Source organism: Myotis nattereri, assembly GCF_964212035.1.
Source record: "Myotis nattereri genome assembly, chromosome: 18".
Classification (NCBI taxonomy): domain Eukaryota; kingdom Metazoa; phylum Chordata; class Mammalia; order Chiroptera; family Vespertilionidae; genus Myotis; species Myotis nattereri.
The window spans coordinates 35,388,467-35,510,362 of NC_138093.1; the positions used below are offsets into that span (position 1 = coordinate 35,388,467).

The window sequence follows — 121,896 nt, forward strand, 5'->3', positions numbered from 1 at the left end:
CTCCCCTTTCCTCAGTTATATCCTCAGCTCTGGAATGAGCCAGGGCTGTCCCCACTATTCCCTCCCTTCCCAGGGCTCCCCCAGACACCCCGTATCCTCTCCCTTCCCCTCTGAAGTCTCCATCCCTCTCCCATGAGCTCCGTGATCAGCAGCACCAGGAAGTGCTGTGGGGAGGACCAGCCTGGGAGGTGCCAGCTGTTTGCCCAAGGTGGGGCTGGCAACAGCTTGGGCTCCCGGGCCAGGCTGGGCTGGGCTGGGCTGGAGCGCGGCCTTAGGTGTTTGGCTCTTCTATGGCCTGTCCTTCCCACAACTGCTTCCTTCTCTCCCCATCCCCGTTCCCGCTCGGGCGCCAGTGGAGGCAGCAAGGCAGCAGGCACTTGTCCGGCCTCTGCAGGCGCTGCCTTGCGGGGACACCATTTCCCTTCGCAGTGAGAGGCTCGGTTCAATGTGGGGCTGGGAACCTGTGAGCCAGGATGGCCTGGGGAGGAGGGCTGAGTGTGTCTCCACTACTGGCCTGTGGTGGGCCGGGGGAGGGTTGCTTTCTCTGATGTTGCCCTGGCCCTGCGTCTGTCTGAGGCCTCAGGGGGGTGTAGCTGTGGAAAGTGAGGGTCACCTGTTGCAGGGGAGCTGCTGGGAAAGGGAGCAGCCTGAGGGGCCTCTCCCATCATGTCTCACGCGTGGGAGCCGCGGAGGCCAGAGCCAGCGCCTGGGCAGCTCAGAGGAGCTCACTGCGGGGTGCTTAGGGCACCTCAGTGATGATGGGGGGTGGGGGGGGGGGGCTCTGATCGCTATTTTAAAACTTTTTATCAGAGCATTACAAACACACATAAAAGCAGACAGAACAATATGACAGTCCCCATGTGGCTAAGCTTCCATAGTTTTGAAGCCATCTCATGGCCAATCTTGTTTTAGGTTTACTCCCAGCCCTTTCTACCTTCTGATCATTAGGAAGCGAATCCTGGGCAGCGTATCATTTCATCCCTAGAGAGAGGGACTTAAAAAAGTCATTATCACGCCTAGACAAAATTAGTAATTCCTTAATATAACCAAATAGTCAGTTAATTTTCATATTTCTCTGATTATTATGTTTCCTCCCTAGTTTTCTTTTTAATTTGCATCCAAATAAATCTCTATATGGTGACTGGTTGTTATAGTTCTTAAGTCACTCTTTAAAAAAATAGTTTTTTATTGATTTCAGAGAGAGGAAGGGAGAGGGAGAGAGAGATAGAGATAGAGATAGATATTTTAAAGATAAATATGTATATTTTATTAAAATCAATGATTTAAAAATATATATAGTTTTATTGATTTCAGAGAGGAGGGGAGAGGAAGAGAGAGATAGAAACATCAATGATGAGAGAGAATCATTGCTCCTGCATGCCCCCTACTTGGGATCGAGCCTGCCATCCGGGAATGTGCCCTGCCTGGGAATCGAACCATGACCTCTTGATTCATGGGTCGTCACTCACCCACCTATATTCTTTCTCTCCTTTTTTTCTATCTTACAATGTTTTGCTGGAAAAACTGGCTCATTTGTCCTGTAGAGTGTTAACCTTCTGGATCTGGCTGATTGCATCCTCATTATATCATTCAACATGTTCCACTGTCCCTGCATGTGTGGCTAGATGGAAGGCTTTATCACATCCAGGTTCCTTTAATTTGTTTATTTGGGGGTTGTGGTGTCGGCATCTATCGGGAGACACGCAGTGTCTGGCTGTCTCTCCTTTTGTGACCTGGGCAGCCTTGGTGATCATTGCCTAGATCCGTTAACTCATTACAGGCTAATTGCCTATTAATGACTTTCTCTAATTAGATGTTACTTCTTTCATCCCATAGTAAGTGATCTCTCACTTTGGAGAAAGGCCTCCTGCTCTGGGAGGTGCTGCTGAGGAGGCTGGGACCACATGGCAATGGGTGGCGCACTCCCACCGTCCTGGCCGCTGTGTGGATTAGTAAGGCAGGCACCCCATAAATGCCAGGTTGGGGGCCCTGGGTCAAGTCGTTTGAATCTGCATTTAGTCAAATTTCAAGCCTTTGTGTTGATGGAGGGAGCCGGAGCCAGAGACACTGCAGATACTTTTCCATTTAGCTCTGAAATTCAGTTCAGCAATATTTAATCAAATTAGTGCTCGGACACAGATCTTCCCTGACTGTACCCTGTACTCACCGCTGGCTCCTACTATTATCAACTACCTAATAATAACTTCCTATTTGTACGCTAGTCTGTAGTTTGCAGAGCACGTGTGCGTGTGCACGAGAGGTTGAGAGCGGAGCACTGGGGTCAGCTTGCTCGCGTGTGGTTTCTGACCCACCGCTTCGGAGTTGCCTGGCCTTGAGCAAGTTAACTGGCTTCCCTCTGCACGTGTCTCCGTGGACCTTACAGGGTTGTTATGAACATTAACTTAGATCATGTAAACAGTCCCTGGCACATAGGAGGTGCTCATGAAATGATAGCTATTCTGCTCGACGCAGTATCTATCTTTGAGAATCCTCACACGCTACATAAGGACAGGGTAGCGGCAGACGATTGAAACTTGACCGTATGTCTTAGATGCAGAATTGTACGCTCCTTGTTCCAGAATCCATCATGAAGGAGGTCCAAGCAGCACTTAATCGCAGTTTCCTCCCTTCTCACCCCAGCCAGGGTCATCTCCAAGTGGCCAGGGCTCCAGCCCAGAGTCTAAGGACTATGAGCTTGTGTCCGGAGAAGTCAGGGAACTTGCCCTCTGAACCACAGAGAGTCAGATGTGCCTACAGTGAGAAAGGAAACCTGGCCACCTGGTTCTCTGATGCCTGCTTTGTCCTGTCCTTAGGAATGGGAGCAGAGGGGAGGGACGGGGAGGACGTGGGGTTTGGCTTGGACTTGCTCTTGTATTTTTCCCTTTTGGAGGCCTGGCCTGTCTCTTGCCCTTGAGAAGGCCCCCTGAGGCCTCGGGTCTAGAGAGCCAGGTGATCAAGCCGCCTCCCCGGCAGCCTGTGGTCCCTTGGGGCCTGGCACAGCTGCTGCCCATCTTCCCATGCAGCTCAGAGACGGAAATCTGCAGTTAGACAATTAGACACAGCAACCTGCCTGGGCAGAGGACATGCCAATCAGCCACAGGGCTCTGGCCCACTTAGGCCGAGACTCCAGCCCGGGGAGGGCTCCTGGGAAGGGGCCTGGAGAGAGAGGGAGAGACTGGTAGGCACCAAGCTCGTTTGCTCTGTATTAGCTCCTTATCACTGGCTGTTTCCTGTAACTCCTCCTGTGCTGGGCAATACAGACCAGACAGCATTTGCAGGCTTCAGAGAGATACGGGAAGGAATGGAGCTGGGGATAAACAGGAAGCGAGGTCTCAGCCCCAGGTGTGGAGAGGTCGGAGGGCTGACAAACAGAAGCAGGGGCACTGCTTTCTTGGCCATCAGAAAAAGGATACTCGGGGGGAAAGGGGGGAAGATACTGGTACATAAGGAACAACATGAAATGCTGTATTTCTGTTTCACTGGGCTCCCGCCTGTCACATCCTTGAGCTACTTCTTTTCCTGGGAGCTCAGCCTTGTGAGCTGAGCATGTGAGCTGAGAGTGGCGGAGTTTCCATCCCCACAGAGGAGGCAGGAGGAGGGGAGAGACTGGGGGGAGGGAGACACCCAAGTAGCTCCTTTGCCCTTAATTTCATCCGACAGAGGCTGCTGTGCAAAGTGGGCGTCTGCCTGGCCTGTTGCCAGCCCAAGTGCAGGGCCCTGGGGTTTGAGCAGGGAGCCAGGTTCAAGGGCGCATGGCTCTGACCCATTGGAATCATAGCCAGAGTGGGGATGATGGAGACAGGAGATGCTGAATGGGTCGGGTCGAACTGCCCTGACTCCCAGTGCCTAGCTCTGTGCTGGCACTCAGACGGCTCTCATGAAGTGTGACCCGGATGAATGAATGAATGAATGAATGAATGAACCGGTCAAGGAGACGGTAAAGAAATTTGACTGCACATCTCCTTAGACCCTTTTCCATCTCTATCTAGCTTGAACCTTAGGGGTGGGCCTTAGGGCTCCGCTGTAAAAGCTGCACGTTAGAAACAGGGTCTAAGTGGAGGTAATGCTTGATTGTCTCTTCCTCAGAGCTCTGCTTTGTGAGTTAGCTGGGGTTTTGGCTTCTCCTCTTTCCTTTTATCTCCCGACTCTGCAAGTGCTCACTTGTGTGGGTGCATGGGGACAGAGTGGAGCAGCCAGACATGGACTCCCTAGGGTGAGCGTTGGGAAGGATCTGTAGATTTCAGCTCTCTGCACCCCGCACCCGCCCCCCCTCGGGTGCTGAGTGAGTCTCCGTCACCTCCGTTTCTTTCTCGTGCGTTGCGCATAGTGGGCGCTGCTCACACATTGGTTGAATGAAGAAATGACTGTAAGTTGGCCAAGGCAGAAGGGAGGAGCTTTCTCCACCCTGACTTCTCAGTGGCTTGTCCCTGGCCCTATTCCTGGCCCTGGTCCTAGATTAGGACAGACTGCCTTTGAGGGGAGGAGGAGCCCAGTATCCACTCCTGTCCTCTGGTCTTCATGAACTCGGGGCCCAGTTTGAGCCCGGGCTTGGTTTCAGCTGGCAGGAGGGGCATGGAACTGGAGCTGTCCTGGGCTGCAGAGAAAGTCGGCTGCAGCAGGACCGGACACGTCGATGCCCAGCCTGCCCCACAAAGCAGCCTCGGGGCCGGGGGGTGGGGATGAGGTGGAGTCGAGCCAGGGAACTCAGTTCACTGAGCTGGACAGTTCGGGAGGGGCTGGGCAGGGTGAGGAGCAGGGCACTGCCCCTTGCTCTGCCCAGCCTGTAAGTTAACAGCAGCTCAGCTGTGCTTGGTATCAGGAGCCTGGAGAATGGCTGTTCTTGCTTCTCTCCCTGCCCATCCTTCACCCTGTACTTGCCCCGGCCACTGAGAGCTTTGCAGAACTAAGTGACCTGTGGGACAGCCAGGACACCAGTCCTGCTTTGTGGGCGACTCCAAGAAAGTCCTTTCTCAGGCTCAGGGTCCCAAGAAAGCTGTTAGTTTCTAAGAGTATTTTGTCCTCCGGCCGGGAAGGTAGACTTACCCGGATCTCCTGGAGGAACGGAGGCCCGACGAGGCTGGGATGTGCCCACAGTAACGTGTGCCCAGGGTCGAGACACCTGAGCGCCAGTCTGTCTGGGCATGAAGATTCCACGTGGTGCCCATGGGTCCTTTGGCACCGGAGGCCTATTTCACAAGTGAGCCCTTGGGTAGGGTGACGAATTTGTCCTGGTTGGCCTGGGACTTTCTCCGTTTTAAGGACCCAAAGTCCTGCATACCGAGACGCCCTCAGTGCTGGGCAAACTGGGGTAGTTGGCCCCCCAGCCACGCTGGCTGTTCTCTCTGCCCATCTCCCTCCAGCTCAGTTTGCCTTTGTCTGTGTTGCTCAAATCACGGGGTACCTTTCCTCCTGCCATTCAACTTCCGTGGGCTGACCCCAGAGATCTGCACCCAGAGGCCACATACCCAGGCGCAGGAGGCATGCCGTCCCTATCTCCCAGATAAGCAAACAGCCCGTCCCCTCTGCCTGCGCTCTGCTGAAGCGTAGCCTGGAGGCGGCTCCTGCCTGTCTGCAGCCAGGAGCTCCCACCAGGTCTTGCATTTCTGTCTCGTCTTCTCTAAAGAACTCCAAGCATGGGGCCCGGTCTCCCTCACCCTAACTCAGTCCCCGCTGGGATCCCCTTGTAATAAACGGGAAGTTGAAGTCTGTGGAAAGGTTCCAAGCTACTGGCCCAAAGTCACAGAGAAGCACTGAGATCAGAACCCACTTGGAACTCAGCACTTTTAGGCACACAAGCTTTAGCTCTGGCGTTTCCGGGACAGCCACTCCTGCTCCAGGCGCCCTCTTCTGAATCCTAGCCCTCCCATGAAGATTTCCGTAGAGAGACCTGACGTCAGAGCCCCAGGCCTGTCTTGTTGGTGCTGAGACTTTCCTACGTGTCATCCCCCTTTCTGACAGGGACCAAAACGTCACCAGAGCTGGAGTTGCCCAGCCCAGTGGTCAGCAAACTGCGGCTCTCGAGCCACATGCGGCTCTTTGGCCCCTTGAGTGTGGCTCTTCCACAAAATACCAACTTCTGCGCATGGGCCATGAAGTTTCAATCGCACTGTACGTGCGCACCCGCACGAGCCGCAGTTTGCCGACCACTGGCCTAGCCCCATCTTCCCATCCCATCCCATAAAGGGTTATTCCCCAAGGACCCGTGTATCCTACATATAAATCTTTTCCCAATGACACACATAACTCTGCCCTCCTTAGCCCTGTCCTCTCCTCCAGGCGTGGTTGAGATGCTAGAAAATGTCTCCCAATCCTTTACTTGTACCAGGCCTGTTGGCAATCAAGCCAGAGAGAATACCTGGCGGGCGTGGCTCAGTGGTTGAGCATTGACCTATGAAGCAGGAGGTCATGGTTTGATTCCCTGTCAGGGCACATGTCCAGGTTGTGGGCTCCATCCCCAGTGTGGGGCATGCAGGGGCAGCCAGTCAATGATTCTCTCTCACCATTGATGTTTCTATCTCTCCCTCCCTCTCCCTTCCTCTCTGAGATCAATAATACACACACACACACACACACACACACACATATCTCAGAGAGAAGAGCTGCTCTTTGGGGGGCAGGCCCCTGGGAGCGGCAGGACTCTGGGGTGTGGACAGTGCAGAGGACTCATGAAGTCCTTGTGCAGCTTAACACCCGCCCCCCCCCCCCCGCTCCAAATCCCCAGGCTGGGTTTTTATTTCACCTCATTACCGCCGTGACTCATGCAGGCTCATGCGGAACCGCGGGGCCCAGGGCAGATGGGTGACTGCGGGCCTCACTCAGCACCCACCGGAACACTCACTCAGCGCGCTGGTAATGAGGACGGCGCGGTACCTGGATGGCCAGAGCATCTGGCCTGGACTTGGCTAACGCGGCCAAGAGCACGGCTCTGGGTCAGTCTCCGGGTGCCACTTTGGGTGCTCGACCTCATTTTGTCTCATCCGTAAGAGGGAGATGAAAACAGCCACCTTGGACGTGGTGGGGACGTTGTGAAGGTGAAGTGAGTTGCGTTTGGAATATGCCTGACACTGAGTGTGTGCTCAAACCGCTGTTGTTATTCGCTAGCTCATGCGAATGTGCCTCTCTAGTAAGGCGTTCAGTCTTTTGGCAAATATGTACTGAGTGCCCATTGCGTGCCAGGAATACAGGACAAATGTGTGTAAGCTTCCCGGTTGCACAGCGTTTTCTAACACCCTCTATTTTTGCTTTAGTCTCCCTCTTCCTTGATGTCCACTGGCACTGACAGGGGTTGGGAAGTGGATCATCACCTGTTCCCATCTAGCTCTCTAAGGTCCCTGTCTGCGTGGCGCAAAGGCCACTCGCCTTGGGAGCCGGGGCACCTGGCTGGTAACCTGCCGGAGTCACTTCATCTTTCTGGGCCTCAGTCGTTCCATCTTTCACATGGAATCATAGCCCCTTCCATTCTACCTAGTAGGGGTGTTGTGCAGCTGCAATGCGATAATGGATGTGCAAGCACCTTGCTCAGGTAAAAGTCCTTTGTAAATGTCAGAGGCTGGGATGGAACAAAGAGGGGACAGTCCCCAGAGCCCCCCACCCCCCCATCTGAGTGCGGAGGCTGCCCCCCCAGGAAAGGGCCTGAAGGTCATTAACAGGAGTGCAGCCTCTGGAGGGCACTGAATGTCCAGGGCGGAGTCCAGCTTGGCACACAGCAGACACAGTCAATGCCTGGCATGTGGTTGTAGATCCTTAGTACGTGGTTGTCAAATGAACGAATGTAACAAATGGCTCCAGTCGGTGTAAATGCAGGGAGGACCTGACATTCCGAGGAAACGCAAAACAAAGGCACGATCAGGGTGGGCAGGTCTATGTGGGCTGGCTTCTGGGAACAGATCATTTAGGTTTAGGATGGAAGAAGGAATAGAACTTGCATTAGTGAAACAACACTGCATGGGACAGGAAGGGCATCCACAAAACCCCCAGGCCAGTCAGCTGGAGTTGGGAGCGGGGGTTCACAGGAGCAGAGTGAGGGGAGTCAGGCGTGTGGGGGAAGCACCCTTAAAGCCCAGACGGGGAGGCCGCATGGGCAGGAGTCACAACTGGGACTTGAGAGGAATATGCTTGGTAGAGAAATGCAGGAGCAGTGAGAGGCGTGCGATTGTGGGTGGTGGGGGGCTGGGTCACGCGTGCCCATTATCTGCTGTCTCCCCATAAAGGCAGAATCCCAGTGGTTAATAGGGCCGGGTAATAGGGACATTGGTTGAGGCTTTAGGGGTCTGGGACCAGCTGTCAGGCAGCCACTGAGGACACTCTGAAGGTGGCAACAGCTGATGGCAGCTCTTGGATGAGCCGTCCCATTGGCTTCCCCGGGGCAGGGTGGGGAGCCAGCCTGGGAACTGCGGTTGCAACGGGAAAGAAAAGGAACAGACCATTTCCAGAAGGCTGCCCCGGCCGCTAGAATGGAAGTCATACTGTTTAGAGCCTGGAGACTAAGAGATCATTATTTCCTCCTTTTATAAAAGGAGTCTAGGCACACAGGCCTCATCTGTTAGTGCATTTAAATCGGGCAGCATGAGACTAAGGGCAGGAGGTGGTCAGACCTGAGGTCTTATCTAAGCTCGGCCACCTGCTGTGTGACTTCAGGCAAGTTTCTCAACCTCTCTGGACACCACTCTTCTCATCTATGAAGGCTTTTGTCAGAGAGTTCATTTAAAGACGAAGAAAAACAGTGTGTCTGACGTACGGACAAGAGTGCCTACAGAGCACATAGGAACGTAGGCAGCAAGGTCATGGTTATGTTTTCAGTTCCTTCCTCCCAATGCCCTTTAAGCTCCCGCGAAAGGGGAGGAGGCAAGGCCTGCGATGCAGAGTCCCTGGGCAGCTCCTGGCGCCCGATTTCCCTGACTCTGCAGCAGCTGGGCCCTCTGTGCCCATCTGAGCACTAAGGGCACCAAACCACGAGACTGCCTTCCTCCCCTTTGCATCCTGGCACCTAACAGTGCCTGGCACAGAGCAGACTTTTTCTAAATATTTGTTGAGTGAAAGAGGAATTTGACGTGGTCCTTTAAAGTTCACTGTCTAGCAGGGGAGACAGACTTGTAGACGAAGAATGAAGAAAAATAAGATTAGATGGGCAGGTGCCTAGGACACAGAGGAAAAACGCCTCTCTTGTCAGTGCCTCAGACATGCTGTTTTTCTTCGTCTTTAAATGAACGCTCTGACAAAAGCCTTCACGGATGAGAAGAGTGGTGCCCAGAGAGGTTGGGAAACTGGCCCGAGGTCACACAGCAGGTGGCCGAGCTCAGGTAGGCCCTCGGGTCTGGGAGGAGGTCAGAAGCAGCTGTGGGAGCAGGTCTGCCCCAAGCCTTAAAGGATGGGGTGGGGGAGGGGTGGGAGGGATGCAGCCCCACAGAAGGAACCGTGTGCCCAGAGGTTGAGATGCACCAGGCATGGGAACTGGAAATGCATCACGTGACCAGGGGCTGGAGCACAGGGAACCCACCTGTCAGGGCTTTCAGGGGAGGATGCTGGAAAGCAGGCTGGCAGCCTGACCCAGGAGAATGGACTTAAAAGCCTTTAAGACAGTGGTTCTCAACCTTCTGGCCCTTTAAATACAGTTCCTCATGTGGTGACCCAACCACAAAATTATTTTCGTGGCTACTTCATCACTGTAATGTTGCTGCTGTGATGAATCGTCATGTAAATATCTGATAGGCAGGATGGTCTTAGGCGACCCCTGTGAAGGGTCGTTCGACCCCCAAAGGGGTCGTGACCCACAGGGTGAGAACCGCTGCCCTAAGGGTTTCAGCAGGCATGGGACACAGTTGACTGCCACTCCTCTTTGCCCCCCTCCTTAAGGCCCTGTGGGTCCAGCTTCCTGCCAATCGAGAGGCTGTGGCCTGCCTGAGGGCACACAGCTCGTTAGCTGTAGAGTCAGGGCCCTTGGCTTTGACTGAGTGGTGCTTTATGTGGTGGACGGTCCTGTCCATCTGTCCATGTTGCTTGACTCTACTGTCCTGTGGGTGCTCTCAGGGGTCATCTGGGCAGCTGTGGCCGCTGGCTAACACTCTCCCACACTCTGCCTTGCAATAGCTGCCTTGTCCCTTCTGAGAGCCCAGGTGACTGAGCCCAGGCCCCTCCCCCAGACCTCCACTAACCCCCCCCCCCCCCCGCCCCTCAGTTCTTTGGCACAAAGGAGAAGCCACAAGATCTCCTGGAATTGCTTCCTACTTCACTTCCAGGTGCCTGACTGCCTGGCATGGGCCAGATTTGGCTCGAGAATTTGTTTTTCAAAAGAGATGGGGCAGAGTGTGCAGTGTGCTGGCATTATTCTGGATTTTTAAGAGAAGGCTGAGACCCTCTCCACTTCCCATCCCACCCCCCATCCCAGGGAGCCCGTTCCAAGAGGCTGCCCAGGGCCAGCATGCCTGCGGATAGTAGGTCTTCACAAGCATGGGTGATCATGGCCCATGTGGGGAAGGGGTGGGGACCTAGTACTTTCCAGAAAGGAGGAGGAGCGGTGGGGGCCTCTCAGGGGTTCAGTCTCCCCATCTCCCCCCCACCCCCAGCCCCCTCCCCCGCGGGAAATTCCAGGGAGAAACCAGCTTGTTAAGTCTTGGTTTCCAGCTTTCCCGAGTCAGGCAGTGGCCAAGCCTGCTCAGGCCCCTCCCTCTAGAAGCTGCCCCCTCCACCTCTCAGCGCCTCGGGGAGGGACCCAGAGCTTGTGTTGGAGGTGAATCCAGAAGGAGGAACGCGGCTCTTTGCGGCTCTTTCCTCAGGTTTCTGCTGGCGTCACCTGAGCTGCACTCCCCAAAGGCCACCCCACCTCGGAGTTGGGAGTCCAGTGGTGGGGTGTCCAGCCGCAAGCCCCCATCCTGCCAAATCCACTCCCAGCATCCAGGACAAGAATGAGCCTCCATTTAGCAGGGGGCGGGGGATGAGGACACTGAGGCAGGAGGAGTGGGCCTGGGGCAGAGCTGGGCCTGAGGGGGCACCGGCTCTGCTCACTTTCCGGGGGTGGGACAGGGGAGAAGGGAGGGCGATGGAGCAGCGGAGTCTGGAGTCCTGGGAACCGCCCGGCCTTCTTGGCAGCTGAAAGCCCACCCCTCACAAGGCTGGGTGCGGGGGGCGGGGCGAGGGGCAGCCTGTGTCCACGTGTCCCCGGGGAAAGGCCAGTGGAGGAGGCTCTGCCAGCTCCGGGGTGGGGTGTGCATAGGGACCCTGCCCCCACAGCCCCCACATGCAGAGGGACCCTGCCCCATAGCCCCCACATGTGGAGGGAACCTGCCCCCATAGCCCCACATGTGGAGGGAACCTGCCCCCATAGCCCCCACATGCGGAGGGACCCTGCCCCACAGCCCCCACATGTGGAGGGACCCTGTCCCCACACACCCCACATGCGGAGGGACCCTGTCCCCACACACCCCACATGCGGAGGGACCCTGCCCCACAGCCCCCACACCGGCATTTGGGTCAAGGGGCTCCTGGGAGGCTGAGCACACTAGGCTGGCCCATTGGGAAGGTCCCTCCTGTGGTCTATTCTGAGTGACCTCCGGCTGTCTTCCCGGCAGCTGTCTCCCAGCCTCCCTGGGTTTCTCGCAGGGACAGGGCGTGCTCGAACACCCACTTTCCATCCTGCCAGGAAAGCCGGGCTCCCACCAGCCAGTGCCCCCGCTCCCTCCTCAGGCCTGGTGTTGCTTTGAATAGTTTGCAAACATAGGACATACGTTCCAGGCCTGTCGCTGTCCCTGCTGCTTCCCGCCGGGAGTAAGCCTCCCAAGATCACCTGCTCTATTGATCACTGGGCAATATTTACTGAGCAGGAGCCTCGTCATGCCCTCCACAGCCTGGCCCCACGTACTCCTCCAGCGTCAGGTAGTGACGAGGGATAAACAAGACCCTACGTACAGAGCAGTCCCAATAGTGCACAGTGTGAACACACCGGAAATGGAGGCGATTCTCACCTCCAGCCTGACCCCTGACTTAGGCAAGGGCCAATGTTCTCCCACCTCTCCCCTGTGTCACCCTATCTGGAGTGCCCACCCTCCCTCTCAGAAGCTGTTGTCCCCGCGCTGCTCCCTCCCCATTATCTCCCGACTCCATCATTCCCCCCTCTCCCCCCACCTCCCGGTGGTGGGCTGCTCTGAGGGAGGCTGGTTTGGTGGGTTTGGTTTTGAGGTGTCCAGGATCAGGATCGGGCTCCTCGGGTGGCGGGGACGTCACCTTGTCTCAGGCTCTAGCACGGTGGACGCTCAGGAAATGCCTGGAATCAATGACCCACTCACACCCACATCTTCACGGCGAGACCTGCTACCTTCAAGGTTGTCTTGCTCTGGTGGCTGGAGAGGACAAGAGAGGGACGCCCTGGGGGAGAGGGTGGGATGGCATGGCCGCAGCAGAGATGCCGAGGCTTCTGCGGAAATACTGAGCGGCTCCGGCCGGGCTAGGAAATCTACAGCCTGAGCAGTGGACGATGACACCGAATGATGAATGGGGATGCGCTGTAGTGGGCCTTGGGCCCCGAGATAGGGAGCGGGTGAGGCCTGTGTGACGCAGGCAGGGGAGGGGCAAGTCCTGGAAATTTCTGACCAAGAGAATAACAGGCCGAGGGCCACACCTCACAGAGGGGAAGTTGGCTGTAAATCTAAAGCACAACCACAGTCCTAAACCTAAACCTCCTCTTACCACTCATTTCAGGTGCTTCTTGGTGTCTAACCTAAATCTGTTCTGCTGTAATCAAAGTCCAATTTGTCTCATAGGAGTTGGAAAACAGCTGGCCAGGGCCCAGTGGCTGGAAAGAGATGTTGTTCTCCCGTTTCTGTCGGAGAGAACCCGCATATCTGGGGGAACAAGAGTGTGTTAGGGTTCTGGGCCAAGCTGGCAGAGCCCGGGGCACGTGCGGGCACCGAGGGCCTGCACTGATAGAGGCGCCCACCTGCAGGGGTGTGGGTTTGGGGTAATTTGAGCCCCTGTGGAGTGAGAAGGCCTGGGTTTGTCCCTGAGGTGCTGCCCCCCCCTCCCCCCGCCTTCATTACTGGCATCACACTCTGTCTTTGAGAACCTTGTGGCATCTATGCAGGCATCTGCCCTCCCGCTCCATTGTGAAGGGGCTGATAAAGGTCTCTGAGTCAGAGATAAGGGCTCAGGAGAAGAAAGATAAGATATTCAAAGGGGCACAGGAGACGAGGTGAAGGGGGGTCTCACTGTTTCGCACCCCAGCTTGTGGAGGTGCCCATCTGATACCCGGGAGGGGATCTGCCAGGAGCCACGGAGGCAGCAGGTGTCTATTCCCTTCCAGGCTCCCGCTTAGACCATCCCCAGGCGAGGGGGAGGGGGCAGCAGTTCCAGGCGGCCTTGTCCCCCGAGGGTCCTCCTCTGCAGTTGCTCTCGTCCCATTTCCCCCACCCGTCGTCCGCAGCAGCACCTGAGGGAATCCCAGAGATGCCAGTCTCTGAAAAGGAAGGCTTTCCTTCCACAGGTCATTTTCCTCCCCCTGGGCTTCCAGGGCAAATGGAACATTCCATTTAAAGGGTGAAACAGGAACAGGTGAGCTACAGTGCAGGCAAGAGAGGACCCAGAAACGTAGGTGGGAGGGGTGCTGAGCCACTCACGCTGTCCACCGCCACCGCCGCCACCTCCCACCAGCCTTCTCAGGGGCTCCTGGCGACCCGTGCCCTGACCCCGAAATGCCAGCGTGGCGGGGTATGGCTCTGGGACTCCTAAAGAGGCCAGGTAGGTGGACATCCTCTCAGAATGCCCTGTCCCTCCCATCTGGGCACCTTTACTTTCCCACTCCCCTGGGGCTGCTGTGTCCCACGATTCTGGGGGCACCGTTCACACTGAACTCCTTGTGAATGGCACCCCCTGGGGTGGTGGCGAGGCTGTGAAGTCAGTGCCAGCTGATAAGTAGGAGGGCAGAACCAGACACTTTGCTGTGTTGTAGGCAAACAATGGGGACCTTTCCAGGAAGCTCGGGGGAGGGAGTTGCCTGTAAGAGGATCCCTGGTGGATGCTGCGGGGTAGCTTGAACAGGTTTCTGCGTTTGCTGCTGATTGCTTAATTAGACACCCACATAGTACTCTCTGCTAATGACCACATCTCCCAGGGAGATGGCAGATAGAAGGGCGCGTAGCCTCGGAGTGCGGGGTGAAGGCCTAACGGGTAGCTCCTGGAGAATGGGGGCAGTGGAGGCTGAGCATCATGGGGTATCAGTACAGATTATAGACTATTGAAGGGAGGGGGTGTTTTCTCTATGAGACCAAGAAGAGAGGCAGTGAGCCTGGACTCTGTTTTTGTCTCCAATATTAACATCCTGTTTGTATGAGCTCCAAACTCCTGGCTGTGGTTTGCCCTCTTGAGAAATGGGAGGGTCATCCTGGTGTCCAGCAGCCCACTCAGGCCAGATGAGCTCAGGAGCATGTGTGTTGCTGGGGGTAGGTGCTCTGAGGAGGAGCAGCCAGGTGTTTATCCAGGCGCCTGTGGGAGGTTGGAGAGAGCCAGGTGGGAGCTGACTGCATGAAGGCGCATCACTGAGCCCTGTCAACTCCGTCTCCATAGACCAGCGGTTCTCAACCTGTGGGTTGCGACCCTTTTGGGGGGTCGAATGACCCTTTCACAGGAGTCACCTAAGACCATCGGAAAACACATATATAATTACATATTGTTTTGTGATTAATCACTATGCTTTCATTATGTTCAATTTGTAACAATGAAAATACATCCTGCATATCAGATATTTACATTACGATTCATAACAGTAGAACATTACAGTTATGAAGTAGCAATGAAAATAATTTTATGGTTGGGGGTCACCATAACATGAGGAACTGTGTTAAAGGGTCGCGGCATTAGGAAGGTTGAGAACCACTGCCATAGATGGTCAGACACCCTTCTGGGACTTGAAGCTCAGTTTTGATAACGGGCTGAGGGCCAAGCTGCAAATGTTTCGGAGCTGCTCTGAGGCTGTGCTAGAGGACGCTGATGCAGGGGACCGGGCCGTGGCTGGATTTAAGCGTGGCGATGATTCTGTGCCCACCCAGCTCATCTTCCAGAACTGGGTGGTTGGATATGTGGGGCAGAGGCCTCGGCCCTCTCCTGGGTGAGCCAGCCAAATATTTACCAAAAGAAAGGTGCCAGGACCCAGGTAAACGTTGTATTTGTGCTGCCCAAACAATGCCATGCTTCATGGGCTTCCAGATACCAACCCTCGTGGGGAGGCCGGAGCCAGCCCCTGCGAAGGCCGGGAAGCACAGGACTGGGCACCACGTGGGAGCCAGGGAGAGGCCACTGTGCCCTTGAATGTCTCTGGGACGCTGGCATCCTGGCTTTGGATCGTCTTTGCTCTCGTTTTCTCCGTCCCTGGAAGGCCTGAGTACATCCAGAGGATGGGCCTGTGAGGGACTGCAGGCAAGTGGAGCATGGACTGTAGGCTGTCCGTCTCTTCTGCTCCTGATGGAAATGATAGAAATAACCATTTCTGTGGATTTCAGAGACATGGGGTGGTTGGTGACCTACTGTCATGAAACTTTGGGCTGTAAGAAAAAGACTGAACTTTGAAGCTGGGTAGACCAAGGTTTGAATTTTGACTTTACCACTGTGTGACTGGGTGTAAATGAGTGAACCCTCTAATCATGAGTTCCCTGTGGTATAAAATGGGATTTTAAGACCCATTTTGCCACAGGTGATTGTGAAGTTTTTTTCTATAAAGAAATAAAGCAATTACTTTTGTAGCACAACCCACATTCATGTTGGGAAGCAGGAAGAAAATGACTATATTCAGTTTTATTCAATAAGCATTTTGAGCAAAGGTCTTTCCAATTCCAAAGAGTCGATGCTTTTGTGTCTTTAAAAACCCTCTGAGCATCGCGGGAAGAAGAAATATTTGAAAACTCTATTATAGTTGGTAGCTTTCATTAGTTTTTAATTACCCATTCAGGAAGCCTTTTTCTGTTTAGTTCCAGAACAGGAAATATGGGTGGAAGCAGAAAATCATGCTCACAGCCCTCTTCACCAGTGGACAGGAGGCCTGGAAAGTAATGCGTGCATGGTTTCTGCGAAGTTCAGGCGGCAGCTCAGGCCTGGGTGCTGGGGAGAGCGTTTCCTGCACCGGGTGGGAGGGCACACTGCTCAGCACTGAGATTCCTCCTCAGCGTGCGAGGCTCCGGTTCTGGGACCACCACCGTGTCCCTATCCCACTAGGCTAATGTTCCAGAGATTGGAATTAGGGGGAAACTCCCCGGGGGCCTCCTGATTTCCTTCTCCAAAGCACAGCCCCCTTTTTTGGAGCAGGTCTTGACTCTGACACCTTTCCTCTCCCTACATGTTTGTTCCTGCGATCCAAGGCTTTGCACTCCTGCGCCCTCTTGCCCTGCTGCGTGTCTTAGACTGGCTTCTGTTCTGGATGGACCTTTCCCTGTATTCCAGCGGTTTTCAACCTGTGGGTCGCAACCCCTTGGCGGTCGAACGACCCTTTCGCAGGGGTTGCCTAAGACCATCCTGCATATCAGATATGTACATTATGATTCATAACAGTAGCAACATTACAGTTATGAAGTAGCAACAAAAATAATTTTATGGTTGGGTCACAACATGAGGAGCTGTATTTAAAGGGCCAGAAGGTTGAGAACCACTGCGTGTATTCCAAACCATCACCAACAGGATGGGAGAGAACAACCAGGCAACTGTTTGTAGGATTCTCACCAGGTGCAAGGCCCTGGTGGAGGAGCCGAGGGGGAGGCAATACAGAGTTCCAGTCCTTAAGGAGCTTCCGTTTCCCTTCTGGAAATAAGCTTTACCCCAGGAAAAAGTTGGGTAAGTGTGCAAGGCTGTATAGAATGACAGTGGAGTGGTAGAGACAATGGCAAGAGCCATAGACAATGGTAGGGGGAGGACCAGTGAGGAGTGGGCTGAGGCACTTTGGTGAACAGGACCAGTGGGTTCTGGACACTGATTCCTGTTGGGGTGAGAGTCTGGGGTGGGAGAGGGCGAGTCAGAGTTGACCTGGCAGTTAGAAGCCTGATTGTGTTGGACAGTAAAAGTAGACATGGATACAAGTCAGAGAACTTAGATGGGGAGTCCGATAACGATGGAATGTTTTAAACATGCATGGATTGCAACAGTCAAGCGATACAGAATGGTATTCAGTGAAAAGTTTCCCTCCTGCCCCATCTCGGATCTACCCGCTCCTTGGAGGTCACTGTTACCAATGTCTGCTGGTCCTTCTGAGATGCTCTAAGCCAGTCTAGGCTGTGACCCACGGGCCAAGTCCGGCTCGCCACCTGATTTTGCATGATCCACAAACCAAATAGGATATTTATAATTTTAAATGGTTGGGGGGGAGGGGGGAGGAAGAGACAAATAAAGCTTTGTGACACATTAAAATTATATGAAATTCAAGTTTTAGTGTCCACAAGTAGAGTTTTTATGAAACGGCCATGCTAATTCATTTATACTCATCATTTATGCTCATTTGTTTATACAATTAATTTATGCTCATTTCTTTACCTATTACCTGTGGCTGCTTTTGTACTACAAAGGCAGAATTGAATATTTGCAACAGAGACTATATGGCCAATGAAGCTGAAAATATTTAATATCTAACCTTTTTCATAAAAGTTTGCTGATCCCTGCTCTAGGCATTATAATCATACTAGAGGCCCGGTGCACGGATTCGTGCACTGGTGGGGTCCCTCAGCCTGGCCTGCGGGGATTGGTCTGCAACCAGCTCTCCAACATCCCCGGAGGGGTCCTGGATTGCGTGCAAGAGGGCGGTTCTCAGGTGACGCACCCTGGAATCGGGCTCCCTCCTCTCTGGTTCAACCGCAGCTGCCAAATCACGGCAGCTCAGCAGCTCCTGTGTTGAGCATCTGCCCCCTGGTGGTCATTGCACATCATAGCTACTGGTTGGACAGTTGGACAGTCGCTTAGGCTTTTGTATATATAGATAGGTAGTTACCAATGATTTCTTAACCCAAATGGTAGCATACTAAATTAATTGCTCTGCCCCGCATATCTTCCTTTACTTACCTTGGGGACTGTACCATAATATAGTTAGTCAGTGGGTGGTGAATCTTAATTTCATTTTAGACAAGGCAAAGACTACAGGTATATCTTGGGGATATTGCAGGTTCAGCTCTAGACCAACACAATAAAGGGAGGTGTGTAAATAAAGGAAGTTGTAATCTTTTTGCTGGTGGAGCGTCTTGCCTTCACTTTTCAAATATATTTTTAATTTCAGAGAGGAAAGGAGAGGGAGAGAGAGAGAGAGATAGAAACATCAATGATGAGAGAGAATCATTGATTGGTTGCCTCCTGCACGCCACTCACTGAGGGCTGAGCTCGCAAGCCCGGCATGTGCCCTTGACTGGAATCGAACCCGGGACCCTTCAATCCACAGGCTGAGGCTCTATCCACTGAGCCAAACCAGCCAAGGCTTGCCTTCACTTTGTAAAAGACTCAACACCAGTGAAGCTCATAAAGGGAGGTGTGCCTGTCATTCTGGGAAATGCTCTTGGGACTGGAGCTTGGCGCCTGGAGGTGGAGATGTGGGAGACACTGGCAGCGAGGCTGCCGTGCGAATCTGTGACCTTGGTCTGTAAATAAAGCTCCCCCTCTAGAGACACGAAGCGTTGCATTCTGAGTCCTGTGCAGTGACCCGTGACTGTTACTAGTCAGAGTGACATAAAGACAATGAACGAGAAACATTAAACCAACACCTGAAGGAACAGAAAATACTAAAGGCAATTTAGAGTTACCTTTTGAGTCAGAGGTAAAAGGGAGTGTGCATGGTAAACAGAGCCGGAGGGCGGTGGGTCTTTATTGAATGCCTACTGTGTGCTACTGCTTTATACTTGCTACCTTATTTAGTCATCACTTTCTCAATAGTACCATTTACCTCATTTTACAATGGAGGGAATTGAGGCCCAAGAAAGTTAAGTGACTTTTCACATTCAGTGATTCAAGTGAGTATCTAGTTGTTTCAAAACATGACTCTATCTAACATTTAAACTTTCTCTTTCCATTCTACCACCCAAGATGCCAGATTGGGCCGGGAGTGCCTCCCCAGCTTTTTATATATTTTTTATTGATTTCAGAGAGGGAGAGAGAGATAGAAACATCAATAATGAAAGAATCATCAATTAGCTGCCTCCTGCATGCTCCCTACTGGGGATGGAGCTCACAACCCGGGCATGTGCCTGACCAGGAATTGAACCGTGACCTCCTGGTTCATAGGTCGATGCTCAGCCATGGAGCCACAGTGGCCAGGCCCTCACCAGCTTTGATAAGCCATTTCATCTTCCTGGCCTCACTCAGTCCCTTATCAGCAAAATGAGGTAATTGTCACCGTGATTTCCCTCCCCACTCTCACATGGTCTGATTCTTATTACGGGTGAAACATTAGGGAAAGGGGTTGCTCATAACAGCCAGACACAGGAGCTTGGAGGAGAGAGAAGGGGAGGAAGGGGGAGGGGAGAAAGGTGCGTTGAGCAATTACTCTACTCCAACCAGTTATCTTGGATCTGAACCTTAGCAGACTATTTATTATTCTTTGATGTGGGGGAAGAGTCTAGAAATTGCTTCTAAACTGGGGACTTGCTCATCATCCTTACTTCCATGACTCTGAGCGCCACTTCAGCACCTGGACTTGAACTGCTGGCGGGGCTGAGGTTGGGAGAGACGGGACCACGCCTGACAGGTCTCCCTGGGCTGCAGGGCTGTGCTCTGGTGTCTGGAGGAGCGGCAGCTAGAGGGCTGTCTGTTGTTACAGAGCTGCAGGCAGGGTGAGGAGGGAGGGGAACAGGGCGGGCGGGCGGGTAAGCCATCAGACCAAGGGGCCAGGGTGTGAGTGTGTTTATATAGGACTCAGCCAACCTGCAGTTTCGGATTTCAGACCCGGCTTTATCGGGAGACTCCCTGGTTTTCAGTCAGTGCGGAGCAGGGAGACAGCTGACACCAGAGCCTTCCTTGGAAGGCTGGGAACTGCTGGGCTCCGGGCTCTCTCCGCTCCCGCCTGCTCCCAGGAGCTGCATCCACCACCCTTGGCAGTTTTCTCGGATCTGGAGTAGTGTTTCGTTCCTTCCCAGTCAGCGGTCCGAGTCTTCCAGCATGGAAGGTAAAACCGGGTCCAGGGGGCCTGGGCTAGGAGACTGCGGCTACCCAGCTAGCAGAAGGGGGCCAGGGAGAAGGATGCACATGCTGGGCAAAGAGGAATGGCATGTGTGTGTGTGTGTGTGTGTGTCTGTCTGTCTGAGAGAGAGAGAGAGAGAGAGAGAGAGAGAGAGAGAGAGAGAGAGAGGAAGACGGCGCATATTGGGGCACATCTATTATATTGAAAGCAAATCTTTTACTTCCTTTTTCTTTCATTTATCCCCTCTTTCCTAACAAATAAGAATGTCCCATAAACGCCCATCTTCCTTTGGGGTCTCCTATGAAGAAGTTAGAGAAAATTTCTGGCGTCTAGAATGTGACTATTTCCTCACTGGGAAGTAGGGGCTGCAGAGGGAACATGGGGACAAAGATCTGTGCGGAGATGTGTGCCCAGAGGACCAAGGCCCTGGAGCCAGGCCTGGTTGAGCGGGCACTTGGGAACCCTCCTCACCAGTTAACGGGAGTCCTGTAGCTGCTCGCGCGGTGGGAGGTGGAACCAGTGTGAACCCCAGCGAGGTCTCCATGTGGAATTAGCTTGAAGCAGCCTAAAGGGATTAGAGCTGAGAAGGGCCAAGTGGCAGGAGCACTTTCTCCTGGTGCCTCGGCATGGGGCAGGGTGGAGGCCAGTGTGTGGAGCGGGTGGGGCTTGGCACTCTTCCCCAAAGCAGGCATTTGGGTGAGGAGCTGACAGGTGGGTAGGGCTGGTTGAGCGTGGCGCTGTCTTCCCAGGGTTTGCATGGTGTTTCTCAGTGGCCAGGAGCCGAGATCAAAGACCTGCCTCGTCTGGGGGGCGGGGCGGAGGGGGGCTGGTGATGTCATTCCCCGTGGACAGCCCGTGCTGTGAGGCAGGGTCTGGCAGGAAGGGTGGGCCAGGCCAGTGGGACTCTGCCAGAGGCTGGAGGTGGCTTTGAAAAGCCCATTTGCGTGGTGAGACAAGCACTGGAAGCGTGTGGTGGAGTGAGCTGCAGGAGTGGCTGGAAAGGAGCAAGGAGAGGGGACCGAGGAGCCCACAGCTCTCAGACATTCCGAAGCTGCTGCCAGCCAGGGGCCCCCGCTCTCAATATAGATGTAACCCAAAATAGTGAGCGCACCAGCGTGTGCTACTGACTTCGGGAGATAACGAGAGAGATGGCTGAGCGGTGGTGTGGGCTGGGCAAAGTGTGCAGAAACACACTTCAGCACCAGACGTTGTACAGTGCAATTGAGTCTGCACAGCTCTCTGTTAGGCAAAATAATTACTATTGTGCAGTCTGGTTACTTTGGAAACTAAGGGCATTTCTAAAAATTAGTTCTTATTTACATCATCAGCTGCTTCCAGATAGAATCCAGCGTCTTTGTATATTTGCTAGATGGTGTGGAGCATACTTTTGGCCAACAGATAATAATAACCCTCCTTTACACAGTCATGTAGTGCTTTTAAGCCTGGAGTGCACTTCAGAGGTTCAGTTTAGCAGGTGTCTATGGACCCTGTTCTCTCTGAGGTCCGGTGTTATCTATTTAGCATGCACAGCCGGATAAGGCATGGTTCTGCCCCCAGAGATCTCACAGTCTAAGTGCAGTCCTATAAGGAAGACAGAAAGAATATCAGTCCTTCAACAGAGATGCGGAAACTGGAGCCAAAAGATGCAGAAGGGCAAGGATTAGGATCAAGATCCAATTCCTTTAAAAAAAAATAGTTTATTGCCCGGCCAGTGTGGCTTAGTGGTTGAGCATCAACCGATGAACCAGGAGATCAGGGTTTGATTCCCAGTCAGGGCACATGCCCGGGATGCGGGCTCAATCCCCCGTCTTTCTCATCATTGATGTTTCTATCTCTTACTCCCTCTCCCTTCCTCTCTGAAATCAATAAAACTATTTTTAAAAATAAAAATATTTTTAAAAACAGTTTATTGATTTTTTTAGAGAAAGAGAGGAAGGTAGCGAGAAACATTGATGTGAGGGTGCAACATGGATGCGAAAGTGCAACATTGATCTGCTGCCTCCTGCAAGTCCCCTACTGGGGATGGAGCCCGAAACCTGGGCATGTGCCCTGGACCAGGAATCGAACCTGCAACCTCCAGGTGCAGAGGACGCCGTCCAACCAACTGAGCCACACTCAGCTCCTGCTTTTTGTGTGTCTCCCCTGCGCACCACCATATGTATCAACTTCCTTCTACCTCTTCGTCCCCCACACTTTTCCCGCTGAGTAATGAGCAGAGCAATAATCTGTGGAAGGCAGAGGTGAAACTCCCCTGGAACGGAGTCAGTCCTCCCTGGGCTTCTCATTGTGCAACTGGAATGGCAGCAGGGGCCTGGGTCTGTGATGTGTGGATCTGATGCTGCCACTCACCAGAGACGGCCTTTATAGCTCACATAATGCTTAACTCGTGACAGACTGGCTTCCCCCCTCCCCCCCTGAATTATCTGCACAGGGGCGAGAGCTGTAAAACTCAGGGACTCCCTGGAGGTAGCTGCTCCCTGAACACTGGATTTAGAAAACAACCACCAACATTTGTTCAAGTCTTTGTAGCTGACAGAGTGGATTTACCTACGTGAAGAATAGCGTACGCTTCTTGATTGCCCCTCCCCGCCACGTCTGCTCGGCCTAGGTGTCCTGGGAAGGTCCCAATCCCAAAGCTTAGGGTCTTCCTCTGAACTTTTAGGCTTAAGCTGAAAGGGACGTCGAGAGGCCAGTCTGGCCCAGTGATGATCACATTTTGGTGTGTGACAGAGTTTTTGCCAGTCTTAGGTGAAATGACAAAAACAGGGAGAGAACACTGATTTTTTTTTTTTTTTTAAGCAAAATGTATTTAGAGGATTTTTTTGGGGGGGTAAGCAGGGGCTATATTCAAATATTCTGAGGTTATGGCTTTCTTATTCTTTTCATGAGCTGATGGGGAGAGTCAATAGTAGTTGGCCTTTTTAAATGTCCTTATTTGGCAAATTTAAAAATGGGCAAACTTTTAAGGGTTCCTTAAATTTCATTTTTTTGAAATTTCACTGGTTCATGAAATCCAAAAATTTTCCTCCAGGCAGGCCCTTCTCCAGACTGACAAGAATCTCCCTGATAAGGGCTCTTTGGGGAAAGTTCCAGAAAACTTGGATTCCGATCTTGTCTTGTCTGTTCTTTCCCTCCTTGGATCATGATAAACTCAAGTTGTCTTGGTTTCCCCATTTTTAAGTTGTGGGAGGTTCCTACCTTCAGAACAAGGCCATGGGCAAAGGAGTGCGCTCTCACTTCTTCCCCTTTGTCAGAGAGACTGACACTCTCCCTTTTAGGAGAGGTTTGGGGTCAGGCCTTGCCGGCCCCTGTTCCTGTAGTTATCTTTTGGGAGTGATGAATGTCACCTTCAATCTTTGGAAAGCTGGGGGGTTTTGTGGATTGGATTATGGGAGCAGCAGGAGGTATAGTTCACATTCAGGGTCTTGGGGTCCATTTGGAAACACCTTTGTAACCAGATGGTCAAGGGTCAAGGGCATTTAAACATCTTGCTGTCAGTTTTTGAAATGGTGGATTTTGCCCTAACTGGTTTGGCTTAGTGGATAGAGCATCGGCCCGTGGACTGAAGGTCCTGGTTTTGATTTTAGTCAAGGGCATGTTCCTCGGCTGCAGGCTCAATCCCCGGCCCTGGTCGGGGTGAGTTCGGGAAGCACTGTGTCTCTCTCACATTGATGCTTCTCTCTGTCTCTCCTCCTCCCTTCCATTCTCTCTAAAAAATCAACGGAAAAATATCCTCGGGTGAGGATTAATAAAACAAAAAGAATGAAACAAAGAACAAAAGAAAGAAATAAGGAACCGGTGGAGGGGAGCTATGGGGAGGGAAAAAGAGGAACAACTGTAATAATCTGAGCAATAAAGATTTAATTTAAAAAGAAAGAAAGAAAGGAAGGAAGAAAGGAAGGGCAGATCTTCCTGAGCTCTCAACTGGAGCTTTTCTAGATCTGGAGGCTCCCAGAGGCTTAAGTGTCTGAGTTGTCGGCCATCTGAGGAGTCAGGCCTGGAATAGCAACAAATAACAAGTATGTGGGAATCCCCAGGCAGCCCCAGCTGCCAGCCTGAGACACGTGGTTGTGTTGCACATGTGTGCAGACTTGTAGGAGAGAAATCGTTTAGGGAAAATTCGTTTGAAATCACCCTAGAAATTGAATAGATGCTCTTTTTGCGATTTATCTGATCTGGAAGTCCAAGCCCAGGGCATGAGATTCTCCTGGCCAAGAGGTTTCTGGAAGGTGAAAGGCCAGTATAGCAGCATAGCCCTTAAGAGTAGTGCTATGGGAAAGCCTACAGCTGTGGCTGATGACAGGTACCACGGACTTATTCAAATTAGCTGAGGGAAAAAGACAACGCGAGAAAGGATCCAAGAAGTGCGGGTGGGAGATCTCTGCCGTCGGTTATCTGATGGCTCCACCTAAGTTTGGGGCAGGTGAGTGACAAGGCAGTGGTTCTTAGCCCCTTTCTGGTCCCCAGTGATGGTGGCTTTCCCCAGGGAGGCGTTAATGAGAACTTTGTCCTAAGTTGGGACACAGAGACATGGAGTACAGTCAAATTCTTGGAGATGGGATCTCTTCCGAGATGGACAACCCAATAGGGCAGAAGGTGTTAACCATTTAACATGGATTTTTCTGGTGGTAAAGTTCAACAGAGACATGACTGGGCCCTTAAAGATGCCCCCATCCCTTCATGGTGAGGTTATTCATCTGACTGCATGATCTTGGGTAAGTCATTTCCTCTCTGGGCCTCAGATTTCCCATCTGTAAAATGAGGGCGTTAAATTTGATCACCATCATCCTATTTGTTTAACTGTGCATGCCTCAGCCTTAGAGGCAGACAGTCGGGCCTTTCCCAGAACTTGAGGTAGACTTTGATGTTGCAAGAGGAGAGTCTACTATCGCTTTCAGAATTGCAGGCCTACTTTATTGTCCAACAATTGGCGTATCTGTTGGAAAGTGGCTGGAGGTGGCAGCATGAGACAGGTCTTCTCCACACAGCAGATCCACAGACTTTTGTAACCAAGAGATCTGAGGACACCAATTGCCCAATATTGTTCACAGTTATTGGCCAGGGCTGGGTTCCCATTTTAAAAGCCTCCTGAGGCCACGAAACACATCAGGCGAAACACGCCAAACCTGTTCCACTGTGTGTTGGATGTGATGGTTTCTCACCCCAGAACATCCCGTCTTCATCATCTCCCCCACAGCATCGTTCCCTTTCTTCAGTTCCCACAAACGTTGGCCCCTTCCCCCAATAGCATTTCCCAAGGCGCAGCCGCCTATTCCCCCTGGCAATGACTCCGAGGAGCAGGTAGCACAGATGAGGCTGTGGGTGATGAGGTGGAGAGAGGGCTGGAAGCGAATGAGGTGGGGAGTTGGGAGGCATGTATGTTAGGAATCCTCAGGCATGTCTCTACCTGAAGTCCAACCCAATAGCAGTGCTCTGCCTCTGCCAGCTCGCTCGGGTGCGAAAGCAGCGGCTCCTTAAGGGCAGCTGGGCTGGCCCTTGGATCATCTCCCTGCCCCACGCCAACTCGAGTTCTGGGGAGCTGGCTCTAGGCTGCAGGAACCCAGGGCCCCAGGAGAGACCCGGATTGTGATGGGGCAAGTGCTCTGCTTGGCTCTCAGCATCTTGAGTTTAAATAACTCTGGTGGTTCTCCTGAAAACCCCGTCTACAGGGGCTGGGGGAGCGGCAGAGACAGCTCCAACTTGTCATCTGAAATCGTTGGGGCCCGTGGGGTTCAGAACGGTGACATGGGACACACGCTGTGATTACCTAAAACCTCCAGCCCCGTCTGGAGCAGCTCCAAAACCAAATATGTTCATATTTCCACAGCGTGACCTATTTAAAGAGCCACGTACCTGGGATAAGTGAAAGGCTATAGAGTCTCCTGCCAGTTCGGGTCATGCTTTGCTGCTAACTAGGGTCAAGTCATGTTGGGTTCTGCCACCAGGTGAGAAAAAGCTTTCCCTTTTCAGGTGCCTGTGGATTTGGGAATGCGAACAAGTTCCGAACGGCCTCCCAAATCCCAACAGGTGCAGTTAGCCTTCCCATTTCACAGACGAGGAAGCGAGGGCTCGGAGAGGGGCAGGCCTTGCCTGATGCCATTCAGCCGATGTGTGATTCCAGCCCAGGCCCGTCGCCTCCAGAGCCAGGCTTCTTCGTGGGGCTGTGGCGCACTTACCTTTCGAGGAGCGAGTGGGGGTGGGAGCTCTGATTAGGGAGGCACTTTCTGTACACCTGATAGGTTTCATTTGCTTATATATTGACTTCTGGAATCCTGTAGAGCAGTGGTTCTCAACCTTCTGGCCCTTTAACCCTTGGCGGTCCAATTTTATTTTTGGAATTCAAACAGTCTGGTCCAAATTAATTGACGGGACTGAATGTTGAACCGGTTTGCGGTGTAGACCTCAGCCTCGACGTTGGACCTGCTCCTAGCGCCTGGTCTGTCGAGTCAGCCTCGACGTTGGACCGAAAAGGGTTAAATACAGCTCCTCATGTTGTGACCCAACCATAACATTATTTTCGTGGCTACTTCATAACTGTAATGTTGCTACTGTGATGAATCGTAGTGTAAATATCTGATATGCAGGATGGTCTTAGGCGACCCCTGGGAAAGGGCCGTTCGACCGCCCAAGGGGTCGCGACCCACAGGTTGAGAACTGCTGCCGTAGAGGCTCAGAGGAGAGAAAGCTAAAGTTCAGTCAGCAGCGTGGCTTCCAGAAGAATCCAGCTGGTTTTGTGGGGACTGTGAGAGCCAGGAACAGTAGAGTCATGCTGGGTGTAGTGAGAGAAGCAGCACCTTTAGGGGGACACCCCCATCCCTGTGAAGAGCCCTGGAGTGCACAGCCCTCCCTGCCGGGAATCTTGCCTGGAGTAGGAACCGGTCTTGGGAGGAGGACTGTCCGGAAGGATCACAAACCCCCGGATAGGGATGATGTTGCTGTGCAGCTGGGAAGAAGGAAAATTCAATTAGCGGGTTTCACTGCTCTTCACAAGTGATGTGAAAAAGGTCAAGGGAAGTACTAATTCAATCTGCTGGACGCACACCCTGTGCTTTTAATACTTATTGGGAGGATGGACAATACTTTATTGGGTCTGCTGTCTGGGCAACGGCATAGGTAACTCCTCTCTCCCTACGTTCTAAGTGCTGTTAGATGGCAACTGCCATTTCAGGGTCATCTCTTGGATCATATAAGATATGAACTCTTGATATCCAGGCCCGCGTGTCCATGGTGTTGCTATGTGGTGAGGAGCTCGGTGCTGTGTCCTGCACTCGGAAGATACCCATTAGGAAGGGTGGTAGGTTAGTTGCCATAGGAACAAGGAACATCTGCTCTGGCCAACTAGAGAACGGATGGGGGGAAATATTCTTAAAGGGACCATTAGCTCATGAAATGGGTGCCAGGAAAGTAGGTTTTCCTAAGACCGGAGGGCCAGATCAGACCTTTTGGCCTGCGGGACTGTGAGGCTCTGAGGCAGCAAACCCAGCCTTGCTGTAGGGAGCACAGGAGAAGGAACACAGGGTTGTCCTCCCCTGAGAGGTGGCTGTCCTGTGGGGCGTGTGCCAAGCTCTGTCTGCTTGTTGGTTCAGATCTTTCCAAGCCTGTCCGTCAGCCGTGCTCACCTGCGCCTTCATTAGGGATCTCAGCTCACCTACGGCCCCACTTTCCTCCTAACCACCCTCAGCTCCCTCCTAAACCTCTCAGGACTTTTCTAAATCTCATGGTAGAAACTGATCTGCTTGCTCTGACCTTACCCTTTATCCTGTCCTCCCAGCAGCCTGTCTGTAGGCCAGTCGAGGTCTCCCAGCACCGTCTTCTGCTGCCCTTGGGCACACCGGACATTCCTTCCTCTTTCCTTTCACCTTCCTGGTCTTCCTCGTGCCAACCGTGCCTGCGGAGCTGAGATGGTGGGTCCTCCAGAAGTCATTGTGGTCATCCTGGCCCTCCCCGTGCAGTTGGGACTCCTGAGCACCTGCTACCGAAAGCGCTCAGAGCAGCCTGAGCCCCGGAGGGGGTTTAAAGTCAGAGAGACATGGCCGGACCACCGGCACCTACTGGGACCAAGAAGCCGATGCCTCACATGTGGTCTGCTGTTTTATTCCTCTCCGGTGCTGGCTTCACTCTTGCTCTCCCTGCAGAGGCCTGGCGACCTCCCGGTCAGTCTCCAGGGTAGGGAAGGTGGCCTCCGGCACCTCCCTTGTGTGCCCGTCACCTGGAGAGAAGGGATCACTTTTCTCTCAATCCCAAATCTCATCCCCTGCAAGGGGTTTGGCTGAGCTGGGCTCAGCTGGCTACTCATCACCAAGAGAGTGTGTCAGCCTTTAGAACATGGCTATTTCCACTGCAGCTATGTGGGTATCGGGGTGAGGGCAGCTTCTAGAAAGGGGTAGGCACTTTCTACTATGGTAACATTAACCCTTCTTGGACCTCCAGCCAAGCTTAAGGAGTTTGGTGTGGCGAGTTTATACACCCCAACCCTCTTGTCCAGTTCTCTCCTTGCCTGACCCTGGGGACGGACAAGACGTAGTAGGTAGCGGGCAGTGTGGCTGAAGGAGCCCTGGGCATGTCTGTGGTGTCATTGCCACTCCCTGTGGGTAGGGAAGGCATGGGACCTGAACCTCGAAGGCCACTCAGGCCCCTGCCTCACCCATGGGTATGACTCTATTCTTTCAGTAAAGTCCTTCCTAGGAGATTTCATTGTCTTGTCAGACACCAGGGAGTCAGCATCCAAAAGCTCATCACTGTCTGTGATTCAGTCATTCATAACATAATTGAACCCACTGTCCTTCATTCCACCTCGGGCTCATGAGGGTGACCATCTTGTTTAGGTTAGGATCCACTTAGTGACTATGAAGTCATCCCCTTTGCTTCAAACCCCAGAGCAGATTAGAGATGAACTGAGGGGTCGATTGTATAATCTCTTCATGATGCTGTACCCCGTTTTCTTTATGTATCCTTCATGCCTTATTCCGCCAAACCTCTCACCCCGCCTGGTGTAATGGCAGCCACGGAGCAGAAGTGCTGGGGCTGGGAGGGTGGGAGGCAGGCCCCCTTGGCTGTGCTCTGCCAGAGCGTGTGGGAGAGGAATGGAGAGCTGATCACTTCCCTCTGATCTTGCCTGACTCCCCTGGAGCCTAGAGGTGGGGGTGTCTCCGAGAGGAGAGGGAGGGCCTGCAGGGGCCCAGGAGCTGGGCTATTTCTGTAACAGAGCGCGTTTGCAGCCAGCCACAGAGGAGGTCAAACTCTGGGCGCGGGACTGGAATGTAGGGGGCCAGGAGGCTGGGGGAGCTGCGGTTTCACCCTTTCTGGCAGCTTGGAGGGTCCCTGCCGTGCCCTTTGGGGAAGGTGGGGCTCCCCACAGCAAAGTGCATGGGTGGGGAGGGCCTGGGCCTGGTGGTGGGTGATGGTGTTGGTGTCATGCATTGGGGGGGAAGGCATGCAAACCACAAATCCCCCCATGCAGTGAGGGGGAGGGATTTAATTCCAAGGGGTGGGGGCTCTAATTCTTGCTCTCAGTCATGAAACAGCTCAGGTCCGGCAAAGCACTGTGTGAAGGAGAGAGACAGTGAGACAGTGCTAGGGCAGGGCCAGGGGGCTCAGATGAGCACATGGCGAGTGTGCGACAAGGTCAGGGATACTGACAGGCATGGGGCCAGCTTCCCGTGGAGCGATGCCGCCCAGCCCCTCACCTGCACTGGCCCTCCCAGGTCCTGTGTAGTTTGTATTGGCAGTCTCTCTTTTTTGTATGAGGACACCCCACATGGAAGGGGCTGTGCGGCCCACAAACCCTGGCTCTGCACTTGCAGCAGCATCTACTCCCCCCTCCTCTCCTCGCTGCCACTTCACACAGCCCTTTCCTCTGCTCTCCTGCGTCTTCTGGCTCGAACTCCTGGTGGAACAATTTGCATATGAGGCTTTTATTATATAGGATTGCCGGCTCCAGCTCTGCCTGTGTTACAGAAGGGCCATCGGGGCTACACCTGAGGCTGCTTGACCTTTGACCAGCCCGCCCTTGGCCTGATTCTCTGCAGCCCCCTACACGTAATCTGCTGGCTTTGTCACTTTTTCATGCTCTGCGTCCTCCCGAACCCACACCTCTGAAGCGGGCAGATGGCTCCGGGTGGGAATCAGCCCTGGAGAGGGGCTTCCCAGAGAACCGGAACCACTCAGGACTCAATGGCCCCTTTTGTCCTCTCTTTGACTCTAGGGGCAAGGTGAGGCCCTGTCTCATGTCCAGTGGGTCTCAGGGGCAAGCACTGGCCCATGTTATATATAGTGGATGGGTACAGCGAAAGCATTAGAACTTGTCTTCTCAGTTAACTCCAGTGATGTAACCCCAGTGATGCAACCCCAGTGATGTAACCCCAGAACTGACTTGCTTTTTTTTTTTTTAAGACAGAAAGATTACCTGTGAAATATATATTTCAGAGAGGAAGGGAAAGGGAGAGAGAGAGAGAGACATCAGTAATGAGAGAGAATCATTGATTGGCTGCCTCCTGCACAACCCCCACTGGGGATCAAGTCTGCAACCTGGGCATGTGCCCTGACCAGGAATCGAACCTCCTGGTTCATAGGTCAATGCTCAACCACTGAGCCATGCTGGCCGGGCGAACTGACTTGCTTTTTAACTTCCAAGTGTGATATGACACAGGAAAAATTCACCCCCAGGTCACAGAGTCCTGGGGGCAGACCTCCCTGAGCTTCCCAGGTGTGCATTATTCTGACTCCTCGGGAAAAAGAAGTGGGAGGTGGCGTAAGGGCATTACAGACTAGATTTAGGAATCTTCCGGTGCCATCTTGATGGATAACTTCCTTAGGAGCAATTATTACGCATCCATCTTCATCTGTCAAAGTGCCGAGGGGTTCTATCGTCACTAGCAGGCCATTGCTTCCCATGAGTGGACAGTCCAAGGCAGGGGCAGGGAGGAATTATTACTGACATTTATTGAGCACTTACTAGGTGCCCCGACCTCTCTTAAAATCTTTGCTTGTATCATCTCATTTAATCCTTTGAAAAAACCCACGAAGCAGGTTCTTATATTAATGCTTTTTGCAGACGGGGAATGAAAGCAGAAGGAGATTAAGTCACTCACCCAAAGCCCCTTAGGTGGTAACTGGTGGAGCCAGGATTTCAACGGGGGCAGTCTGACTCTAGAGCCAACAATCTCAAGGCCAGTGCAGATTCAAGTCAGTAAAAATAAACTAGGAGATTAGCTGTAGGATGATGCATGAGAAGGGAATTTCGATTTGCACAAGAACGCAAAGTGGGAAGAGAGCTGCCTTTGGACTGTGTCCTGGGCTCTAATCCCAGCCCACCCACCTCCTAACTATAGCCTTGGGCCGCTTACCTGGCCTCTCAGGATTCTCCTCCATCAGCCCAGGACAGGCGCTTGCTAGGGTCACAGCTTAGGTAAGTGTGAATTTCCTTTTTTTATGAGGATACCCAAGTCTTCCTGGGGAGGGTGAGGAGTGACTTAGGAATTGAAGGTTAATTCTTTTTTCGGGAGAAAAATGCCCAACCAGCCCTCCAGTACCCGGTCTCTGGACGAGACCTCCTGCCATCAGCCTTCTCCGCTGTCCCCTGTGGTGGTTCTCCGGCAGCGGTCACCCTCTGGGCTCTCTTCATCTTTTTTTTCCCTTTAAAAACGAGGATATTGTCTTGCATACCAACAGCCCAGTGAACCAATTCAGGAACTAGAACATTGCTGCAATACTATTTTCTTCATTGCAGCCCGTATTTAAATTTCACCAGTTGCCCTAATAATGTCATTAGAGTTTAATCCAGGACCGTATTTCTACCCCCCTTAAGACTGGAGGCGTTTCTCAGCCTTTTCTTTGTTGATATGCACCGAGGATGTTTGAGGAGCTCCCTAGGCCTGCCTGCACCTTGTCCAGTGCCCCCTCTCCCTCTTCCTCCCCCAGATTCACAGGGTAAGGCACTCTCCTTAGGCTCAAAAGGTAAGAGGAGGTCCAAAAACTCAGTAATCAAGATAAACAGCATTTTCCTGCCCACCTCAGAGGGCCATAAAAGAACCCAATGAGATAATGATGAGAGTGCTTTGTGAACCGTAAAGGGCTTTACTTGGTATTTTTCCCTTCTGTCCTAAAACAAATAACCCTTTCTTTTCGTAAAGACCATATTCAGATCGGCCACATTATTTTCATGCAATATCTTAAAAAATAAAAAGAAGTACAAAAAAATTCACGAAGAACAAAATATCAACCTTTTCAATAAAGACCGGATCAGGACCAGTGCCCCTCCAAGCCATGTGGGCGCCTCGAGCCAAAGGGAAATTCAGTAATACTGATCCGGTCTTTATTGAAAATACTTCATTCGTCACAGATTTTTTTTTTTTTGCATTAATGTTTATTTAAAATTTTGCATTAAAATATTATTAATCCTGATTACTGAGTTTTTGCAGGTTTTCCCATCATCCTAATCTCAGAACAAGGGAGAGAGAGGTGGGCGCCCAGCCAGCACTCCTCTTGCCCCCCCGGCCAGAGAGGAGGAGGAGGGAGGATGAGGGACAGAGAGAGCGGGAGGGAGGGGAGGGACAGAGGCCTGGCGGCCAGCCGGGGCTCTGGCCTGGAGCCTCTAACAGCTTCCAGCTGCTTCCACACCCACCAGACTTCCTGCCCTGGGAGGGGTGTTGGGTTGGATTTCCCCCCTCTTTTCTCATCAGATGCGTGTTCTAATTAGATCCTTGGATCCCCTCAGGTCTACCAGTCTTCCCGGTCTTAACATTGACCACTCCCCTTTGTTGAACCTATTCTGACCCTGGATCTGCCCCTGTTTTCATCCATCCGGGGAGCCCCTTCCAGGTCTGTGACTGGCCGCTGTCCAGAGCATGCGCCCGGTGCTGGGTGAGCACCGGGGTGCAGGTCCATGTTCCCCATGGCTCTGGGACAAACCAGGCTGAGGGACCCAGGGAGGGTGTTCGCCAGGCTGCAGGGGCAGGTCTGAGGTAGCAGGAGAGAGATCCGGACCAACTGTAGGATTCAGCCTTGCCTCTCATATCGGAGCTGGGTTATATTTACCTCTTTAAGCTTCAGGAGTTTGTGTGTGTGTGTGTGTGTGGGGGGGGGGGCGGGTTTTAAATGAAAGTGTTAATATTTTTCTGCCCACCTCATAGGGCCATAAAGGAATCAAATGAGAGAATGATGAGTGTGCTTTGGGAACGTAAAGGGTTTTATTCGATATTATCCCTTCTGTCATAAAACAAATAATCCTGTCTTTTTATAAAGACCACATTCAGATCGGCCACATTATTTGACCTAAATCACTGGCTGATTCAGGGGCTAAGCCCATTCCTGCCTTTAATCAGCATTTCTGTCAGACTAAAGCAGGTCACAAGGAGAAGCTGGATCCTCCCCCTCCATCCACATTCCATCACGGTGTAGACAGAATGGGTGGGCCAAGAGTAGCTGGGTGGTTTTCTTCAGTGTCTCTGCTGAAGGCTTCCCCGCTTTTATATACCTTTACTAGTATTAAGGGTAAAATTTGATATGTTTTGTGAAACTATACCCACAATTAAAATAGTGCACATGTATGCATTATCCCAAAGTTTCTTCCTGCCTCTTTGAAATTCCTCTATTCACTCCCTCCCTATGCAACTTCTGATCTGCTTTCTGTCAGTATAGATTAGTTTGCATTTTTTTTTTAGAATTTTATATAATGGAATCGGACACTATACACTTTTATTGGTGGAGGGGCTGGCTTCTTTTACTCAGTGTAGTTATTTTGAAATGCATCTGTGTTGTGGAGATCAGTAATTCACTTCTTTTTGTTGCTGAGGCAGATTCGTTGTATGGGTGTTGTCACATACACTGTTCTCACGTTTTCATGGACATTTGGGTATTTGAAGCTTGGGCTCTTCCAATGCAGTCGCTCTGACCATTTGTGTACAATCTCTGGGTGGACATGTGCTTGCATTTCTTTTGGGTTCAAACGTAAGAGAACCAATGGCTTGTTTGATAACTGTCTGTTTAACTTTAAATGAAATTGCCAAACGTTTCCAAAGTGGAGATGCCATTTACATTGTCACCAGGAGTGTCTGAGTTCCAGGTCATCTACATCGGTGCCAATATGTGGTATGGTCAGTTTTCGTTGGCGCTGTTCTGTTGGGCCTGTGGTGTTAGCTCATTTGTATTTGCATTTTCCTAGAGACCGTGGCATCGAGCATCTTTCCATGCACTTTGACCTTGTATACCTTCTTTGACGGAGTGTCTGTTTAAATCTTTTGCCCATTATTTATTGTGTTTTTGCCATCTTAATAGTAAGTGTAGTAGTTCTTTATGTGTGCTACATAAAAGTCTGATGCCAGTTTTGCAAATCTCTTCTCTCAGTGTATGGCTTACCTTGTCATTTTTTGTAAGAGTGTCGTTTGAACGGCAAAGTTTTTTATTTTAGTGAAGTTCAGTTTATTGATTTTTCTTTATTGTTGGTGCATTTTGTGTCTAATTCAAGAAATCCTTGCCAAACCCAAAGTCAGTAAGTTGTTTCTCGTGTTTTTCTTCTAGTTTTAGCTCTTACATTTAGATATTAGTTGATTTTGAGTTAATTTTTTTAAATCTTTTTTAAATTGATTTTTATAGAGAGAGGAAGGGAGTGGAATAGAGAGATGGAAACATCGATGAGAGAGAAACATCGATTGACTGCCTCCTGCATGCCCCCTCCTGGGCACCTAGTTCGCAACCTGGGTATGTGCCCAGACAGGGAAACAAGCAAGCGACCTCTTAGTGCATGAGTTGACGCTCAACTACTGAGCAACACCGCCCGTTCTTGATTGAGTTAATTACTGAATGTTTGTAGGTCAGGATTTTTGTTTTGTTTCGGTACATGATCACCAGTTCTCCCAGCTCCCTGTATTGAAGAGGCTATATTACCCCACTGAATTGCCTTTTTACCTTTGTTGAAAATCAGGTGACCATATATGCATGGTTTATCATTGGACTCTCCTGCTCCATTTATCTATGTTTTAATTTGAATTCATTGGGGTGACATTGGCTAATAAACATTTATCTATTCATCTATATGCCAATACCACACTGTCTTGATTACTGTAGCTTTATAAGTCAGTAGTCTGTCTTCCAACTTTATTCTTCTTTTTCAAAGTTTTACTTATTCTAGGTACTTTGAATTTCCATATACATTTCAAAATCAGCTTGTCAATGTTTACAAAGAATTTGCTTGGATTTTGTTTGGGATTATGATGACTCCATGGAAAAATATGGGGAAATTGCTCTCTTAACAAGATTGAGTCTTCTGGTCCATGCAAACAGTTTGTCTTTCCCTTTATTTGGATTCTAGTTCACTTCTCTCAGCAATGCTTTGTAGTTCTCAGTGTGTAGATTTTGCATATCTTTTGTAAATTTATCCATATTTCCTACTTTTACGCTATTGTGATGTTTTGAAATTTTAATTTTTCATTGTTTGCAACTAGTATATAGAGATACAACGGATTTTTAAAAAAAGAATATGGACTTTGTATCCTGATCCCCTTTTTAAAACTTAACAGAGCAGGGGCCTGGAAGTACAGAGGTGCAGGGTATTTGCATGATATGCTAAGCATTTAAAACGGCATCTAAAACATCAGCATCTTTCCCTGTTTTAAGTCATGAGCACATTCCATTAGCAGCCCTGCAGTCAGCTGTGGCTGTAAAGGGTGCCAGAGAGGGGGTGGCCTGGTGCATCTGACCCTCCATGGGCAGCGCTCCCCGGGTTTGGGGGGTATGCTTGGGAGTGAATGAAACAGGTGACGGTGCAGTGTAGCCCCTTTAAGAGACCGGGGCCAACCAGCCATTAAGCCACTGGGGAGGCAGCCCGGCAGATAAGATAAGACCCCCCCGCTGCGTTAAGCCCAGGTCCTGAGCCACAGTGGCTGGGCTACTGATAGCCAAACAGGAACCAGCAGTGATAAGGAGAAGGTGCCAGCGACTAGACCCAGGCTGGCCCGAGGTGGAGCAGCCCCATCACCCATTGGACCTGAAAGGGGAAGAGAGTGTTCATGGTGGGTGTGAGCGCGAGGGCATTTGCATTCTCCTGTATATCCCATCATATTCATGATCATGGTTTAAAATCCCTACTAGACGGCACTTAAAGGCTTTCTGTGTAGTGAACGTTCCATAAATATGTTTATTGAGCTCTTAATGTTCTCTCTGCTCATATCTTTGCTCTGGTGAGATGCTCTGATACAGGCTTTGGACTACCTGATGTTTTGCTCAAACTAGAAAAATCCGGCCACGGACTTAACTCCAAAGAGCCTGGAGCTCCCCATTCGCACGTATCTGTGTAGATTTACATGCATCCTACACGGAGACACTTTTATGCTGGATGTAAATTTCCCCAAATCAGCCGCCTATTTTTAAAGGGATGAAGAGGGGATCCGTGTCTCCCCATTCCTGCCCACCTTTCATCTGCATCCTGCGAGGGTGTGAAAATGACTTCTGCTACGATGACCTGTAGAGACGACCTGTGGCCACGTAGTCCATGCAGACCCAAGCAGTCCTTGGCCTGTCAAGATGTTTCCCCTCTTCCTTTCCATTTCAGTTCCTAGTGCCACTCTCCAATCTCCTGAGTGAGGTGGGCCGTGATTAAGCAAAGAAAACCCTCTAGCTAAACAGCCAGGAGCTGAAACTGCTCAGCCACCTGCAGGGATTGTGCACTGGACCCGGACAGAGGCCCTTCCGCGGCCCGCGGCCCGCCTCCCACGGCCTCTGTCCCAGGCTGGGAATGCTATGACTACCTTTGTCTGCGTTCCCTCCACCAGGAATAAATAAAAATATCATCCCTCCCCCAGATCCCGGCTCCTCTATTGGCCCGTGAAGCAAATATTTCATAATGTGGGCTCATCCAATTGGGCATCGTGCCAGAGCCCAGCGCCTCAGGTTGCGAGTGAGCGCCAATCAGGCGGGGCGGCCGGGGTGGGACTAGAGGGCTCCCCTGCACATGGGAGGCAGCGCTTGCTCAGGTGCGTGGCGTGGCGGCGGCGAGGTGGGAGCTGCCACTTCCTCGGGGTTGGGGAGGGGACAGGGCGGCCCACCAGCCAGCTGGGGCCAGCCCAGCGCTGAAGGGGTTAAGGCCAGCCAGCATGTGTGGCTGTTAATGATTGCTACCCCCCAGGGACCTGGTGAGTATTCAAGGGAAGCCTTTTCCCTATTGCTGAGTGTGACAGGAGTGAGAGCAGAGGGCCCCGCAGAGCGCTCCGGTGAGTGAGTGGTTGGCTGTCTGTCCCCTGTCTGTGTGTCTGTCTGTCTGGGTGACTCTGGGACAGGTGAGGGCACACTCGGATGCACCCGTGTCTTTTCTTGCGCTGGAGCCGGCTTTTGTTGCAACCGGACACAAACCCTGAGCTTGGGGCCAGATTTCTGAATCCTGCCTGTTTATCAGAAGGGAACCTCCAGGGCTGGGTTAGTCCATCCAGGGGGCGAACTACTGGGCACGGGAGCCAGGGATGCAAACCATTGTTCCGAGGCGGAGACAATGGTTCGTGGCCACCCCACACAAAGCTGCCGCGGCCGCTCTGCCTCCCTCTCGGAGCCATTGTCTCCTGCTCCGGGCAGAGCACAGCGCCGGCCTCTCGAGGGCTGACCTCCTGGGACGGCCGGGGAGGAGGCGCAGCCGGGGGAAGATTGAGATGTGCCTGCCCTGCATCCCTGTTGTTTAGGCTGGAGACGTGGACGGGAGACACAGCTGGTGCAGAGCTGGGGGGAGAACTCTTAACTCCTTACGAAGACAAAGTTGTCATTGGGCAGCAAAGTGGAACCCTAGGAAGAAAGGCCGCCAATCTTTTGGGTGCAGGTGCTTGCTGGCCGCTGTCCTCAACTTCCCATTTAGGACCCTCATTCCCACAGCCTCCGAAACACGGCTCTGCCACTCGGCCCGTCTCGTGACAAGTCCGATCGTGCGGAGTGCGGCCAGAGCGCCTGGCTCTGTCGCAGGGGGTGGACCGGCCGACTGCTCTCAGCTGAGGCCCGCGTGTGCCTGCACACGCACGTGACGGACATGAGGGCCTTACTAGCCTCCAAAGCAGAACTGTTGACTTTGCCCCCTAAGCCGGGAGCCCTTTTGTCCTCGGCCTCTTTCTGGGGAGGAGAGAGGTTGGGGTGAAGTCGTGGTGGTGGGAGGCGGCCCGGAGGCGTCTGTGGGAGGCACAGGGTGCGCCCCGTGCCAGTCTTGAGGCAGATCCGAGAGAAGGGCTAACCCACAGGGTGCTGGCTCTTCCTGGTGCTTTCTCTGGCTGGACTGCCCGCGGGCAAACAGAAACCAGGCTCAGCGAGGGGGAGGTGCCAGCCCTGGGCGCCGCAGGGCAAGAGCACAACAGCCAGTTTCTGGGCATGTGAGCCAAGGCGGGGGCGGGGGGTGGGGGGCGGTGGGGGGTGGGGGGGGTAGAGACTGGAGAGGAGGGGGCCACGGGTCGTGCTCTGCCTTGTACCGGGAGTGAGCCGCCATGTGACCAGCCTTTGGGAGAAGCGCACGGGGGCATGGGCACTCCAGCCCGTGGGGGCTCCCTGGGCGTGCAACCCGTGCAGTCGCCCTGCATGCTCAGGAGGGCTTGGTGCACCCCTCTGCTGTTGCCATCCTGAGAGTCTTAATTTGCAAGGGGCCCTGCATTTTTGTTTTGCACGGGGCCCTGTGAATTATGTAGCACGTGCTATTCCCAGGCCCAGCCAGAAGCTGCAGCAGCAGGGTAGTTACTCATATGCTCCGACAGGTGTAGGCAGCGGCACCTGTTACTCAGGTGTCACTTACTAAGACTGGCTTCTGTCCTGGCCCAGACCTGTCTTCCTCTCTGCTGACCTCCCATAGCACGGTTCCTCCTGTCATGGCTCATCTCCCTTCAAGGCCACTGCACGGCAGGGGGACAGGGAGAGAGCAGCAGTGTCCCTTACCTGATTCCCTTTCTCCTCCCTGTTCCCTTCCTCCCCAGGGCCCCTCTTTCCTGTCTGGGCTCCAGGCTGGGGTCTAGGCCTGGGAGTACCTCTTCCATCCTCCCTTCTCTAAGCCACAGCTGCCCACGAGCAGGCCCTGGCCCCTGCTTCATGTGCCATGTGCTAGCACAGGTTCCATCCAGGTCTGGGTGGGGGCCGGGCAGGTGCAGGGGAAGGAAGACTCCTAAGCCCACTGTCCTTGGTGGCAGCTCCTAGGTCCCCCCGCCCCCTCCTGCTGGCTTGTCTTGCTCTAGACCAGTGGTTCTCAACCTTCCTAATGCCGCGACCCTTTAATACAGTTCCTCATGTTGTGGTGACCCCCAGCCATAAAATTATTTTCGTTGCTACTTCATAACTGTAATTTTGCTACTGTTATGAATCGTCATGTAAATATCTGATATGCAGGATGTATTTTCATTGTTACAGATTGAACATAATTAAAGCATAGTGATTAATTGCAAAAACAATATGTAATTATATGTGTGTTTTCCAATGGTCTGAGGCGACCCCTGTGAAAGGGTCGTTCGATCCCCAAAGGGGTCGCGACCCACAGGTTGAGAACCGCTGCTCTAGACCAAAAGACCCGGCAGACCACTTTTCCTCTCCCCACCTCCAGCCTCGGCCAGAAGTTGTCCAATCCAAGCAAAAAAGAAGAAAAAAAAAGGCAGTCAGGAGGGAGGAACATGTCCCTGTGTGTCTAGACTTTTTCTCCTGAACTCTTCTCCCTTTTCATCTCTCCTCTCTCACCTCCCGGAGCTACACTATAACCGTTCCCTAATGCCTCGCCCACCCCCACCTGCCCCAGTAGGGCTGTTAGTAACAATAGTTTTAAACTCTGAAGGGGGGTCTTCATACATATACTATTCAAAAATGATGGATTATCCAAATTAATTTTAATTGGATTTTGAAACGTATTATTTGGTTTTAGATTTTCAACATTTTTGTTATTGTTATTGGCAGTAGGTTCCCCTTCCTCTTTGTTTAACGGGGGACTGTCAGGGCACATGTGATTCCCCGAGGACCCCAAGCACAAGCTGTGGAAGGACAAGCGGGTCAGGAGTGAAGTGTTAGAGCTTGAGAGTGGCTTGGAGACACCGAGCCCAGCGCCGTCCAATAGACTGCCCTGCCCGTGGAGCTGCTACCGCTGCCCCACCCACTGTGGCAGCCATGGTGCCATTGAAATGTGGCCGGTATGACTGAGGAACTGGATTTTAATTTTATTTCATTTGAATGCATTAATTGTAAATAGCTACCTATGACTAATGGCTGTTAAACTGGCTGGCACAGATCTGAGATAGTGCTACTTGTTTTATTTTATCCCTTTACTTTATTAATGACTGTGACATCAGCCACTTACTGAGCAACTATTGGGTGTCAAGCATTTCCCTAGACTAGCAATTTTTAACCAGTGTGCCCCAAGAATTTCTAAAGCATGCAATACCTGACTCTTTAGTCAGGGGCACTGACCCCTTTTCCCTTAGATTGTCCAATAAAAAATGACAACAGCCAACACAGCAATAGCTGTCCGATCAGGTCATATACTAGGTCATATACTAGGGTTGCATCTTATTGTTTACACTAGAGGCCCGGTGCATGAAATTCATCCACGGTTGGGGGGGGGGGGGTGTCCCTCAGCCCAGCCTGCACCCTCTCCAATCTGGGACCCCTTGGCAGACATTTCTCTCACAATCTGGGACTGCTGGCTCACAACCATTCGCCTGCCTGCCTGCCTGATTGCCCCTAACTGCTTCTGCCTGCCAGCCTGATCACCCCCTAACCCAGGGGTGGGCAAACTTTTTGACTCGAGGGCCACAATGGGTTCTTAAACTGGACCGGAGGGCTGGAACAAAAGCATGGATGGAGTGTTTGTGTGAACTAATATAAATTCAAAGTAAACATCATTACATAAAAGGGTACGGTCTTTTATTTCAATAGTTTTATTCATTTCAAACGGGCCGGATCCGGCCCGCGGGCCGTAGTTTGCCCACGGCTGCCCTAACCACTCCCCTGCCAGCCTGATTGCCCCCAACTTCCCTCCCCTGCCGGCCCAGTTGCCCCCAACTGCCCTCCCCTGCAGACCTGGTCCCCTCCAATTGCCCTCCCCTGCCAGCCATCTTGTGCGAGGGCATGATGGTCAATTTGCATATTACCTCTTTATTATATAGGATTATTATATAGGATTGCATAATAAGGTTGCACTTTATTGGTTAATTCTTGGTACCAGAAAACCTTATAATACAAGTATAGGTAAAATCACTTTTATTTTTTTGTAAATCAATCAAATTTATACTTTTGTCAGATTGGCAAAAAATATATATTTCTTGGTGTGCCGCAGAATTGTAGTAATTAGTTTATGTGTGCCAGGAGATGAAAAGGTTGAAAAGTGCCGTCCTAGATGTTCAGTGTGATCTTGTTTAATCCCCCCAGCAACTCCGGTATCTGTCCAGGTTACAGATGGGGAAACTGAGGCCCAGGAAGGAAAAGGCAGCGACTCCTGGCTCTGGGAGCCCCGCCCCCCTTTCCTTCAGGGTAGCCCGCACGGCCCATTCTTTGTCTTCATCAGACAACTTTCTTCAAATGTCTACAGTCCTTTCCCTCCACATCGTGCTTTTCTGCTCGAGATGCCAAGGAGCTCTGGCGGTTGTGCTCAGTCCTTAGAGGGAGAAGGCACTGGCGACCCTCCAAGCACGGCTGGTTTCGGCTGGTTCCGCCAGCGGCCCGTCTCCATGCTCCCTTTGGGTCCCCACCACAGCAGACAGCAATCCAGGACATTCCTCTGCCCCCAGAGCGCTAGGCAAGCTCCCCAAGCACATGGGACGTTCCAGACTCAGTCCTGGCAAAGGACATGTTCAGAATTTCCCACAATCCATGCGTGTCCCCACCGGCCTCTCACTCCCAGTCCAGGAGGCACATGCAGCTGAGCCTCCCTGGGCCCCAGGAGCACCCTACCCTGGAGCTTTGCTGCCATCCCACCTGCCTCTGCACCCTCACCCCATGCACCTCCCCCTGCCCCCCAGGGAAAGGCTCCTTCCTCCGGAAGTAGTCGCCCAGCTCCTGCTCTCCCACTCCCATTGATTTACTGCTCTCCTCCTCCCCAGACAAGTCCTCTGCTTTGTAGATTCTTACCAGAGTCCGGCTGGCCAGAGGGGAGGGGCCAGGGAGAGGAGGGGCCTGGAGCAGATGGAGAACCGGCCCATGGGATCCCGTGAGAGGATTTGAGGCTGAGCTCTCCTGCCTCTCCCACTCCCAATTCAACACCACAAAGCAGAAGGCACATGCCCCCGCCCGCACCGTGGGCAGACCGAGCCCACAGCCGCTCCATCAGACGGCCATTCGGGTCCTGCTGTGTGCGAGGGGCTGGCCAGGGCACAGTGACAAAGAAGGCTAGGCTGTGTGCAGTGTGGGTGTGGCCGTCCTGCCACACCTCTCTACCTAGACAGCACTCCCCCCCTCCCCCCATCACACAGTCCCCAGACCTATGCCCACAGGAGTCACGCGTGAGAGGGTCTGTGCCTTTCATCCCTGTGTCCCCAGCGGCCTGTGGAGCTGGAATCACCCTGGGCCACGACACTCTCTTCCTTTTCTTTCCTGGACACAAGGAGCTCGGGTTGGGTAGATGGAAGGGACTGGGGCCACCAAGGACACGGGAACTTTGTCTTGTCTCTCCTGTCGCCATAGCGTGTCCCTGACTCTAAAATGGGCCTTGCCTTCCTCCCAACGTGAGGACCAGAGACTACGTCCTTGCATGCGGTTCTTTCCCTCAGTTCTGCACCCCCTCTCGGCACTATCTCCTCTCCTCCTCTGCTGTCCAGTCTGGTGGGAAAGTGGTGCTGCCTGAACAGGACATCGCTATTGCCATTGTTTCATTCTCAAAAGGAGGCAGCTAAGGCATAGAACAGCTTGTCCCTCTCGCGTTGCTGGATTGGGACCCAAGAAGGCATTTAGGCATTTGTAGCTTTTGAGGGTGTGGAAGGAGGGACATCAGCCCAGCTTCATGCAAACACTTACTTGGTGGAATTCTTCCCGGCGGGTTGGTCACAGCTCTCTGCGGGGCCAGAACCAAAGCTGCTGAGCTGGGAGCGAATGACCTTCCACAGGCCGAGAGGACAGCTGGGCCGCCTCAGCCTCTGAAGGGTAGGGGGTTGGGGTGGGGCTCAGCTGGGGAGGCGGGGTCATTAATTATTGCCCTGCCCTACCTCTCAGCACTCCTTCCCCGTGGCTGTCAGGAGAAGGCAGCGTGGAGGTTGCTTGCGGGGAGGGGACTGGAGCCTCCTTCCCTCTCCTATCTGGCTGAGCAGGGCCGCTGGGCAGGAAGGGCTGGGAGAAGGAAGATGTGGAGCTGGCACCCCGAAGCTCCTGGCCCTCCCTCTCTCACTGTCCTTCCCCTCGCAGGGAGCAAACCAAAGCAGGGACGGGGGTGTGAGGGGCCCCAGGGAACTGGGTGGCCCAGTTTTCCACGTTGGGACAGGGTGTGAGGGGCCAATGCCCGCATCCTGCCCATGACGATCTCTGGGCCAAGAACCAGTTTTTAACACTTGAAGGGACATTGTGTTCAGACAGTTAAGGAACGGCTGTCCCAGGAGCGGCATTCGGTAATGTAGCAATGTGAAGGACACGGGAGTCCTGGAGGCCCTGCGGCATCTCTGGGTCACCCAGCCGTGGGGAGGGCCGGGTCACAGGCTGGTGGGGGGGTGGGGGGGGGGACGGGTGGAGGAGGCTGGCGGAGCAGCTCTTTACCAACCAATAAGGCAGAAGTTCCACATTTTCATAACCGGCGTGGCAATGCTGGATAGCCACCCCGGTCACCTTCATTCTTCAGAAGACAAAGGAGATCACAAAGCAAAATAATCAGTTTGAAGATGAGATAGTCCGAGTTAGGGTAGAAGATCAACATGAAGATTCCCCACGAAGTTCCCCCGAGAGATATTCATACACACACATTTACATACATGTACCCACATACATACACACATACACTACACATGTTGCACACACAGACGCACATACATTGTAGACATGTACACACATATAGACATGTCTACACTTATACATACTATACATACATCTAACACATAACACAAACATACATATTACACATACACACATTACACACAGGTACAAATTTACATGCATACACAATAGACATGTACACACATAGACACATGCACACACCATAACACATAGACATACACCACATGCAACATACATACACACATTTACACACCGCGACACTCATTCACACACATTTACACACACAGTCATACAGACACACGAGGCATAGACACATACTTCACGAACAACACACATATACATACATAGACGCACAAACTAGATAACGCACACTACACACATAGACACACGCTCATGCATCACACAGAGATACACACATACACACACACACATTCACACATGCACACACAGACATATGCATAAACACATATAGACACCTAGACACATGTACACGTGCACACAATGAGCCCTGACTAAAGGGGACACAAGCCCTCCCACCCTTCCCGATGCCTTAGGCTTCCCCCTCTCCTGTTACTGAAGAAAAGGGAGGCAGAGGCCAGGGCAGGGGTTAGGAGATGCTACAGTGAGACTCGGGGAAGGACATCCACATGGGGTGGGAGGGAGGAGACCTGGGTCTTATTGGTGATTTCCACCCCTTGGCCCCTGGGCCAGCTCCGAGCTGTCTGCCTGAGGTGCGGGCCCAGGCAGCGCCCAGGCAGCCTGGCCTTCCCCTGCAGGGGAGGCGGGTAAGGAAATGTGTTTAGGCCCCGAGGGTAGGGAGGGGGTGTGAGCACTGGCAGAGTTAAGCAGGAAAGAGCAGCGCGGGTTTACTGAGCATCTTCAGAGGGCTAAGCTCGCTGGCTTGCAGGAGGACACCCTCTTCTTGCCAGGTGGGAAATGACTGTGGCATAGGAGGAGGGGCGGGGCCGGGACAGAGAGGAGAGAGAGCCAGTGCAAGTGCGACGCTGGCAGCTGGGCCCCCAGAGCCTGCAGACCTGGTGTTTGGGTCTGTGGGCAGCACGTGGAAAGGAGGCTCCTCACTTGCACATGCCCCGAGGTGGCACCAGGCCTGACTCACTTGGGCCTCTTCTCTGTGTGCAACAGCAGTGGGCACCACAGGGACTCTGGCGGCGGGGAGAGGTTGGCTGGGGAGAGGATGTTTTCCCAGGAATGCCTGGGGGCGCTCCAGGAAGCAGGCACATCGGGGTTGCTGGAAATGTAAGCCTCGCTGGTTTTTAATTGGGACAGAATGCCGGAGCAGATAAAGTGCCTTGAAAATAACGATGCGATCCAGAGTGGGAGGAGCAGAGAGGAAGCCAAAGCTCTCCCCACCTTCTCCTCCGACCACAGAAATCCTCCCTGGAGTATAGACAGCGTTGGCTTGGAATTTGCTGGGGGAAGAAGGAAGCGAGAGGGATGGGCCAGAGGCCGCCCTGCCGCCCACTCACCTCGCCGTCCTCTCTCCATCTAATGAGCTGTAAGGCCAGAAGCCAGCGCCGGTCTGAGGATGAGGAGGCCTGGCCAGGGCTAGTTCTCGCCAGCAGATTCTCGGGAGCTATGGAAATGAAGCTGGTGGACGGCAGATAACCGAGAGGCCCGGGGCTGCAAGGAGCTGAGTGTCTTTCTCCAGTTGTTTAATATTTATCACAGTGGGAGCTCTGGGCGTCCAGCCTGGGGGTGTGCGTGTGCAAGCATGCATGCCTGCACGGGGCCGGGAAGACCCAGGTTGCATGTGCTGCTTTTGACTGCTCAGTGCCAGACATCACTCCAGATAGAGGCCGACGCTTGGGGAGGACGCCTGGAGAGGAACCAGGACACTTCTCCCTGCAGGGAGGCTGTCACGAGGACGCGGAGGCTGCGAGCGTCTCTTGAACTGTGGAAAAGCCCCAGTAGATGGAGAGACAGATGCCTGCCAAGCGGAGAGGACCTGCCTCTTCCCTTTGGCACTTCTGGAACGCCAGCCCCACATGCCCAGCCTGCTAGCGCCTGAGACCATGTGATGTCATTTTCTATCCAGCACCTGGCATATTTCTTTGTTTTTAAGCAAAACGATCATAACCATGGTCTCTTATGCATAAATCATTTCACATTTTGGACGTTTACAGCTATTGTTTTATAGGATTAGAAGGTGTCTCATTTTCACGTGAGAGGTCAAATCAAAGTGCTCATTCACTTTGGATCTTGGACCAGAAGCCTGGTTTAGCCAATTGTCTTTCCACTGATGGCACTGCCATGGGGGCCGCCTTCATAGGTACAACGGCCAAGGTGAACACCTAGGGAGCAGCCCAGGAGTTTAGGGGTGCTCCTGCCTCCACCCCCAAATCTACTTTACTGCCTTTCCCTGGTGGCATTTGGGAGGTCCATTTGGAGATGGATAACCACTTGTCCTTGAGAAATGGAGGCCCTTTGCTCCCCCAGAAGAAAGGGCAGAGGAGACTGACATGGTTACCTCTCCTGCTTCTTCCTTTCGTGTCCTGCACCTGCTGACTCACCTGCAATGGGAACCTGCCGTATGTGCAATTCAGTGGCGAAGGAAAAGAACCCTGGCTAGACACTGTGGGTGCCGCGTGCTGATGTAACCCCGCTCTCAGAGCTCTCAACCGGCCGGGCAAACCCTTGAGCCTTCCTTCCTATTCCCTGTGCTGTCCTCACTGGGAGAAGTAATTCAACCTGCCACTTAAGCAAAGGCTGTGGGAGGCCCCTGAGCTCAGCCAGAAAGAAAAAGGGGGTAATTTTGCTTCTAGAGGAAGAAAACTCATTTTCCCAATGCACCTCCGCCCCCTCCCCCTGTGCCGAGGAGCTTAATTTTCTTCCCCTCCTAATGAAGATGGATCCAAGCCAAGCTGGATATTCAAGGGGGAGCCAGGCAGGGGAATGAGTGAGGGAATGAGGGGGCAGAAACAGCTTCTCTTGTGGAGAGGAAGTAATTAATTTTAAGAGAGAGCAGAGATAGGGAAGCCCTTGGTGATAGAATGTCAAACTCCAAATGCACATGGATAAAAATTAAATGAGAACATGGCGAGTTTCTTTTGTTCATTTACTGGCTCATTCATTCAGCAGATGCTGGGTTCCTGCTGTGCATGGGCAGCCGCCTCAGGAGCACACCAGGAGAGGGTCCCGTTCTTCCTGCCCATAGCAGGGTGCAGGTAGCTGGTGGGAGGGTGTGGCATCTGGAAGCCAAAGCCTCTTGTCATTAGGACAAAGCATTTGCAAACATACCACTCAATGTCTGAGTATATTGGCCTTTGGAATTTAGGATTCGTTGCTTAAATATCAGCAGCTGAGGCCTCAGCTCTATCCGACCAGCTCGTTCCATCATGGGTTAAATAATGTTGTCCATTTGCTTTTCTGGTTGCTGATTGCATTGTCCTCTGACTGAGTTCTACCCTCAGTCCAAAAATTAGATTAGCCCCTCCCTTTCAGTGTCTGTTGTGACATCACAGAATTGCCATAACAACAGACTATGATGTCAACAGAAAGCCTGGTGCTGCTAAAAGGAAGTATGTTGGTCAGAAAGGATTCTATCTCCCGAAGACAAAAATGGAATGATCTGGAAAGCCAGAGGAACTGGAAATTGGTATCAGAAGGGACATCTCGGCAGTATAAGACAACAGCGGGTCTGGAGCCTTCTTTGTGAGAACCCTTTACGAGCAAGCAAGGCACTTAAGGAGACTGACTGGAGAGCCAGTGGGCGTGCCTGGAGGCGGGGGATGGAGGAGATGACCTTCAGCGGCCCTTGCTGCCGGAGGGCCCTAAGCCCTGGAGGATGCCTGGAGAAGGGGAAGCTTGACCTTCTGCGGTGTGGAGAGTTCAGGGAGTGAACGACAATGCAGCTCCCCTTGCCCTTGAGCAGATCTGACGGTGCCAGCTGGAGTTCCTCGTATCGCAGCTGGAAGATTTTCAGAAATGAACACACAGTGACCCCCCGAGCCCCTTCGCCGCCCTCTTCCTCACGAGCTTTGGAAAGAAGCTTTCCTGCCGTGTCTCCTGAGCAAAGAAGCTGGTTCTTGCCACCGGCTCTGGCTCCCCAGCCCAGCACCCGGCTCCACGTGCTCCTCCTCTGCTGGACCACCCCAAGCCGAGAGCAAGTGCGCTGGCGCTGTGTCCAAAGGGAGCGCGCGGGGGACTTGGCAAAGCTTCGCTCATTCTGCTCCTGTCCAGACAGAAGAAGGCTGGGCAGGCTGGGCGAGGAGAGAGGAGACAGATCCACCTCAGCGTCCGGGCAGCAATAGCACACGGAGCTCCCTTTAACCCCTGAGCCCACAGCATCGGAGCGTCTGGGCTGGGAGTCGCAGGCAGGGAGGACTGTCTTCCCCCAGGTCGGCTGGCTGAGCTGCTGCTGTGCAGACGGGCATGCCAGCCCCAGACTCCTCCGCCTGCCCAGCTGCTCTGTGTCCTTAGCTCAGTGAGGTCGGAGGACCTGGAAGGTGTACACCTGCTCCATATGCCTGTCTCCGTCTCAGCATGTCCTCCTGGGGCACTTGAACGGGGAGGGGTCGCCCCGCTCGCTTTACTCTGCCCGGAGCACTCTGATGGGCTGGATGCTGGGGAGCCACCGGCCCCATAGAGCACCTGGGCACCCTTCCCACCACCTGGGGAGAGCCCGCCCCCTTCCCTCGTGCTAGAGCCGGGAGGGAGGGGGGACCAGCAGCGTCTGGAGCTCGGCCAGGGACCGAAGGACTTACTGCTCAGAGGATGGTAGGAGCAGGGTGGCTGGGAGGTCCTCCGAGGCTGCCGCACGGGGACAGAGCTGCCAAAACGATGTTGAAGTTTCGGGCCGATCGCCGGGTCAGGTAGGGATTTCTGCAGCGGACATAAGCCCAGCGCAGCGAGAGCAGGCGGAGTTGGCGGCTCCTTGGCCCCCGGGCTTCAGAGTGTGGGGTCTGCCGACCCGCCCTGGAGGCGGGAGACGGTTAGGTCCGTGGCTGCTGCATTGCAGTGCTTGTCAAGGGGAAGCTGTGCTGGAACTGGCGGTGCGGCTGGCGAGAGGACGTCATTTGTAGGGGTTGCTGGGTAGAGCGTCTGGGGCAGGGAGGAATTGGCGGTGCCCTGAAAACAGTGCCAGCTGACAGCAGACTGCATGTGTGCATGTGTGTGTGTGTGTGTGTGTGTGTGTGTACTGGTGCCTGCAGGGAAGGTGTCAGCAGAGTTAGCACAGGAGTGTGTAAAGCACAGGGGACTGGGGCGGGGACAGGTGCCCTGTGTCACATGGGAAAAGCAGAGACCTTGGCACCTGAAGGACCTTCGTTGTCAGACCGCCCGCCCCCTGGGCCCCGGGGGGCAGAGCCAGGGATGAGGGTGACTGAAAACAGCCACCCATCCTTGCGAAGGTCCCCTGTGGGTAAGTTGAGGAGAGCGTGCTGGTTGCACCTGGCAGGGAGGAAGGAAGAGAGTTTGAGAGGCGGGAGCAGGTGGTCAATATACTTGTGTTAGAACCCGGGCCAGGTGGACGCTGGCCGGAGAGGGTCCTGGCCAGCAAGCCCAGGCCACAAAACCCAGCTTTCCCCCTAGGCCAGCGGCTCTCAACCTGTGGGTCACGACCCCTTTGGCGGTCCAACGACCCTTTCACAGGGGTCGCCTAAGACCATCCTGCCTATCAGATATTTACATGACGATTCATAACAGTAGCAACATGACAGTTCTGAAGTAGCAATGAAAATAATTTTATGGTTGGGGGGTCACAACATGAGGAACTGTATTTAAAGGGCCAGAGGGTTGAGAACCACTGCCCTAGGCCATCACCACCGCCCCGCAGTGCTTCCATCCACTACATGCCTTTGAATTTGATCTCAACATGGCTGGTTTGGAAGCCGAAAAAATACCCTTTGATATTATCTTTGGCTTCAACAGGCAGCCCAGGGGCTGGGATGTGTCCCGGGGCTACTGAAAGGGTCTCCACTAGGTTCTTTTACTTCTCTCCTGCAGCTGAAGGGGCCAGGCTCAAGTCTTTCCCACGGCACTAGCTGACCAGCTGGCCCTCCGCTGTGGGGGTGCTAGTGTGGCCGGTGTGAGGACCCACAGACTCGGTACAACCTCAGCAGGCTCCGTCCCGGTTGTGTCTCCCCAGGGCTGGGTGAGGAGGACTCGGCACCCTCCCAGCCCTCACTGGCTGCATGCTTGAGTCTCCTACAAGTCTCTTGCCAGGTGGTCTCCTGTGTGGCGAATCCATCTCAAATGGCTGCCATCTGTGGCTCAGACCCTCTGTACCAGCTCCCTCCACATTCATCTCCTCCCCCACCTCCCCAAAGAGCCACCAGGGAACGGACTGGCCTGGCATTCAGTCGGCTGGGAGGCACCGCAGGACTTGCCAAAGGAGCTTCCACAATATTGTCCCGCATCTGCCTCTGCACAGACCCCGCCCTGGCCCATGCCCCCTGCTTCCTGCAGGCTGTCCTCACAGCACCCCACTTCTGGGCCACACATCCCTCCATTAGATCTGACTGCTGAGCCAGCACTTAACCTGACTGTGGGACACGCCTGAGGTCTCAGCGATACCCAGTGGCACTTAGCCTGGGAGACCCTGGGCTGAGTGTGTGTGGGATGGGGAGGGGGGGCGGGTCCCAGCCCAAGCTCAGGAACGGAGTTTCTGTGTCTCTCATTTCTCCTAAGAGATGGAACTCAGAGCAGCAGGGGAAGGAGTCCAAGGTCATGGGAGGATTCTCTCAGCAGAAATGAGTGAGCAGTTTTTATGTGGAGCACTGGCAGGCCTTGTCTCTGGGAGGGGACATACCACACGTGAAATCTTGGCTGTTGGAGTTCCCTGCCCACCCCATACCTGCCCAGGGCGACCACAGGTTACGTGGGGCTCATTTCCAGCCCCAGGGGTCTCCAGTAAGTAGTGAACAGTGACCAGTGAAAGGTGTCTTCCCCCAACCTGACTGCGCTGCTCTCTCCACAGCCCGGCGTTCTGTTTGCTTCCATCTCACCCGCCTCAGGATCCCACTGGAGGACAGAGGGACGAGCTCCCACGTGGTCGCCATCCCTCTCCCTTTCATCCTTTGCGGTGTCTCCGCTTTCTTCGTCTTGACCACGATTTCTCTTTTGCCTCCACAGCCACAATGAAAGACGGAACACATTTCTACACCCAGTGACTGGCCAGGTCCCGGAAGAAAACAAAAAATTTGACTTGAAAACGTAGGTTTGCCTCACTCCCTGCCTGTTCTTTCCATTGTTAGCCACCTCCCTCCACACTCATGCAGCTGGGAAGGAGCAGGGGGCGGGGGAAAGGAGAGCAAAGGGATTTAGGGCCATGCCCCTCAGTTCTGAGGATGGACGCTGCTGAGACCCTCTGGCTTGACACCCTCGTCCACTTTTCCCAAAATGTAGCAGGTCCCAGGTTGGTGTCTCTCACAGGCTGAGCTAGAGGAGCGAGACAGGCCTGAGTTGGTTGGGCACATCACCCAGGGGCCTCTGAGGGGAGTTGTGAGGGAATCAGATACAACCACGGGAGCCAAATGCTAATTCCACTGGCTCTGCATCTTGGCTCAGTGAGGGAAAGAAGAAAGATAATTAAATGACTCTCATAGTGCGCTGGGCTATTGTCTTTTAAATGAAAAGGGAAAGGAATTCCAGAGTCCTAGGGTTGAGGTTTTCTCGATAAGTTCACAGGAAAGAAAGAGCAGGCGTCCAGGATTACTGGCAGACAGTCTCAGAAGAGCTGAGGGAGCAGCTGAGATGACCTCTTGATAGCACTTAGGGATCTGATTTTGTGCTGATGTTGGAACAGGGGGTGGCAGGGAGGGACAGGGATGGAGGTTTCCATTGTTTCTGGGTTCTGAATAGTCTCTTTCTTCTCTTCGGGTCAACTTGAAATCAGATCGGCCTTGGACATGTCCAATAAAGCAGGTGGGAAACGCCCGGCTACCACCAACAGTGACATTTCCAACCACAACATGGTGTCGGAGGTCCCTCCAGAGCGGCCCAGCGTCCGGGTGAGTCCAGCCTCCAAGGAAGGCTGTCAGTCAAGAATCCTAGGAAGCGCATTAGCCTGTCCAGCTCTGTCCACAGGCCCAATGAGGGTGCTCAGACCAGAACCTCACAGAAAACCAGCATCTACACCAGGGCCTCTCCACCGCGGCGCCATTAGCATTTTGTGTTGGATAATGCTTTGCAGTGTGGGATTATTCCTTATAGGATGTTGAGCAGCATCCTTGGCTTCTACCCACCAGAGGCCAGTAGCCCTCACCATGTGACAACCAAAAATGTCTCTGGACATTGTCACGTGACCCCTGTGGAACAAAGCTGCCCCACCCTCATTGAGAACCACTGATAGCTCATGAAGGACATGGCAGTTGAGAGCTCAGAAAGGGAGGAGGAAGGAAGGGGGTCTCCAGAGGAAGAAGTAATCCAGAGAAAAATGTTGCAGAGATGTCAATGTCATGAGATCTTACTTGGGTGAAAACACCCATGGGGCTTAGCAACACTATGGTAACTGGACACCTGACCAGGGAAGTTCCAGTGGTGCGATGAGGGTGGAAGACAAACCAGGGAGGGCTGAAGAGGAAGGGGGAGGGGAGGTGGAAAAACACTGCAGAGTAGACACTGTTCTTCTAAGAAACTAGACAATCAGTGTGGTCTAGTCATGCAATGGAGTACTCTCCAAAAATTCAACGGCCTAGATGTGTATGTATTAATAAGGATAAATCTTGAAAATGTAATGTTGAGTAAAAAGCAAGTTGTAGAATATGAAAAATATATCATTTATGTAAAATATACAAACATGAAAAACAATACTACATTTTTACAGATAAATATGCAGTGCACGAATATAACCACGGACAGGCAGACTAATTTTGGGTCAGTGGTTGCCTCTGGGGAGGAAGAAAAGGTAATGAAGTTTGGGAGGGGCTCAAAGGGAGTTCCGGCTCTATTTGCCATGTTTTATTAGAGAAAAATAACAACATGCAGTGGTGCTTTATTCCTTACTTTTCTAAAATGTTTGAAATATTTTTTAAAAACTTAAAAAAAATATATATTTTTATTGATTTCAGAGAGGAAGGGAGAGGGAGAGAGAGAGAGATAGAAACATCAATGATGAGAGAGAATCACCGATCAGCTGCCTCCTGGAGGCCTCCTACTGGGGATCAAGCCTACAACCGGGGCATGTGCGCTTGACTGGAATTGAACCTGGGACCCTTCAGTCAGTAGGCCGACACTCTATCCACTGAGCCAAACCTGCCAGGGCTTAAAAAACCTTTTAAGGAAACTTGACTCTTAAGGGAAATGAGGGGCAGAGGGTGATATGCAAGGTGGAAGTAGGTTTTCTTCATTCATTTTGGTTTGTTTCAAGGTGTTAGAAGCAGGAGTGGAATGACCCAGTGGATAGGTTCAGGAGAAAGCGGAAGCCGGGGAGTCAGGACTCAGATGCAGAGGGGCTGTTAGCCTGGATAGGGAAGGGCTGTTGTTCCTGAGACGGCATTGACAAGGTATTTGAAGTTGGGGTTGCGGGGGCCAGTTCTAGGAAGTTAAAGGCATTCCCACCTGATGTCCTCTACTTTTGCTGGGAAGTAGGAGGTAGGGTTTTCTGCTGAGAGGAGCTGGGTGGGTGGAAAGGTATTGGGGGATTTGAGAATATGCCCAAGGTTTGGAGAACAGGAACAGTGGTCAACAAGGGACATATGAAATATTATCTGTAGTGTTAAAAGGTCATCGGAGGTCATAGACTCAATCCGTATGGCTCCACTCCCCAGGTGTGTGGCTTTCCTCCAGTGATGCTCATAGCCTGGCTTTGGAAGCAGGGAAGTCAGGTGGTTGGGTTGACCTAAGGCTGAGGGTTGCTGGGAAGCAGTGGCAGAAAGACAAGGAGGCTAGAGTACTGAGGGGTTGTCAGGAGAACAGCTGGAGTGGGGAGCTTTGGGGAGCAGTGTCTAGGCTGCTGAATGGAGGTGAAACCATGACTGATGATGGATGGAGAGGAAAGGGAAGATTTGGGGACTTGCCTATTCTTAGACTTCTTCACATGTCCAATCTCAGCCTTCTATGTGGGATCTTACTGGAAAAGTAAGATAATCTTATTTGAAAAATAATCTTATTTCCCAGTTTGGGGAGTACCTTATAATAAAGCCCATTTCTTCTTTCCTTCCTTCTGTAAGTACTTAGCAATGCTTCTTATAGCTGCTAGGCTCTGGCAATAAAGAGATAAGCCAAAGTTCCTCCCTGTAAAGAGCTCACAGTCTCATGAAGGAGACGGAAGGCCAACAGTTCCACTGCAGGGTGGAAAGTTCTAGACTCTAAGAGTGAGGGGAGAGGAGGGGCAGCTAGCTGCTCTGGGGCAGTGGTTGGCAAACTCCTTAGTCAACAGAGCCAAATATCAACAGTACAACGATTGAAATTTCTTTTGAGAGCCAAACTTTTTAAACTTAAACTATATAGGTAGGTACATTGTTATTAACTTAATTAGGGTACTCCTAAGGCTTAGGAAGAGCCACACTCAAGGGGCCAAAGAGCCGCATGTGGCTTGTGAGCCGCAGTTTGCCGACCATGGCTCTGGGGGATCGGGATGTTCTGTGCAGTTGGGGGTCTGCAGTGGGCTTTAAAGAATGAGTTTGGACTTGTAGGTAAGGGAGATGGGGGCCCCGCGCCCCCCCCTCCCCCCCGCCGTGGAAAAGCAAGTGAGCAAAGGCATGGGGGTGGGAGAGAAGCACAGGAGTTAGGCCCGACAGGGGGCAGGGCTGCCTGCTAGTGTGGCAGAGGTGGGCTATGGGCCCTGCCTGGTTTTACAGACCTGGCCTTCAGCCCTGGGCTGATGAACTTGCATTCCCTTCTAAGTGATGAGTGGTGGTGAGAGATTTTCAGAGAGTGACGTGATGATGCTGTGTTTTTAGAAAGATCCCCTTCGTTCATGACAGAGAGATGACAATCTGTGAGGCAACAAGTGAGATTTGAGAACTTTAAGGAAGATAGACTCCTTAGCCCTGCATAGGTGATTGTAGAAAGGAGCGGAGGGAGAGTGTGAGGTGGTTCAGAGCTCCGGTCTGGGCAATGGGGCGGGCTGTACCATTCACCAAGAAGAGAAATACTGAAGGACAGTTTGGATAGAAAGAGGGTGAGTTTGGTTTTGTACTTTTCTTACTGCCGTTTGGACCACCAGCTGCCAAATGAACCGGGGCTAGGAGAGAGGTCTTAGATGTCCATTAGGGGATTGTCAGCTTATTGCTGGTGGATGACATTCTACAGGCACAGTGTATAAGGATATGGAAAGAGGTGGGGGAGGGGGAGGAGTGCATGAGAGGAGAGGAAGTCAGGGCTCTCCCCAGTAGCCTGTCCCTGAAGGGAAAGAGGGAAGGGAGGGAAGGTGTTACCTGACAGGTGTAGGGATGAGGGGGCAGGTGTAAGTAGGGGTGGCGTGGAGAGAGAGAAACAGACAGACAGACAGATGGTTTAAGAAGAGATACCTGAGTGTGTTTGCTGAGGAGAAGGAGCCAGGGGAGAAGGAAAAGTTGAAGACAGGTTTGAGAGCTTATGGATGGGGCAGGGTCTCAGAGGAGATGGTGGGTTAGACGTGTGAGCCTTAGAAAGGAGAACAACTCCTCCTCCTCCTCCTCCTCCTCCTCCTCCTCCTCCTCCTCCTCCTCCTCCTTCTTTCTTCTTCTTCTGACGACATTGGAGGGAAAGAGACAGGTAGGGTAAGGGCAGTAATTTTCTGAGGAAAATGGTGTGAAATTGAGGAAGTGCGTGTCTGATAATCTCAGTTTTCTCTGTGGAGGAGGATCCAGGTCCACCGTGGGGAGCGCAGAGGGGGAGTCGCAGGACTTGGGAGAACGGTGGGGGTACAGAATGGAGATGGCATCTGGGGCTGGGCCCAGCTTGCTGGGGACCGTGGGTCTGTGTGGCCTCATCTGTATTGCAGTATGATTTTCAACAGCAGCACCATAGTCTGGCTGAGTGCAGGGAGGGTGGGTACTTGGATTAATCTGGGATTTTGAGTTTTAGAGAGGAGTGAGCAGAAAGACAGCAGATGGGGTGTTTCCGAGGGCGGTTGATTTACTCTACTGCGGGGCCTAGGCTTTGTAAGGAAAGGACTACAACCAGGAGGTGGCTGATGGATCCAGGAAAAAAGGGAAGAATTGAAGGGCTGGGGGTCCCAGTGCAGTAGGAAAGCTTGTGTAGCCGAGTAACAGAGTGAGAAAGCCCAAAGGGTGGAATGACTTGATCAGAAAATGAGAATGTTAGAACTGAAGATGTTAGCCGTGAAGGGACTGAGGTGCTAGCCAGGCCTAAGGAGTAGCCATGAGAGTCCATTGCGGGGGTGGCGGTGGAGGGGTTGGGAGGTGAGGACATCAAGGTGGAATAAAGCTAAGGCATTGGGTGGATCATCCTCGAGAACAGTGCCACTGTGATGGCAAGGCTGAATGAAGAGGATGACCAACTGGGAAAGATGCTCTGGAAGCCAATGGTGGTGAGAAGGACTAAACGGTGGGAGATCCGTGGTGCTTCAGGAGAGAGAGCTAATGCCAGGATGTGGGAGAAGGCGGGATCCACGTGGCAGTGAGGAGCTGGAACACTCGTGTCAGTGTTCCCAGCTGGGTTCCCAGTGGTACCCCAGCTCTATTGGACATTGAGAATGAACAGGACGCTGAGAGGATGGTGGTACAGGCAAGGTACTTGCAGCTGATGGGCTCCAGAAAGCACGATGAAAGGTAGGGAGTAAGGACAGTAGGCCAGGAGTGAAATGAAAAACCTTACTTTCTCCCCTAGAAAACCCCAAAAGGCCCACCGCTGTCAAACAGGCAGGATTATTATTTGAGCCCGATTTTGGAAATAAGAAAAGAAGTCAGACTTAAGCGGCTGTGCTCTTGAGTTAGTAACACATCCATGATTCACACGTGGGCCTCCCAGCATGAGGGCACCCCGGGCTACCCCAGAGCAGTATAACCCAGAGAGGCACCGCTGCTCCCCTGGCCGGTGGAATGGGCAGCAGGAGAGGGAAGAAGCCAGGCCAGCTTCTCTCTCTGCCTCCCCAGGCCACCCGGACATCCCGCAAGGCCATCGCCTTTGGCAAGCGCTCCCACTCCATGAAGCGGAACCTCAACACACCTGTCACCAAGGCGGGCTGGCTCTTCAAACAGGTGAGGCCCCTCTGCCTCCCGCCCCCATGCCCAGCGCTCTCCCCTTGTAGCACCGTAATGCCTCCATGCTTACCATCGTCCGTGTCTGTTTCAGTATGTCCTCCCCTGCTCATTTGGTGTATCTCTGTGAATAAGTCTTCTAATGTTACGAAAGCTCAGAGAAGTCAAGTATCTTCCCAAAATCTCACAGAAAAATTGGTGTCATATTTGGGAATCCAGCTAGGTCTCCTGATGGGCAGATACAATGATTTTGAAATGTACTAGGCCACCCACCCTGTTGGAGCAACCTACTGGCTCCCCCTCAGCTGGTCCTCTTGCTATGGCAGGGATGGTGGTGGTGGTGTCTCCTTTAAGTCTAGGCCCAGCAATTCTCCCCATTGTCCTTGCCACTGTCCCTGCCTGCCCTCTGCTCACTCATTCTGGCCCCTTTCTTGCCCTTTTTATCTTTGGGGGGGGGGAGGGGAATGGGGGGAAGCCCTGCGGCCCAAGATGACAGAACTGAAGGTCACAGGCAATGACCCATGTCAGGTGCCTGCATCTGGGGTCTCAAGGGGGTTGCTGCTACTTGTTAGTGGCCGAGCTGCAACCAGAGGCGGGATATCCTTCAAGTTAGAGCAGGGCCCCTTCTATGACCTCCACTCCTCCCATGCCCAGCTCACAGCCCCTCTGTCTGTCTCTCTCCACGTGCTCCGCAGGCCAGCTCCGGGGTCAAGCAGTGGAACAAGCGCTGGTTCGTCCTGGTGGATCGCTGCCTCTTCTACTATAAAGGTGAGCTTGCCCCAGGCCTGAGGGACGGACGAGTGCCCACCACTCCTCCCATCTGCCAACTGCCAGCAGGTCCCCTACTGGCTGGAGCGCATATGCTCATCTTCCTCCTCTCCCGTGGAACGCACGACCCGGTCCACGAAGGCAGCGGGTTTTGCCCATTGTGTTCAGTGCAGGCACTTAGCAGGTGCCCCATCAATGTGGAGCAGACGAATTCCCCAGCTTCTGCCCTCTTGTCCACCCAACACTCGCTCCCGACCCTCTCCAAGGCAGAGGAGGGCAAAGATCTGACGACATTGGTGCAGCAACCTCGAGGAAGGCGTTTTTAAAGTGACACAGCAACACTGTCTCAGGGAGAGCACGGAGGGAGCAGGCAGGGTGGTGACGGTGGCGGTCCTGTCGCCCTGACGCAGGGCACTGGGTAGAGAAGGGGAAACGTCTTTGCAGCAGAAGGGACTGTTCCCTTTTCCTACGCGCCCCTCCGCACCCCTCCACGCCCCTCCACGCCCGGGGAGCGGGGAGCGGGGAGCGGCAGAGCCTAGATTTCCCTGGGCTTTCCTGGAACAACTCTGTGAATCATTAACTTTGGCAAACAAAGGCTGTACCCAGTGGCACACACCCCTCCCCAGTGCTGCTATTCTTGTGCCCTGAGCTGCTGCCACCTGAGCTCTGAGGAGAGATCAGGAAGGGGCTGCATATACAGGTCCAGTCACAGAGGAAACCCCAAGATTGGGGCAGAGGAATCTGCCCAGGCTGGGCCTCCAGGATAGAGTGTGAACAAAGTTGGGGGAAGCCGGGATCTCCTCAGAGGAGGGACTCTGGGCCCGGCATGAGAGAAGAACCTTAAAAATCTGTGCATGTCAGAGGGCACTGCTCTGGAGGTCACTATCCACTGAGGTGCTCTCAGGAGACCCCCTAAATGCAGACCTAGGCAGTACCAGGCAGAGCTGTCTCCTCCAGGGGCGGACAGCCTCTGCTTTCCTGGTCTCCAGGCCTGGTCCCTCCTGCTCCTTCGGCTTAGCCCTGCTCTGGGTACCACGCTGAGGTCTGCACAGGAAGCTGGATGCTAGGCCAAGTATCTTGTGCAAGTGATGAGTGAGAGGAAAGAGAGAACTAGTGGAGTTTATAAGCCCGAAGAGATTTCTTCTGAACTCTCTCTGGGGGGTTTACAGCATCTCCAGCCCAGGGCATAAGGAGCTATTCTGGGCGAGTGGGGAGTGTCTTGCCATGGCCTCATGGCTGCTCCCATCCTGTCCCACAGAACACTCTGCCCTCCGGGCCTCCTGCTGACAGCTGGGTGCCCGACTGGCTAATCCATCAGGCTCCTCTGGAGATCCAGGATGAATTATGTAACAGCCTGATCCAGGGACCAGAGGACCAGAAGGCCATGCGGGGGCAGGTGTTCCCTGAGACAGAGATGTAAAGGGGGTGTGCGTCCGCGTCAGGAGAGGACAAAGCAAGCTGCTGGGTGCCGGGAAGAACCTTAGAAACAGTTACCCAGAGGAGCCAGAACCACAGAGGGCACCGGCCACGCTCCCACGCCCCATCCCATGATCCTGCTGTGCGTGGCTGCTGGGACAGTCTTTAGTTGGGCAGGCACTGTGCACGGTGGAGTGGCTAAGAATGACGGCTTGGGGGTCAGACTCCGGGGGTTCAAAGACCAGCCCTCCACTTTCTACTTAAGTCACCTTGGACAAATTACTTAACCTCTCTGCGTCTCAGAAAACGGGGATCATAGCAGTCCCTGGCCACAGGATTGTGGAGAGGATTCAATGCATGAAGGCTTTTCACTTAGTTTCTGACGTAGAACAATGAGCTCTAATTGGTTTGCCTGCTTGTGTACTAGAATGCCAGCTCCCCGAGGGTGGGACTGCTTCCCTGTCATTCACCTGTAGCCACGCCCAGAGCATGTCCACAGCCAGCACACGCCCCAGTGCCCCGATCCAAGAGCATGCCTCTTGGTGGTGTGGGGTGCAGACCACAGCCTGCGTGCTGGTGTGTGTGGCCTGGCGTGCCTCCTGTAGATGAGCAACAAATGTGTGTTGCAGTTTATCATAACAGGGCTGACATGCTCCTGTCTCCTCCCCTGCACACGCATGCACACACACATGCACGCACACACACGCACGCACGCACACACACGCGCACCTCACCTGCCTCTGTTTCCTGACAGATGAGAAGGAGGAGAGCATCCTGGGCAGCATCCCCCTCCTGAGTTTCCGGGTGGCCGCCGTGCAGCCCTCGGACAACATCAGCCGAAAACACACCTTTAAGGTCAGTTGGTGGGAAATTCCTCTCCCAGGTCAGATGGGGGGTGGGGGCTGTTCTCCTAGAGCACAGGGGGATGGAGAAGGGTCAAGAGCCACCTTCCGAGGAGTCGGAGTTGTAGCAGAGGGAGTGAGTGGGCAGTGCCCTGGACTCCATGCGGGCCGTCCTGAGGCTAAGCAGAGGCCATGTGGGACCCCGTCCTCTTTCCCGGGGGTTGGGTGGGTGACCTCCCCAGGGCAGGCCAGTAGAGACGTGCTTCAGTGGTACCCCAGTTTTTTCCTGGGAGGGGGGAGGAGCGTATCAGCTCTATTAGGATAAATATCGATAAATGTAGCCAGTTATTTCCTGAGCCTGGGGACCCTCTGCCCAGTGGCCAGGCACCTTGCAGTGAGGCAGGAGATGGGCCGGAGGGGGGCTGAGATGCTTTCTGGAAAGTCTTCCTCCCCACTTTGGGCCCAGGAAACTAGATCTACAACAAACTTACTCGAGTTTCCGTCTTTAGAGGAAATTAGGGGTTGAGTTTCATTATAATCAAGAGAAGCAAACCTCATGTAGACAATTGGAGAGAGCAAGTGTGCTCAGCTGCCCACTCAGCACGCTCCCCCAAGCCCCGTGGGGATCCGCCCCTCAGAGGCTGCAGCTGGCTCATCCCAGGCAGGGTTTTTCCACATTTAGAAACGCACGACCTTTTAAACATGATTTTTGTGTTTTATGATGAAAAGGCTCTAGGCTCCTTTTGCTTTTCCAAATATGAAATTCTGGTGCTGCCCATGCATTTTCTCAGCACCAAGACCGCTCTCCCAGCGGAGAGTCGCTGCCCAAGGCCCTGCAGACCTAAAGCCGTGCTGGCGGGGATGGGGCCTGCAGGTCACCCCAGGTCAGGGTCCGAGCCTCAGAGGCCGCCCCTTCCTGTCCCTCCCACTCCGACCACTGACCACCAAGAGGCGAGAGGCGGTGGGCAGCACACACAGGTGCTGCTCGGGGAATGAGGAGGGGCTTCTCTGGCACATACGTAATTAGTTTCCAGCCTCCCGGGGTCCTGTCTGCCAGAGGTGTGAACAGAATGAACAATTAATAAAACTCGGGCTCCAGGGAGCCGGTTCTAGCTGTGGAAATAGGAACAGACTGTTTAACCAACAGCAGACGCACACACCCACACAGGCAGACAGCCTGTCAGCCTCCCCCCAGACCTGTGTGCAGACACATGCTCGGAGCTCAGCCGGCCTCCGATGAACACGATGGCTAACACCCCCACCACAAACCCCAGATCTCACTTCTGTGCCATCACCGCGCTCCTCCCTCCCCGTCCCCCAAGGAGTTCGTTTCTCTTTAAACCAATCGGGGAGCAGTGCTCAGTGGCCACAAAGGGGTGGCTATTCAGAGGCCCCTCCCAGGGAAGGGAGGGCTGCGGACACAGATGGAGGCTTGTCCTGCTGTGGCCACCAAGTGAAACTCTTGGAGTGGCTGCTAATGAGCCTGAATGTCCCTGCCCAACCCACTGCTGAATGCGGGACCTCTTCCTGCCCCGGCCCCAGGGGGGCTTGGTAGACTTCACCCCACTGGGACACCTCCCTCCATTCTCTCGTCCCCTTTCCTGGTTCCAGGCGAGTGTTCCTCCCACTGCCCTTCAGTCGCCCTGCCTTCCCTAGGCCCGCTGCCCGCCTCCCTGTACCCAGCAGCTGTTCCCTGGCCCTTGCTCCCTCCTTGTTTCCCTGGGGGCACGTCCTGTCCTCCAGCTTGACCTTGACTCTTCAAGTGCAAAGAGCATGCCTTTGCCTTCCCTGCACCTGGTGCCCGAGGGTCACAAGATGCTGAGCGTTTAGCTCACTTGCTGCCCACTCCTACCAGCCCCAGGACACACCCAGGGTCCCGCCCATGTCTCTCCTCTGTGGTAACCCTGTGTTCTCCACCTCAGAGGGCTTGCCTCGGGCCTGATCGCCAAGTCCCTGTGTAGTTTCAACCCCCAGACACCTCCTCACAGCTTCGCTGGCTTTTCCTCGGCACCTCCCTGCGTCTGCCGATGTGCTGGCCGCTGCTGAGGGTGGGGACTGGCAGGGCCCAGGGGCAGGAGGACCAGCCCTGCCCTCACTGGGTACAGAGGATGTGCCCTCACTGGGTACAGAGGATGTGCCCTCACTGGGGAAGGGCTCCTGCCAGAAGGGCATCCTGTCCAAGGGGCAGGGGGCCGTGGTGGAGTGCGGGTCTGGCCAGAAGAGCATTTGGAGGGCGTGGATTTGACATTGCTGCTCAGGAGAGCCCTGGCGCTTGGTCAGAGGAGCCCTGTCTTCTCTCCTTTCAACACCCAGAGCGCCCAAGGGGTCAGAGGGCAACGTGAGGTTCCCATTGGAGACTTAATCACGTCTGGGTCTCATGCAGGGTGGGATAAACGTGCTTTTCCTGGGAGACCTGGGTGTCACCCTGGGGGGTATGCTGAGGTCCCACAAGGAATCTAGCCTGGAGCTTCTTGTCCTTCGGCCCAAGAATCTCAAGTTTCACCAAGTAACCCCCCCCCACCCCACCCCCACCCCCATTCCACAGCCCAGAGCTGGTCAGGGACAGAGGGAGGGTTAGTGCTGGGAATCCCTGACCTCACCCCGCCAGCCTGGATTCCCTGGTGCAAGCTCTGCACTCCCCCTCCTGGCGGGCTGAGTTGGGTGCTGTTGTCCCGATGGTGACAGGAGCAGGAGGGGATCGTTTGAATAGCCTCCGCTTCCGTCCCCTCCCAACCTTCCTGCCACGTGGTGTCTGTCTCTCCCTCTGGTGTTTGGTTGACCTGTTCTCTACTCTCCTCCTCCCGACTGCGTGAGGACCCTGCTCTGGACAGGAGCTTCCTTCTGGGTTCCCGCCTGCCGCACCTGCTCGTGGCCGCCGACTAGGTAGCGTGCTCTGCCTGTGTGCATGCCCCCTGCATGCCCGGAGAGGGCCAGGCCGTCTCTGCACGGACGAGACAGAGCTGGCTTCTCAGAGACCCAGGGGTCTCTCCCAGACTTCGGCTAATTGCCCTTCAAATCAAAGATAGAATTTGATGGGAGAACGGGCACGGTAATTGTCCCTTCTGCTGCTAATCACCCCAGGTGGGGTAGGTAAGCTTACCTGGGCTGCCCCGTGGTGTCCAGAGAGCTAGCCAGGCAGACACCTGGGCTCCAGCTGGGGCGCTTGGGATACCTGTGGGCCACCCTCCTCACCTTGCCCCCGAGCTCCATGTGGGGAAAAGAGCCGCAGGTCCTGGGAGCGGCCTTCCTGACCACCTGTTCTGTGGGGATGGGTGTCTTCTCCCTACAGGTGACTGTGTGCTGGGTGGACGAGGCCGGGGCCAGTTCCACGCACTGCCTCTCCCCACAGGCCGAGCACGCCGGGGTCCGCACCTACTTCTTCAGCGCCGAGAGCCCCGAGGAGCAGGAGGCCTGGATCCAGGCCATGGGGGAGGCTGCCCGAGTACAGATCCCCCCAGCCCAGAAGTCCATGCCCCAAGCTGTGCGTCTCAAGTGAGTGCCCGGCTCCTGGGCCTGGGGTGGGGGGAAGAGGGGGAGCTAGAGAAAGGAAGAGACAGGGAAGGGCCCGCTCGATGGCATCGCTGAACCCAGTGTGCTGGCGGAAGCACAGAGCAGGGTGCCGGGCGAGGCCATCTCAGAGCCAGCAGTCTGTTCCCCTGGCCGGCTCTGCCTCTGCTCTCTGAGCTGGTGGAGGCCAAGAGAGAGCCAGGTTCCGGGGGGGCTTGGCCAGGAGCCAAAGGCCAGGGTCACGTGCTGTTTTTCTGGGCTGCGCAGGTGAGGGGCACAGCCTTAAGGAAGGTAGACTCCAGTTCGAATCCCAGCTTGGTCGCTTACACACAGTGTGGCCGCAGAGTAAGTGACTGCACCTCTGTGGACCCGAGCTTCCTTTCCTCAGAGGCAGCAATTATAAGCCTACCTCTTAGGCCGTTGTGAGGACTAAGCAGTATGCAAAATGCTGGTATGTCGTGAGCACTCAGGACATGGCTGTGCCCATCGCATCCCCAGCCACAGTCTAGGCGCCTGCCTCTCATCGAGCTGGTGTTGAGTCAGATGCTAACGGGGATCCAGAAGGAGGTGTCACAGTGTAGACCCCAAGTCTATGCGCATGTCTTAGAAATGTTTACCAAGCAACGTCTCAACACCAACGCTTGGATGTGTTGAATTTGAGAAACTGTAGGGAGAACATTGTCATGAGATTCCACCTTGGCTCCACCCACGGGGTGTACTTCTGGTGGTTCCCTCATCATTTCATAAAAATCTACTATGAATAGCAATGTGCAAGGCGCTCAATCGGGTACCAGGGAAACGAGGGAGAATTCTGATGAGTTCCTGCCTTGTGGAGCTTACATTCTAACAAGAAGTCAGTCCTGGGAAAAGCTTGCTTTTGGGAAGGGAACTAGCATGTCTCCATGCTGTGCAGTTTGAGGCAACAGCTTCTGCCCGCTGCCTCCCCTGTGTGGCCCCACAGGGGGCCTGAAGGGGGAGGCAGGTGCTGAAGGAAGTGGAGTGGCCCGCGGGAGACCTGGAGGGCAGAAAGAGATGGCCCAGGCAGATTGGATGACTTTTTCTAATCACTGGGCAACAGAATTGTAATGTATTAAATTCTGCTCCCGTTGCTACCTTCCTGCCCATCCTTCTCCACTCCCTTCCTCCCTCCCTGGGTACCACCCTCCACCCAACTCCGTGCTGGGCTGGAGTCTCTTACGCCATCTTCCTTGGCACCCTGCAGCCACGAGAAGCCAGACTCGGAGAACACCCCACCCAGCCAACACCACCACCAGCCGCCTCACAACAGCTTCCCCAACCCTGAGCCGGAGGCCAAGACTCGAGGGGAGGGCGATGGCCGGGGCTGCGAGAAGGCGGAGAGGAGGCCTGAGAGGCCCGACATCCAGAGCGAGCCTCTGGTGAAAGCCAATGGCATCCAAGCTGGGCCGGAACCAGCCTCAGAGCCAGGCAGCCCTTACCCGGGGGGCCCCAGGGTCCCCGGGGGCGGAGAGCGGCCCCCCCAGCCCAACGGCTGGCAGTATGGCTCCCCAAGCCGGCCAGGGAGCACAGCTTTCCCGCCCCAGGACTCAGAGAGTGGGGGACGCCGGCCGAGCTTCCCCCCACATGCCAACCCCGACAAGATTGCCCAGCGCAAGAGCTCCATGAGCCAGCTCCAGCAGTGGGTGAACCTGCGTCGGGGGGTGCCTCCCCCCGAAGACCTTCGGAGGTGAGGCCTGCGGAGGGGCAGGGGTGGAGCTGGGGTGCTGGTGCCACAAGGGCAGGGGCTGGGGGAGCAACAGGGTAGGCACCCCTGTTGGAAACCTTCTGGCAGCCAAGAAAGCCCCAGGGTCCCCGCTTGCCCAAGTCCTTTGTTGCCCTCGTGGCTCCCTCGGCCGGATTTTGCTCTCTATCTGCTTCCTTTGGAGGAAGGGACAGAGCACCCAGTGTCTCTCCACAGGGTGTGGGGGGCCCAGGAAGCAGGCAGGCAGTTTGGGAGGGTCCCTAAAGTTGTCCCAGTCAGACTTCTGTCCCCAGGCTTCTGGCCTTCCCACCACATCCTGTGTTCCGGTGTCTCTACCAGCAGGAGACCCATGGTCAGCCACCGCGCCCGCCCATCCCCGTGCAGCTCTGACTGTGTGAAAGCCAATGTTTATGGGCCGTTTTTCAAAAGAGAAAAGAAACAAAGTGTTGCCACTCATTGACCCAAGTTCTGCCCTCTGTACCAACCGACTCTTTTATCGAGGGACTGGCTTTCAAACACGGGGAGGTTCTCATTGGGCCCTGGGGGCCGGGCAGCTCGGGCAGTGTGGGCAGGGGCAGTGTCCTAGCAGCTCCGAGGGCTGCTCCCTGCTGGTGGTCTGGCGCCTGGCCGCCGGCCCTGCCTGGAGAGCGAGCGCCTCCCTTGGCCCAGGTCCCATCAGAGCAGGGGAGCCGCTCTAGTTCCTCTGTGGCCGCCTCCGGGTGCCTGGGGCACTCGCTCTCTTCTGTGTGGGACAGGATCTGATAAATTGATTCGCGGAGATAGAGATGGCTAATAAGGCTTAAAGTTTCTCCCCAGAGGTATTGCATTTTAAGAGACAGAGATGGAAGCTCGGGGAGCTGGTTGAGGGAGGAGCTCTGAGGACGGGGTCTTCCCTGAACCTCTGGACACAAACCTGGTGCCCGGGGTGCTCACAAGGCCAGCCCGAGGCACCCCTCACGCGATCACACCCCACTCCAGGCTGGAGGGCTCAGGAATGTGGCTGGGTGAGGCCCTGCCCACTGTGTCCACGTCTGACACTGTCCTCTCTCTCAGTCCCTCAAGGTTCTACCCCGTGTCCCGCAGGGGCCCTGAGTATTGTGGCCCCTACTCCTCCCCGTTCCCCGACGATTACCAGTACTACCCGCCGGGCGTGCGGCCGGACAGCATCTGCTCCATGCCCGCCTACGACCGCATCAGCCCGCCCTGGGCCCTGGAGGACAAGCGCCACTCCTTCCGCAACGGCTGCTACGGGCGGCAGGACGGCACCGTCTGGATCCCCAGCCCCTCCCGGCAGCCCGTCTATTACGATGAGCTGGACGCCGCCTCTGGCTCCCTGCGCCGCCTGTCCTTGCAGCCCCGGTCCCACTCTGTGCCCCGCTCGCCCAGCCAAGGCTCCTACAGCCGCACCCGCATCTACTCCCCCGTCCGCTCGCCCAGCGCCCGTTTTGAGCGGCTGCCGCCTCGCAGTGAGGACATCTACGTGGACCCCACCGCCTATGTGATGAGACGATCCATCAGCTCGCCCAAGGTGAGCCACCAGCCTGCCCCTCCCTCCTCGCCCCCGGGGGTTCCCCAGAAGTCCAAGACCATCTGCTGAGAAGAGGTGGCCATGCGGGAGCATCTGGGACATGGGGACCCTGGGCTGTGTATTGACAGGGCCAGCAATGTGCCCAGGGAGCCCCTGGCCCTGTGGTTCCGTCCCCAGGAGAGCTGCCCTGGGGGACGTGCTTTGCCCCCTACGTAGGAACGTTGCTGTCTGTGCCCGTGGCCAGATTATGCCAAGAACCCTCGTTCTCTATAAGAGGGCAGAGAGGGCTCTGGTGTTCAGATCTGCAGGACTGAACAGGTCATTGCCAGGATCTCGCACTGGAGCAAGGCTGTCCATTTGAGTTTGGAATCTGCTCTGGGACAGGATATACATTAACCTTGAACTTCAGTTGGTGGGGAAGTCCACGTCCCAGCCGGACCCTCTCACCTCTCCAATCCCCTTTCTCTTCCAGTATGATTACCTGGGAGACAGGCGGCCAGTCCCTGCAGGACTGTACCCCTACAACTACCCACCACCCCCCACGGTTCACGATAAGATGGTACGTCCTCTCCTCCCCCACACTCCCCTCAGGACCGCTCCTCCCTCCCGGGAGGGCTCTGTGCCCGCTGCCTGGCCCATGTGGTTGTTAGTAGCCTCTGGATACCTCCTTCCTCTCAGCCAGGACTCTGACCCCAGGAGAGTTTGGTGCCAGTTGCCCCTTCCCTGTGGCACAGGGCAGAGACGCAAGGACAGATCTGGAACACTGTGATGTCCTGAGCCTCTGGCCTCAGAGCAACCCTGCAGCTCGTCCGGGGGCCTGGACAGGGGCTCAGATTGCCGGCCGGGAAGCCATTCGGGCTAGAACTCCCAGCAGGCATGGCCTCACACCCCTTCCCCCCAAGTGCACCTGCTTCCGTTTGTCCTGGCCTGGAATGCCGCTCTGGGGAAGGAGGCTGGCAGGGCTGGGGGAGAAGAGATGTCCCATATCGTTTCCTCGTTCCTCTCCCTCTACTGTGTCTTTTCCTAAGAAGTTTTGTCTCCACCTGGAGAGCTAGAGCTGAGGGGTGGCCGAACCGGCATCCCCCAGGCCTGTTGCTGTCCCCCTCCCTGCACAGCACCTGGAGGCCAGGGTGGAGGAGGCCGGGCAGGGAGGGCTGCACCTCCGTACCCTCTCCTCCTCTGCCAGCGTCCAAACCCCAGCCTTACCCACGTAAACGCGCCCACCCAGAAACAGCAGATTCCCCAGGAAACTGTGCAACATCTGCTGGAGGCGCTGACCGGACCACGCAGTGGCTCCTCCTCACCTGGGAGGGCCCGCCGACCGGGGAGCCCCAAGGGGCCCCGTGTCTCCCTGGCTGGCTTGGGCAGTCCAGCAGGCGGCTCCCGCGCCTGCCCACATCCTCGCCCACCCCTCCCCAGGACTCCCCGGCAGAGAGGCCTCTGTCCTTGCCCAGCTAACTCTTAACTGCTTTGCTTCCTTTTTGTTGTTTTCTTTTGTCCTGTTCCTGTTTGTTTGTGTTGCCGTTGGGCCTCGGGTTCCGGGTAGGATGAACTTTTAGACCTTCAGTTGCAAAGAAACCTAGAGTATTTGGATCAGCAGGTAGGCAGAGCTGGTGCCCCCTCGCCACCCCCGCGCCTTCCCGCCTCCTCCGCGCCTGCTCATCTTCCATCCATCTGACAGCCTTTGTTGGCACAACCAGGACACAACAAAGTGGCCTATATTTTGGTTTGCGCCTTCACACCCCTTCCCTTCCAAGCTTTTTAGGGCAGCTGGGAGTTTCCCGGGGAAGGAGAATATAAATGGCCCCATGAATAATGAATGCCACCTCCTGTTTGTTCAGCCAGATGGGACTGCCCCCAGGGGAAGGCGGGAATTTGCATCTTTGCTGGAGAGAGTAGCACAGATGAGATGCTTGGGCCTAACATGCTAGGGTTTAGTTCAGCGGGAATCTGGGAAATGACCCTGTTAGACTCTGCAGTTTGTAAACAGGATGACAGACTTGTCCGAGGATGGTTCAAAAAACCCTATCGATTCAGTATATTTGTTAGTTCACATACATCACAGCGTATGGTGGACAGAGGGAGTCGTTTCAACCCAGTTTCACAGATGAGCGTCCTGAAGAGGCAGCGATTGTTCCCACGGGATGGAAGCCATGGGCTGCCTGGGCCGGGCTCCTGGGCTCTCTGCCCATTGGCCACCTGGCCTTGTAGGCTCAGGGGGCGGTGACACTCACAGCCAGGGGTCAGCACGCCGGGCATTTCTCTGAGCACATCCTCCCGTGCTCAGATCTGTGCTACAAATCACGGGAGGCAGCCTGGGGCGGTGGGGAACATCATATGGTAGTAATAGCCACAACAGTGGCCGCAGCGACCAGAATTGGGTGCTTCCTCTGTGCTCCATGCTATTCTAAGCACTTCACAGAACCTAACTCATTTAATCTTGATGGAAACCCTGCAAGGGGGGTGCTCTGATGATCCCCTTTTATAACTGGTAAAGCTAAAGCTCAGAGAGGCTAGAAAGTGGGCTGAGGGCACACAGCTGGTGCATGGCAGAGTGGAATAGGAGTCTGAGCTGTGACCTGGTTTACAGCTGCGGAAACATCTAGTAAATGAAGAAGCTGGGGTCACACCTCATCGGGGTGGTTTTGTGCTCTCGGAGCTGTCGAAAGAAGCAGAAGCATGGCATCAGAGGCGATAACCATGACTGTGGATGGGTCTAGTCACAGCACGTGACAGGCGCCTCACTGGGCCTCATGTCTTCGTCACTCTTCCTCACAGAAGGCCTTGGGCACGGGAAGCGCTGACACCTGCATGCCCATCAGCAGGGAGGGCTCCCAGCCCGCAAGGACCTTGCAGTTAGTTCCAGAAAGCAGCATGGTGTTGCCCAGTCCCTGAGGGTGTCCGGTCCGTGGATAACCGGGAGGCCAAGCCTGAGCAGGCCTGGAAGCCCTGACCCCCAGCCCCAGAGCTGGGTCTGCTGTGCCCTGGGCCCCGGGCAGGCTCTCCTCCCTGCGGCCCGTCCACGGTGCCTGGCTGTCCGGTTATTCAGGGCAGACAGCAGTGCCTCTACTGGGGCCTCTGTCCGCCCAGAGGGGCGGGGCTTCAGAAATAACCTTTTGGAGTTGTCCTCCTCAATAAACAGATATCCTAGATATTAAGAGGCGGTTTGACATGATAAGCCTCCCGAGCACAGAGTCAGACACTGCACTTCAGTTCCAGCTCTGCCATTTACAAGGATTTTGCTTTGTTGTTGTTTTATTACCTTGAAAATGTCTCTAGTCTCTCTGGGCCTTTGCTTTCTCCATTATAAAAGTCATCACAGAACCTGCCCTCCCTGCCTCCAGAGGTATCAGGGGAATCGAGTAAGAATGCGTTTGAGAGCGCGTTATCAGGCATTGGCAATAAGTGGTCATTGCTGCTCTGCTTATTTTATTGTTCTTTTTCTTCTAAAACTCAATTTCAAATATTACTGAGCGCCCTTATTATGTATAAGGCACTGGGCTAGGTGCTCTCTCAGACAGAGGATGGTACCCAGGAGTCTAGAGAGACAGAGGATGGTACCCAGGAATCTTCCTAGAGACAGGCCCCACCTGGGCTGAAAGAGCTCGAGTCACACCAGGGTGGGTACAGGCCTGGGTGGGGCCAGTCCTGCTTCTCTCCTTTCTTCTCCAGGTCCGCTGGCTGGTGGGAGGGGGTGGGGGGGGAGGGGCCAGGGATGAGACCAGTGTGCATCCAGGAAGGGCCTGGCCTCCCTGCCCTCTCATAGCCGATGTATTGGTAGATCTGCCTTGTCTTCCATCCACACATCCACACGCCATCCACACATCACACACAGGACGCAGGCATGACACACAGGTAGCAGATGTCAACATTCACCCATGTGCACACCCCATGCACAGTAAATACAATCTCTCTCTCTCTCTCTTTCCCTCTCTCTTTCCCTCTCTCTCTCTCTCTCTCTCTCTCTCACACACACACACACACACACACACACACACACACAGGCTCCAAGAAGGCAAGGATCAACTCTAGCTCAGACCCTACAGTGTGGTTGATGTCCTGCTGACTTACCCATTTCACAAAGACTCGGCCTCATGTTACAATCGCTCTTTTGAATGTCTTTTAAGTGACAATTTATGCCATAGAAGAAAATTCCCAATTAGGCTAATGAGGCAGGAAAACCAGATTCTCAGAAAGCCTTTTAAAATGCTGCGGGACCTGCAAATGGGTGGGCGGGTGCCCCTCACCATCCACGGCACACGGAAGCAAGGCCGAATCTGGACTGCCACCCAAATGGTGCAAGGAAGACACACGTGGGTCCAATAACGATTAGCAAGACAGGGGCTGAAATGGGGGGCCTCCTGAACTGAGAACCCAGAAGATCTGCCCTAAGGTGGCCCTATCCCTTCCCTTACTCACTTCTCCCTAAAAAGCTTTTCCTGTGCTCCTCCTCTCTGCTGCCTACTCCTGCAGATGAATTAAGTTAAAGGGACATAGCCAAGGACGCTCCCTAATATGTTCACTTTTTGATGCCATCACCCTGGAACCAGTGGGGGAAATGATGGCATTTCTGGTTGTTATGTTTGGCTCATCCCCTCTCTTTCCCTCCATCCCTCCCTCACCTTTCTTTCTTTTTCATTTGCCAAATAGTCTCCCCCCGCCCCCCATGTTCCCAATGATGCTTGAAACGTAAGATAACGTGTTGGGAGAGCAGTGTTCCAATATCCGGTGTCCCTTTAACATGGCTTGCTTGTTTTGGCCTCCTTATTTGCTCCCTAGCGTCATCCAAGATCGGCATGGATGCTACCAGCCCAGCTCTGGAAACCATGTTTAGCAATCCTTTCTACTCTAGAGCCAAGAGGTGGGCAGGGGTTGGGACGAGAGACCTGTGCCTAGGTGTTTGGGAGGCCCCTCCAGAGGCAGCTGTTCCTCTCCAGTTGTTTCATTCAGTTCAAATTGTGGGCGACTGGCCTTTGCCGCTGCCTGTGTGGTCCTTGACCAAAGCAGTGTGCGACATGAGAGCTGGGGCAAGGAGATGACCGACTTGACCAATGTGGGCGAGACCCATCGTCCTCAGGAACCCTGGGGAAGCGTCATTGGGCTGGGACATCTCAGAGCTGTGAGCAAGGGCGCAGGGACCTCCCAGCTCCCTTCTGTGGCCTTTCCTCAGGGAAGCTTCAGGGCTGGTCCTGAGATGGAGTTCACAGAGGAAGAGTGATGGGTGAGGCCAAATAGAGGCCAACGAGAGGGTGCTGGAGCCCCCAAGAGGACCCGCCCTGTTCTGTGTCCCGGCAGGCGAGCACAGGAGGGTGTGGGGGAGGCGTCTCTCTGTGAGTCTGAGTTTGAATCGTCCGTTCCTTCCTCTGCTGCAGATGAGTGAGAGTGAGACTCTGATCAGTATGGTGAACCGCATGGTGGAGAGCTCCTCCCCCAGGGCCCAGCTCTTCATGCAAGTAAGACCTCTGCTGGCAGCATGAGCCCTGTCAACGCCATGTCAGCTGCTTGTGCATGGTCCAGTCCACCCACCTGGGATGGGGCTTGCTCCGCCCAGCCCACTCACCTGCCAGGCCTCATCTCCCAGGCTCAGCCCGATCTCCCTCCGTTAATGCCACTGTGTTTCCGTCATTCTTCATGTTCATGGATAAACCCAAGGCCCATTTCCCAAACCATCAAAATAGCACCGACATCTCATGCCTGCCAGGGATCACAGATCTGCTTTGTTAATGTCCAGGGCTTCTATTTTATATTTGGTATCTTCTCCGCAGACATTACTGGGGATGAGGGCATGGGTGTGTGACAGGGAACCATCCCAGGCCAACGGTGTGAAAAGGGCGCTGTGGTTACTGGATGCGTCATGGAGGCAGGGAGCATGTCCTGGACCCAGAGACACTTCTGTGTGTGTATCAGTCCTGGTTCAGGCACCAGCCCTGTGACTGGTGTTCAATCTGCTAGGTCTCAAGTATTCCCGATGCTCATTCCGTTCTCCCGTGTCTGATCCTCAAACACAGCTGAAGGGTAACTGTTGTTCTCCTGGTTGTTACCCACAAGCCCTCTGGGAGCTACACACCCTTGGAGTCCCTCTCAGCAGTAGCTTTGGGAAGAAGAGACAGCAAGAGCTGAGCAGTGCCTCTGCTTCTAGAATGGGCCTAGGACCATTGGGATGGAGCCTAGACCAGGCCGCCCCAGGCTTCCCAGCCAGGGCACAGAGAGTTAGCTCAGCTCAGGGGCCCAGGTGGAAGCTACCAGAGGTGGTGTCCGATGGTCTCTGGCAAAAATGGAGCAAGGGTTGTTGCTTTCCCACCTCCGCATGCCCTCTGTGCCCTGCTGCAGTCACCGGCCTCCTGTTCCCGCAGGTCCCTCCGTACCCAGAAGTGTTCCGGGACAGCGCCCACACCTACAAGTTAAACGAGCAGGACACAGACGTAAGAGCAGCGCTCCTGCTCCCTCTGTCCACTCCACCCTCCCGCTGCTCTTCTCGCCCTCCAGCTCCTCCATCCATCTCTCTCCTCACGGCTCTTCACACATGCGATTCATGTTCTCTCTCACTGCAAAGACAGCATTCTTCCTGTGCCTCCCCCCCGCCCTTCTTTTCCCATTCTCCCCCCTCCCCCTGCCTCCCACTCTGGCTGTGTGTTTCCCCCTGAGCCCCAGGCCCCGTGTCTCCAGCCGTGGGATCTGCTTCCTGCAGGAACTCAGACTTTGCTAGGAGGTCAGTCGTAGTCCCTAGGTAACTGGAAAGAAGAACATGGCTGTGCCCCAGCCCTCCGGGAGCTTCAGGGTAGCGGCAGACACCAGGTGCCAGTAGGTGGCAGCAGATGATTCATATACGAACAGCCCGATAACAGGGTCTGCAGGAGTGAGACCATGTGGGCTGGTAGGTCAGGGTCAAAACAGGTGGCATGCGAGCTGGCCTTGAGCTAAAAGGCCCAGAGGCATGATCTGGTTCCGGGGAAAGGAGCTGCTGGGGTATGTGAGGAATGGCATGAGGAGAGCTGTGCACGTAGGAAAGCACAAGTCCCTCCGGAAGAGAAGTGTGGCCTCACCTGCTTTCTCTCCACCTCCACTGGCTTGTCTGGGGAGCAGATCTGCCCAGCACGCCTGGGAGAGGTTCCATTCAGGCGAGGACCAGACCTCTGAGGGACCCCAGCGTCAGCCATCCTGAGACCCTGGCGAGGGGAGGGGAGAAAAGGTGGTGTGGACCATGGAGCCAGTTTACATTGTTTACTGGGTTTCAGAGAGAGTTGTCCAAACACCCTACCTACTCCTTGAGTCCATATCACCTAGGAGGCCTGGAGGGCCAGGCCACGTTCTCGCCCCAGCCCTCATGAGTTGGAAGACCTGGGAGGATGGGAATGTAGGAGCCTCACGTTTGGCGTTCAGCCCTCTCTTCTCTCAAGCTGACTCACTTCCTTAGAGAATAAACACACTTCCCCTCCCAGTGGGTTCCTAGGGAATCTCCCAAGGTCAAGACCACCTTCCTGTTCCCAGGAGTTTCCCAAGTCAAGGTGAAAGGCTAGGCTTCTCTGCAGGGGAAAGGAGGCGGTATCCAGAGGTCGGGCCCTGCCAACCCAAGTCTCAGGTCCCCATCAAATCGTGTCCTTCACCCCCTTCTCTCTCCCTTCCTGCCCCCCACTCCCTCGGGACCCCAGAAGTTGCTGGGCAAATTGTGTGAGCAGAACAAGGTGGTGAGGGAGCAGGACCGGCTGGTGCAGCAGCTCCGAGCTGAGAAGGTGAGACCAAGGGGTGGCCTGGAGTGGGGGCAGCTGGTGGGGGAGAGCTGGGGGAGAAGGTGTGGGCTGCCATCTCCATCTTGACTAAGCTGAGAGCTTCGCCCTCCATGAACTGCTGTCCTGCCCTTACTCTCCTGGGCAGCCTCAGGCAGGGTGAGGACAACCTCCACCAACCGGCCTGGTTGGGCCTCTAGGGCTCCGGTCTGGGTAGCTAACAGCCCAAAAGAGGGGCGCTCAGGACCACTCACAGCCCCTCCCCACCCACCCCACCCCGCCTTTCCTCAGGAGAGCCTGGAAAGTGCCTTGATGGGGACCCACCAGGAGCTGGAGATGTTTGGGAGCCAGCCCGCCTACCCAGAGAAGCTGCTGCACAAGAAAGAGTCCCTGCAGAACCAGCTCATCAACATCCGGGTGGAGCTGTCTCAGGCAACCACGGTAGGTAACCACGGAAACCAGAGCGGGTCTGCACCTGCCAGGAGAGCCTCCCCTCCCCCCCTCCCCCCCCTCCCCGGCGGGGCTCCCCGAATCCCAGTTCTCCCCAGAGGGCCAGAGCAGGGTGCTCCTGGGGAGGGACACAAACAAAAACCAGAGCTCTGCTGTGCAAAGAGACAGCCGGTAAGCCAGGCTGCTCGCCCCACAGTCTCCAAGGAACTGGCAAACTTTCCACCAACTATACCTGCCCCAGGACGGTGTGCAATTGAGGCCACTTATTTCCCCGGTTGCTGTCTTCTCCCCTGGAGAACCTGGACCCTGGCAGCAATGCTGCTGCCTGGTCATCCTGGTGGGCCCAGGGCAGACCCTCCCAGCTGACGGCCTGGGTAATAGCTCTCAGGGCAGCAGCAAAAGCCCCCAGAGAGCATGGCCCAGAGAGGAGAGCAAACCTCCAGAGGCACAGCGCTTCCCTCCGTCTCTTTTCCCTTTATCTTCCGCTTTCCATGGCTCGATCTGGGAGAGCAGGAGGGTGACGGCGCGATGCTCCCCGCTCCGGCCTGGCCACATGTCTGGAGAGGATGCTATTTTCTCTTCGGTTTGCAGCAGGGCGGGCTGTGGCACCTCTTGTAAGGCTGGTGCTTGGCTGTCATTCGCATGTCGCAGGCCTGCGCGCTCTCCTCCCGGCCCTCCCCAGATCCGCCGGCCTCTGGCCCCTGGCCCCAGGCCCAGTCGCAGGATGAGGGATGCTGGGCGAGCTGCTTTCTCAGTAACCGCTGCTCCCCGTGCAGGCCCTGACCAACAGCACCACAGAGTACGAGAGCCTCGAGTCGGAGGTCTCTGCCCTGCACGACGACCTCTGGGAACAGCTCAACTTGGACATCCAGGTGACCAGGGCCCTGGGCAGGGGAGGGGGAGCGGTCCGCATGTGCTGTGGGTCTTCCCTTGTCCTTGTGGCCAGAAGAGACCAGAGTGGCTTCCTCTCCTGCTTTAGAGATTTCAGACTTCAGACGAGGGGTTGGTTTCTGAGACAAAAGACCAGGTTCAGGCCACTTCAAAGGGACTCTAAATTCCAGGATGAGGATAGCGTGCGGTTCTTCAGTTCCACCCAATGACAGGGCATGAGCCAAGGAGAAGCAGAGGCGCGTGCTAGATGTCAGGTGTTGTATGACTGAAGGACTGAACAGACATAAATATCAATACACGATCGATATAAACCTCCCTCGGGACGTCAGAAGGGTAGGCAGTGCGGGCTACACTCAGGCATTTGGGTAGGAGGAAACCTCCTTTCAGGGACTTGTTAGAAGCCCTGTCTGGAGGCAGCGGCTGGGCACGCTGACCGTGGGCATCTTGTTCTCTGCCTCCGTCTGTCTTTTCTCTGCTCAGCACGCACCTCCGTGCCTCCTCTCTCGCTGGCGTTGCAAGCCCTGTTTCTCTGGTGAGGTTAAGCCCTGGTTTCCCCGGTTTTCCTCCTGTTTCCTCCTGGTAACAGAACTTACCACCCTAGCCTTGCAGCTCGTTAGGTGGAGTGAGGCAAAGGCCTGGTCCGAGGACCCAGGTGGTCGGTGGGCGACTTTAGGAGGTAGGGGAGTGTGAGCAAGAGCACCAGCTCTTGGAGCAAACAGACCCAGGTTCAGGTGGTGGTCGCACAACTTACAGGTGGCTGGGCTGAGTCCCTTCTCCTCGGACGTGGGGACAGCTGCCGCCCTCGCCTCATAGAGCCGTGCAGCCAGAGCGGGTTAGTGTCTGCACAGCACTGAGCTCGGTGCCCGGGTGGAGGTGCTCAATCAGAGGTGGCCATCACTTTTCAAAGAGTGGGTGCTGTCATCGAGTATAACCCATGAGCATTTAGGCATATGCTGGGGGTGGGCATTACCGAAGAGCTACCTGGAGCTGAAGAAAACCGGGAAACTGGAGCTTAGCCTGGAGAGCGGGCTGCCCTGGAATGTCCGCCTGCGGGGCCTCCACGCCAGGACCTGTCTCCCCCAGGGGCTCTGGGGGCGGGTCCCCACTCTCTTTTGGTTCCGAGTCCTCAGGTTGACCTAAGGGGGCTCTTTCCTCTGATGACAGAGTCCTCTCCTTGGCATTCAGAGCTGCGTTTCATAGAGGCTGAGGACACAGAGGCTGCCCTTGAGAGCGGCGAATGTGCTGGAGGGTGTGTGTGAGTGTGTGTGTGTGTGTGTGTGTGTGTGTGTGTGTGTTTACACTCCCTCGTGCATAGGGCTCCTGCCTGCTGCTGGTTTAAGGGAGGTGGGGAAAGGGCTGGGACACTCCTCAGCAGTCACTTCCTTTGACCTGCTCTGTGGCTGTTGCAGAACGAGGTGCTCAACCGGCAAATCCAGAAGGAGATCTGGAGGATCCAGGACGTGATGGAGGGGCTCAGGAAGAATAACCCGTCCCGGGGCACGGACACGGCCAAGCACAGAGGTGGGTCCCTCCCCTGCCAGCCTCGGGCCTCTGCTTCACCAGGAACGCCCAGTGCCCTGGCTCCTCCCACACCTGCGTGCTCACCCTCTAGGCCAGTGGTTCTCAACCTTCCTAATGCCGCGGCCCTTTAATACAGTTCCTCATGTTGTGGTGACCGCCAATTTCATTGTTACAAATTGAACATAATTAAAGCATAGTGACGAATCACAAAAACAACATGTAATTATATATGTGTTTTCCGATGGTCTTAGGCGACCCCTGTGAAAGGGTCATTCGACCCCCAAAGGGGTCGCGACCCACAGGTTGAGAACCGCTGCTCTAGGCCAAGCATGTCAAACTCGTGACCAGAGGGTTTAAATACATGAGGCATGCGGCCTGCCAGCCGCAAGTTTGGCACGCTTGCTCTAGGCCCTCACTCTGCTCAGAACCAGCCACGGCCTCTCAGGGCTCCAAAGTCTTCCCCGGGGCCCCGGGGGTGGCGGGTGGGACACCCTTATCCTCCCCTCCCCAGAACAGACTTAGAGATGCTGTTGACCCTGATACCCAAGATTTTCTCCCCAGAAAAGGTCAAAGAGCAGCTGGGCGTCCCCGGCCCCGAAACCCCCGGGCCCCTGGGTGGTCTGAGGCCTCTACCTTAGTGTCCTCCTTCAGCCTTGGGACCTTGGGCCGGCTTGCTTTGACATCCTCTCCCCTGTGCCGCAGCTCCCAGCTGTGACCCAGCCCATATAGAAGTCCCTCTGGCAGGCTCCGGGGACCCTCCCAAGTCCTTGAATCCTCCCTGCCCTCTCCACCTACATAGCCCATACATACCCCAGGCCACACCCCTGCCCACCCTCATCTTCCTCCTCTTGTTTTCCCCAAGGAGGCCTTGGCCCCTCAACCACCTACAGCTCCAACAGCCCTGCCAGCCCTCTCAGCTCCGCCAGCCTCACCAGCCCCCTGAGCCCCTTTTCCCTGGTGTCTGGCTCGCAGGGCTCCCCCACCAAGTCCGGGTCCAATGAGGTAAGCTGATGAAATGGAGTAGGCGGTGAACGGGGGAGGGAGGACCAGGTCCTCATTTGCCTGAAACTACACAGATTCTGTGCCCCATCCTCCCCAGAGGCCTGCAGTCCCAGTGCCTCTGCCTGCGGGGCCGTTCTCACCTCCAGTGTGTGATCTACCCCCCCATTTCTCCTGTGCCTGCTCTCGTCTTCACCGGCTTCCCTGGCCTCCTTCCGGAGCACCAGGACAGGGAGCAAAGATACTAAGCACTTGATCGGAATTTAAATCCAGGGGGTGACAGGGTGAGGTCTGGGGGACAGTTTCCTAGTCAGTTGATAAGCAAGTGTTTACAGGCTCTATGGCGGGCGAGGGTGGCAGGAGGCCCTGTCGGGGTACCCCTGCATGCCCACGACCTCCATTCAGAGAGCCAGCCCCCAGTGGGGACCGAGGCCGATAGACAGCAAACCAGCCTCAGGCACGTGGCGCTGCATGTCTCAGTGCTGAACCACGTGGTTCAGACCGTAAATGCTACGCTGTTCCAGAGAGGATGGGACTGGAACTGGGCCTGAGGTGTTGGCACAGGTAGAGGACCAGGCCGTTGCAGGCAGAGGGGCTGGGGGAGCACAGGTACAGGGTGGGGAGGTGTCGGAGTGACGGTGAGGCAGTGAGGAGAGAACTTTGGAAAAGAGCTGGGGAGTGATGGGCGTGGTGCGCAGGTGGCTCAGGGAAGGGAGCCGGCTCTGCAGGCAGCCGTGTCCAGGCCACAGGTGGGAGTTTGGGTCCAGGGCCCCGGGTCTCCGCGGTGGCGTCTGCCTCTGCTAACGCTCTTTTCTCCTGCTCTCACAGCGCCTGCTCTCGCTTCTCCTAATGCTCTGGCTTCTCTCTGCCTCAGGAGCCCGGCCCACCGCGGCCCCCCCTCCCCAAAGCCTACGTGCCCCTGGAGTCTCCTCCCACCGTGCCTCCACTCCCTAGCGAGAGCCACTTCTGGCCATACCCCAACTCCCCTTCCTGGCACTGCAGTGGCGAGACCGCCAGGGGCCAGGTACCCAGCACCCTTGGGTCCTGGAGGGCAGGGGCGGAGGGAACGGGGCAGAAGGCCAGGCGAGGGGCAAGGTGGGGCAGGGAGTCACTTCTCCGTGCCAGTGTTCACCCCCCGCACTGAACTTCTGCTGGGCCCTCTGTCTGGTCAAACTCTGGAATAAGGAAAGGGCTGGCGGGGACACTCACACGGCCCCTTTCCCCTCTTTGCTTTCTGTGGACAACGGGGAAATGAGTTGCTGCTCTACCCTGTGCCCCGGCTCCTGGGGGCCCCTGGCTATGGGTGGTGGCATGGCCCCTCCCTACCAGCATGACCAGGTGATGGGACTCAAGGGACCCCCACACACATACTGGTCCTGTCCTTGTCCACCCCAGGCCCCAACCCCCCTTGCTCTCTCTGTCTCTGTCTCTGTCCTCTCTGGGGCTCACCATCCCCTGGAATGTAAGGGTACAGGCCCCCTCTCCCCTGTTCTGGCCTCCCCTCTCGCCTGGATCCCTAGCGAAGATCCAGGAGAGGCGTGCAGTTAGGCTCGGAAGAGGTTGCACGGTGAGTAAATAGTCCTGTGCCTGAAACTGGGAAACTCGTATTCTCATCTCAGCTACTGGTGTGTGCGTAGCCCTGCGGGTCTGCCCAGCGAGGTGGGCAGGGCCGGGAACGGCACTGCATTTCACAGGTGAAGGCAGGGTGTGTGACCTGCCGTGCCCTCCAGCGGGGCTGGAGTGGAGATTTCTGAGCTCTGGCCTAGGCTTCTTTCTCTGTGGTCCTCACTGGGACTTAGATTCTTCAACTGCATGGAGGGGTGCAGGGCGTCGGGGGCGGGGGGCAGGCACAGAATGGAGCAGATGATGGCTGAGGCCCCTTCTGGTCTCATGATTCTGTGAACCACAAGCTAAGTGCCCCTTTCCTGCCCCCAGAGTCCTGGTCCCAAAGCTCGCCTGGTTCTTTTGCTCAAGTCTTGGGTAGGATCCAGACAGCGTCCTCCGCAATCCTTGGCCTGATGGTCCTCCTCTCTGGCTCACAGAGAGTCCGCGCTCTTGGTGCTTGCTGAGGGGACTGGCCAGGCTGAGGGGCCTCCTGGAGGCGTGAGCCCTCCTTCCCCGAGGACCTCGCCCTGCCCAGCCTGGTGCCTCCCTGCCCACTTCACAGCTGGCACACGCAGAGTAGCCCTGTCCTGGGTTGTCAAGGGTTTGCATGCCAACCATTGCTAAACAAAGAACTACCACCGGGGCCTAGTTCCTGGCAGTCACTCGCACATTAAACACCTCCTCATCCTTCCTTCCAGCCCAAGGCAAGCTATGACCCAAGCAAGAGAGAGTCCCACCAGACTTCACCCCCGGACACGTCTAGGGACATCAGCCTTGTGCCTACCCGGCAAGAGGTGGAGGCAGACAAGCAGACAGCTCTCAACAAAGGTACCTCCTGCCCCATCTTCCCTGAGAAGTGAGGCTCAGGGTCAGAGAGGAGTGCAGGGCGATGCTCACTCATACCCACGGAGTGCTCACCTGCCAGCCCGGTCTTCTCCACAGGAGGCGGGGGGGGGCGGGGGGGGAGGAGGGCGGGGGGTGAGCATTTGAGACTGAGCCTCTCTGAGAAGCAGCCCTGCCCCGTCTCTCCGCCTTCCTCTCTCCATGAGGCCCACTGGCCACTCTGTCTCCCTGCAGTTGGCATTGTGCCCCCGCGGACAAAGTCGCCCGCTGAGGAAGAGGTGACCCCCGCAGGGGTGGTGAGGAGGAATGCGAACGGGCTCCCCAATGGCCTGTCTGCCCGGGTAAGTGTGCTTGCGGGCTCTGGGGGCTTGGCGGGCCTGAGCCAGGCCAGGAGCCCAGGGGCCCTGAGTGTCCACCATCTGCCGCTCCTATTCGAGAAACCCAGGGCTGGAGGCGGAAGACAGAATAAGCAGGAAGGCCAGCAGCCCCAGCCGAGGGGGTCTCCTTCAAGGAGACGTGCCAAGGGGCAAGGAATGTGTGCACAATAAAGATTTTAAAAAAAAGTACTGAACAAAATTATGACGATGAGACACGGATGTGGCAGAAACCAGTGGTCAGAGTCGTGCGCTGGCCAGAGCAGTGTGTCAGGGTCCTGGGGCCGCTGGGAAGGAGCAGAATGCCACGAACTTGGTAGCTACCCCACAGAAGTTTATTTTCTCACAGTCCTGGAGGCCAGAAGTCTGCACTGGAGGCCCAGCCACACCCCCCACCGCCACCACAGCAGATGGTTGTTGCTTGGTGTCCTTGGCTTGTAGACACATCACTCCAGTCTCTGCCCCCACCTTCGCATCACCTCTTCCATGTGTCTTCTTGTCTCCCATGAGGACACCCATTATTGGTTTTAGGGTGGCCCCGATTCAGGATGATCTTGAGACCCTTAATTTAATCACACCTGCAAAGACCCCATTTCCAAATAAGGTCACACTCCCAGGTCCTGGGGTCAGGACTTGGACATAGCTTCCGGGGACCGCTATTCCACTGACTGCAGGCAAGCTTCCCAAGGAAGGGAAACCTTAAGGGATGAGGGCAGCTGGAAAGGCTGGTGGAGGACCTGCACCTCTCAGAGCCTCGCCTCCCCCCACAGCAGGAGCGCCCCAAGAGTGCGGTGTTCCCGGGCGAGGGCAAGGTGAAGATGAGCGTGGAGGAGCAGATCGACCGCATGCGGCGCCACCAGAGCGGCTCCATGAAGGAGAAGCGGAGGAGCCTGCAGCTTCCCGCCAGCCCTGCCCCCGACCCCAGCCCCCGGCCAGCCTACAAAGTGGTAGGTCCTCCCAGCCACCCCCAGGCGTGGCCTGACGGTGGTCACCACTGCCTACTCCCGGGTGCGGGTGTGGCCAGCCTGGGCTGGAGTCCTGAGGGTAGGCTGGGGCTTAGAGAGGGAGGGCCAGGGGGGGACCTAAGCTGGGCACTGGGAGACCTGGGAGGCTTCTGCCCACCGGGCAAGGAGATCAATCCTGCTACAGGCCTTTCCTTTTTTCTTTTTTTTAAATATATATTTGTATTGACTTCAGAAAGAAAGGGAGAGAAAAAGAGGGAATGAGAGAGAGAGAGAGAGAGAGAGAGAGAGAGATCAGTGATGAGAGAGAATCATTGACTGGCTGCCTCCTGCATGCCCACATTGGATTGAGCCCACAACCCTGGCATGTGCCCTGACTGGGAATCCAATCGTGACCTCCTGGTTCATTGGTCAACACTCCACCACTGAGCCACGCCAGTCGGGCTGGGTGTTTCCTTTGTGTTTAAAGAAAACTCACTCACCCATGGAATGCCTTGATTGTCTTGGTTGAAACAAATTACATACCATTCAGTTATCAGAGGGCAGTATGCAATCCACCACCCACAAGTGGCCACCACTCACAACCCTTTCCAGAGCACTTGCTGTGGGCTTGGCACTGGGCTGAGTGTCCTGACGATCATCGTGCCAGCTCAGCATTGCATGGCGCAATCCAGTTCTCAGTCCCTTTCACGTTCTCCGTCTAGTCCAGTGGTTCTCAACCTTCTGGCCCTTTAAATACAGTTCCTCATGTTGTGACCCAACCATAAAATTACTTTCGTTGCTACTTCATAACTGTAATGTGTCTACTGTTATGAATCGTAATGTAAATATCTGATATGCAGGATGGTCTTAGGCGACCCCTGTGAAAGGGTCGTTCGACCCACAAAGGGGTCATGACCCACAGGTTGAGAACCGCTGGTCGAGTCCTTTCAATAACTCGGGGTTAGGAACTATTATCCTTAGAGAGAGAGAAACAAAGCCACGAGAAATTAAGGGAGTCCTGGGCCACACAGCCATTAAGCGCAGGGCTGGGAGGAGCCCAAGGCATCTGCCTGATTTTTCTTTCTGAAATATGCAAAAATTGTGACTCATAAATCCTGCCCTCAAACAGTTTACATTCCAGTTGGTGGATTGGAACTTGCATAATAATAGATTAGATACACTGAGTGTAAGACACGGAACCAACTGCCCAAATGTATGCCACAGGAGCTAACAAAGGGCACAGCGGGCAGGGGCGCGGGGGACGAATGCTGGTGAGAAATGTTGATGAAGTCTTGCCTCCGGGTCCTGGCAGGCGGGCAGGCTTCGGGCAGGCAGCAGGCAGGGTGGCTCTGCAGTGGGAGCCATGGGGTGGCAGCGAGCCGGGCAGGGACAGCGGGGGCACACATGGTTAGGGCTCCCAGGAGGCACGGGTAGAAATGGAGATGCCCATGTCCCCAGGTGCGTCGTCACCGCAGCATCCATGAGGTGGACATCTCCAACCTGGAGGCCGCCCTGCGGGCGGAGGAGCCTGGCGGGCAGGCCTACGAGACGCCGCGGGAGGAGATCGCCCGGCTTCGCAAGATGGAGCTGGAGCCCCAGCACTACGACGTGGACATCAACAAGGAGGTGAGCGGAGTCCGGGGGGCGGGCGGGCGGAGGCCCTGGGAGGGGCGGAGGGAGAGATGACCGCGGTCCCTCCACAGCTCTCCACCCCCGACAAAGTCCTCATCCCTGAGCGGTACATCGACCTGGAGCCGGACACGCCCCTGAGCCCCGAGGAGCTGAAGGAGAAGCAGAAGAAGGTGGAAAGGATCAAGACGCTCATTGCCAAGTCCAGGTAACTGGCCTGGGGGAATCTCCGGTTTTTCTGCCCCCCTGGCACCGGGGACACCAGCACTCCAACCCATGTCCGAGGGGACCCCAGCCTCCCCCAGCGTGGAGCGAATGGAGGCAGTGGCTCAGGGCAGCGATCTGGGCCTGGCCCTCCAGTGGGACAAGGGGCTGCCCTTGGGTGCCCAGAGCACCGTGAGCTCACGCACATGCTCTCATCTGGACACACCGAGCGGCTGCCTCTGTGACTTCTCCCCTCCCAGGCAGCCCTAAACGTGCACTTGAACCTTCTAATTCATCGTAAAGCATCGTGGATAAGGGTCCCAACATGCGTTGTGTCAGGGCCCCTTATCCCTGGGGACAGCCTTGCTGGGGACCAGAGCCTGCACATGCCCTAGGCCCCCCGTCCAACCTCAGTCCACAGGCCCCCCCCACAGGACATCCTGTCCCCCCACCATGTCTGTGTGTCTGTGCCTCCTCAGTATGCAGAACGTGGTGCCCGCCGGCGAGGGGGACCTTGTGGACGTGCCCCAGGACTCAGAGAGCCAGCTGCAGGAGCAGGAGAAGCGGATTGAAATCTCCTGCGCCCTGGCGACCGAGGCCTCCCGCAGGGGCCGCATGCTGTCTGGTGAGAGGGGCTGGGCCTCGCTCCGCCAGGGAGACGGCTGACCACGTAGGGGAGGAGGCACGGCGCTGCCAGGGGTCAGGGCTGGAGAGGAACAGGGCGCGGCAGGATGAGCATTTACTGGGCACCAGGTACCGTGCTCGGCTCAGGGCGCACAGAGGCCGGAGCTGCTGGTGCAGGAGCGCAGAGCTGTGACGACCCTCCTTGCCCCTGTATAGCGGGATGGCCATGGCCATGCAGGGAGCACAGGGAGCCACTCTACCTGGGCAGGTTGGGAAGCACAGAGAAAGGTGATAACTGACTTGACTGGGAAAGATCGAAGTATTTACCAGTTGAGGGGTGAGGGCCAGGTATTCCAGGGTGCCCTTCCCTTCTCCTTCTTTTTTTTTCCTTTGTTAATCCTCACCCAAGGATATTTTTCCATTGATTTTTAGAGAGAGTGGAAGGGAAGGGGAGAGAGAGAAATATCGATGTGAGAGAGACACACCTATGGTTGCCTCCCGCATTGAGCCTGTGTCCAAGGTACGTGCCTTTGACCAGAATCAAACCTGGACCCTTCGGTCTTCAGGCTGAGTCTCTATCCACTGAGCCAAGCCGGCGAGGGCTCACTTCCCCTTCTGGCTGCACGCGGAGAGGAAGAATGAGAACGAGGGTGCGGGCAGCCAAGGAGCTGAGCGTGCCAGCAGTCACCACGTGGGCTACAGACCCAGCCCACGTTTCTGCTAAGAGAAGATGAGTCTGAGGAGCTGACTCACACGGGTCCAAGGGCAGCAGGTCCCAGATGGACACCGTGAGGTCAAAGTCAACAGGACTCGTTCTCCTTGGCCTGAGACATTGCCCGGAGGAGATGAGAGTATAATAGGCAAGAACGAGATGAATGAAGGCGGGGAGAATTAAAGGGCTTCTGAACGGGAGCATGAACGGTGGAGGAGAGACAGTGTTAAGTCAGGAAGGCTGGAAGATGAACTGTGGTCTCCCCTCAAGACAAGGTGGTTAGGATGGAGAGGGAGGGGAACAGAGGGGGCTTTGGGGACCGTCAGGAGGGATGCCCAGAAGGATGCCGGGCTTGATGACTTTGGTCCAGGAAGCAGTGACGGGGCACCGGCCGCAGGTACAGCAGCCTGGGTGGGAGTCAGTGGAGGGGATGGCGTTTCATGGCGGCGTTTACGAGGATTCGAGTTCTGGCTACCTGAGGCTCCGGCCCCTCCTCCGTAAAATTCAAATGAAGTCACCGGTGTGGTGGTGTGAGGGACAGACACAGTGTGCGCGGGGGGCCAGGCACTCAGAGCGTGCTCAGTAAGCTCCCGTCAGCTGGGGCAGTAGTGGGGGTGGTGGTGGTGGTAGTTAGTACTCGTTGAGATAGCAATGGCTGACATAGGAAGAGGCGCCATTTGTGTTTTTGTAGCTATTTTCAATATGGATCTTTTCAGAAACCAGCAGCTCTTAGGGTACAATAAGGATGTAAGGGAGGACCTACTGGCACTTGGGGTCTCGTGGACATTAGCTGGGTGTCCTGCGGAAGCCCCTGGAGATACTTCAGAGAGAGGCTACCCTTTGGGCTGGAGTTGAGGGCAAGGGAAATGCTGTAGCCAGAGGCAGCAGAACCAGTTTGGCTGCCAGGAGGCCCCGTCAGACCTTGCTGCAGTGCAGCTGTAAAACGAACTTGAACCCTCCAAAGATCAAATTCCACCCGCTCTGGGCAAAGGGAAACTTCCTGTTTCGAGGTTAGAGCACACAATATTGTTCTGAATCCTTCCCTCCGCCGCTGCCCCAGCCCCTGGCTCTCTCTCCTACAGTTCCCCAGCCAAAGGTCCCAGAGAAACAAAACCCGCCCAGCCTCTCAGGTTCCCTCCACACACACACACACACACACACGCTTACACTTCAGGGCCTGTGCACTGAGCACACGGTCCCTGGGTTTTGCCCAAACCCCAACTATTTAAAAAATGGCTGTGGAAGGCCAGACCTCAGACTTGGCCCACTGTCCCCACCACCCGTAGTCTATGGTCCAGGTGCCCAGAGCGGCTGATCTGCCAGGCACAGCGAGGACTGTTCCTGGGCACACACGGTGTGGGCAGCGTCCATGCTGGGGGCCTGTGTGCATGGGGTGCTGGGCACGGGCCTGAGTGTGGGTGTGCGGCACGGATGGTGTGGTCAGTGACGAGTGTGGCAGCTTGGGCACCAACACCCGGTGCGCGCGGACACAAGTCCGCACTATGGCGGAAGGCGTGGCAGTTTTCAGGTCGTGGGCATGGTATGAGGTCATGGACAGTGTCTGAATCACTACTGTTTGTAGATGCGCATGTATTTGTGTGTATTCCAGTGTGCGGTGTGTGGGGGAGGGAATGTTTGAGTACAAATATAGGAGTGTGTGTGTATGTGTGTGCGTGTGTGCAGAATGTCTCCGGGTGTTGTGCGGAGACCGGTTATGTATGAGCACAGGTGTATGTGGTGAGCTGTCGGCGTGTAGGTATAAGTGTCTAGGGGGCCCAATACAGGGTGGAGATAGCGTTTATGCATGTGTTCATGTGTGACTGGCTTTGTTTGCAGAACAGGGGATGATAAAAACGTTTGTGTATGTTTTGTGCACGGTGTATATATTGCAATATTTGTGAACATCTGTCTGCGTGGGGTATGGGGGGAGGTCTCATGAATGTGAGTGTGTGTGACTGGCTATCGATGCATGCAGATGTGGCAGGACTTGTGAGCACAATTATAATACCTCGTCTGTCCAGTACATACCTGCTGCATATGTGAGCTTTATTTCAATGGCTGTATTTCTAATATATATTTAGTATTTCTCTGCCTTTTTAAAAAGGTTCTATTTGACATAATTAGTCTTGCTTGCTCTTACTGCTTTAGTGTCATTAAAAATAGTCTTACTTAGCTGGTCTCTGTCAAGGGTTGCCCTGAGGGGTTCTAAATGGTTCAGACCTGTTTGTAACTACGTTAAATGCCCCAAGCTGTCACACTTTTAAATTTATGTCTACTTTCTGCCAACGATTTTCTCTCTTTGGTTGGGCCTTCTTATGGATGTCAAGGGTCCTTCAATTACTCTTTCTTTTCTAATTTTCTTGTTTTCACTCTCCCACGGGCTGGAACCCCAGCCAGTCAGCACCTTCTAGTCGTGGGTAACTCAGGGTCCCTGGACTCGAAAGAGCGCCTCCCCGGGTAACTGGAAGAACTCCCTGCATGTACATTGTAACATCCATTTGGCTTCCTTGAAATGGTCCTTGCTTAGCTTTTGAGTTTTTGACTGTTTTGGAAACCGAGGTTGCCATAGAGCTCACCATCGCGATGCAGACATGCATAGGAATGTGTGTTTCGAAAGCATCTGTGAATGCGTTTGAATGTGAAGTTATAGGTGTGCTGAGTCATGTATGTGTGTGTGCGTACGGATCTGAGTTGTGTGCAGTAAGGAAGGATACGGTTTAGCTGCATCCCATGCACAAAGTCCGTGCTGTGTGTGGGCTGACACGACTTCCTGCTCTGTGTCTTCGGTACATGTGTGTGGAGGTGTGCATGTGCCCTTGACTGGAATCGAACCTGGGACCCTTCCGTCCACAGGCCAACGCTCTTTCCACTGAGCCAAACCAGCTAGGGCAGAGCACAGATACCAGAACTCGCTCTCAGCCTCTCAGAAGCCTCCGTTTTAAAGGAATCAGTTAACACGGTGACCACCTCACTTCGATCATCATAAGAGGGGGCCGGTGGTTTGGATTAGTGACTTTCCTGTGCTGCTAATCATTAGCAGAGCGCTATCTCCCTAGAAAGGCGCCACCCATTCCCTGTGCACATTATGGAGGTTTGTGCCAACTTCCCCGTTGTCGTTGTTGGTGGGAGGGGAGCCTTGGGCCCGGAGGCCAGGCCTGGCCCCAGCCGCAGCCACACTGGGTCCCAGCAGAGCCTGGATTCGGCCAGGTCTGCCCCAGGGCCATGTTCTCCGCCCCAGCGCCTCATAGGCCACTCTGCCTCAGCTTGGGCAGGTCCCCAGGCTCCACTCTTCTCTCTGCTTGTCGCCTGCCCTGCTCTCTGCCCTCTGGGGCAAGACCTGCCTGCTCCCCGCCCCCCCACCCCCCCATTCACCTCCCTGTTCATTTCTGTTTCCAGTGCAATGTGCCACCCCAAGCCCTCCCACCTCCCCTGCCTCCCCGACTTCACCAGCCAACCCCCTCTCGTCTGAATCCCCACGGGGCACCGACAGCAGCCATGCCATGCGGGTCTGAGCTCGGACGTAAGCACTTTTCTACTGTATTTCCTCCACCCCAGGGAGGGGGACCCCTGCCCGCACCCCCATTGAGCCATCTGCACCCTCTCATTCCGGCATGGCTTCTCCCCTCCGCCCGGTGCCTGGCCGCTCTCCCCCGCCACCCCGCTGCTTGAGCCCAGCGTCCCCGTGCTGGGTCCCGGTGCCCGTGCTGGACTGGGGCCGGCTGGCAGGGCAGCTGCTTGGAGCTGCCACGCCAATGCCATGGGCTTTGCTTCTCCGGAAGCAGATGGAACAGAGCTGGGGCCTCCCTCGTTCACTGTCCGGAGGGGACTTCCCAGACCCCCTCCCCTGTAGCTCCTGTGAGGTCCCAGCCTCAGGAGCCCCCAGAAGCCGTTTCGCCCAGATCTTACTGATCCCAGACCTCACTGTAAATTAAAGTAACACCAGGCTCTCTAGCCAAAGGCCGTGCCCGTCCTTCCCCCCAGCTCAGGGCGCCCACTGCCAGGTGAGCGGAGAGCACTTGACTGCGGTCTGTTTCTCCTTCTCGGGGTGAGGGAGGGGCCGTCCCTCAAGGTCTGACCAGAGTCTCGCTCCTGGGAGAAGTGTCTGGAGTCTGCCCTGTGCGGCCCCTTTCTCACCGATGTCCCTCTTCTTCAGTGCAAGCCCTGGCGGAGGCCACCGCCGCGAAGCTCCACAGAGCCACCTTCTGAAGCCCTCCGCGAGGCCCCGGCCCCTCCCCGGCCCAGCCCCCTGCTCTCCTGGGAAAACTGCGAAGAGCCAGGCTGAGGGCCAGGCTGCTGCCTAGCGGAGAACAGAGCACGGATGCTTCGGCCCCAAAGCCCTCGCTGCTCAGACAGGTCCCTCCGGTCCTGAGCCTGGGCCTGAGACAGAGCAGAAAGCATCCTGTCTGATGCCCAAGTCACAGGGCGCCCAGGCCTGATGGCTGGGGTGTGATGGTCCTACTGGAACATTCCCTGATGAAGAAGACGCCCTGGTGGGGAAGATGCTCTGGACCATCTTAGGTTAGGACGAGAGGTGAGGAGCAGAGGGGCACTCTGCCTCTTCCCACCCTCCTTGACACCAGGACAGCACCTGCCATCATCCCCTCCCCGTCAGCCCTTACCGCCCCCCATGGCCCCCGCTGTGCTTGGGGCTGTGATCCCTGCTATGGGTGCCCTTTGCGGTCCCGTGGAGACTAACCACCCTGTCCGAGCCAAAGACAAGATGACAAGAGATGGGGCGAGGCACCTTGGCTCCCCGGGGGCCGGGGCAGGCTGGGATAGAGAGCAGGTCTGGGCAGTGTCTGGGGAGGTTGGGAAGGGGGAGGAGAAGGAAGGGAGGTCCTAGGAAAGGAAGGGAAAGAAGCGGCAGGGCTCATTTGCAAGTAAGAGGACAGAGATGGAGAGAGGATGGGAATGGTTTCCCGGGTGAGCCTTAGCGTGGTGCCAAGTCCCGTGCCACACTGTCGGCTTGGCCCTTCCCACCGTGTCCCCAGGCCGATGCCGAGGCCCCAGGAGGCCCCACCAGTGAGCACATGGTGGCCTTCAGCTGAAGTGCTTGGCATGGGGCCGGGGGCGCGGGGGGGGATGAGGGGGCTGGGTAGGACAGTCCGGGACACACAGGGCCCTGTGTAGGCCTGGGCCTGGTGTCTGCCTCCAGTACTGGGCTGGGGGGGCAGAGAGAAGGATCTGTCTTGTGCAGGGTGTGGTCAGCCTTGGGACCTCTCCTCACCATTTTGGCGGCATTTTCTGGCATTTGCTGTGGGCCAGCTGCCAGTGTGCCTGGGGAGAGGGAATGAGCCTTCAGCTGGGAGGCCAGATGCCAGGACCCCGCCGCACACCCCGGCCCCCCAGACGAGGACCCGTGGAGGCTGTACCAAGGACTCCCTCTGGCTGACTCTTTCGGGATCCACCTGACAGGGAGGCCAGTGCGGGAGGGACAGAAGCAAACTCATTCTTCCTCTGCCCCGCCCACCATGAGATGAATGTAGCCAGAAGGAGGGAGGAGAGAGAGTGCGGCTGGACAGTCTGGCTCCTAGGCCCCCTCTTTGCAAGAGCTGCTGCCTGAGACTCCAGCCTGACCTTCAGCCGCCCTAAGAACAACTCCTTTATCTCCCCCCAGTTCTTCACTCCTTCACGGCTGGGGCAGTTACTGGTTCATATGCAAGTAAAGGTGACAACTCATTCAACAAATATTTATCGAGCACCGTTTATGTACCAGGCACTATCCTAGGTGCTCAGGACAGTCGCTTCTGAGGGGTTACAGACTGGGGGGTTCCACTTGTCTTCACTTGTGGCAGGTTTTTGGCTACATTTCCCATCGTTAGCGCAGCTCAAGCATCCCAAACGGTCCTTTCTCCCCCACAGACTGGCAGGTGGGGTTGGCTCCCAGCTCTTCCTCGTTCCCGAACCTTTCTCCATCCACGAGACACAGATTTTTTAGGGCCTTCCATGCCTTCCCCTTCCTTTATCTGTCTCTCCTTTTTTTAAAGTGATATTTTTAAGAAATACATGGAAAATACCAAGGATCAATGTCTGCTCGTCTGTCACCTCTCTCACCTCCTATTCCATAAAGCTGGCCCTTTATGTTGCTTTACATGCCTTAATATATGTTTTATGAAGATTATACATATGATAGGTTTATATGTAAGATACATATTGGTTTGGGTGTCGGATCCTTGCCTACAACTCCTGCCCAGGCCTGTCTTCTCTCCTTTACTCTCCATGCCATTCCTAGCATGTCGCGGCTATACCCCATGCCTTGGATCCAAAGAAGGGGAGAGAAAGACTTATTTTAAGACGGATCTATTTTACGCTTTTATTATGAAAGCAAATCTATTTTCAAATGTGCAATGTCTAAATGGAACTGGCCAACAACGGGAGGAGACTGGGGTGACTGCCTCTAGGTCCAGCCTCCACCCCGCCCGCCTCCCCCAGCTGCCCCCTCCCTCCCACTGCCCTGGTCTGCAGAGGGCTGGTCCCCAGAGCTCACCCCAGAGCATCTCCCCAGGGCAGGACGTGCTCTCGGAAGTCCTGGTCTGAGGGTTTGGTTACACTGACCACTCTTGACCTGGTAGAGTTCTCGGGTATGAATCCTATGGAAGAAAGCGTTTACGTGTGTGCACAGGGGCACCCACGCAGGCCCCTCCCAGCGATGTGCTCCCAGACCTCCCTCATCACCTGCTGCAGGGGGCAGGCAGTTTCGTAGCCGCCTGTGCCAAACATGAATGTCAGTCTGTCCCTTGACGGACCCAGGATATGGTGCAAAGGCCAAAGGAAGTGGTCTGGGATCCCTGGCCCTTCGGCGCAGACGTGTTTGAGTTCCCTGGACAACTTCCCACACTCCTTTTCACGTGGCCTCTCTCTGCTCTGAGTCGCGTTGATGGCACCTGTTTTACTCTGTGACCTTCCTTCTGGGGGCTGTTCCTAAGGGCCTGGCACCTCGGTCTGGCATCCAGACTGCGGAGTCCGCTGCTGGGCTGAGGAGGGTCCCACGGACAATGTAGCAGCTCAGCCTTGCCAGGAGCCGCTGCCCCTGGGGTGCCGACTGAGGCAGCTCAGTCTTCCAAACTGCTTGTCCACTGGAAGTGGGCAAAGGGCTCTTGCCTTGTAAGGATCTGGGCAGGATGGGAGTCTTTTGTCCAGGTCTGGAATCCGGGGTTTGGGACCTGGCGCAGAGCTCCCGGCCAGCATTGGAAGCCTGACCTGCCAGCTGACCACTTACCGGCCCCTGCGTCCAGCCTTGCACATCTGGCTGTGGATGGATGGGCCCCAGATGGGGTTCCAGGGCTGAGACACCCACCTGGGTACACTCCTGGTTACCGATCTAGAGCCTTCCCAATTAGCACATGACCTCCCTGATCAATAACCGAGAGGCTGCAATCAGATATTGCTACTGTCACTTTAAAGATTTTTCTGAGGTTGCAAGCTGTGCACACTTGCTCTCTGCCTTGGCGAGAGGCGTGTTCTTGGGGCAGGGCTGACTATAGCAAGAGGAACCCAATTCCTTTCCCCTTTAGGCACCCCCACCTGGAAGCTCTTAAAACTAAGGGAAAATATGAAATATACATACCTATATATATATATATATACATATATCTATTTATGCACATATTGGGGCCAATCTGATTTGCTAGTATTAGACAATAAACTGTACAAGGAAATGTCTGATCTCAGTGTCTTTATTTAGCATAAAAGTGACCTTAGAAGAGTTCAGGTTAGACAGACAGACAGCATCTCTGCCAGGGGACCGGCAGCTGTAGCAGCCCCTGGGCACCTTTCTAGCCGAAGCCCCTCCTGGGAGGGGGCACCTGCCCGACAGGCTAGAGTTGGGGTCCGCGCTCAGCAGCTGAAGAGCCCCCGTGAGCTCCGCATTTGTATATTGTAAGTTTGTATAAAGCCAACGCCGGAAATAAAATGGTTTGTACAAGTGGTGCGTGTCTTGCCCTCTGTGTCCATGTCTGCCTGTGGCTGGCCTCAGGGTTCATGGCCATTTATGGTGGGTCTGGGGCCAGGCCTTCCCGAAGAGCAGAGTGGGTTCAAAGCACATGGACCGCCATCCCCCTCCCCCTGCCCCCAGCTGCATCTCCCCCTCCCTCCCAGGCAGCTATCCCAGAATTCACGGGAGAGTGCCACCTCCCTGCGCCCCGGGGATGATGCTACACTGCCAACACCATCATCTTCTTGGCTCGGGCGACCCCACATCAAGGCTTGTGCTTAGGTCTGTATACCGGGGGCATCAGACGCTCCGGGCCCTGGAACCTCCCCTGATTGGGTCTCCGAGGCTGAGGGTAGGACTGTAGGGAAAAGTCATTCTCAGCCTTTCTCTGTATTTCTGCTGTAAGGGACAAGAAGGCATATGATTGGGCAGGGGGGCTGGGGGCATGTTACCAGAAAGGACACCCAAATTCTCTGCATCCAGCCTCAATGCCTGGTCCATTTCTCTTGGTAGGAACTCGGTGCTTATTGCTTATTGGCACTCAGTGTGAAAGACTGAACGAAAGCTGCTCAGTTTGAAATCTTTCTGTGAACAATCAGAGCCCAGAAGCCCTGTAATTCTGTGGGGTGGGGGGTGGGAGAGAACATGAACCCAGGACTGTGGCCGGCCCAACTGGATGTCTGGGGGGAGAGGGAGGTGTCGGTGGTTCAGGGAAGAGAAGAAAATTGAGAAAGAGGAGACGGGAAGGCGAGCTTCCTCTAATTGCCGATTTTGCCGTGGGCTGGTTCTAATGGCTGATTTTGAATCCTGGACACCTGTCCTCGTCCCTAAAGGGCTAGTAGAGTCGACATAAAGTGACTATTTTGGGGACTTTGTGGCATCCCGGGGAGCACTATAGACCCTGATATCCTTGGTGAATCGGGGGGAATTGGGACCAGATGTAGACTCAAGACAGAGGCCTTAGGGCTGGGAAGGCGTAGTGGAGAACTCGTCCGTTTCGGGGCTGCCTCGGTATCTGCAGCCCCACCCAGGCCAGAGCCCACGGCGTGGAGAGGAGGAGGCATATGGGAGCACCACGGGCACCACTGTACCCACCAACAAGGCCGGTTCCTCTCCAGGGATGATGCCCACAGGTCCCTGTCTGCCCCACCTCGGGGCCCACGCAGCCCTCGGATGGAGCCAGGCTGGGGCTGTCAAGTAAAGCAGCAACTAGCAGAAGGCCCTTTCGGAGGGAGCGGTGCTCTGACTACGCGGCCATTCATTCCTAAAGCGGGCGTGTCAGTGCCAGGAAGGAGCCGGGCCTCCACCTGCTGCCGCCGCGGAACCAGGCCGCCTGCACCTCCCACCCCGCAGCCTCCAGAGAAGAACTGGCCCCACGTCGCTGAGACGGATCCCAGAGAAGATGATGTCGGGCTCATCTCCTCCTCGGCTCCTTATAGGGCCATGAAGATGATCCTTGCGTCTCAGTTTCCTCATCTGTGATATGGGGATATTAATACCATCTTATAGAGCCCTTGGGAAGTTCCAATGAGAAAACAGGAAAAACACTCTGAAAGTTTGAATGCGCCCGGCCTGCATGGCTCAGTGATTGAGCATCTATCTACCTATGAACCAGGAAGTCACGGTTCTATTCCTGGTCAGGGCCCAGGGCCCAGGCTCGATCCCCAGTGTGGGGGGTGCAGGAGGCAACCCATCAATGATTCTCTCTCATCAGCGATGTTTCTGTCTCTCCCTTCCTCTCTGAAATCAATAAAAATATACATCTATTAAAAAATAAGTTTGAAGTCACTTACAAATGTCGGGGGTGGAGGATGCTGCTGTGGAGGTCGCTCAGCTGCCTGCGGGGATGAGGGGAGAGGGAGAATGTCTCCCGAGGTCTCCCCTTTGCTGCAAGATGTCACCAGGGCTCCTGCCGTTCAGCCCTCCTTCTCCTGTCCAATTCGACTCCTCCAGCCCAGGCCCAGGGCCCTCCCCCAGGCCTTGACCACGCAGCCAGGCCATAGGCTGAGGGCCAGCCCCAGCCTTCCAGGGCCTGCATCCTCCTCCCAGGGGTTGCCCACGTGAAGGGGCTCCTCTCAGGAGGGTGGGCAGTGGGCCACCATGCTGGGTCCGGCTCCAGTGCCCAGTGCTGCCATCTGGGACTCAAGCCAGGAGGGCCCAGATCCAGGAGAGTTTGTTCTGAGCTCACAGGTGAGCTCCATGGTGGGGAGAGAATTCAACGCTGCTGTCTGCTCACCCATGGGAGCAGTTTAGAACCACGAGTTCCGATGAGAGAAGTCTTCCGTGGAACAGTATTTGTTAGTGTATTAATAGCAGAAACATTAATGACAACAGTAATTGTTATAACTATCCGAGAAGACTAATAATGGCTCATGAAGTGTGTGCCAGTGCCCGGTCCTCTGCCCATCGCCTGAATTTACTCTGATCTTCGTTATAGCTCTATGTGAAAGGTACTGTCGTTACCCAAGGACCTGGGGCACAGAAAGGACACAAAATGCCCAGGTCTCGGGGACCTGGAATGAGGCCCGGGGTGCTCTAGAGCCTAAGCCAGGGGTCCTCAAACTTTTTAAACGGAAGGCCAGTTCACTGTCCCTCAGACCGTTGGAGGGCCGGACTATAGTTTAAAAAAAAAACTATGGACAAATTCCTATGCACACTGCACATATCTTATTTTGAAGTAAAAAAACAAAACGGGAACAAATATTTGTATTTGAATGTGGCCCGTGGGCCGTAGTTTGAGGACCCCTGGCCTAAGCTCTTAACTTACCAGTGGTTTCTTTTCTTTTTAAAAATATATTTATATTGATTTCAGAGAGGAAGGGAGAGAGAGAGAAACATCAATGATGAGAGAGAATCGTTGATCAGCTGCCTCCTGCGTGTCCCCTACTGGGGATCAAGCCTGCAACCGGGGCATATGCCCTTGACCAGAATCAAACTTGGGACCCTTCAGTCCGCAGGCTGACGCTCTATCCGCTGAGCCAAACCGGCTAGGGCAACTTACCGTGGTTTCAATGAGGGCGACACCACCTGGAAATTGGGGGGGGTCTCTAAGGAGATACAACTCTTGCTGGCGTTCAGTGGCGGCAATGCACAGGCAGATTTCCACACTAAGTCTTGGTCCTGTGTCCTGCAGGCCTTTATAACGTGCAGGGGGCCCACACAGCTTCCATATGAGTCGTGCAATTCAGAGCAGTACTGAAGAGTTTTTATAAGCCTCTAAGCTTTTTATAAGTTTCATGAATAGCTCAATAAGTTAGGAGATGCTTATTAAGGAGCAGAAAATTAAATGGAATAAAGTTGTCTCAAAATTATTGAATAATCTACCGCCTGCATTGCCTACACAATCCATTATACCGTTTCAGCCCTGTATGTTTGGTTGGAAATGACTCCAGTGCAGGAGGGCCTTGCTGAATAGACACCGAATGTAATATAAATATTTAACAGAGGAGATCTGAGAGAACCAAACAGCGTTAAAGCAAAGTTACTTGAAATGCGGGGGATCTCTTTGGATCTCTTGGATAAATGTTTTTAGAAGTTATTTCCTATTATCGCTAACCTTTATATTTTTAAAGAGTTTGCAGCCCAGGAATGCACACCTATGTTGTCGGGATTGCCTGTGGAGCTGTTTGGGGGTGTTGCCTGTTGGTTTTTTATCTTCCTCTCATACTGTCCCAGGGCTCCACATGCAATTGCTTTGAACCACTTATCTCACCATTTCTCTTTCCAATCCATCCTCTATTCCCATCACCTATCGGAAATATGTGAGCTCCAAGGCCTTGAAGATCCTCCAAATGGAATTTTACCTGAACACATGGTGGCATTTCAGGACGGATCTGTGTGTGTGTGACACGCCACCATTTCCCCATTCCGTGCCGTCACACAGGGAGCGAAGGCCAGCGCCTGGGCATTCACGCTGCTTCATTCTGCCCCACGGGGCCCTCCCTCACTTGCCTTGCTTTCTCGTCCTACTTAATTTAGGTCTTATCCCTCTTTCTCTTTTTATATGCAAGGACATCCGGCCTGTTCTTACCCACCTAGCATTCATTTTTATTCTAGTATTTACTCCCTGTTACTCTTGTGGGTTTGTTTTAAATTACATAATGGCTCTAGTCTTCTATATCCCGTAAATTCGAATCTATCTACACTAATAAAAGAGAAAAATGGTAATTGGCGTACAGCGATACCCTTTTCATTGGCTAATCAGGGCTATATGCAAATTAACTGCCAACTAAGATTGGCAGTTAACTGCCAACAAGATGGCGGCTAATTTGCATATGTAGGCACAATGCAGGGAGGCGAAAGGGAAAGCAGGAAGAAGCCCCCTGCCACTGACAGTGATCGGAAACCCAGGGGGGAGCTAAGAGCTGGGGGGCAGGGCAAAGGCGGCCCTGGGGCTGCCTTTGTCCTGCCCCCCAGCCATGATCGGAGAATCAGGCGCCTTTGCCGCCCTGGCCAGTGATAGCAGGAAGTAGGGGTGGAGCCAGCGATGGGAGCTGGGCACGGTCAAGGCTGGCAGTCCCGGGAGCTAGGGGTCCCTTGCCTGGGCCTAAAGCGAAGCCCACGATCGCGGCGCCCCCTGCTGCCACTGCAGGTCCCCACTGCCCGGGCCGGACGCCTGGGCCGGACGCCTAGGCCAGAGGCGTTAGGCCTGGGCAGGGGCGGAGCGTGCAACCGCGGGGAGCTGGGGGTCCCCTGCCCAGGCCTGACACCTCTGCCGGAGGCCTCAGGCCTGGTCAAGGGGCCGATCTGGTGATTGGTGATCGGAGGGTGATGAGGGTCAACTCCTCTGGCTGAGGCATCAGGCCTGGGTGGGGGTCAGAGCCGGGGATTGGGGGGATATGATGGTCCCCTTGCCCAGGCCTGAAGCCTGGGCCAGAGGTGTCAGGCTTGGGCGGGGGGTGGAGCAAGCGATCAGAGGGAGATGGGGGTCCCCTGCCCAGGCATGATTCCTGGGCCAGAGGCCTCAGGCCTGGGCGGGGGCCAGAGCCAGTGATCGGGGGAGATGGGGGTCCCCTGTCTAAGCCTGACACCTCTGGTGGAGGTGTCAGGCCTGGGCAAGGGGCCGATCAGGTGATCGGAGGGTGATGGGGGTCTACGCCTCTGGCCAAGGCATCAGGCCTGGGCAAGGGGCAGAGCCAGCAATAGGAGGGGGCTGGGGGCAGAACCAGTGATGGGGGGAAATGAGGGTCCCCTGCCCAGGCCTGACGCCTCTGCCAGAGGTCTCAGGCCTGGGCAAGGGGCCGATCCTGTGATTGGAGGGTGATGGGGGTCAACGCCTGAGGGCTCCCAGTATGTGAGAGGGGGCAGGCTGGGCTGAGGGACACTCCGCCCCACCCCACCCCCACACCCAGTGCACGAATTTCGTGCACCGGGCCCCTAGTTTATTATAAGCAGGTGCAAGCAATGTGCCTACGCCATTTATGTCTTCCGGTAAATCTTGCCTGTGCATTTATATATTGAGAGACATTGCGTTTTATTATACATTATTTCTCTTTGTTACAACTAGCTTTACTTGCATTTGTACAAAGGATGTATGTAGATCAGCCATGTCATCTGTGGACTTCATTTCAGGGGAGAGGGGACATTCTAAAAGGGATGCTGGCTCTCACGGGGCTGAGGACCACTGCCCTACAGTGGGAGGAAGGTGTTTGGAGCTGCCCACCCCTCTCTCTTCAGGCCCAGAGGGAGGAAAGGATGCACCCGTGTCTGCTCACCTGCTGGGTAGACTAGAACCAGGCTTCCTCGACAGTCCAGCCCTCCCCCAAGGTCAAATTCATCTTTTATCTACGGTAGCTCAACCCCACAGTCCAAAGCTGGGGAAGAGGAGGTGGAGCCCTTGTGTCTAACTCCCGTCTGGCACTCCCAGGAGACCAGCAGCAACAGGTTTTACTCAGTTGCTTGGCGCCCCCTAGGGTATAGCCTGGGTACTAAGTGCAAAACAAGCCAACGGTATACAAGATGAAATTCATACTTTTCCAAAGGGAAACACAGATGCCAGCTCTTCCCCTACACACTCCAAACCCAGGCAGGAGCCTGGGCACTCCTTGGTCTCTGTTCTTTTATGTACAGTCCATGCTGTGCTGAGGAGTACAAGGCGCTGAACTCGACCTGAAGGCAGGGAGGTGGGGGGAGAGGGGACCCTATAAGTCAGGTGGGATATGAGATGCTTCAGGGGGCCAGCCCGTGGAGGGACAGTGCCCCTGGGAGGAGCCAGGGGAAGGGAGCCTGTGACTTTCAACAGCCATTTGTGTGTGTGTGTGTGAGTGTGTGTGTGTGTGTGTGTGTGAGAGAGTGTGTGTGTGTGTGAGTGTGTGTGTGTGGAGAGTTAATGATTTACCGGAGGCTCCTTTCACAACTTACCAAGGGTCAGCTTCCCTTGAGCATGTACAAGCTTGGATCTCGGTACTCCTCGCCCCGGCCAGCTTGAACCCAGGGCGCCCCCCAGGCAGCCTGCGGCATGATCTCCATCACCGAATGGCAGAGTGAGTGTGGGGGGCCCTGCTGTGGGGGGCTGGGCTGGAGCGGGGTGTCTAGGCGAGGTGGGGGCCGAGGTGCCCCTCGCAGCTGGGATCTCTTTGTGGGAAGTCTGTGAGGCGACCTCTGGAGCCAGTGGCCCGGAGCTGCCGTGTTGGCATCTTCCACGCAGCAGGGCCATGGCCAGGTGTGGCTCCTCAGCTGCCAGGGGCTGGGGAGTGGCTCCAGGCCCCCAGGAAGCCAAGGCTGGTGTTGGGGGAGCTGGTAGGTTCCAGCTGGTGCCTTTCCATTCGGGGCCCTTAAACCTGGGGTGCTGCAGAGGTGGACCCAGGAGGCCGTTGCCCATTCAGACATCTTTCCCCCAAAACTCTCCTGGGGCCCCTATGGCCCTGGGTCCCTTCCTACCAGAAAATAAACTCAACGCCGCTCCCCAAACCCCCATATCCTCACTCCTAAACCATCTCTCCCTCTCTTTGGAGTGAGCAGTGGAGTAGTCTGCGGGTCTGGGAGGCGTGGGAACTGGTTCCATGAGTTTCATTCGGGGGAGTTACTTAAAGCCTCTGATCCCCGATGTCTCATCTGTGACCTGGAGGTAGCACTCATTCATTCACGGAGCAGATGTGTCTCTTGTGCCACGCACTGTGCTGGGCATAGAGTACACAACAGTGAGTGAGCATACTTATCCCCCACTCACAGGCTAGAGTGGGGGAGCAGGAGCTGCTGGAGGAGGCCAAGGTGGCAGCAGCGACCTGGTGGGTAGGGACCGATGCTGGGTCTGTTTTGAGGAAACTGCTGAAAGGATTCGCTGATGGGTTGGATGCAGAGTGTGAAACAAAAAAGTCAGGAATATTTTAACCTGAGCAACTAGAAGGTGTGAGTAGGGGGGAGCGGGCATGTTGAGCAGCTAGAAGGTGTGAGTAGGGGGAAGCGGGCATGTTGAGCAGCTAGAAGGTGTGAGTAGGGGGAAGCGGGCATGTTGAGTCTGATGGGCTGGTATTAGGCATCCAGGTGAGATGTCAAGTGGGTAGCCAGGTATATGAGTCTGGGACAGAGAGGGGAATTCTGGAGCTGCCCACATATAGATGACATTTAAAGGCAAAGGACTCCATGAGATCATCAGGGCAGTTTCCCAGCCTCCCCACCACTGACATTCGGGGGCAGGGTAAGTTGGTTGTGTTCCCTGCCCTGGGCATTGTAGGATGCTAGCAGCATCTTTGGCCTCTACACACTGGATGCCAGGATTACACTCACATTCCCAGTTGTGACCATCAAAACTGTCTCTAGCCTGGCCGGATGACTCTGGTGGCTGGGCATCGTCTCGTCGCGGGTTCAGTTCCCAGTCAGGGCACATATCTAGGTTGCAGGTTCGACTTCCGGTTGGGGCATGTATGGAAGGCAGCTGACCAATGTCTCTCTCTCTCAAATCAGTGGAAACATAGCCTCAGGTGTGGATTTAAAAAAAAAAGTTTCCAGACATTCCCAATGTCCTCTGAGAAACAAACCGCCCCTTCCAGTGGAGAACAACTGGCCTTCATATTTCTAAAACTAGAGAGAGAAGAGGGCTGAGCCCAGTGGCAAGCCAACATTTTATTAAACCAAAATGTGCTAAGGTTTATGAAGAACATGCTGAATTTTAAGAAAGAAAGCCATGAGGGAACCAGATTGAGGTCGGGAATGGAGAGCGGAACAGGTCTCCTGAGGAGCTGGCATTGGCGTTGAGACCTGAAGGATGAGTACCAGTGGGAGGAACCTGTGTGTTCGCAGGCCCGGCGGCAGGAGGCTCGTCCTGGGAACCAGGTGTGGTTGGAGTGTGGCGGGCGAGGGGGCAGGGGCAGGAGATGAAGCTGGACCAGCAGTCCTGGGCCACTCCATGCAGGGCCGTGAGCCAAGGAAATGGGTGTTTCGTCTCAGCCCAGGGGGAAGCGGGGAATAGGATTGGATGGTATGTTCTCCAAGATCCCTGACCACCGTGTGGAGGAGGGACATGAGGGAGGCAGGAGTGACGCAGAGACTAGCGGGAGAGTGCTGGCGGGTCCAGAACAGACATGAGGGTGGCTTGGAATTCGGTAGTAAGAGTGGAGAGAAACAGCCTGGCTGGTGTGGCTGGGTTGGTTGGGTGTCATTCTGTGCACCAAACGTCAGGTCACCAGTTCAATTCCTGGTCAGGGCACATGCCCGGGTTGCGGGCTCCATCCCCAGTAGGGGGTGTGCAGTAGGCAACCAATCGATGATGTTTCTCTATCATTAATGTTTCTATCTCTCTATCCCTCTCCCTTCATCTCTCTCTCTCTCTCTCTCTCTCTCTCTCTCTCTCTCTCTCTCAATAAAAACTTTAAAAAAGGGAGTAGTGACTGAGGGTGTAGTGAGGAGGCTCAGTGGTGGCTCCAAGCTGCCCATTGGGTGGTGGTGACATTTGTATTCATTTGAGGAAAACCAAGAGAGGCTCAAGTTTATGGAAAGAAGATCAATAGCTCAGTTTGGACCTGTTGAGTCCAATAAGCCTTGAAGAGAGAGAACCACGCAGATTTGCTATGTAGGCAGCTGCACATGAGTTTGGAAGCTCAAACTCATCTTTATTTATTTATTTATTTATTTATTTATTTATTTATTCATTCATTCATTTACTTGGGCTAAATAAGTAGTAATAAAAGTAATATATGAAAGGCCAATATCAACATTGTTAGCACACAAGTGATATTTCCAGACATGGGAATATGCGAGAAAAGAGAATGAGACGTGAACTTGAGCCAAAGCCCTGAGCCATTAGAATCCCAAGAGGAAGAGAGAGAAGTGGGAGGAGCTGGCCAAGGAGCCTGGGGAAGCGTGGTCAGACAGCGGGGTGAAAACCAGCAACAGGCCACCATGGGATCAGCAGAAAGGCCACTTCAAGAAGGGAGTAGCCAGCTGCTAAGGTGAGGACTGATCCCTGCCCGTTGGATTTGGGAACCCGGACATCACAGGTGGCCAAAGCCAGAACAATTTCTCTGGAGGAGGCCTGGGGGTGGGCAGGGGTGGCAGTGGATGGGCTGGGTTGATGAAAGGCACTTTTTCTGGAGCCAGATGCCAGGCTACTGGGATCAAACCCTGGTCTGCCAGCTGCTGGGCGCCCCTGGGCCAGTGATGCCAACTCTGAGTGTTTCCGTTCTGTGTGTGAAGTGTGGCTAACAGCGTCCCTACCTCAGAGGCAGCTGTGAAAATTAGATGCGTTCACAAGACTTAAAGTGCTTGGACTGTGCCTGGCACCGTGCGCTGGTTAGCGTGAGTGGTTGTTACTGTTCATCACTATTGGTCACTTTGAACAGTGAAGGAGGCTCTTTCTCTCCCCATTTTCCCCTTCCTCTTCCTGAACAATTCCGTCCTAAAGCCGTTAGGTAGAAAGGGAGGTGGTGCCCAGAGCAGGTGTCAGAACCCTCGCCGGGTGGAAGGAGGCTCACCTGAGGCTGGCCTGGTGCCAAGGCAGCATCAGGTAGGGAGTGGAGAGGAACAGAATAGTGGAGGACCCTGGCAGACACCACCTTAATCACGGGGTCAGAGAAACATCATCTGCCCTGGCCAGTGAGCATCATCCTAGGCACCAAAAGGTTACCGGTTCGATTCCCGCGGTCAAGGCACATGCCCAGGTTGTTGCGTACAGGAGGCAATGGATCAGTGTTGTTTCCTCACATTGATGTTTCGCTCTCTCCCTTCCTCTCTCTCCAAAAAATCAATAAAAACATGTTTTTAAAAAAGAAAAAAGAAACATCATCAGTAATAGGCCACATTGAGAAGAACACAGCATCCCATCTTGTTGATATTTCTGCAGAACCAATACCAGATAACTGACCCAAATCTTCAAAAGTGTCAACGTCATGTCAAGGAAAGACTGGGGTCCTATTCCAGACATGACAGACATAAAACCAAATGCCACACATGGCTCCGAACTGGATCCTTTAGTTAAAAATGCTAACAACTGATGAAAGGTAAATGTGGCCTCACTTTAGGGGGTAGCAATGTGCCCGTGTTAATGCCTTGGCTCTGACGGTTGTGTCCTGGTAAAGGAAAACCACACGGAAGTCTCCAGGGGTGATGAGAGAGCCCGTGGCAGCTACTCTCAGATGATTCAGGGGGAAAATGTTGTTGTATTGTACTTGCAACTTTTCCGTACTTTTGTGAATGGAGAGAGAGAGAGAGAGAGAGAGAGAGAGAGAGAGAGAGAGAGAGAGGCGTGAGAAATGAATAGTGTTCCCTGGCTCCCAGCCCAGCCTTGGGCCAGAAGGACCTTCCACCTGCTTCAGGAGACACTACTTCCCTTCCAGGAGCAGCAAGGACCTTGCCCTGGGCGTCAGTGAGTGCGAGCTATGGGCGGGGGTGGGGGCAGCCCAGCTCGTCTGCAACCTTGCAGGCCGTGGGCTCCTCTTGGCAGCCCTCTGGAGCTGCAGGTTGGGGTGGTTGCTGAAGAGGGCAGCCATGCCCTAGCTGGTTTAGCTCAGTGGCTAGAGCATCAGCCCGTGGACCAAGGGGTCCTGGGTGTGATTCCAGTCAAGGCCATGTACTTCAGTTGCAGGCTCGATCTCCGGCCCTGGTCGGGGCGTGTGTGGGAGGCAACCAATTGATGTGTCTCTCTCTCTGTCTCTCGCCCTCCCTTCCACTCTCTCCAAAATTCAATGGAAAAATATCTGCAGGTGAGGATTAAGGCAGGTATCAGCCTGCCACGACAGGGACACCTGAAGCTGGTCTATCTCTGGGGGCTGGGTGGTCCCTGCTTCTCATTAGGACTCAGTGGTTCTCAGCCTTCCTAATGCCGCGACCCTTTAATACAGTTTCTCATGTTGTGGTGACCCCCAACCATAACATTATTTTCGTTGCTACTTCATAACTGTAATGTTGCTACTGTTATGAATCGTAATGTAAATATCGGATCTGCAGGATGTAGTTTCATTGTTCGCGACCCACAGGTTGAGAACCACTGCTAGGTGATGCCCTGGAGAGCCAGGCCTCCCTGAAGTTGCGGGAGCCTCCCCTGGTCCTTTCCTCCGGCAGGGGGCGCGCTGCCCCTCTGTCTGGATCCCGTAGGGGGGCGGACACTTCTGTCACTCCTGGTGACATGCCCCCCACAGCCCCGCCCTCGGCCATGCTCGTGTCCCCGCAACCTCAGGAGCGGCCCCAGATGGTAACTGAGCTGAAATTGCTAAGCGGCTGCAGGAGAGACGGAGGGAGGTCTGAGGCCTGAGCCAGAGAACAGCTCCCGACCCTTTTCCGTGAGGTCTGTGTCCGCGGTGCAGTGTCCCCCTGAACACGGGGGCACCACGCGGCCCGTGAGGAAGGCTGCCCGTGGCGGGAGCTGGGGGGTGGCACCGGTCCTTCAGGAATCGTGGGGGACAGGTTAGGAAAGCAGTCGCTATGTAAACCAGCGCATCGCTGCAGGGGAAGAAAGTATGATGTGGGAGGGTGTGAATCTGGGAAACTTGGGCGGTTTCCACGAAATTAATAAGAGGCTGTTCTTAGGTGTTTACAGGATGAACACATGGATGTTTTAACAAAACAAAAGGAAAACCTAGTAAAATATTCACATTGTGTTTCCACACCAAATACATCCCCCTGGGGGAGATAGAAGCGCAGGGTGGTTGTCAGAGCCGGAACCAATGGCGTGTTTTTGTGGCAGGTGTAAGCTGAGACCAGATGTTTTTATAACCGGCATGAAAACGTAAATGCCTTGGCCGTTCGGATAAAAGAACAGGGCTGTGGTCTTCCTAAAACCATCGTGGCAACCATCGTGGCAAAGCAGAGGCCCTTCTAGCCCCTCTCAAGGACAGAGACATCACACACCAGGGAAGGACAGAACACAGCCTTCGCCATGGCCCATGGAGGTGGGATTCAGACAGGCATTGCTGAGAGGGGGGCGTAGGAAACAAGCCCAGATAGACCGGGGGCTGTCAGAAGCAGGCGGAACCGGCCATCAGTCCGGCTGGATTCTGGGCAGATGGACATTCCGCTGACAGATCCGGTGGTGGCGCTGGGCCCTAACAGAATCCGGCTCTGCCGAAAGGGAGACCAGCAAGACTGGCACTTCTCTGGATGATAAATTGAGGGCGGTTTATCATTTGAATGATAAATCTCATCTCAATCTTTGAAAAAAGATCTTTTGAAGGAGCCCTTTGGAACTGGTCCTAACCCTCTGAGGTCTGTCTGGTTGAGGGTTTGATTCCAAACCTTTGCAATAAAGCAAGTCGTAACCTTTGTGCTGGTGGAGGTCTTGCCTTCAATTTAAAAAAAAAATCTATAAAGCACAGTAAAACAAAGCACAATAAAATGAGGGACGCCTGTACACTGAAAACTACAAATCGTTGCTGAAAATGTTGTAAAAGACACAAATAAATAGAAAGACATCCTGTGTTCATGGATTGGAAGATTTAATATTGTTAAGATGTCAGTACTGCACAAAGCAATCTACAAATTCAATGCCATCTCTATCAAAATCCCAATGGTGTTTCTTGCAGAAATAGAAAAATCAATGTTAAAATTCATTTGGAATCTCAAGGGATAGCGAATAGCCAAATTAATCTTGAAAAGGAAGAACAAAGTTGGAGGTTTCACACGTACTCATTTCAAAACTTATTACAGCCCTGACCAGTGTGCTCAGTGGTTAGAGAGTCGGCCCGTGCACTGAAGGGTCTCGGGTTTGACTCCCAGTCAAGGGCATGTACCTGGGTTGCAGGTTCAATCCCCGGTCCTGGTCAGGGCGTGTGTGGGAATCTCTCTCACTCGATGTTTCTCTCTCTCTCCCTCCCTTCTACTCTCTCTTAAAAAAACACACACACAATGGAAAAAATATCCTCAGGTGAGGATTAACAACAACAGCAACAAAAAAAACCCCACACCTTATTACAAAGCTCCAATAACCAAAACAGTGTGGAACTGGCATAAAGACAGACAGACAGACCAATGAATATCATAGGAAGCCCAGAAATGAACCCCGACGTAAAGCACCAAATGATTCTTAACAAGGGCGTCAAGGCCATTCTGTGGGAAAAGGCTGTCTTTTCAACAAATGATGTCAGGAAACCTGAGTATCCACAGGCAAAAGAGTCGTTCACTTTAGCTCAAAGTGAGAGCTAAAACTATAAAACTCTTAGAAGAAAACATAGGAGAAACGCTTCATGACACTGGATTTGACGATTTCTGGGATATGATACAAACATATAAGCAACTAAAGAAAAATGATATAAATTGAACTGTATCAAAATTAAGAACCTCTGGGCATCAAAGAACGCAATCAGCAGAGTAAAAAAGACAATCTACGAAATGGGAGAAAATATTTGCAAAGTATATATCCGATAGGGGGTTATATCCAGAATATATAAAGAACTCCTACAACTCAACAACAACTACCTGGTTTTTAAATGGCAAAGGACTTAAATAGACACGTCTACAAAGAAGATATACACATGACCAGCAAGCACGTGAAAAGATGCTCACCATCCCTCACCAACCATTAGGGAGAGGCAAGCCAAAGCCACCGTGGTACCGTCTCACACCCACTAAGATGGATGTTGTCAAAAACAAAGCAGCCCCGGCCAGGTGCTCCATTGGTTGGAGCGTTGTCCTGTACACCAGAACGGTTGCGGGTTCGATCCCCTGTCGGGGCACGTGAGGGAGGCAGGCGATCGGTGTTTCTATCTCACATTGATGTTTCTTCCTCTCTCTCTTCCCCTCTCTAAAATCAATAAACATTCCTCGGGTGAGGATTTTTAAAATAATAATAAATAATAAAAGATTTTAAAAAAACAAAAATACCAAGTGTTGGTGAGGATGGGAAGACATGAAGCCCTTGTACCCTGCTGGTGGGAATGTAAGATGGAGCGCCTGCTATGAAATGCGGTATGCTGGTTCCTCAAAAAATTAAAAATAGCCCTAACCGGTTTGGCTCAGTGGATAAAGCATCGGCCTGCGGACTCAAGGGTTTCGGGTTCGATTCCGGTCAAGGGCATGTACCTGGGTTGCGGGCACATACCCAGTAGGGCGTGTGCAGGAGGCAGCTGATCGATGTTTCTCTCTTATCGATGTTTCTAACTCTCTATCCCTCTCCCTTCCTCTCTGTAAAAAAATCAATAAAATATATTTTTTTAAAAAATTAAAAATAGAACTACCACTTGCTCCTCAATCCCACCGGTGGGTACATATCCAAAGTATTGACAGCAGAGTCTCAAAGAGATATTGGTTCCCCCGTGTTCATAGAAGCTTATTCACAACAGTGAGACGGTAGAAGCAACCCACGTGTCCATCCGCAGATGATTAGACAAACAAAATGTAGTATGTGCATCCAGTGGAATATTCCTTCAAAGGTAAGGAAATTCTGACTGACACACGCTACAGCACGGATGACCCTTGGGGACATCGTGTTACGGGAGATAAGCCGGTCGCACAATGGCAAATGCTGTGTGACCCCACTTCTCTGAGGTCCCCAGAGCAGGGACAGAAAGTAGTGTGGCCGGTCCAGCAGCCGTGGGTGGAGGAGTGAGCAGTTAGTGTTCGATGGGTACAGAGTTTCAGTTTTGTCAGATGAGTTTGGGAGATGGATGGGGCGATGGTACCACCACAATGCGGATGTACGGAGTACCACTGAGCCGGACACTTACAAATTGTCAGGATGGTACATGTTATGTGTATTTTATCACGACTTAAAGTAAAATTTCAAGTTAGTTCCATTTAAAAATGAAGTAATACAGCCCTGGCCGGTTTTGCTCAGTGGATAGAGCGTCGGACTGCAGACCGAGGGGTCCCGGGTTCGATTTCGGTCAAGGGCACATGCCTGGGTCGCAGGCTCGACCCCCCACTAGGGAGCATTCAGGAGGCAGCCGATCCATGATTCTCTCTCATCGATGATGTTTCTATCTCTCTCCCTCCCTCTCCCTTCCTCTCTGAAATCAATAAAAATATCTTAAAAATGAAGCGAGACAATGAATTATCACTTGCTGACTCTCACAATGGCAAAGATAAGTAAAATGAACAATTCTGTGCTACGCGGAGGGTTTAAGAAAAAAAGGAACTTCATCTCCGGTTATTGTTACAACTCTTCCTGAGGGGAGCGATCTGAAATATGTATCAAAGTGTCCAAAATGCAGCCCTTGACCCAACAAGGGCCTTAAGGTCCTGCACTTGGGTGCTGTCCACGCTGGCTCTGAGCAAACTCCTGCAGCTGCAAGGAGCGACACCCTGAGACGCACTGCCACCAGGGGGCGCTGCCACGCAGGCCCGGCCTTGGGCAGGACTGCAGGCCACTGTGGCCGCCACCAGAGGCTCAGGGATGGGTGGTGGGGCCCAGAGGCAGCCGCTGCAGGAGGGAGGGAGGAAAGGGAGCGGGTGCCGGCTGGGGTGTGGACTCCAGGAGGACAGATGAGCACACTATCGATCGATGACTTCTGTTTTTCCAAACCAGGGTGACAGGTGTTCACCGGGAAGGCGGGGCAGGGGCAGTTAGGGGAGGAACGAGACAGGAGGGCCAGCCTCTTGAGAAACAGGCAGGACAGCTGGTGGTTTCCGGGCCCTTTGGGGCTGGTGGCCATGAGCTGCCAGTTGTCCCTTGGCTGAGTGTGGCGTGGCCATCGGCAGCTCCCAACCGCACGTGGGGGAGCTGCAGCCACGCAGAGGGCTGTTTGGAGGACAGAATGCCGGGAAGCGCAGGACTGCACGGCCGTTTGCAGGAGCTCAATGTACTTTCGAGCTCATTCTTCCTTTCCCATCCATCCCATCATTCCCCCGAGCACAGAGCTCCCCCGAGGGCACCTGTCCAGGGGTCACCGGAAAATCCCAGGCCCCCGCCTCTCCCCAGAACCCCTCCCACCACGGCCTCCTTGCCTGTTGCAGAGATTGGCGTGGGCATCACCGGCTTCGGAGCCTTCTTCATCCTCCTTGGAGTGCTCCTGTACTTTGATTCCGTGCTCCTGGCCTTCGGAAACGTGAGTGCCCCTGTCCTGCGGACCCTCCCAACCTCCCTGAGGTCTCTACTGCTGGGGTCAGCCCTAAGTTCCTTCCCGTGCGGCCGTCCAGGGTCAGGTGCCAGCAGCCTGGGCCGGCAGGGTGGCTGGGGATGGACAGCAGGCCCCACTGGGCAGGGAGTCCGAGGACCTGGATTCTCACGCCAGCTCTGGGTGAGGCCGGGAGGGGTGAGACACTGTCCCTCCACTGGACTCCCACCAGCTAGGGGCGGGGGTGTCCCACGAACACACACGCCTGGGGACGGAGGCAGAGGTGTGGCAAAGTCACCATGAGACAAGCACATTCCATCTGAACGGGTGCTGGGGGGGAGGGGGGAGGGAGGGGGGAGAGCGTACCCAGCTGGGGAGGATGAGAAGGGGTTTGGGAAGGAAAGTGTGTGGGGTTGGAGAAAGCGCTCTCAGGTGGACGGAACATGCTGGAAGGAATTGGACAGGAGCCTGGGCACTCTTCAGGGATCATTAGGAGCCACACTGAAGGCGGTGGCAGGGCCAGATGCCGGAGGGACCGGAGTGTCATCCCCCCCGGGCAGCGGAGCCCTGCCGGTCCCTCGCGGCTTTGGGTACGGCCGCCTAGCCTATGCGGGCCTGGTGTTCCCCTTCCGACCGGGGAGAGAATCTCACTGTCTATCTCACCTTCCCCGGGAGGGGTGATGAGAAATGCAGTAGATATGAAGCACTGGTTGGGACCCAAGAAATTGGTTGAATTGGGTGAGAAATTAGAGAACGGCCCAGCTTCTCCTCGTGGCAGTTTGGTTTCCAAACAGCTCAGATTCCTCAAGGCTCCGTAATTTTGCTACAAGGCTGGGTCGCCCTCTGAAACCGACCCTCCTTGAAGAGTTAGCAAGTCCTGCCCCATGCCTGATGGCCGCTCCAGGCCTGACCGCAGGTCCCCAGGGAGTGGGGGAGGCTGGCCCCTGGCTCTGAGGGGGGAGGCTGGCCCCTGGCTCCGAGGAGGGAGGCTGACCCCTGGCTCTGAGGGGGGAGGCTGACCCCTGGCTCCGAGGAGGGAGGCTGGCCCCTGGCTCTGAGGGGGGAGGCTGTCCCTTAGCTCCAAGGGACGGGGCTGCCTGAACTCACGCTCCTCTTCCTCCCCCGCCAGCTGCTGTTCCTGACCGGCCTGACCCTCATCATCGGCCTGAGGAAGACGCTCTCCTTCTTCTTCCAGAGGCACAAGCTCAAGGGGACCAGCTTCTTCCTGGGGGGTGTGGTCGTTGTGCTCCTGCGCTGGCCCCTCCTGGGCATGTTTCTAGAAACCTATGGATTCTTTAGCCTCTTCCGGTGAGTGCAGATGCCGTTCCCCCAATGGGCCCCCGGGCCTCTGAGTGGCTGAGAGCAGCCCACCAGGTGTGGGTGGCGCAGCCAGCGGGTGTGCAGAAGCTGGACCTGCCCTGCAAGAGATGGGAGCCATGGAAGGACTGGAAATGGGGAGAAGGCCCAGGACAGTTTGGCTCAATGGATAGAGCGTCAGCCTGCGGACTGAAGGATCCCGGGTTCGATTCCGGTCAAGGGCACATGCTGGGGCTGCAGGCTTGATCCCCAGTAGGGGGCGCGCAGGAGGCAGCCGATCAATGATTCTCTCTCATTGATGTTTCCATCTCTCTCTCCCTTCCTCTGAAATCAATACAAAAATATATTTTTTTAAAAATATATATTTTATTGATTTTTTACAGAGAGGAAGGGAGAAGGAGAGTGATAGAGAGTTAGAAACATCGATGAGAGAGAAACATCAATTCAGCTGCCTCCTGGACACCCCCCACTGGGGATGTGCCCGCAACTAAGGTACATACATGCCCTTAACCGGAATCGAACCCGGGACCCTTTCAGTCTGCAGGCTGATGCTCTATCCACTGAGCCAAACCGGTCAGGGCAATAAAAATATATTTTAAAAAATAAAAACGGGGAGGGGCATGGGACAGACACTTGGAAAGGCCCCTCCAACAGCAGGTTGAAGGATACATTGACGTGACCGGCACACACTGAGCACCTGCTGTGGGCCCAGCACTGTGCCTGTCACCAGGGACGACCCGCGGGGCTCACTCTCGAGTTGAATGACCGCGGGGGGAGGAAGGGCAGTGAGCTGACGTTTGCTAGGCCCCAGACATGCTCCATCATAACCTCACTTTGTCTCCTCCACCGCCCGTCCTGGGCTGTTCCCTCCAGATGAGGGAGCCAGCACTCAGAGGCTGCCCCTGCCTGGCCCCACAGGCAGTGTGCCGAGGATCTGACCTTGACCCCCGCACCCCCACCCCGCCCCTGGCCCCTGGCTCCACACCCCTCGGCCTGTCGGTGCCAGCTGGGCCTGGTGAAAGGCTGGGTGGGACTCAGTGGAGATGTGGAGCCACTGTCAGGGCCAGAATGTGTCCCTCCAGAAGCAGGACCTGGGACAAGCCTTGAGGGATGGGCAGGGGCTGAGAGAAGACTGGAGGGCACCGGGCGGGGAGGAAAGGGTCCTGGGGAAGGTGGGCTGGCAGGACAGACACCCCATGTCCCTGTGACGCTGTGGAGAGAGCAGGGGTGGGATGGGGTGATGGGGGCTGGAAGAATCATGGTCCATGGAATCATGGGAAGGGGCGAGGTCAGGAGCCCCCGCATTCCCACAGGAACCCTCATTTGCTCAGTGGCCTTGAAAGCACCCTGATCAGCCTGGATGCCCCGACCTCACAAAGGTCATGTAGCATGGCCTCGAGAAATAAATTTTCTCCCACATGTTCTGCCACCCATGTAGCTGATATTCGGTCATTTGCTCAGAGTCAAATATATAGGAGGCACCTGCTCTGTGCCCAGTGCGTGGCCGGGTCTGGGGACACGTGTTAGACAGGGAGGCGCCTCCTGAGGACTCGCAGGGCGTAGGGAAGACAAATGCATCCTGACAACCGGCACTCAGACCGCTTACCGAGAGCTGGGGACTGTGAGCAGGGCCCCTGCAGACTCAGTCGTTCAAACCCAGAGTCACCGGGACAAAGACACCTCCCAGCAGCATTGCGGGGGACTCGGAGCGGTGAGAGACCTCAGGGGGCCGGGGGACCGCAGGAATTTCCGCCCAAGAAAAGGAAAAATTCAGGCAGAATTCAAATGTCTGATGGCGTGCCCGCTCCGCTCCACACAGGGCTCCCTTCCCAGGTCAGCCTCGGTGCCTCCAAGCCCCCTGTGTCCCCAGCCAGGCCCCGTAGGGTGAGAGCGGGAGGAGGCTGAGGCGGGAGGGAGAGCAGACACGGCACAGCCCCCACCACCGGCCGGCCCTGCCTGGAGCCCAGGGGACCTGCAGCAGGTGGTGACGCCCAGTCTGGGGAGAGGACAGCGACAATAATACAAACAAGCATTTCCTGAGCATTTCTGCGTGTAAGGCCCTCGGACATAGGTACTATTATCAACCCCGTTTGACAGCTGGAAACAGACCCAGAGAAAGTGAGGAATCTGCCCTGGGCTCGCACAGCGCTAGCGAGTGGCAGGGCCAAGATGGGCTCCAAAGGAGCCTGACCCAGGGACTTCGTTCTTTTCCTTTTTAATCTATTTTATTGACTTTAGAGAGGAAGGGAAAGGGAGAGAGAGACACATCCACAATGAGACAGAATCATTGCTTGGCTGCCTCCTGCATTTCCCACACTGGGATTAAGCCCCCAACCCAGGCATGTGCCCTGACTGGGAATCGAACCATGACCTCCTCAACGCTCAACCACTGAGCCACACCAGCTGTGCTGGGACTTCATTCTTAACGATTCCACTTGGCTGCCTCTAAAACACTGGGGGGCTGGAGGCGGGGACCAAGCCTGCCCCCAGTGCTAGGGGCCCACTCCCTTGGGAGCCAAAGTTGGAGCCTGTCTGCGGACCTCAGTCTTGCTACCCTCTACCACCTCCCGCCCCCCCCCCCCCCCCCCCGCCCAGGCCATCACTGACCCCTCCCTCCCCCCTCTGTTCCTAGGGGCTTCTTCCCTGTGGCCTTTGGCTTCCTGGGCAATGCCTTTAACATCCCCTTCCTGAGTGAGGTAAGTGCCTCGTGCATGTGGCTCAGTGGTGGGGCCCGGGGGTGGCGGGAGCACACGGAGTGGGGAAAACTGCTGCCCCAGGTACAGCGGACCCGCCCCACCTCCCCCTGCACTCCCTTCCCCAGGCTGGCCTGCCTCCGCTCTCTTCCCGCCCTGCTCCTTCTCCATTTGACAAAGGCCCTTGCGCAGCTGTGCCTAAGGCAGTGGTCGGCAAACTGTGGCTCTCGAGCCACATGCGGCTCTTTGGCCCCTTGAGTGTGGCCACGAAGTTTCAATCTCACTGTACGTGCGGGCCCGCACGTGGTATTTTGTGGAAGAGCCACACTCAAGGGGCTGCAGTTTGCCGACCACTGGCCTAAGGAATAGGGATAGAGGAAGGAATGGGGATAAGGGAAGGAATGGGGATAGAGGAGGGATGGGGATAGAGGAGGGATGGGGATGGGGATGGGGATGGAGGAGGGATGGGGATGGAGGAGGGATGGGGATGGAGGAGGGATGGGGATGGAGGAGGGATGGGGATGGAGGAGGGATGGGGATGGAGGAGGGATGGGGATGGAGGATGGGAATGGAGGATGGTGGCTGTTAATAGCTCTTGGTTATAGCCAAAGAAACAGACACAGAGAGAGTCTAGGGAACCCAGCCACAAAGTGCCAGAGCTTTCTGGGGAGCTGGCTGAGTCTGGGCCCCGGACTTGGAGAGGATGTGTGACAGCTAACGACAGCAGGGAAAGCTGTGGCAGATTCTGTCCTCTCCTTGGGCAGGCGTGGGCAGTGGTCCCCAGTGCACACACACCCCCCCCCCCCCCCCCCGCTCTTTCTCGGAAGCATCTGACACAATATGGGCTCTCTGAGAAGCCCAGCGAGGCTCTTCAGCCAGCTCCCGGCCCGCCCGCCAGCTGGGCACATCCCTGCAACCCCCTCTCCCTGTCTGCGCTTGGCACAGCTCCCACCTCAAGGCCAGCTCCCTAATAACCCTGATATTGAGTCTGCTCTCCACCCTTTGTCTGGAGTAATGATTCTCGGTTCCCACAGCTGTACCGGAGGTTTCAAGGCACCAGCTCAATGGTCTGAGCAGCAGAGATGAGCTCCTTGAACTTGGACCGTTGGTTGAGGGGGCTGGAAAGGAAATGGGGCCACCCTCTCGGGCCCCCCTCCTGCACTGACTCACCTACCCCGCACACCCGGGCCTCTCCGAGTCCAGAAGGAAGGATGGCTCCAAGTGACTGACCTCGGATTCCCAAGCCAACGCCAGAGGCCGTGGGCATTGTTGGGAGCAGAGCTCCAGGGCCCCACAGAGCTCGGGCTGGGGCTGGGACCATACCCCGCTCTGTAGGGGAGAAAAAGCAAAGATTAAATCCCACGCTGTGTGTGTCTGACACTCGAAGTCAGTGTCTCGGGCCTGTTAAGTCATCTCCTGACTCGGGGCATCTCAATCTACACAGCAAAGGGCAGGCCTGCTCTCAGCGGCTCATTTGCATCCTGAGAAGTGGCAATGTGTGTGCAAGCCCCTTTTGCAGAAGGCATTAGACAAGTGACGGGTAGAAATCCTGGCCTGGCATGAAGTGCTTCTCGGCTTTAGGTGGATGTCTGCACGGGACACCCCCGGGCGGAGCCTGTGCCGGGAGAGCTTCCTGTCTGCGGGTAGAGACAGCCTCCGCCTTCGGAGAGCCTAGTCTGACAGAAGGAAGAGGCTCTGTCCCAGGAGCCCCTGGTCCAAGGGTAAAGACCATGACTGCAGGCCCAAGGACGAGACCAGAGTTCCCCGCAATGTACATATAGGGTGTCCCCCACAATGTGTACACACTTGAGCAGCTGGTAGCCGTCAATGCAAATGAACTGTATTTTAACAAACACTGCCTTCGTGGTTACTCACAGTGTGTGTACCCATTTGTGGGGACACCTGCACTTAGTAAATGTCTTTGAGGGCCCTCTGTGTCTGTACTGAGCATTAAAGTGGATGCTGAGGGGGCCAAGGGGGGGGTCTGTCCCTGCTTCCATGGGGGAGCACAGCAGTTACAAATGCCATCATTACGGGTGCCAACCCCCCGAAGGCAGGTCCTGAGAGCAGCGCCTTCTGATTCACTGTTGCCTGAAAGTCACTTCTCACCTTCCCATAGCACTTTCCAGGCCCGGCCATCTTAGAGCGACCATGTGTTCTGCGCCCTTAGCTGCCTACAGGTGTTACCCATCTGACAGAGTTAAATCCATCCCAGAACCCTGAGCTGAGCGAGTGCTCAGTCACTATTTGGGGAAAGAAGGAAGGGAGGGTGGGCGGGGGAAATGAAGACACCCCCCCCCCCGCCCAGTTGCAGATTACAGCCCAGGAGGGAACCCCAAGGCCAGCTGGCAGATCTGGGAGCACTCGGGGAACTGGAACCCCTGGTGCCACTGTGCCCGTCTCCCGCCCTCCTGCCTTCCATGCTGCCCACTCCACGCTGGGCGTGCCACCCTGGGCGTGCACGTGGCTCTTGTCTGGAGGGGGAACTCTTCATGCTGACCCCCCACCACACGCCTCCTCACACAGGCCACTTCCACCGTGATCAGCTCACAGGGTCTCCTGGTGAGCGGGTCTAAGAGGAGCAGGAGGAGGATGGGAGAGGGAATCAGAAGGCTGGCCTTGGAGGTTCTGGAGGGGGCGGGGGGAGGCTGATTCTAGTCGTGACTGCCAGGGGGCGGGAGGCAGCAGTCTGCTCTCTAGGGGGGTCTGCGGAGGAGGGAGAGGGAGGCTAAGGGGCCAGTGCCTGGTCACCTGGGCTTGATAAAAGGGGTGGGGATGTGGTCAGGGTGCCGGCAAGAGCGAGCCCAGCTCCCCTCCCCGCTGGTGTTCACCCTCCAGACACCCTGCGGAGCTCCCACCCACCCGGACCCAGGACAGGGAGCCAGGTAGGTGCGCTGGGCATCCACGCTGGGGGAGGGGTCTGCCCGGGCTCAGGGAGCAGGAACTCAGTTCCAAGACTGACTGACTGATGTGTCCGGGGCAGGGGAAGTGGGGCTGAGGGGCCAGATTATGGGCGGATGCCTTGATTGGCACTTTATTTGTGAGGCCCGGACCCTCTCAAGGACTCCTCTTTGGGCAGGAATAGTCGCAATTCGTTGTAATTACTGCGTGAACTATGTGGCTGGGATTGGGGGCCACGGGAGCATTTAGGGGGAAGCTGGGGAGCCCCTCAGGGCGCATGGGCTCAACAGGGCTCCTCTGAGCGCCTTCTCCAACTATGGATGGCAAATACAAACCCAGCCAAAGAGCCTCTCGCGCTGCTAGGAAGGTCCCCCCAGAAAGGAAGGCCCCCCCCCACTTCAGAAGCTTCCCAGCCAGGCCTGGGATTTCTGCTACTCGCTAGGCTCAAAAGCGGGTGGGGGAGCCATAAAACGTACCCCCAGAGGCCAGCCGCCGTGGGCCCTTGGAAGCTGACGGTTTTTTTCCAAGCAATTCATTTCATGTGTGTGAAGAGTTGGGCGAAGGTTTGTGTGTGTGTGTGAATGAGCAGCAGGAAACGCAGAACTCTCACTTGGCTCCAAGGTAAGTGCTGGGAGGAGGCAGTGGGGAGAAGCCAGGGGAGCACACAGCCTGCCCACTCCTCCCTCCCTCCCTCCCCACCCTGCTCCTGCAGAGCAGCCAGAAGGCTCCATCTGAAATGCAAGTCTCCACACATTCCTCTCCGTCTCGGACCCTCCCCTCCGGGGTGAAGGCCCTGGTGGCCCTTCCTTAGACTCCCCGCTTTCTCGCTCCCCAGCAGAGCCCCCCTCCTGGCAGGCATCTGCCTGACTCACTCAGAAACTCAGCTCAGGTGCCGCCCCCTGCAGAAACCCGGCTGGACCCTCCAGGCCTGGCTCCCTTAGGCCCCCAAAGACCCCTTTATACTGACACACCTTCAGCCTGTCATTCACAGTGTTGTTTTTAAATTGTCTGCTTAGGACTCGGTTTCTTGTCTGAGGACTCCGGTTTCTTGAGATGGGGGTTGAGGGCTTGCAGCAACTCTGTGTCTTAGCACACCTGTGCACCCTAGCCCCTGTGTCATAGCACTGTGCACCCTAGCCCCTAGCCCCTGTGTCATAGCACTGTGCACCCTAGCCCCTAGCCCCTGTGTCATAGCACTGTGCACCCTAGCCCCTGTGTCTTAGCACCAGTGCACCTAGCAACTAACACAGCACCCAGTTCGTACTCAAGAAATGATTTCCAAAATAACCTGGACCCTGTGCACCCACAGCCTGAAGCCACACAAAAATGGTTTCACACTCGTCTCTCTAATGAATGGATCCTGCATCTACTCCCCGCCCTTTAAGGCAGGTGCAGAAGGCCATGGTCTGGGTTCCACAGAATCAGAGTCTGCAAGTGTAAGTGGCCATCTGTGGGGACATTCGCTGGCCAGTCGGACCCAGTGGTCCTGTTTTACAGGTGGAGCACTACGGCCAGAGATGGGGGGGACTTGCTCCTGTCTCATGGGGAGGGCGGGCATAGCTGGGGCCAGATCCAAGGACCTCGGATCCCATTTCAGGATTCTTCCCCTCCACGCCATGCCTGGGTCCTGGAGGGAGCAGGGGGAAAGGGGAGTGGGGGGTGAACAGAGGGATTGGTGGGGCCGGTGGGCACACGGGGGCCCCTCACTCCACCCCACAGTGGCTCGGGGCCTTAGCTCTGGCATCCACACCCTTTTGGCTCCACCTGCAGCTCTCCTGCCTCCTCATTAGTTTGTTTTTAATCACGTTTCCTGGACAACCTCCAAGTGTCTGATGACTTTTTCAAAGAGAAATTCGACTTGGGAGCTGGAGGAGATGGGAGGGGGCAGGAGAGGGTAAAGGGAACGAGGTTGGAGTGAGGGTCAGAGTGAGTACACAGCTCCCAACCCAACAGCCAACGTTCTGAGGTCAGTTCCATGCCTACCCCCTCAGAGCCGACAGAACATGAAATGAGACCCGCGACCTGACAAGTCAGGAGAAGGCTTTTCTCCTCCCTGAATGCGAGGCAGGAAGACCACTGAATGGCGGTCTTCGGGCTGTCAAAGGCCACGAGAGAGCAAGACGACTGCCTTCCCTCCTCGTTCATGAAAAAGGGAAAGAATTCCGTTTCTATGACAGCAGGAGGGAGATGGGCCAGGTGTGAGCAGGCACGTGCTAACGGGGAGACTGGAGCACGGAGAGTCTGGGTTTATGCAGAGCTCAGCATGGAGGGAAGTGCCAGGCTCCAGGGAGAAGGTCTGCGCCTCCGTGTCCCCCGTGAGGTGGAACTCCTTGGCCCTCTTCCCTTCACCCCTCCCTGCTCACTCCTGCACAGCATCCTCACCCCTCATCTCTCCAACATTCCTCTCGAGCAAACCTGAGATTTGGCCACTTTCCAACCTGAGCCGTCCTGCCCCTCCCACCAACAGGGATCTGTCCCACCTTCTCCTCCGGGAAGCCCTCCCTGATGACCCTCGCCTAGAATGAGTTCCGCTCTGACTGTCCTGTGCCAGTGGTGTCAGGCCCATGTCCATGACATGTCTGTTTGGACTCAGCCCTCCAGTGGGGTCTCCAAGGGCACTGGCTCTGCCCCGGTACCCAGCCCAGACCTGGGCCTGACCTCGTCCCTCCTCCCTCTCTCTGTCTCAGCCTCAGGGCACCTCTAGGGCCTGCGCTTCTCACCAGGATGAACCTACTGGTTTCTTGGCAGCTGACGCTTTTCCTCTGTGCCATCTCCTTCAGGGACACCTTAGAGAAGGTGGCGTCCGTGGAGAACCCTAGAGCCACAGGTACGCGTGTCTGGGGGAAAGGCTGGTTGCAAAATGAGACTTGCCACACTTTTCAGATGATGGGAAGATCTGCTGGGAAGGAATTTACTATGCAAGTTTCTTCCATCAGAGACTCCAGTCCCTTGTTGGGGACTTTGGGGGGGGGGGGGGAAGAACCTAAACAAAAGGACAAATCCTGTCAACCTTATGGATTAGCTATGGTACCGATGAGCTGGAGAAGCTGAGGCCCAAAGATGTAAAGACGCCTCCCAAACACCTCAGAAGGCCAGCAGGTGCGGAGCTCCCTGAGGGGGCGTCTCTGAGCGGCATGAGTCGGGAGTTGTTGTGTAACACTGCTTGGTTCAGCTTTCTGGGCAAGCCAGGACCGCGGCTTAGCCTCTCTGGACCGCAGTTCCTCTGGCTACGGGACTCGGAGCACGGAGCGTACCTACACATGCGCTGTCACTGTGCCCCTGAACTATCCCAGCCCCGGGAGAACGCAGCCCCCAGTGTCCTTTGCCAGGAGTGTGTTCCCTCCTGGGGTCAGATGTCCTTTCTGGGTGAAAATAACCTCACCACTGTCCCAGAGGCCGTGAGTTTGTTGGCTGTTTTGGGGGAAAGACTTTAGGTGAGGCCACAAAAGGTCGCCTGAGAAGTGATTCTACTGGTGGGATAGCAGGTGTGACGGGAAGGAAGCCTTCGTCCCTTCCCACCTTAGCCAGACCCTGGGACCTCCTAGGAAGATGGTCACTAATTCTGGACATGCCCACCTCCTCCAAGGTCCGCCAGGGCCTTGAGGAGTGGGCCCCAAAGCCAAGCAGTGCTCTCCCACTCACACACCAGGCCTCATGCCCACACCTCTCGCCGCGATTGGCTGGGGCCACTGTGTACTCAGGGCTAGTTGCACGATTGCATGTGCAGGGCCTTGTCCACCCTCAGTGTGAAGAGGAGAGGTCACACCCACCTGGGGGCAGTGACCCAGATGAGTTTCTGTTTTTGCCGAGCCCTTCCTTGCATAGCTTACTTAGGGAGCTACAGTTACTGGGGGCTGTGGGGGCACATGGCCTTAGCTCCACTTTCTTGATTTCTGAAGCTACAAGCTTTTCATTCGCTTTTCAACCATTAACGAACACTTACTGAGGCACTATTATGTGCGAGGCCCTGTTTCAAGCGCCCTGAGAGGTGAGAGGAATGAGCAGGGCCCCCACCTGCCTCGAGGACTCCCAGGCCATCTGGGGAGCCAGATGCAGAAACCCAACACAGGACCCGGCCGCGAGCCAAGCGGAACCTCCAGCAAACACCTCAGTTCTCTATTTCCAGGCCCCACCCTGTTTGGTTCCTAAAATGAAGTGATTTCACATGAAACGTATTGCAGATAATTCTGGAAAACATTTGAAATCAACGCTATGTTGAAAGAGGGGGGAACCAATGGCCTAACTGCCACGCTCAGACGCTGGTGCTCCCAGCTGCCCTTGAGCTCTGAGCTTCCTGGCGGCCAAGGAACAAAGGGAAAGGCTAGGGTGGTCTGCTAGAGGGTGTTGGAGAGGTTCGCCTGGCCTCACGCCGTCTCGACCTGTGGCTCTGTCCTAGGCCAGCAGCTCGGCCCCCTGTCTCTGGGGGTCGCCAGGGAGCAGAGCGGGCGGTGCGCAGCCCCTGCGAGCGCAGAGGAGTCCAGGCCAGCCCTGGGCCAGCCGAGCAGCCACCGGATCCCTCCCCCGCCGCCGGGAAAGGCACTGGTGCGGCGGGAGAAGGGCCTGTCTGCCTTCAACTGGAACTCCTTCGGCCTGCGCTATGGCCGGCGGCAGGCAGGCGGGCTGCGCCCCCGGGCGGCGCCCAGGGACCAGGGACGTCCAGCCGTGGACTGACCCGAGCTCTGGGCACACGGGGCCGGAGCGGGGCCGGGCAATGGGAGGAGGGTGCCTGGGGCTTCTGTCCTGAATCAATAAAGGAAATGCTGCCAACTCATCCGGGTGCGATTGATTTGGGGCTAATTTTTGCAACGCGTTCCCCTTCTCTCCTCAATCGGCTCTTCAGCTGGCTCTAAGCCGGCTTTACTGTTAGCCAGGGCAGTGCTTTCCAAACTGGAGGCGGGGAGGGGCCGCGTTGGCCCCCACACACCCAGATCAATGCTTCTAGCTCATGCGCACGTCCCCCACCCCCCCCCCACCCCCCCCACCCCCCACTAAAAGAGTGAAAATTTAAAAAATAACTACAGAGAAGTCCCAGTCGGATGCGCCTGGGTGCTTTAGCACATTTCTGGCCCAGAAGAAAGCGCCATCTATGAGCCGGTAAGCAGGCCTTCGCCACAAACCACAGCTGCAGACGCCCTGACTTGGACTTCCCAGAACTATGAGAAAGCAGTGTTTGCTGTTTAGGTCCCCGGACGAAGGACACGTCCGGCTCC

At 54.9% G+C, this 121,896-nt stretch overlaps 2 protein-coding genes and 1 long non-coding RNA gene across 3 annotated transcripts; 2 read left to right on the forward strand and 1 right to left on the reverse strand.

Moving 5' to 3' along the window:
* Positions 1–41,377: 41,377 nt before the first annotated feature.
* Positions 41,378–43,316, reverse strand: LOC308534104. Its single transcript, XR_013997159.1, has 3 exons — positions 43,055–43,316; positions 42,173–42,217; positions 41,378–41,879 (listed from the first exon to the last, which is right to left on the reverse strand). It is a non-coding gene; the product is annotated as an uncharacterized lncRNA (long non-coding RNA).
* An 8,556-nt stretch (positions 43,317–51,872) lies between these two features.
* Positions 51,873–115,205, forward strand: PLEKHA6 (pleckstrin homology domain containing A6). The gene is made up of 26 exons (XM_081112398.1): positions 51,873–52,074; positions 57,019–57,123; positions 57,819–57,891; positions 60,062–60,162; positions 63,439–63,641; positions 64,792–65,361; positions 66,430–66,904; positions 67,377–67,463; positions 72,277–72,357; positions 73,258–73,326; positions 74,554–74,634; positions 74,920–75,069; positions 75,855–75,950; positions 77,379–77,490; positions 78,353–78,492; positions 79,364–79,513; positions 80,793–80,922; positions 81,172–81,278; positions 82,082–82,258; positions 83,714–83,881; positions 83,959–84,092; positions 84,568–84,713; positions 109,675–109,766; positions 110,905–111,083; positions 113,725–113,788; positions 114,820–115,205. Exons 1-26 carry the CDS (start codon positions 51,886–51,888, stop codon positions 114,856–114,858), a joined length of 3,918 nt encoding a protein of 1,305 aa, XP_080968524.1. The 5' UTR covers positions 51,873–51,885; the 3' UTR covers positions 114,859–115,205.
* A 4,205-nt stretch (positions 115,206–119,410) lies between these two features.
* Positions 119,411–121,357, forward strand: KISS1 (KiSS-1 metastasis suppressor; the record flags this gene model as incomplete). The annotated part of the gene is made up of 2 exons (XM_081113299.1): positions 119,411–119,513; positions 121,083–121,357. 2 exons carry the CDS (start codon positions 119,411–119,413, stop codon positions 121,355–121,357), a joined length of 378 nt encoding a protein of 125 aa, XP_080969425.1.
* Between the last annotated feature and the right edge of the window lie 539 nt (positions 121,358–121,896).

Excerpts from the sequence above, each read along its gene's own strand:
- PLEKHA6 (XM_081112398.1), top strand. The coding sequence starts at position 51,886 with ATGTCCAATAAAGCAGGTGGGAAACGCCCGGCTACCACCAACAGTGAC. Across the intron at positions 67,464-72,276 it reads CCACGGTTCACGATAAGATG|ATGAGTGAGAGTGAGACTCT; the intron begins GTACGTCCTCTC and ends CCTCTGCTGCAG. Across the intron at positions 73,327-74,553 it reads TAAACGAGCAGGACACAGAC|AAGTTGCTGGGCAAATTGTG; the intron begins GTAAGAGCAGCG and ends TCGGGACCCCAG.